The sequence below is a fragment of the Phalacrocorax carbo genome, chromosome 2, assembly GCF_963921805.1.
Source record: "Phalacrocorax carbo chromosome 2, bPhaCar2.1, whole genome shotgun sequence".
Classification (NCBI taxonomy): domain Eukaryota; kingdom Metazoa; phylum Chordata; class Aves; order Suliformes; family Phalacrocoracidae; genus Phalacrocorax; species Phalacrocorax carbo.
The window spans coordinates 152,950,803-153,083,288 of record NC_087514.1 but is presented as its reverse complement, the minus strand read 5'-3'; the positions used below and the strand labels follow the sequence as shown (position 1 = coordinate 153,083,288).

The window sequence follows — 132,486 nt, the reverse complement described above, 5'->3', positions numbered from 1 at the left end:
GTGTATCAGAGAAGTGAGTGAACTGCGAAAGGGATTTAGTCCTTGGTGATATAAAGACTAACCAGCTTCAGGCCCTGACGTGGCTTGCTGAAGTTGGTCAGGTTCTGCGGGGGTATAGTCAGGCTACAGGGCTGGTGGCTGGGAGCGGAGGGCAATGAAGAGGAAGTGTTGCATTCTTGCTGTGGCAGGGTTGGGGCACTGTATTTGTTGGCCGAGGCCAAAAGAACCTTTGCTACCAAAGACCATCACTTTAACTAAAATTATTCTAAAATGGTTGTAATTCAATTGGTATCTATCCCTCATATGAAGCAACTTAATTTCAAATGCTAGGACCAAAAGCAATCCATAAGAAAACCTCACAGGTCAGGATTCTTTACGATTGCCATAATTTACATAAGATGGTATTGAACATAAATGTGAAATCCAGGGACCGTGCTGCCATCAGAATGACTACCTGCATTGTCTTTTAATTTCCAACTGGATGCTGTGTCCTGCAGGTTCAAGGAAGTATCTGTGATTCAGTAGCAGTTACTTTTTCATTGGGTCTTTTTTTGGCGCTGGTACACATAGTCAGAAGTTCTGTAGAGAGAAGTTAAAAGTGTAACTGAAAGAGCGATGAAGAAGCAGCGCCCAGTTGCCTCTGGTGTCTCATTCCCAGCCCCTCAGCTACGTTGATACCACTGATCGGGCAACCCAGAACCCCGTCTGGGGAAGTAATTCGAGTTAGAAACAGTATATCAAGAAAGAAAGTTTCTTTCAACTGGGATCAGTGCTTCGGTCTGGTCCACAGCACCACCACACAGAGAGGAGTACTACCTCAGGTGAGGGGGGCAATATATGAGCAGGGAGTTGGAGCAACTTCAGCGGGCACTGACTGACACCAAAAGAAATGTGATGTTCTTTGCAGAGAATATAAACACTTCAGCAATGCATATTGCATCAATATGAATGCCATCTATGTAATCTTCAGACAGCTGATTTTACATATTGGGTCTTCACAGCTATCTTTTAAATAGATTTTTGAAGGAATAGGGTTAAAAGAACTTGGTGCATTTCAGTTATAATCTTATGAAACACTTAGGTAGTTTTCTTGTAAAACAGTTCATAGATTGTCATGGCATAAGTAAAGACAGAAAAAGGGGTGCGCTACTTAGATTGTAGGCTTCTTTCTAATTAGGGTTCAGACAATGGAAGGTGATATAGATTAGACTGACAGAAAAATAGCCTGACATTCTATTTGAAATAATACTGATATTTAATAATTTTGCTTTGGTTTTGCATTATAGAAATGATCCCAATATTGCCATCTCACCTGATGTTCAAATGTTTGTCCTTTTTTTTCCATCCTAGAGCCATGTGGTATCTTTTCAGCCTATTCCACACCTACACATCCTACAATTTTAGGAATGATGAAATATAAGTTTTAAAGAAAAGCCTTTATTCAAATCATGTCTGAAATGCCCTAGGTGCTATTTATATAAAGACAATTATAATTGGCCAGTAGTTTATAATGCCAGAAATAATTCCCAATGAATGCTTAGCTAAAAGATGTCCAGTAAATGCATTCTTGTGTAACATTTAATGAAGCTCACTGTTAGGCTTTTCTAACAGCACTCTGTTTTTCTTCACTTATGCAATCTGATATTTGATGTCTACATCTTTGTCTCCTTAAAGATTGCATGTTTTTAGGTGTTGTCATAGGTTGTAAATTAATTCCTTATTGAGTGTATGAACCTGGAAGAGACTGAATTAGCACAAAATAATTGCACCACAGATCCCTTTGCGGACCGCTCATTAAATAACCCTACCTCTACTCTTTCATTGCCTGTAAAGGAACAGAAGGACAAGTGCAGAACTTGTAGAGTGGTCACACGGAAGTGCAGTCCACACACAGCCATTGTTTTCACAACTTATTTTGTAAGTGTGATGAAAGTCAGAAGTAACCAATACTCTCATGCTGCAACAGAATCCTGATCTGTCTGAAACAGAACAGATTAGGCAAGAAGTACACTGTAATGAGTATAAAAAATAAAATACTGTCATGAATATAAAATGTAAGACTAATAATTTATTTTACCTATTCTTTTTTGATGAACTGCTAACAATGCAAGAAAAATGCACATTTAAATTGCCTTACAAACAGAAACAGAAATGGCACACCCTTAAAAAGGCAAATATTGACAAATATTGTAAAAGGTAAAAGCTTTGTAAATTGGGTTTTTTTTCCCAAATGTATATAGGTTTTAAAAAATGTTACACATATGTAGGATTATAAGTATATAGTTATGTTTCCTTTCCTAAACTAAGACGGAAGCAAGACTGAGTGACTGTATGAGTAGTATAAGAGTAATGATCCTTTTGTTCCTATTTTTCATTACTGCCCATCACTGGAACCTCTGAAAGTTAATACTGCCTAAATTAGTGCTGTGCTAAGGTACCACCTTGACTTTTATGGGTTGCAGAAGCCAGAAACGCAGGAAGGAATAGCCTTGAGAAGTCCCAGGTACGGCTTAGTGAGAATTCTGGCCTAACAGCTGTGAGGGTTTGCAGTACCTCAGCTAGCTCAACACTGCCTTGTGTCATATAAATAACAGGATTTCTTTATTCGGAAGGCTTGGAGGTTATTATTGTTGAAGGGAGTATCCAGTACTAATCTAGTTCAACTTTTAAAAATACCATTACTTTGGTTTTCTTGGATTTGTAAAGATTTGATTTTGGATAACTTGCAGTAATGCTACGGTATTTTACACCCCAAAGCACAGATGTAGAGGCTGAACTACAACATTTCAGTGTGGTTTGGTGGGTTTTTGTTTGTTTTTCTTTTTTTAGGATTTGTAATCAGAAATATAATTTTATAAATACTAAACAGGAATTATGAGTGATATGCTACTATCTGGTATGTCCTGTAGTTTGAAAGGAGCGGTACTTACTGATGCACCAAAACATGCCGAAGTAAACCAGAGTACAGTAAACTGCAGTCCCATTATTAATCACTGCTTGAACAACACAACTAAAATGATTTCTGAATGTGTACTTGGGTATTTGGTGTGGTGTTTTTAAGAAAAGCTTGATGAGAAGGGAGACTTGACACAATTCAGTGTCTGTTATCTACCATTCCTAGGTGAGGTCTCCAGCACTGTTGCTGCCCACACACTGGAGCCAGAACAGAGGAAAAAATGGGGAAACCCATAGTTGGCAAATTACTCGACATTCTATGGATTGCCGTGTACTCACTTGTCACTTCCTCATGTCATGAGAGAAATGATTATAGTGAAAAAATAATATTCTGACTAGGTAACAGTGTAAGTGGGCTGAAATCTTTAAAGAATTGCCTGGTGAGTTCAATGGTGGTATTTCTGCTCCAGCAGGAAAACAGAATGGCAACCGAGATCTATTACATGACATTTTCTCATTTTTGCTGCTGAATAATGAACTTTCTCTAATAATTTCCTTATAACATGAACATAATATGCACTTCACAATATTCTTAACCATTTACAATTTATTACTGTTTGTAGAGATCTTTGAACTTCTTTGGTGAAAAGTGTAAGGTTTGTGTAAAACATATTAACTGATGTCACTTTCCAAACAACTGCCTGAGTTCTACTTAAAATGTAAATATATAAAACTTTAGTGTTAAAAGTCTTCTGAATAGGCTGTGTTAAAAGAAGTACAAACAAAACAAGAGTTGGACAGTATGAAAAGTTTCCTGCAAGGTTTAAAGAGGCTCAGGTAGCTTAATGCAAATATATTGTACCGCAGGAATGTGCGTACCACAAACTGTTCGCTGTCGTATGATCATGCTTTGCAGGAGGTTTATCCTGTAGAACAAGGTAAGCCAACGCAATAATGTGGCAGGCACTAATACAGACATGGAGAAACTACCTCACAGAAAGGTGAATGACATCAACCATTCAGATAATGCAGTAAAAGACACACACACACACAGATCTCATATTCATTCAAAAATACGCAACAAAAATACAAAAAAATTGCTAAGAAGAATTTGCGTTTAGTTAACAGTCTGGCTATAGACTAGATTTTCTAGCACCTGCATGTTGTTTTCCATGGGGGAGCAGATTTTTTGTGGTTGTTTGTACACGGTTCTGTGTATGCAACTCTGTTACCGCACTTGTGTAACACATAACATCTTTGGGATTTTATGCATATAAGCTAAAGCATGAAAACTACAAACAGGAGCTTATTTACTATAGTAAACATCAGGGGTAGTTTTATATTCAAATTAAAACCCTGAAAACAAAATCCCGCCAATCAGTTCTAACCCAGCCAGGTAATGACCCAGTGGGATTCCTCCATTTTCAGTAAGTCAGAAAGAAAGTCACATAAGAGCTTCATTAGAAGGTCTTTTATTCTTTTTCCAAGTTCGTTTAGATTAGCAGCCTGATGAATATGAACATTGAAACCTCTTAAATGCCAGATTACTTGTTTGCTAGTAAATCATATCCAATTCAAGCTACCCCATAACAAGTAAGTACCTGAGATGTCTGCATTTGATACACCCTCTGGACAGGGAGGATATTCAGTCTTGTAACGGAACAAATGAAAGCTCTAAAAGCTTTTATTATTTTGATACCTCACATATAAAGCTATTTTCTATCTGAAAAGTCCTCTAAGTAAAATAATTTAGATTCAGACTTACTGCATTACAAAAGTTTTACAACTCGCTGATCTTTAAATACAAGTTTTAAATACACAATTGTACTTGTCAATAATGTTGCAGAACGATTTTTTTAGCAAAAATTTTTGAAAAAATACAGGAAAGGAACATTATCTAGGGTTCCTCATCAGGAATATAATTTAACTGTTTAGCTACAATGACATGAAAATAAGTTGGTGTCCCTTTTTAATAATGAAGGAAAAATTATATTTGTTAGGTTTTTTCAAGCAATCTCAGGCCTGGGGAAGGACAGAACGAATCTGGGAGTTGAACTAACTCATCAACGTTGTTTGGGAGCGCTCAACTCCTGTTTATTTCCCTGTTTCAGAGCAAAAAGATGTACATTTCGTTAGTCTTCCTGTAGGTTGTGCAAGTTCGAACGCTTAAACTGCTCTTTATATATTCATCACTGCCATCTAGCGGACGTGATTGCAGTGAGCGTCCTTTTCTTAGCCAGAGTTAAAGGGGTTTGAGCAGATAAAATAACCATACATTTAAAATTCTTCATAAACTTTAAAAAAAGAAAGCTACAGGAATAATACTTTATTTCTGTGGATTTTTATAATCACAAAATGTACGCTTAATTTATACGCACATTTTGTGTGTCACCATATGAAAGACAGCCACAATAAAAGTCTAGATTAAAAATAACTATAATGAAATAAAGGTTCATTCCTGCTTTCATTTATCTTGTTTTTAGGAAAAAATCCCTCTTTTAATATTATCTGCACAAAAAAATGGATACTGAGTAATTAATTTAGTGAAAATTTAATGTAACATGACTATAACGAATAATCCAGCATAAACCTTGCACAAACTAAAGAACATGGTTGCAAGGGAAGGGGAGACAGGTACCTTGCTCAGAATTTAGCAAATATTATGTTTTTCTACATGAAAAAGGCTAAAGGATCTGTTACTGTAAAAATGGGTTTTGAAATCTGAGCAAAAAAGAGCAGATAGCAACATGGAAGGCATCTATCTGCAAATGAAATGGTGGTGGTGAGGAATGTTCTACTGGCAATTCATATTGCAGCCTGTAAAACAGCTTTTAGATAAAGCAGTAGCTCATATAGTGGCATATTTCATTGAGTGTTTGTACTATCATAGGCCTGCGGGATTCCTAATTTTGGACCAGAATAATGCAGTGTTAGATGCAGCATAAACATAAACAAAATAGCTCCTGCCAAAAGAAGTTACTGTATAAGAGAAAACAAGTTAACACAGGCAGGGAAACAGAAGCGTCAGATAAGAGAAAACAAATGCATATAAACAACAAGGGAATTTCAGGAAATACTGTAATACTGGTTAGAATGATGAACAGACTCAATAGCAGACATAATTGTGGAAATGTTAAAGTTGTATATGTGGTGTGGCAAAGTTTTAAGGTGGCATATGCATATAGCAGAAATTAACCTGGGTAGCTCACTACTATAATGAAGAATTGATAAAGAATCCATAGGAGTTTACTGAGAAGAAGTTGGCTTCTCCATAGGACCATCCTATGAAAACTTCCAGAGTTTCCATCTGTGTCACCCATCTGTAACTCCACTAGCTATAGCTGCCAAAAGATAACACTGAGCCCAGGTTAAGCTGGATTTAAAATAGGTCTAGGCATTTGCTCTCATCAAGAAATATGGCAAGACGTGACGAAGGTTGCTGAATGTTCTATTAATTGATTAAGCTTTGTCAAATGGCAACTTTCTAAGCTGGTACTTTTGGGCACTTCTGCCCAGCAGGCCTAATTCGCCTGATCAACATCTGGGTTTCAGCAAGCAGGAGCAGCCCCGCTGTGAAGCTCACACTGAATTAAGTTCACTGATGCATAAATGCACTCATGTAAAACACCAGTGCATACACACGCGTTTTAGTTTTGTTCTGAGTGGAGACATGAAAACTATTTCTTAATGGACTGTAGGAGAACCCCTGCTCTTCTGGATCTGCAGGCAGCCATGTGGGAGTCATGGTATGACGTCAGCAGCCCACACCACAGAGCTCATCTCAGACTCCTTAATACGCTGCTGTGTATTTTCAGGTGGTAATTCTCTGGCCAGCCTTGACAAAGGAACTTGATGAAAAGTGTATTCAGGTTTTACAAAAGTTTTTGGGACTTAGAAATTATTATTTCCTAAATACATTTAAATCCAAGAACAATTTTTAAACACCTTGTGTCAAAGCAATAATGAATGTTCACGTTCTTCCTCCTAATTGTGTTTGGCCAGACGTGGTTCCTCAGCTGCAGCCTTCCAGAAAAGAGGCTGCGGAGAGGTAAGGATTTGGTACCTAACATAAAGTCTGTGGAAACTGTGAATATTCATCATCTCAGAAAACTAGTACATGATTCTCCTATGCTGAACACCCAAAAATATTAGATTTGAAAAAATACCTTTTCTCCTGTGTCTATGTTTCTAGTTTGCAACAGTTAATTCAGGACAATAATTCCTCATATAACAGAAATTTAGAAAATATGTACCATGTAAAGCTTGGGTAGTTTACCGATAAGGATGCTTTTCACTGACTGCTGTCTAACTTGTGATATTATGCTCCTGTACAATCAGTACATTCACACAGCATGATTAAATAGCATAATTTAATTGTGCCAGCATATATCTTAACTTTTAAGAGCTTAGTTTTACAAGCTTGTTGCTAATGCTGCCACGAAAAAAGAGCCTTCAGGCCTACAAAAAAGAGAGAGTGCCACAAGTACAATCTAACACTTGCAGAAAATAACAAGCAACCAAAAGCTGAAAGTTACAACCCCCTTCCCCCCAGCACACAGAAGAGAGTTAAACCAGCAAAATAGGAAAAGAAAGGGTTTTAGGTTGAAAATAGAGAAAGCTGAAATGGTGTTTAACATATCGAAAGTTAATAAAACTAATTAAAAACCAGAGAAAAGTATTAAGGCTTAATGAAAAAGTTGTAAGCACTGGAAGTGAAATGGGCAAAGGCTTGATTTGAAAACCAGAAAAGGAATTATTTTTATATAAGTTTTGAGTAATTTGAACACTGGAGAGCTTTCCAAAATACATGTTTGTTTTCTGGAAAACTATGTCTCTGTAGATACTTTTATTGTATACTCTAAGTGGATCCTTTTTTTTAGCTTTAACAAAACATAAATTTTGATGCTGAAACGTTTCTGGAGAACCTCCTTAACTTGCATAGGTTTTATGTAACACCTTTCACATTAACATGCTTTTAATTTTTCTGTGAAATGCTGTAGAAGCATGTGAATCCTTGGCATTCCATTTGCCCATTCCATTTGGCACTTCTAGAAAACCTGCCCCAATACTTTTTGAATTTGAAATTTAGATTTTCAAAGATGAAACGTAAGATTCTATTCCACTTTGACAGGAACAAATTTGGATCAGCTACGTTTAGCAGCAGGTACTAAAGGGTCCTATAATCTGGCCTGAATTAAGGAATATATTCACAGCAACAATCTGTAGTCATAGTTAAGGTTAATACTATACGTGATTTAAAACAAGACACTTAAGGTGCAGTTCATCTGAACCAGTCTCACTAGGTTTCCTTTACAATGGAGCCTTTGGTACTATTCATCCCATCCTAATGTAGAAAACTAAAATGAGGTAAATGACTTGCCTGTTTCTCTCAATATAAAAAGGGGATCTAAAATTACCAGCTCAGCGCTAGAAATCTACTTTGTAGATGCAGAATTAGCCTATTTTAGAATCTCCTTACTGCATCTTAAAAAAAATAACATCACCATAATATTGCTCACTACTCGAAGGCAAGTGTACTGAAAAACCACCGCAGGGAATGGATGGAAAGGAGATTTCCAGAAAACACTCCAGGTGTTTATCACGTTATAAACATTTTTGTATTTTGTTGCTCTTTGGCTATAATTACACTCACAAATGTGATAAAACACATCTGTAGAAAAAACCTGTTGGTGCTGAGGACTTGACATCCCCACCTCTATGATTTGCAGAGGTTGTACTTCAGAATTCTGATCCTGTGAGCATTAACAGTTGATCAGCTGGAGTATCTGCTGATGTAATTGCCTGATTATTACATAATTTTTGGCAGGTTTTTTTACAGCTGTCCATGTGAAGACCACTTTCAGACTGAGAGCCTAAAGTATTCATATTTCTTAAAATTTTAAGGTCAAATAGATGTCATACTTTTTGAATATACATAGAATTGAGATATTTTGGAGTAGCATAATTATGTAAACCTGATATATAAACCTACATGCAGTTTTACAAAGATACAGAAATATGCACTATGACAACCTCTTATTCGTTGTAGATTACGGAGTTAGCACTCCTATCATACATTTTTAGAACTTGATTTCCGTTTTCTACTAAAGTGCCTCTTTATTCAATACATATTTAAGCTTCATTCTGCAGAACTGAGGAACTGGACTTGACTTTTAATGAAAAAGCAGCCTAAGCAATATTTTTCCACAACCAAGGAAAAAAAGATATTTAAGAATTTGAAGCTGGTGGTTTTATACATGCACATGTAGAAATACCTCTCTGGCTATCATCCAGGCCCGAAGAAGTTTGTTCTGGAAGTTACACAGAGAACTGTAAAAGAATTTCTAGTCATTTTTCAGAACACAAGCTCACTGTACCAGCTGTGTATTTCCAGTGGTGCCATTTGCAGTTGGAAAGGAAAAAAAGAGTACTTGAATAGCATATAGAGGAGAACACAGGTATGAAAACTCTCTTGCATAATAAAGGCAGCTGTGTGGCATTTCCCTGATTAAACAAACAAACATACATGTGGGCTGAAATCAAACACAGATTTCCCTCTGGCAGGAAACATACTCCACATAACAGAAACAAAGAAATTAGAATTATAAATGCATTATATTTTGAGTGATGCAGTAACTATATTAGTAATTACTATACTGAATTTGGTATTTTTTCTGAGTGGCGGTTAATTTTCTTATTGTCCTCCTATCCCTCACATACCTGAACTTCCTAAGAGAAAAGAAGTTGAAATAGCTGAATTTACAGCGAGCTGTTTGTAAGATTTCCTGAGCATGGATACCTTTTACAAAGGGAATAAAAAGCATAGACTTAAAAGTGTTTTGAATGATGTTAACGGTACCCATGCACACAAGGGAAAAATAGTAAGATTATATAATAGCCTAAGGAGGCACTACTTATTTCTTTGCAATCTAGCAATTGTCTATTAAAGCATCTTTTAAGAGCAATCTTTACCTACAGAAGGGTTACAGTTACTAAAAAGGAAAGACTAAGTAGTTCAAAAAAGAATGGATGGGTTCAGGAGCATTAGAGGATGAAAAAACATGTTCCTAGAGGGAAGATGCAAGAAACTGCCACAAGAAAATTCAAGTGTGAGTTTCCATAGCGTTGCATGTTAAACTAACCCACAGTTCATTTGGAGAGGGGGGAGGAGAAACAGGCTTTAGGAATCAGGTATTTTTCTCCTGCTCTTAGGAATTACAAGAGGTGTCCCCCTGCTGAACAGCTTGCAGAGCCGTGGTAAAACGACAGAAAAAGTTACGCTTTTGCACCTAACTTTTTATGGTTTTACATGGTTCTGAGGTACTCCAGAACCATTCTATTAGCCGCATAGCCTTTCTTCCATGAAAATGGGAGACGGCTTTAAAACATACGCCCTTTTTGCCTATGGGACAAGCCTCAGGAAACAGGCCCGCATTTTCCTGAGAAATGGAAGGAACCAGGCTTTAGTCAGTGCGAGAGGTGAGAAGCGAGGGAGCTGCGAGAGCTCCCCAAGCAGCAGGTCGCTGCTCAGTCCTGCCTCCGAGCAAGTCCCAGAGGCACCCACGTAACCGGACACGGGCCACCTCCGGCACAGAAAGCACCTGCGCTCAGAGCACGTGAAGGCTTTCAAGCAGTTTGTCTCCACAGCGGTTTCACTTCGCTATTTCGAGTTAAGAACTTTTTGCTGCTGCTTTCCGCCACGGAGCCCAAGGAACCAGCAGGGCCAGCAGCGGGCGCCTGGCCAAGGCAGCCGGGCGTCCGGGCCCAGGGGGGCACCGCCGCCACACGGGGCGTTTTTCAATGGAGCGGGTGCTGGAAATGGTTCACTCGCGGGCGGGACCCCCTGATAGGGGCCGGCGGCCGCCCGCTCCCCGCGCACCGGGACGCGGCCACCTCCACCTTCTAGGGAAACGGAAAACTCCTCAGCCGAACCCCTGGGGTCCGGCACGCCACCCGCCCGGGGGAAGCGACCCCGCGCAGGGCCCGGCCGCGCCGGCGCCTGCGGAGCCGCGCCAGGGGCCCGGCGGGGGTGGATGGCTAGGACCCGCCGGCCGCGCCTCCATTTCAGGCCGCCCCGGGCGGAGGCCATGGCGCATGCGCGGGGGCCCTGTCACCAATGGAGGAGCAACGCGTGCGCAGGGGCCCGACCGGACATGCGCCGCGCAGCCCCGGACCGCCCCGCTGCGGGGAATTGCGGCCGCCTGCGCTTGCCGTAGAGTGGGCTGTACCAAGTACCTCTCCTCAGGCAGGGGCGTGGGGTCGGAAAGCGACGGTGCGCTGGGGCCCGTCGGCCCCCGCCCATCCTGTCGCCGGCGGGGAGAGCCCAGGGGGCGGTGGCGCGCGGCGGGCAGCGCGGCTGGTGAGGAAGCGGCGCGGCCCCCCCGCCGAGACCCCTCCCGTCCCCTCCCCGGCAGTGGTGGCGCCGGCGGAGGGGCGGGGCGCGAGGGGCGAGCGGCTGGGGTAATGGCAGCGCTGTGAGGACGGAGCGGGGCAGGGACCGCGGCCGCAGGGCGGGAGTGAGCGAGGCCGGCGGGTGGGCGGGCGGGCGTCGCTGACTCGGGCCCCTGGCCGCCAGGTAACGCCCCCGGCCCGGCCCGGCCCGGCCCGGAGCGGGAACGCCGCCGGGCTGGGGGGAGGGAGCCCCGCGCTCTGGAGGGAGGCGGCGGGCACTGGCCCCGGGCGCGCGAGGGGGTGCTGCGGCCATGTCTCCCGCCGCCCCCCGCAGCCGCCCCCGGCGGTGCCTGTGCGGCAGCGCCCTCCCTCGGCAGCGCGGGGGGCCGGCGGCGGGGCGCGGGGTGCCGCCCTGGCCCGACGGGCAGGGTGTGGTGCGGGGCGGGCCGCTCCCCCGCGGTGCCCCCTCAGCCAGTTTCGGTTTTGTGTCGGGGGCGGGGGGAGGCGGGAGCGCGCCTCGTGCCGCGGCCAGTCGGGGGTCGCGGAGGGCCGGGCGCTCCCGCTGCTGCCGGCGGGGCGGGGGCCGGGGGCGGCGGCAGGCCGCACGCTGCTGGCGGCCTTGGCCCTTCGACCGCCGGCGGCTTGTGAGGTTGTTTTCTCGAGATGGTTAAATAGGTTGGAGACTTGGGGGTGTTTTGGTGCCGGCCAACAACCTGCGTTTGTTTGTGTGAACAAATGCGTTCAGTCTGACAGCGGTGCGTTTGAAAGAATGAGGCGGTGGAAGCAATCTCCTTTCATTACCCTCGTGTGTAAATACGTTTCAACTGTATCTGCTTATTTTAGGGCTTGCCAAGCAGGTACGGTTTCCCACCCCCTGAACAGTACAAACCCTAGGGTAGATGATCTGCGCTGCTCTAGTTTTTACCATGGAGGTTACTTGCCCGCGTACAAGATGTTTAATACTCTGAGCTGGTGAGCTCGTGTGCTGCAGAGACTAGGCACAGCAAACCCCCAAAACCCCAGCCTCTGGCAGAAAAAGTTATACTGTGTTTGTTAACATGTCTATAAAACAAGTTTAAATTCATATCGACGTGAAAGCTGTACGAAAATGTTAAGTAAGAGTCAGTTCTTTCTTAAACTGTTTAACCCCAGAATACCTTTACGAGTATATGGATGCACAGTGCTTTGCATGCAGTTTTGGTGATACTAAACACAGTGTTACAGATTCTGTGTTCAGTATCGTGGGGAGGAATTTTTCCTCACCCTCCTCCCTTCTCTCAGTTTTGCCTGTCTGTGGAGGAATGGCTCTTACCTTGGGAGGTACCAAGGGTGTTTCAGAGAGAGCAGCCTGTAACATAACACTTAACTAAGTATAACTTAATTATCACAATAATTTCTTAGGATTCTTAAAATTTTTGTGGACTGTGATTATTTTTGGGGGGATTTAACTGAAAATACTCTTACGTTTTCCAGAAGAACAATAATATTAAAGTTTTTCGAAGACTACTTTTTTCTTTTTTTCCTCCGGGAAGTGAGCTCTACCGTTGTTTACTTCTACTGAGGTTCATGTTTCTTTGAAACATATATCAGTTTGTCTTTTTCAACTTACTTTATTTGTTGGTTATCTATTTGTCTTGTCAGTTCTCACTGATTTTCTGTGTAGTAAGCTGCTACTGACATACATGGATTGAAGATTTTTTTTTTTATTTACAGAAGCAGTAATAGCCATGTTGCAAATATAACAACTTAAAAGCTTCTACTGAACTGAAAGTATTTCTGCACCACTTACTGAGCTTTAGTTCTTAAAAAAGTTTCCTGTTCATAAAACCTAGGGTAATACCACTTCCTCAATATTACTTATTTGCTACTCAATTTTTTTATGAAATCAAAGCAAATGTGGGTTGGGTGATACGTTAATTACCTTTTAGACAGAAGATGTTGTGTTGCAGTTAGAGAAGAGCAACCCTCTGTGGTTCCTGAAGTCACACAGCTTGCTTGGTTAGTCAGGGTGGCATTTTGTATGCATACAGTGTAAAAGCTGCATCTGATCCCCCCAGCCCCCCCAAACTGAGAAGGTATATATCCTGCAGTTTGAGAGGACTGATCTGCCTGAGAAAAATTCAGAGCTAGTATCAGTTAAGGTAGTAAGCTGGTTGCTAAACAGTTTTTTAGCATGACATTTGATTTCTTTCCCTTAGGGAGGTGTGCTTCTTGTGCTAAAAGTCTGTTTGTCAGTAGCTTTCTTTTTTACCCTTCTGACCTTGAAAATTTGGGAAGACACGTTAAGAGTCACTTGTCTATCTATTTGAAATGGAAATAAAAGTATTCTTTCCACTTTTTGTTTTAGTCTTACAATGCCATGCTTCTGAGCAGGAACTACATTTGCTTTGTGCATGGAATGTCACACATCAGGTCCTTTCTAGATTATATGTCTACGACAAAGACAAATAGAAACAAAGAAGAGGCCTTCATAGTTGTGTCTCTCGGGACCTCTTTTTTAAAATTACCTTACTTTTTCCTAGTTTTATTTCCGTAATTTAATGTTTTTATTTCAATCTATCTCTTCCAGTATTTTTGATAAGAGATTTCTAACACAGCTTCTGTACTTTCAAGCTATGTCTTATTTGAAAGAATTCACCATTTGTCCTGCTGCACAGTGCAATAAGCTGCACAAGCTCTGCATAATGCTCTGTGTTTAGATGTGTTTTCTTTTTGTCATCCTGAGTAAAGCTTTTGGATTTTGTGGCTTTTTAAATATAACACCAGAAGTGTTTCGTGAAAGCTTGAGGTGAACATAGGCTACAAACTGACAGTAGTAATTTCAAATACTCTGGTAATATGTTCAGTGTGTTCCTGCCCAAAATTCTCTCAGATATAGGTGAAACAGACTTTGCATAAAAGTGAACAAACAAAAACGTCCAGGGAAGTTGTTTTTTCATATGGCGCTGTTAAATGGGCGGCCTGGTAAGGTGATGAACTTCATGAGGCAAGACATTGGATAAATTGATGTTATGTTATAGGTTATTCATACAATATTAATGTTAAATGTGTGGAACATAACGTGTTCCACAACCTTAAAAATATGGTCTTATGAGCTTGGTTTTGGAGGGTGGGGGAGCAGGGGTGGGTGTTCTCTGTGCTGCTGTATCATGGTGCAACGGTGTACAAAGTTTAAATTGGAAAATTCAAAGGAAATGTATTTTTTTAAAACAATTGTGCAATGTTGTCTGACACGTTTAATTCTTCTACAGATTAACACTAAAGCCCCACAATGTCCTTGAAACCACGAGTAGTTGACTTTGATGAAACATGGAACAAACTTTTAACAACAATTAAAGCTGTTGTTATGTTGGATTATGTTGAGAGAGCAACATGGAATGATCGCTTCTCGTATCCTTTACATGAAAATCTGATTTAATGTGTTTGTATGATGTTTGTATGACAGAGTAGGCCTGTGTTATGTAACAATTCCAGTGGTCTTAATCAGAAGCCCGTTGTAAGGTTATATCTGTTATTAAGCCTGTGGGTCAGTGGATGGGTTGAAAGGGATGGGAAATTCTGCATGTTTGGGAAGTATTCTATGTGAAAATCACCACAGTAATAAAAAGTAAACCAGTCTGAGTTTTGCTCACTGTTAGTAGCTCTAATAGCTTATGCCATAGCTGTTCACAAAGGTACATACATTGAATTGCCCCAATTCTGATAATGAGTTATTCTTGTGTGTATAGCAGGGGAAGAGAATGCACATCTTCAAATTTGGGGTGGTGGGGGTTGGTGAGGTTGTTCTGTTTAAAGATGTCTGCCTCCTCTTTGCACTTCTGAGTGTCCTGATGACTACCACATTAGACATTTCTATAGCAAGGGTTTATAAAAAAGCTGCCTTCCTTTCCCTCCACTGTTACTGTGTCTCTCTTCCTGACAGTTAAGCTATGTTTAAAAAGAATTACTCTTTCTGGCTGTGATCATATGGTCTTGCTGTTCAAGTCACAGCTGTACATATGTTATTGTAGTGAAAAGTTTGCATTTTACATGTAAAATGGACTTGTAAGTTTTTACAAGATTTAAGTTTCAGTGAACTTTTAAAAGAAGAAGCATAACCATTCCAACCAATTACACTGTGTCCTGTAGCTAGGCATTCATTAACCATTACAGTGTGGTGAATAGTTAGAGAATTTCAGGAGGCTTTGCAGCTGTTCTGCAGCAATCTGGCTAAGTTTGGTTTAATTATAGGGGGGAAGAATGATTTAGACTTATTTATCAATTTGTTAACTCTCCTGGGTGAAAAAAGAAGCTCCTGAAAAGATTCTTATACATCAAGTTTTACAACATAAGCTTATTCTGTGTGCAGGAACTAGTCTCAGAAGTCTCTATCTAAATGCGTTACCATTTCTCAGAATTGCTTTCTGATGTGCCTGGGTGTTGAGTGCGTGCACGTGTATAAATACATAAAAGAGAAATTTAGTTGCTTGTGGTCCTTGTGGAGCCTTGTTCTATGGTGCAATAATCTTTAAGGAGCTCTTTCATTTTAAAACTTCATAATTAATTTCTGGGAACATGACTGTCCACCTTGTCTTCGACTCAAGTTCAAATGACTTCAAAATTTACAGACTTTTTGAGTTAATTAGTTGTACTCTTATGTGATGACAAATTATGCTGTAGTCATTCTTTCTGAGCAGCTTTTAAGAACCGCACATTTCAGTCTTCAACAAGGGGTTAACGCCTGCAGCTTAGAACTAAACATTTAAACAAGGGCACTTAAAATAGAATTAAATAATCGAAAATAATAGTTGAGTGAGATGTAGGATTGATCCCTCTTGTCCCACTGTTTCACTTAGAACTTTTTATGTGGAGGCTATGTACACAAGCCTGCTGTTGATCCTCTTTTGAGATTTACTCCAGTTGATTGAACATCAGAAAGGGAACGCTTACAAATAGCAGACTCAGGAAGCAATCTTGGATGAATCGTTTAGCATGTAATTCTTAAGACCTTACTTACTATCATCTCTTGATTATGTTCTTTGGAAAGTGGCACTATTAATGCCTAATTTGGCACAGAGGAGAGCCCCTTTTGGCTTATTCTCTATTGCTGAATGGCCTGAGGAGCTTGTGTCGCTTGCAACTTCTAGCTTAAATGTTTAGTACCTCTGCTGCCTTTAACCAAACTATGTTTCAATGCAAACTGGTCACTGATTATTCAACAACTTGGTGAAACTGGCAGTTCTATACAGCTGGTGAGAAGTCTTTTTCCAGGTTTTAAATAGATAAAGAAAACTAAAGTATTAATGATAGATTTTTAGGAAGATGTGACATTTAACAATACATCTTTGTTAGCTTTTTATTGTTTGTTAAATCCAATTTAATTGGAGTAATATGCTTCTAAACATCTACAGGGAATGTAAAGGAAATGTATTAACTATTTTTTCTTGCTGCTTAAAAAGCACAATAAAAAGGTGGCAAATGAATTGAACTATATCTTAATGGAATTCGTACAGGCTATTTCATTGATTATAGTACCACTTGATCTTTTTAGTCTCTCTGTAGTTGAAACAATGGTGTGGAAACAAAGGATAAGATAGAGCAAAGAATCATGATTTTAGTCTGCAACAGTGTATTCTAAGAAGCATTTGCTTTCTCTTGTGCTGCGTGAGACAGCTTGAGATCAAATGGTGTATGCAGACTAATGGTATTTTAAGGGTGAGAGGCTTGTACTGTGTATATTCCACTTCTAGACTAACTTTGCCTCATTAGTTCTCCAGAACTTGTCTTAAATATAATTATTTGTAACTCTGATAATTTTATTGTTAAACATAGCTTATCTTTAAATGTAGCTTATCTCAAACTTGAAATACTAGAATGACAATGAGCTGGGAACCAGAACTGTGTAAGAGTTAAAATCTTCTGGAAAAGATCACTTGAAAGACCATATGTCACTTTATTTAAACTGTGAGTCATCTTGAGCCACCTTTGACCTTCAGATTTCCTCTCAGGTTCTCTGCAGAAAGAAATGTTTCTGGAGTCGTTTCATTGTCTGGTAAATGAGTGACAGTTATGTCTTTCTATTTTAGATATTATTTACTTAATAATTTGGTTATTATGAATGCTTTGTACACTTTTCAGACTTTGCTTCTAGCTGTTCAGTAGGCTAGGGAGTGTTCTTTAACTTAAGAGGCTGATCAAGCTTGGTTAGAGGGCGGTAGCTCATCTATACTTTGATAACTACCTTTTAGCAGTAGAACTATTTTGAATGGGTGGAACGTCACGATCTTCCTGTTGTCTTGGCTTTTTCACCAACCAGGTAAATAGGATGAACAGTACCCAGGGAGGAAGGTAGCCATACTGCAAACAGAATTATTTTAAAAGTATGCGACACGGCCACCTGCTTTTTTCCATTTTTCTGCATGTTTGTTCTCCCTCCTCTAATCCCCCATTTTACAAGGGTTCTGTGATGAATCAGAAACTTAGAAGCATGTATCTTTAACATATGAACCAACCCAAAGAGCAGGAAGAGTAAATAAAATTCATATGATCATGTTTCTTTCTGACTGCAAGTCCTCAAGTGCTCTGTGAATTTTGATTCTGTAACAGAGGAAGACCAATGATCACAGAAATTTTCCAAAAGTGCTACTTTGGTCTTCTGGAGAAGGTCTATTCAAAACCTTCTGCTAATATATGGTCTTAACTAAATGCTTTTTTAACCCTGAGGACAATATTTGTGAGCTTTTATGGCCTTGGATACAGTATTTTCCTGTGGAGGGTCTTTTTTTTTTTTCTTTTTTTCCCTCAGTTTGGAATTGATTGTTTCCCATAGCTGGGTAATGCCCCTCAAGGCTTTTGCACAAGGCTTTTGATGTTCTTTCTTTTCAACACAGGGTGAAGGCCCCTAAGCAGCAGTTCGGCTTCCTTTGACCTTTCTCACCCTGCAAAACTACATGCTGATCTGGAAGGACAGATGGCTTTCACCATTATAGATAAATTATTGAACAGTAAAGGTTTCTTCCTGATCTTCTAAGGGACAGCAGCACAGAAAAAAAATGTGCTTTACGTTTGTGGAGTAAAATACCAGTGATGATTAATGTTTTATCTCCCCTCAAAGATATTTTTTTTTTGGTTATGAGATTCAGAACATTTTGATCACTACACTTAAATTTGGATTCTGCACTGAAAGATACAGTTAGATGACTAGTACAAGTCAAGCAAGACTGGGAACTCTGTAGCAAAGCTGCTCTGTAATGTGTTTTTGAGACTTATGGTAGCTCTTTTTTGTAAATATTCAGAGAAACCGAATATCCAGCAAGCAGAATTTGGTGTTGACTTTTATCATTTGGTTAATAGAGGAAGACGTGTGAGGTGCCTGTTGAAGCACTTCTGTGATTAAGCTGTTTTTTTAATTTCAGCAGGTATACAAAGTGAGGCTCCTGTGTCAAGGAAGAGTGCTAGATTCAGCTTTCTTCATTTGCAAGAAAATTTGTCTGGCCTCTAGAATAAGGAAAGGCATGCTTGGAAGACGTGTATTTTTATGAAAGAGTACAGATAGTGTTTTCGTTCTTAAACAGGTTTATTACAACTAAGTAAGTTGTTTACAACAGTCGGGTCATCTGGACTCCTAGCTGAGACCTAGGGCACGGAGGCTAGATAAATTCAGAGATATTTGCTGCTTTCATCAGATAAGCTGCCATTATTGTTTTCTTGTGCTGTTGTGGTGAAGACTGCCTGTTTCCTCTAACTTTGAAGTTTTGATGATTTAGATAGTGTAGTTGTGGATGTAAAGAGGAAAGTCATGTCGCCTTTGCTTGTGAGTAGCTTACAAAGATCTGTAACTGTGGAATTTACTTTCTCAGTAAATAGTGAAGAGGCTTGTGATCTGAGTGATATTGAGGACGTGTTCGACTATGGACCATCCTTTGACAAAATTTGTCTGGGGGCATGGAGGGCCAGGGAATTTGTGGAAAACAAAACAAAAAACCAACAAACGAAACAATTGTTCTCTACAATCTGTTTAAAAAACCCCTTTCAGTCTTCACTACTGATTTAAAAGTTTGTTTTGTTATTTTATTGGTCATAACTTCGTACAAAGCAGTGAATATTGCCTGTTTTGTTTGTTGGGGTTTCCATTTAATGCTTCTTGCCATTCTGAGGAGAATTCCTGATAAAGATGATCTGTATGGATAAAATAACTGTACTCGAGATTAGAGTCTGATTAGGCTCTTGGAGATTCCAGGTGCAAAATATAAAGGCTTTTTCCATGTAGTTGTCCTACATCAGTGTCTTCTCTGTTTTGAATAGTACTTCTATATGAAAAATGAAACATGCTTTTGGGAAAAACTGTGCCGTAAAAGCTTGAGGCTGTTCTGTATTCTAAGAGGGTGACTTGTCAACTGTCCTTATGTTTTCCATCTCCTTTTACACAGCCATGTGCTTTTTTTTTAAGGTAGACTATAGCAAAGGTGATCTCTTGTTGTCTTTTGGTTAAAGAGCTTGCCACAAAAAGTCATCTGTACTAAATCATTATTTCTAGCATGGCTGGTTTTATAAAATGCCTAGACTTAGTTGGATAATCATGACATTTTAAAATAATTTTTGCAGAACTAGTTTATTTTCCGCAGTTGTTCATCTGAAGCTTGACTTAATCCTTGCTTGGCTTTTCTGAAAGGAAAGCTCTTAATCATAAATTCTTTTCCTGATAAAGTATCAAGTAGCTTTTTTTAAACTTGAGATAAGCTAGACAAACCAAAGGTGTCACTCTGCAAAGTACTTCAGGGAAAACACCACCTTAAGGGGTTTAACTGTCTGCTGCCCATTTAAGTGAACAAGTATAACTGTTTTGTGTGGCTGTGATCTAAACAGGGTTACTGAAATGGCAATAATGGTGTAAAAACAAAGCAAAGTTTTTGCATCCACACCACCATTGTGATGACGTAATTTCCAGTGTCCCAGAAAACTGTTTTATCTGTGGTGTTGAGGGGAATATGCAAGGGAAATAAATTATTCTGGAGTTGGGGAAGGAAAACTTACAGTTGGCTTCACTTCATGTCTGCTCTGCTCCATAGTTGGCTAGTCGCATTCTTAACCTAATTAGTGCTTCTTTCCATTATCTGAAAAGAATCTCAGTTTCACTTTGGCTGCAGATACAAAGAATGAATTTTGGATGAAATTTCACTTTGAGATAATCATATATTATTCATAGATGGTAAATAAGTGGTAGAAGCCATGTCGGTCTGGGACTACTAGAAGTTCCAGGATCTTGGCTCTAACATTCCCTCCCTTTCCACTACTTAAAATTTATTATTGACACTGAAAACTTAGATTCTTCACAAATCAGGACACTAATTTCAGAAAATTATCTATTTTTATCTATTGTATTCAATTGTAAAAATAGAATCTAAAATGTGTATGAGGAAAAAAGGTTCTTTAATAAGTTTTCACACTGAAAGCAGGTGCAAACCTTGACTCTGAGCCCAGAGACATTTATGCTTTGTGTGTGGCCTATCCTGAACCTCTTGGAGAGAGACTTTATACTGAGACTAAAATTTTTTTGGAAAATCATGTACGCCACTTGCACAAGGTAACCCATACAGTTACTGATGTACATGTAGGTATTGTTTGTCCTTTTTTGACTTTAGGGAGGGGTTGGTTTGTTTTGTATGTATGAAAGTATGCAGATTTTGTGAGATTAAATCACAGATGACAGTTCTAGAGACATATATATGATATATGGAACACATATCATACAACATGATGTAGACTGATGTATAGCTCTCTGTCTATATGCAACATAAATAACTTCCTTTTTTTAAGCCACGAATACGGTTTATATATAAAATTCATTGTTGGGTTAGAAGGTTAGTTCTGTCTTTTCTGTTGAATGCTTATAGTCAAACAAGTTACAGAAATGTCTTCACTTTTCAAATGTGCTATAGTTTGTTAGCCTTCTGTTACAGTGTAAAAGTGCCTACTCTAGTGTCTTGGAAATTGATTGTGTATACTCTACTAATGAAAACTTCTGAAATATGTGGGAAATAAAATAACAAAAATGCTTCGGAGGGGAGGAAGTAATGAAAAATTCTTTATTATGACAAATAACAATACTTGTTTACCTATGCAGCTGTGAATTTACTTCTGTCTCATCAGCTAAGACATAATTTCAACAGAATCATGATTCATAATGTTGAATATATAGGATGGATGAACAGTGTCTCCTTGTATTTCACTAAAAAGAGAAATAGATTTAAATAAGGTGTCTGTATAGGGAATGAAAAATTGCAAGTTCTGTATAGTACTGCTAAATGGCTTAGTGCTATTTTTTGAGGTTAGGCACCTGTGTGTTTGATAAGATAGGCTGGGTATCGTAACCAATAGTTCCACTGGTTGCAGAGAGGATACCTCTGACACATTGGTAGACTAAATCAGTTCACTAAACTGATGGACAGCTCGACTGAAAAAGTTCTTAATTTATTTAGTGAGCTGAATGAGCTCGCTTAGGATAATCAGGCAGGTGCTAGCACAGTAGAAGCTGTGGCAAGTAACGGAAAGCATACATCCATTTTTTTAAATTGGCTATCCACCTTTTATCTTGGAAATAATGTTGGGAAGTCTTCACAAAATTCATACTACAGAGGAAAGCACTCTTGGTTTTGTTTTGTCTGTTAGCTCTTCTGTTAAATTACTGTTGCACAGACTTCTTTGCTGCTTTAGCCAGAGTTTAAAATTACATGCTCTAGAGAGAATTATAGTTGAATTCCTACATCTCATCCTCCTTCTCGGATCATACTAATTTGTTTAAATTGTTAAACTTATTCCTTTGACATATGAATATATTTTGAGAAGTTCAGTACATTGGTAGCTTCTTAGACGATGATTTGCTTAAATTCCAAAAGATTTGGGCCAAATTTTACAGAACTTAAGATGTATTTAAGTTTGCATGTATCTGTGCTTTGTTAAACTTGTTTTATTCTAGGATTCTTGGTAAGTATGAGGGCTTGCCTAACCAGTAAGGCATACTGATTTTAAGTGGTTATAGTTAGGCAACTCCTCCTGTGTTCATCTGGCTGCATGAATTTAAACATTATCTGTGTCTGTGAGGGAAGAGTTATGCAAGTTACCCCACCAGTATGGTATGAGAATATGAACCATGCTTATTCAAAAAAGTGCTTCTGTAAAGACAAATGGAAAATAGTACATTACAGAGGTGTTGTAGCAGGCTTACCAGAAGTTCGTAGCACGAGCATTTAATTTTCTGGTTGTTGCAACAATGTTATTTTTAGACCGGTTAAAGCTTAGGTGTGGTCTTAATGTTGAACCTGTGATTGTTATTCCAAAATTATAATCCTGTTACAACTTTCTAGGTATGTATGCTCTGTTCATACTAATTTTAGCGGTGTGTGTGCATGTCTTCCTTCACAGAGAGTTTTGGAAGCTGAAGAACAAGTACTGGTTATGTATCACAGATACTGGGAAGAGTATAGCAAAGGGGCAGACTATATGGACTGTTTATACAGGTAAGCTTTGCAAATGAGTTGTTAAACTTTTGAAATTATTACAATGATCTGCAGCTTAAGTCTAAGAATGTTTAAAGAGAGCAATAGCTGAATATGTCACAGGTCAGTTTTGAGAGAATATAGTCATGTTAGCAGGACATGAGTAAAAGGAATAATGCTCCAACAGGTTCTTCTGTGCACTGCTCCTAACCACTCGAGTCGTTATCTAAAAAGATTCCTACTATTCTTTCATTACTAATATATTCTGCTGCGGTTGTTTCTGATGTTACAGTGCCAAATATGTTGGTGCTAATCAATCCTACAGGGAAGTAGCTCATAATCCTAGGTGGTGTTCTACAAGGATGGCATTGTACTGAAGTGTCTAGGAGAACCAGCATGGTTTGTTTCAAAGCTTAGCCATGTACCTTGGCAAAAACACAGCTCTCCCTTCTAGAAGAACTTTTCAGACAAGGCTGTGTTCTCTTTGGGTCCTTTCTTTTCAGGTGAATGTTTGAACTGCAGGGGTTGGAAAGGGAGTGAAAATTTCTCCTTGATTCTCTTCTGAGAACTTCAGAAACTAGTAGGCTGTATACAGGCAATAATTTTTACAGGTTCTTTCAGTAATTACAGCCAAGTCAACAAATAAATCCACGACTAACCCCTGTTAATTTTGTACTTCTACTGTTTCCTGAATTGCAAGCGTGTTTCACTGCCACTAGGGATGGCTTAAACATATAAAACTCACCCATTCATGAGCTGCTAGAGTAACAGCTATATTGAGATGGCTTTGGATTTACTAGATTTGGATTTTAATTCCACTCTGACTGTAGGTTGAACATTCTAGTGTCCCTTATGCATGTGATATCCAGCAGGTTATATTATGAGGCACTGTAAATATGGTATGTGTTTGATGGTATGATGTGAGGATTTACAAAGGATTTCAAGACCTTTACTATTACGTTAGGAGACATATGTATGATCTTGTAGTATCTATTAAATTATTGCTGGCAGACTGGTGACAAACATGATGGAGTCCATCCTGGGCTTGCAAACTTTAGTTCCATGATGTGTCACTGACTTAACTGGAGAGTTGATACAGGGGGAAGAAAAAATATCCTATTTAATGTGTATGAATCTCACCAATTCTGCTTTGTGAAACAGTTTCTGAGCACCTGAGTGCTTCTGGTCCTAAACCATCAAATTAAGATGCTGCTCCAGTGGTATGAACCTGATTTTTTTGTTTTATTTTTAAACAAGCTAGGGTATTTTTTTCCAGGCAGTTGTTATGCACACGAACCGACCTGTACATAGATAAAAGCTCAGTAGAGTGCTGTTCATCAGTTCAGAGCCAAGTTCTTAAACTCGCAAGTTATTTCATGCCAGCTCTGCCCATTCTAACTCTCCTTCCTGCTTTGCATATGGTGTTTTGGTCCAGAAAATGTACTTGCTAGGTGTTCTGTTGGAAAGAATTTTACCTCAAAGTTTTATCTTCTTTCTTTGTGTTGAAATTGTGAGTTCTGTCATATATGAAAAGTCTCTAAAGTGTATGACTTTGTGAAAGTATGATTTTTCTCTTCAATAATAAAAAAAATATATTGCAATGGGAACTAAAAGACCCTCACACATGAAGGCAAGAAATAATTCAGTGCTTGATTAGTAGAGTCATAATGACTTTCATGCATTGGAAGCCCTTCATTAAGTGTTATGTCACTTTTTTTTGAGAGAGAGAATGTTTTGGCTGAAAGTACTTCTGAAGACTGTAAGAAGGTACTCTCGTTTTTATAAAGCAGTTGGAGCTCTTTTCTTATGTGCATACCTGCTCTCAAAAAAGTACCATAAATAGTTGACTGCATTGTATCCCAGAAACTTATTTGTGTAATTCTTCCAGCAGTGAAAACTGATTAATCTTTACAGCTAATAATCTTAATGTTAGTTTTAAATAGGCTCGTATCTCTGCATCTTAAACCTTTTACCCTGATAGGTAATACTTGAAATACTACTAAAATGTAAGACTCTTCACTTTTGAGCAAAATTTATAAAATGTGAGACCAATCATGTGACTGGCAATGCAGTCAAATGTTTTCTTTCTTTGGTGTTGGTTTTGGTTTGGTTTGGGTAGTTTTTTTTTCACCCAACCCCCCAGGTGCATTTTGCTAGGAAAACAAATTTGGATTCAGTTTGAAAACTAAAATCCCTGTACATGCTTGACTGAACCAAGATGATAAAACTGGTGGAATAAGGTATGGTTGATGTTAAATCAACTTCTTCAGTTGTTTTTGTTAGTTCTGATGATAAACATAAAAATAATGCTGGACATTGGGGCTTATCAAGGTCTTGGTGCTGGAAGTGTTTTGGTAGGTAATCGTACTTGTAAAAAATCTGTTTTGTGTAGCTTTTTTCAAGTAACTGCAGGGTTTTCTTATCCAGCAAATTGAAATTAATTGAAATTATTTTTACAAACAAACAAACAAAAACAGCTAAAGTTTTAAAATCTGCTCATAATAAAATACTGAAAACTAAACACATGTAGTGCAGCTTCTGCTTTGTGCACCATGGTTCTGCTGCCTTTAGTACTGCTCTTGTGAAGTCACCATTGCATGTTTTCATTGAAACATTAAAAAAAGAAGGTGTGAACAAACCTCTGAAAGGTCATCCATTTCAACCTTATGCTCAGAGCAGGACTAGCTTCAAAGTTAAACCAGGGTGCTTAAGGTTTTGTTGAGTCAAAATCTGAGCTCCTTCAAGGACAGAGATTTTGCAACCTTTAGGCGCAGTCTGATTTAGTGCTTGATTATTCTCACTCTAAAAAATTTTCCTGTATGTCTGGAATTTGTCGTGCTGCAACTTGTGTCCATTGCTTCTTGTCTTTTCTCTGTGCTTCTCTGTGTGTAGAGTTTATCTCCAACTTACGCAGTTCTCATGCTCTGCTCCCTAGCTATTTCAGTGAGCTTTCTCTGTGCTCTTCCATTTGTCCAGATTTGTTATAGTTGGGTACTCAAAACTGGTCATAACGTTTCAGGTCTGTCCTCAAAAGTGCTGAGGGAGCAATCACCTCCCTTGACTTCCCGGTTATACTCTTGCTAATGCAGCCAAAGGAGGTGGTTGGTTCACTGTCGGCTCCGCAAGACAAACTGCTAACTTAGTATCCACCTATGACAAACACTGTTCGTAACTGGTCCCTGGATAGATCTAGCACCGCTGACCATATGAATGCACATGGAAATTATTGAAGACGTTAATACAGTTGCTAATTCCTATTATACAGTAACATACCCATTTATAACTTTGTGATGTGGCTGCATTCACATTCTGTAGCTTGCAAAGCAATTTAATTGTGCAAGTTGAAGAAAATATTGAAAAACAGCCTGAATGCTTCTGAAAAGTAACTGTAATAATTAGTTCTAGCTAATAAGTTATGTTGTTTGGTTTTCTTTTAATTGCCCCCTATACATCAGAAGAGTGAATGATAATTGCCATGTAGGATCTTTACCCATTTCTCTGTCCATGACTGCATGTGGTGACCTGTGATAATCTTTAGCAGGATACCCTCAGAGCAAACTTCTGAAAGCAATTTCCTCAGCACTTGGTCAGGTTTACACAGTTCTAGCAGAACTGTATGCTGTTCTGCTCGACTAGCATGCCATTTTGGGGATCAGTGTAGCAGTCTGACTGTGTGTTTGGAGCGGGGCGGGGGAAGAGTGGTTACTCAAAAGTTTCTTCTTTCTCTTTGGAGAGCTTTCAGAGGAGGAAGAAATCTGAATAGAGGGTGTCTACCCTTTCTGCTTAAATAAAGTATACTTTTAGAAATATATGTAATCACCTGTGTTTTGTGGTGTCATATCATGGAGGGACAAAGACTTAAAGGAGGTAAATTTTTTGGGGGTTATTGTGGAGAACATAAGAAAATAACCAGGAGCTGACTTGAGACAGGTACACTATTAGGTTTATTACATTCAAGCTAAATTTCACAATGTCTGTTTTGTCAACAGTAATATCTGTTCCTTATCCAGGAGTACATAATTCAAACTACTAAAACCAAATAAAACATTGAAAGAAAAAAATACACATCTAATCCTTCTTGCAAGGCATTGCAAAGTCTGTCGCCCCAAGGACACTGTGGGCTATTGAGATGTGGAAGCATTTCTTTGAGAATGTGGTCACTGTGTCTAGAATAGAAATCTGTAGTTATTGTTCTTGGTTGATCTGAAAGTACCAAATACATGAAAGTTACCAGGTAACCTGCCCCAATAATTAGCTACCTTTCTAATTGTTAAATTAGTTTGTGCAATTTCTTTTGCTAAGCTTCTTGTAAAAAAAACTTGTCCTCTTATTTTGCTGAATTACCAAGTCCTCTTTATCTGAAAAACTTGCCCACAAAAATATTCACATACCAGACGTTTTCCTGATATTGCTAATTTAGATGGAACACTGTCATTCAGTATTCCACTATGAATTAGGTATTTGTTTTGAATGAGTCTTGTAACACTCTTCTAAATTTCAAACTTTTTAGCCTCTTTCTGGAGTGGAAGCTTGGTGGGTGTGTTCTGAAGTTTGGGTGCCAAAAGGTATATTGCTTTGCTAGTGCCATGAAGGGAAAAATACTCGGTTTTCTCATCTTGTTTGCCATTTTCTTCATCAGACATTAAGCCATAACCCTGCAAAGGTGCACTCTCAAGTAATTGGCGCTGGGCTGTGTGATCAGGCTGTTAAAATTTTCACCTGAAAGTTTTATCTCAGTAGTAGCAAGAGTCTGTGGATAATTTCTGGTATCATCAATTCATGCCTAATCCTTGTTTCTCCAGTAAGTTACAGATGAACCTTATGGATTGCCTTCTAAAAGTAAGAAATACAGATGAAGTATTTGAAGTAGTCAAGGTGAAAAATGGTTTATGACATCAGTGGAGAAGTTGATTTGAGATTATACTGTTTGCATTTGCATGTCCTTTGCAGTTACTTGCTTGTGGTTGTACTTGGTTCTGGAAGTTGATGGTAAAAGTAGGGGAAGGGGAGAGGAAATGTGAGCAAATTTGGGTTTGGTTCTGAGGCAGACTGTGGTGAAGTTCTTGCCATGAGTGGTTCTGCCTGCCTGCTTCTTGCCACCACTTTTTTTCTTGAATCAGGTAGGTCTTTCCAGGGGTACCTGATCTAGGTTGAACTTGTTTTACTCGTGGCTGCGTTAGTGTTAATGTAGATCAGTTGCCCCATCTGGATTTGCTGGGAGGGCTTGTACTGATAGAAGGGAGAGGGTGTGAATGAGGAGAGCGTAGGGCTGTTCTTTTTAGCAAGCTTAACAGGAAAAAGCAGAACGGCAGCTGCTGCCTTCGTTCATGTGGTGGAGAGAGGAAACATCACCAAGGAGCATGCCTGTGTAAGACCTGTGTTTCAACTATTCTGGATGCCCACATGAGTTTTATATGAAATGGCGGGCCTGTAGCCTTCTACAGACTTGCGTTTAGAGTTTATGATGGTTCTTCATGGTAGCAGAGCAGTTTACAGTATTCTGTAAGACACTGGAGTCTGAAAGTAGGTTAGGCCACTGTATTCCAGTTTGTTGACGCTGCACTATCACATCTTCCTTCTTTGGACTCTGTCCTAAATTCTTTCAAGTTCATAGGTTTCCAAGTGTGTTTCTCCTTTTCTTCTTTCCTTGTCCAAAGTGTTCAGACATGCCTAGTCTGGTGCAGTCCCTCAAGCCTGAATCTCTTAAAGTGCTTCAGTGATCTGTCTCTCTTCAGTGTCTGAAACTGGTCATCTCAAAACTGCTAGTTGGATCAGAGTTAAAAAAAAAATAATTCTCAGTTACCTCATGTAAGCACTAACATAACAAATATAAGCGTAGTTATGGAAGGTAGTAGAAAATTTTTTCAGTTATCTGTGAAAGAGAAGAATGGTTCAGTTTAAAATGTTACTGTGTTTCTTTTAAGGGAATACTGAGAATTGAGGGATGTTTTATCAAGTCTTGCTCAGAAACCATACTAAATGCTAAAATGAAAAAAGGCATTTATAACATTTATTCTTTAACTGTTAAAATAATTTCTGCAAATTCTTGTCTTATCTTTAAAATTTGTAATATAGCTGTTTGCTAGTTACCATGGCCTAAGTAAGGGATCATAACCGACAAAAATTGGCCCTGTAAAAGTTGACACTTTTTTTGATGTTTTACTTTGAGAGAAATGCAAAATAATAAACAGTACAGGTAGAAGAAAATACATTTACTTAAAAATATCTGATACTCAGGAGCATTTTTCTATCATTAAAACTAAATCATTATCATTCTAATACTAGTCAAATGCTCAGAATTTAGCAGTTATTTAGCATGTACATGTATGAGTAATATGGCAATGTATGTTGAAAAGTTGGGTTCTTACCTAAGTATATTGCACACAAAGAAAATGCTGACAGTGATATATCAGGCCACTGTTTGATATCTCAGTTATTAACACTGTACTGTTTTAATATGTTGTAAGATCTTTCAAATTGAAGTAATTGGTATTTTAAGACTTTCTTACAGATAGCAATGGCATTGGTTAGAAGAGGTTATCTTTCATGATGTAGAAGACATTCTATAATTCCAAATTTATTTAAAAAAATACAACTTTGCCCGTTTTGATTAGAATATCTTTATTTCATTAGGTACCTCAACACACAGTTTATTAAGAAGAACAAATTGACTGAAGCTGATCTTCAGTATGGGTATGGAGGGGTGGATATGAATGAACCATTGATGGAAATAGGAGAGGTAGGTATCTCTGGAAGTGGGAGTGGATGTAAACTATATTCAGAAGCACTACTAGTTCAGCTTTGTCCTCCTAAATTTTGACTTTTCTGTGTGTCAGAGTCTGAATAGTTAAATATGGCTGAAGATGCAAGCACTGAACCCTTTGTAAAATGAGACTACAGTTTTGTTGTAGAAAAATATAGTGACCTGGGGGAAAAAATAAGCAAATATGAAAACTATTGGAGAACTTCAGCTTAAAATGTGATAATAAGTACCACTTTGAAAAAAACAACTTTGGTGTTTAAGTGACACTACTATCTAGAAAATATTTTAAAGTAGTAATACTTTTGGTTTTTGAACCCTTGAAATACTACTTTTAGGCTTCTATTTCTTGATGTCACAAAGTGTAACAGCTTTTTTTGAGATTAGTCTTCTGCAGTTTATTTTCTAATGCAAGCTGTTTTGTGCCTCTATCATAGCAACACAGATTTTAGAAAAACTAGGCATTCTGTGCACAAAAGTATCATGTAGGGACAGCTTATCGTTTCAAAAAAAGTAACTTGGGGCAAACAAGGGTGTTAACAGCAATGTAAATTAGAGAGGCTGAGGCTAATTTTTAAATATCTATAAAATAAACTGTTAGTAGCAGGACTATGTTGTGCATTGCTGAAGTGCACAGGGTGGTATCTCAGAAGTATACGTAATTTCTGTCACTTTATGGCTGCTGTTACCATGAAATATATGAAAGTGAAAGACAATTTTACTGTTAAAAAAAACCCAAAACAAAACTTTCAAATTTTTCAAGACAAAGTGTTTCAGTATGCCTTTAAAAAGATTCTGAAAACACCCTTTCAGGGTGAATCGGAACAAAAACACAATGCTGAATACAGTTGAATAGAAACTTTTCATTTGAATTCTTGTCTGTGTATCTGTTTGCTTTGTGTCTGTATGTATACACACTGCTAGCTTAAGAATTCATTTTATTCTGTCATGTGTAGTGGTGTATTGTTTTTTCCTTTCCTCTCTACATTTGCCTTTTTCTCTAAAAGGGAAGCAAATAGTTCTTCTCTTTTGGTTTGGAAAGCTAGAGAAAATTCATTTGGTGGTTGGTTGGTTTTTTGGTGGTTCCCCCCACCCCTTAATGTCTGAACTTGACTTGTCAGCAGTTACTGTTCTAGCTCTTGGATTTCATTGTTTTAAGTAGGAGATCTCTGCTGCCTTTAGTTAAGAGTAAGGAGAGATTGTGATGCAGGAAGAAACATCATCTGTGCTGCTGACCCAGCTACCCAGCTGATGAAGACGGCACTGCCAGTTTGCCAGTTGAAATTGTTAATCCTCTGACAGGTTGTGGGTGGGCTGAAAAAAACACCAGAAACACAATATATTTTAAGTCAAGGCAATTTGGGAAAGGAAATTCTTCTTCTGTGCTGTCTGCAAGGCTTGCTAATCAGTGGCATCTGTAAAGGCTTAACAGAGCTTAGAAGTAGATATTGTTGCACTGTGTCTGTGGTGTCTTCAAAACGGTGTAAATGTCACTCCTTCCTCAGGCTGATATTTACCCGAGTGTGTTCCCATGATTGTCAGAGGTAGTCCTTAGCTCTGTGTAAATGACTGTTAGTTCAGCTGCTTTGGGGGCTGGGAATAGTTCCGGGCTTTTTCCCGGGGCTGGGTGATGCTGTTACATTAATGAATTCTCCCCAGTTCAGTGTGCTACTCCGTTCTGAGGTATCACCTAAGGGTGGTAGGGGCAACTTTTGTCCATAGCTTTCTGCCCTAGGATATGTTTACCGGAGAAGAACAGCAGACCTGATAATTCAGCTTTTTTTGAGAATTCAGTTTTGCTTTTGTTTATGGAATCATTAATGGAGTGGAAGGACAATGAAGCACACTTTGCTTCAAGCTTCCCAGGCAGTTCTTCGTAGGATGGTACATCCCTAGTTTATTATTTGGGCAGCTTATGTGGAGTGTCAAGCTTCTTAAACTCTAGCTGGCAGCCTTTGTTTTTTGACAAAGATGTTCTGGATGATGATGTCTGGAATTCTACTAATGAGTTTCTGATCATCTTAATCCCCGAGACTGCTTCCATTTCTCTTTACCAAATAACGTCTATGTAGTCTGTAGTAGCGGGAGGTAAATTTTGGATCTTGAGGCAGTAAAGTTTATCTCTGTTCATTACTGGTGTAGGTTTATAGCAGTTACTACTTTGCCCTTAGAAAGAATGGAAACTCAAGCCTCCAAGACTCGAGTAGTTTTGCACTGGTTTTGGTGAATTTGTTGCCTGAGAAATAAAATTAGTTCACATTTCTTGACATGCAAGGCATTCACCAAACTTACCAAGTCTTTGTTTTGAAAGCATTTTCTCTCTTGTTATGGTTCCTGTTTAGGATTTTTTTATTCTTTGGATTGCACTAGGGGCTTTGACAAAAGTTCTTATCTCAGTTCATCACTTTAGAGTCAAAGGAATTATCATTTATCCCTTTTGGGTGACTGAGATGATCTGTCCTTTACCTACCAAAGAGCAAACACGCTTATTTTAAATATAGTTCTCTTCAGTCTCAGCATGAAATTACAGAAATAATGCCCAGTATTTAGAATTTGTAGAAGCAGAACTGTACTCCCTTATGTACTAAAGTTTCTGTCTCAGCATCGCTCCCATGTGCTAATGAAACTTTGGGAGCTTTTCAGTAATCTTAAACGAGTACACGCTTGCTGAATTCTTCTGGGGTGTGTAAGAGTAGGTACATACAAGAGACTGGAGGTGCATATGTGATGTGTATGGGCATGGCTTCAAGCAGTTTAGCATACTGATAAGTGTTCCAGACATTCAGTAATTGTTGTACTAGGAAAAATACAGGATGAGATCAGTTGATGAAAATAGTCTGCCAGTGCTTGCAAGAGATGGTGGTTTGGTTTTTTTTGGCCATATGTTATGAATGCGTGGTGAGGGATACTGCTCTTCTGAGCTGAGCTCCTATCACCAGTTTCAGACTCTGTGGAAGCCCTGAGCTAAAAGATGATCTTAGCTAGATGTGCCTTCCTGGGTTTTTCACCTATTGTGGGGCAACAGATTCTGGAAAATGGAAGAAACTGCCATATTCTGTATTGTCAGTCTGGGTGGAGAAGAAAGATCAGTCCCACTCTTCAAGGAGAAAAAAGTCTCTTGAACTAATACATCAAGTTGCTGGATTGACCTGTCTGTAGTTTATTTGACAAGAAAATTCCAACAGGCAACTTGAAGCTGTTTCAGATCGATAGATCATATGTGAGAGGGACCATATTAGAGACTGCATTTCAGAGACCACGTTGCAGAATCGTGAGTTACCTGAGGTCATCCCCTTCACCTCATAGTGACAAAATGTGTCAGTCCTTTTTTTTTTTTTTTTTTTCTTTCCCCAGAGCTAGCTTCTTTGATCCAGCAGAGAATGTTGAGTTCTTGATGTCTTAGGGAAACTGTTTTCCTCTAACTGTTCTACAGTTGCTCTCCACAAGGCAAGAAGTGAAAATCACTTCTAAGACAACTTCGATTTCAAAACACTAGCTGACTTTTGATTTCTAAGCAAACCTTTACCTCTTCTTTGAATCTGGTTATGATGCAGTGGGGTCAGCTTTACCTCCCAGACTTCTGTACCTGTATTACAGCCTGGGTGCTGGATAGCTCTGACAGACAGAGTGAGTTCATTTGTCTGCTCTTTGAAAGGCAGATTTATTTGACAAAGTGGATCAGATTGGATACCTAGTCAATAGCTAGATCCCTACTTTCAGTTAAGACACACCTGATCAATATTTTAATTTTTACAGCTAAGGTCCTGTTAGTTGTGTCAGAGCTTTCTTAGCAGTAATATTCCCTCTGCCCTCACTGATTTTGGGTATTTCATTTTTTCCCAGTGTACTGCTCACTGGTGGGTGTTTTTAGAGGTCTCAGATGTGTATTCCCCCCATATGAGGGATCACATTATGCCCTTTGGGCTTTAAATCTGATTTTGACTGACATTTAAAAACTCATTCAAACAATTGCAGTTGTGTTTTTAAAAATGGTATGTCTTGGGAGCAATTACTTCACCCACAAGAGATGCAAGCTCTGATCTCACAGATTGGCCAAGAGACATCCCCTTTTGTCAGCTGAGGCTTATTTTGCAATCATTTTTAGAAATATCAGTGTCTGCACACATTCAAACACTTCATACAGAAAGGCGTATTACTTACCTATGACTGTGCAGATGTTTTGTGTATATGTATGCCCAAAACTTGCCCTTGTAACCAACTTGCTTAGGGTCCTTATATGCATGTGAGAATCCTTGATGGAGTGAAACCAAGGAATAAATCAGTCCTATTAGATATGTAGGAAGCATGCAGACTGGGAAGCATGCATTCAGACTAGAATGCTTCCTGACTAGAAATTATGTGTCTGACACTGCTAGTGTACAGATATGTGTGATTTTCATCTGAATGCAGTCAGATGTTGTAGAAGAAAAATGATAAAATAATATATTGACAAATGGGGGGGTGGGGGGCAAACAGAAGAATTTTAAAAGGAGAACAAAGGGAATATCTAACAGTTTTAAAAATCTTTGGTTTTGTTTTGGTTTTTTTTTGTATTTTTTTATTGATGTAAATTTGTGTTGTATCCTGACAGCTAGCTCTTGATATGTGGAGAAAATTAATGATTGAGCCACTGCAGGCCATCCTTATTCGGATGCTCCTCCGAGAAATAAAAAAGTGAGTGCTTGATTATTTTTTTGCTTTTACACAATGTGGGGGTATTGTACTTTTTTACTTTGAAAAGTCTGGGGACTTTGACCAATTTCTGTTATGTTTTCTTTTTTTGAAGGTAGCTTCTTGCCTCATGATGATGTTCTGTATCAGCTTTTCTTATTGTAGCTACATATTTGTGGTTTGTATGTGGAGAAAAAGAGAGAAAAGAAAATAGTTAATTCACTGTAATCCGAGGGTAGTGATCTTTTCTGTTTCAGCAACCTTTCTTATCAATGGGATTGAGGAGTAGTTAGGGTAATTTTCCAGGTCTCATAGGACACATTTTGCCTTTTTTTCTCCACCTGATGCTGACTGCTTATGGCTTCTGTTCTGTTGGTAATCATAAGGACCTGGACTTACACAAGGATTTGCTGAAGCCAGAAAAGTTATATTGCTTTGCATGGGACCCAAAACAATTCTTGCTCATCTGCCAGTAACGCTAAGCATCTGGGTTTCTGTTCTTCAGATGACTGACTTCACTTAACATTCTTGGTGCTTTACTTGTATGAAAAGGAAATAGTTTTGGGGATTTTTTTGCACTTTGAGGAAATTTATTTCTGATTATCTTTTTTACTTTTAAACAAAGACCCTGGTAGTTACAGGGCTTGGGGCTTTCTAAGTTTCGATTTAAAACCTTTATACTATTTAATTACTAAAGGATTTTTTTATTTATGAGTAAACAGAAATGTTGAAATATACAACTACACACAAGGTCTGTATAAGTTCCATCAGTTTCTACACTTCCACTACTGTTTAGGGTAGCTCTGGAGTTGCCTAATGACTGGAGGTTTTTTAAGTGATTGTGTGCCTGAATTGGGTGACCAGGCTAGTGTAGTTAAACTGAAAGGGTGAGGTAGTTTGGCTGATTGAGGTTCCTGGGACATGCACTTGGTCAGAAAAAAAGCTGTATTTGTAAGGTGTTAAAAAAAGATTTTAATATTGTAGCTTTATTTTTTCTTCTTGAATTAAATTTTTGACTACTAAGTAACTGATATGATGTCCCCCTCAGATGGTATTTCTGAAGCCAGGAGGTATTTATTTGCTTTCAGTTGTTGAACCATGCTTCCTTTGTAACCAGTGTTAATACTGCTTTATACATATGTTTACTACAACAATTTATTTTTACTAAATGAAGATTCCCTAATTCTTGGTGGAGAAAATTCTTTGTTACATCAAGCACAGTGACACTGAAGACTTGTTTTAGTCAATCTGTATATTTCATTGGTGGGTGGGAGTGGAAATGTGTGTTTAAAACCTTTTTCACCAGACATCTGATGCCTCTTAAAAGTAATGGGATATATTTACCTTGAGGCTGACTACAGACATCACAAGGGTATTTAGAACAAGACTCACTGGTTCTGTGGGGCATTAGATACTGAGACTGTAACGAGTTGATGTTATTTTTTATTAAACTGTTTGGAAAATTTTAAATAAAATTTGAGTCATCGTCTCTAATGGTTGGGTCTGGATTCCGCCGCTCCCCTCCCCCCCCATTGTTAAGGATTCTTCTGTGGGATCTCAAAAAAGATAATCCAACTCTCTCTCAAAATATACATCTAACGATTCATATTAAGTTTGTTCTAGCTGCTTTGTGACCAGCATATCATATAAAACTATAGAAGAGAGAACTTCTTATAGCTGTTCTTCCTGGTATCATGAAATGTAGGGCTTGCTGTGGGTATTCTGAGGATGGCCTTCATGTGTAATTATAGGCTTGTTGCTGTTCTTTACTATGGTTCCAGTGGTCAATACAGTTTGTAAGAGGCAATTTTAAAGACTTTGCAAATGCCTGTTAAATGTCTTCTAGCATTCCATTCAGCAATTCAGAGATTAAACAGTGTCTTTGAAGAACAGGATATCAATATGATACATCTATCAGAGGTGCAAGGATATACATGAGAAGATTATTACCTAAAAATTTTAATACAATTACTAATACATGTATATACTTAAACCTCTCGATTAGATGACCAAAGTGTAGCACTTAAGAGTGTGCATGGTTCAATGTATTAAAATGCTTTACAGAAAACCTTAAATTTCAATAGGTTGGACAGTAGAACTTCTTATAACAAGAAGATTTTGCACCATATACAACAAAAAGCGGAGTTGATAACCAACATTGTAGTCAACTGGTTGCATATAGAAGTATGTTTATTACTGTACTGAAAAAGGTAGGGGGAACAGAGCCACAGATTTTGCTTTTGGGTTTTATTTTATCAACGTATTTAACTAGAATTCTGAAAAGACTTCTGACTAAAATCTTGAGGAGATCTAAAATCTACTTTTCAGAAGCTATAAACTTGTGCAATACACTATACATTAAAATTAACAATAAATTTTTTGGCACATGAAAATAAAGAAATACAAGTAGTGACTTACGGTTCAGCTGAACAAGATGGCTAAACTGACCTAAGAATCTGCTGATGCCAGAAAGGAGCAGGCTGTGCTCTACTACCTTTCTTGTGCTGAATTTGGTGTTCGTCTAGTGCCTTAGTGAACCAACTCAACCACTAATATGACAGAAAACCATGTTGGGTAATACGTCTCCAGACTGGCCTGATTAAGTCAGTTCAGCAAAGAATTGGATGAGTGCCAAAGCAATGCAAGAGAGATACAGAGGCCTGTGCCTGAGAAAAAGGGAGCAGGATTAGCCCCCTTGAACAGCAGAGAATTGTTAAATCGCTTAAGCCTGTCTTGTGTGACTGCACTCCTCTTAATATAGAGTTCTGAATATAACACAATTTCTTCCCCCTCCCTCTAGCCCAAGCACTCCTCCTACAAGGCAAGCTGAATATCAACTTACGCATTTTTGTTTCAACACAACAGGAAGCCGTCAAGATCTCAAATTGTGAGAAAATTCATCTATGAAATTCTTAAACAGAAATAATTTGGAAATTATTCAGGTGCTATCTCAAATGATAGTGTGATTAGTACAGACTAACCAGGAGAGGCTTCTCTACTAAAGATCACTAACACTTTCTAACTAACTGAACCTATTCCTGTGTAAGCTGATACATTATTTATACCATTTGTTTGAAAGGAAAGCTATTGGAAATTGTTAACTTTTTTTTAAAAAGTGTTTGAAACAGGCTCTTCTAGTTCACAGTGAATCCTGTAGTAATTGGTCTCGATAGGCTGTTTGTCTGACACAGCAGAGCACTTCTTTTGAATGATGGAATCTTCTTTTAATGAATACAGTATTTATGGTTGTACCTTAAGCTTTAAATATGTTCTGTGGGGCTGTATGAGTACACTGTCCGATACATGTTAAACTTCTACTGTTAGCTTTAGTCTTAAGATAGGACCAAGCTGGAGCTCAACTTCCTTGAGCTTGTGTTTTGTAGTTTTCTCCCTTTCTTTTGAAAAGAAGGATCTCACCATCATCCGAATTAGTGGAGCTTGTATTTCTAGTGCTTTATCTTTTTGTCCAGATTCCCCACCAAACAGCATCATTCCCTTCTACCCTCCCAGGCTGTCCTATGCCATCCCTGCTTCAAACTGTGTGGCAGCTGCTCTGTAGCTGTATGCATCCGTACTGCTTGCTGACTACTGCCAAGAAGGAAAACATACACTTAATAGACTTCCACCTTAGTGGGGTCACCAATTCCTCTCATTTTAGTTTGGTGGATGTTCTTACTACTACAACTTCTATGAAAATCATCCTTGAAGCTTCTGTCAAATTTTGTTGAAACTAGCCATTTGCGTTACAAATTTTTGGGAGCAGAGAGCCACTGGTGTAAATAAAAACCTGAAGATGCTGCCAAAGTGGAAAGAATGATACTCTTGTGACATATGCTGTTTATCTTGGAAATAGCTTTTCAGATAGGTTCACGATGAAGTTCATAATGCAGTTCTGTCAATAAATTACATGACAGCTTTGCTGTAAATCTATAATACTCACTCACTGAGGAAACCTATGTTAAGCAACTAAAAATTCAGGGGGGAATGGGGAGTGTGGACATCTGTTTAAAAAAAAAAAAAAAAGCTTACATGATCCTGGCACTTGTTCCAAACTTGTCATTCGATTGGCAACTGCATTCTCACTACCTCCATATTTAGAAATGTAATTAATCTCTTTTTCTTTGTTGTGTAATACCAGCGACCCAAAAGGCAGGCAAGGTCTGTTCCCTGTCATGTTCCTTTTATCCATCGCCTTCATGCCCTCTGGCTTCTGCTTCAAAAGCCTGTCTCCTCCCTTGCAGCTCTTCCATGGAGCATCAGCCTCCTGTGCTTTTACAGCTTTTTCCTAATGATACATTGACCTTCCAACCCCCTGGGCCTGACCTTTGCTGCCCCTCTCCTTCAGCACCTGTGTGGGCTAAGGTCTGTGAAGTGGCCTGTGAACCGAATAGAGGGGCGCTGTGTCTTTACCTGTTATTACAGTAATGCTTCATGTGTTTGTGTCACCAGTATCTGTGCAGGTCCAGAACCCCGCATGCTCCCGACTGGACTGTCTCTTGACAAGAGTCCTGCTTTGTAATATGCTTAACTTTTAGTTATGTAGCTTCCTGCGCTCCGTGACATCATGCTATGTTCACAGGCTGCACGCATCCTGCAGCTCACTGTACTCCTGGGCCCCTCCGGGATGGAGCTCCATCCAGGTCCTGGTCTGCTGTTATACCTCTTCCCTTCTGTGACATGCTGCTGCCTCTGCCATCATATAATGAGACCCAACATATGCAAGAATGCAGTGTGTGATTACATGTACCCAAACCCCAATTTATTCTATTGCTTCAGCCACCATTGTCAGAGGACACATTCGTGTTCCCCAGGGGAAAAAAAAAAATGTCAGACCATCACTACTGGAGCAGCTACCCATTAGGTCAGCTCATTTGTAACGGGTGACCAAGCTGCATAAACCGTACAGTGACTGCTTGTAATCTGTTAGAGAGCTAGTTCTTTCCATCCATCATGAGCTTAAGTTTACGGATCTTAGGACACAGTAATACTTAAAAACAGTACACCTAATTCACAGTGTTGTGAACATACCAATATGGTCTGGTGTTTATAATACGATGACAGCTGGTGTAGCTGTCCTGGAAATGTGCTGAGCTCATGGGCGTCCTCTGGAGTTTTTATCAATTCCAAACCAAAGTGAATGAAATTAACAAAATTATTTCTCCCCCATTCCACCCCAGCCTAGATGGGTGTATGGTAATGTTTGGGTTTAAAGTATTTTGTATGACTTCTTTCTTTTTTTTTTTTTTTTTTAAATCACTCATGTAAATGACTTTCCTATACCAACATAAGTTTCTAACAGAGAACTCATTTTGTCCTTTTGGTGCAGTGTGGGTAAAGTAAAAGTTCTTATTCTGTATGCATGTATATATGTGTACATACGTATTTAAAAAAGGAAAACCTTTGGAATTACAACTGCTGATGCTTAAATGTAAATATACTTTTATAAATTGTATTTTAGTCCTGTTAACCTTAGGAGATAAGGAATATTGTTTTACTTCTTTTTAAAGTGTATATGAAAGGTGGTCTTTTTTAGAACAGTTCATGTTTTTAAAAAGTCTCTGCTGCTCCGAGTGTGGGTCTGTTATTTCCAGCCTCCGCAAAGGACTGAACACTCATGTTTTTAGCATGCAAAACTCTTGTTTTAATTACTTTTGTTTTTAGCTGAATGAGTTTAAAGAATATTTTCTTCACTTGAACTGGCTCATCTGAAGCTAAGAACTTAACTGGAAAATGTAAGGTTTTGCTTTTCCAGTGTATGATTAAAAATTGTGATGATGCACCAAGCACGTTATTTGTTCCACTTAACATCTACATGTTGAGTAGTAGATATTCAGAAAATAAAATAGCATGCCTCTTGGTGTGATGTTGGCAAAAGTGATTTTTTCTGGCGCAGCAGAAGCGTGAAGGTAGTCTATTTAATAAAGGCTACAGGTACAAGATGGAACTTATTTAACTTTTAAAGTACTCGCTTAGAGTATGTAATTTGGAATACTTATATCTTTAGCACGCACTGGGAAATTTCCTGACGTACAAATGCTGTTGAATAGTTTATGAATTGTTATCTCAACAATTCAAATGTATAGGAGAGAAAGTAGAGTGCATTTTTAATTTTAAGATTCATCATCTTCAATTTTACTGATTTAAGCAGAGGAATTTACTGGAAAATATTTTCATTCAATTCTATTTCATACAGCTATCAGATCAGTTACACTACATACCTACATTCTCATGAGTGTTTGCTTTGCCTATTTCAGTGATCGCTGTGGAGAAGACCCAAACCAGAAAGTAATCCATGGGGTTATTAACTCCTTTGTTCATGTTGAACAGTATAAGAAAAAATTCCCCCTAAAGGTAGATACATGCTTCTGATTTATGTTTTTAATTTTTAATGTTAATCTAGTATATGTATTATCTGTTCTTTAAAAAAAATTTCTCCTTTTCAGTTTTATCAGGAAATTTTTGAGTGTCCTTTTCTGAATGAAACAGGGGAGTATTATAAACAAGAAGCTTCAAATTTATTGCAAGAGTCAAATTGCTCACAATACATGGAGAAGGTAAGAGATTCATCCAAACACCTGCAATAACTAAATCTAATATTACCAATTTACTGATGAAACATGTTTTCCTGTACAGTTCCAATAGTTATTCTTTGTTGTATGTTTTCCTGCAGTTTAAACTATGTATTTTATGGCATGGTTAAGCTGAATATAAACTACAAACCTTGCCTATGGATGGACTGTCAGCTTCAAAATAATAAATCAATTCCATGAAAAGTTTAAAAAAAGACAAAATCCAAAATGTGTACCAGTTTGATCACTATCGCTTCCTTATTTCCTTATTTTCCTTCTGTTTGTAGTAGCATAAGATGAGAGTTTTAACAATATAATGGTTAGAGAAGACTTATGGTAGATTTGTTACAGAGGATTATTAAAAATTACATACTCTGAGGTGGATTTTCTTTTGTTTTGCTTTGTGGTGTATGAAGTCAGGCTGTGGTTAAATTACTTGTAATTCTCAGACCTTGCTTGAGAAAACAAAGATTAATACAAGACCAGGAGTCAGCCCTCCAGTGCCATGCTGTCCACACTAACAACATAGAAGAGTTGAGGAGAAGGTTGTGAGATTACTTTTAACCATAAGGAGCATAAGCTAATGGTTGCACATTTGAGGTGAAATTCAGGGACAAGGCTTCAATTAAACCAAAAGAAATGCAGATTCATTTTATCTGTCCTTAGCAGTCTGCAGCTGCACTACTCTCCGTAGGCTCCCCTCGTAATCACCAGGTATGAGTGCTTCTATGTCAGTATTTATATGACAGAATCATAGAATGGTTTGGGTTGGAAGGGACCTTTAATGGTAACCTAGTCCAACCACCCTGCAGTGAGCAGGGACGCCTTCAACTGGATCAGGCTGCTCAGAGCCCCGTCCAGCCTGGCCTTGAATGTTTCCAGGGATGGGGCATCTGCCACCTCTCCGGGCAACCTGTGTCAGTGTTTTACCACCCTTGTTGTGAAAAATTTCTTCCTTACATCTAGTCTAAATATTCCCTCTCCTATCACAACAGGCCCTGCTAAAAAGTTTGTCCCCATCTTTCTTGTAAGCCCCCTTTAAGTACTGAAAGGCCTCAAAAAGCTCTCCCCAGAGCCTTCTCTTCTCCGGGCTGGACAACCCTAACTCTCTCAGCCCTTCCTCCTAGGAGAGGTGTTCTGTCCCTCTGATAATTTTTATGGCCTCCCCTGGACCCCCTCCAACAGGTCCATGTCTTTCCTCTGATGAGGACCCCAGAGCTGGACGCAGTGCTCTAGGTGGGGTCTCACCAGAGCAGAGTAGAGGGGCAGAATCACTTCCCTCACCCTGCTGGCCATGCTTCTTTTGGTGCAGCCCAGGATATGGCTGGGTTTTTTGGGTTGTGAGTGCAAGTTACTGGCTCGTGTCCATGACTTATTTTATGATAATGCCTATTTCCTTCATTGGAGTTATAAGGAGAGCTTTTATTAATAGCTCAGATGTATACCTTATGAACAGATGTTTACATACAAGCAGATGGGTTTGGAACAGAAAAGTGATTCTTATAGTCATATAATTAGGTATTGTGGTAAAACTTTCTCAGAATTAATAAGAAGCGTGGTAAGAGAAATTGGGGAAGACTGGTCACAAAGTTGAAGGGAAGAAGAAATTTTGAGAACTACTGGAGTGCTATTAGACATCTAGTAGTGACTAGGCCTGGTCAGTACTCAGAGATAGAAGATTCTGTTAATTCAGTAATAGCCTGATTCAAAAGAGCAAATTTAATTTTTCAGCATCCCAGATAGGTTCTTTTTTAACTTTGTTACTTATTTGTGTCTCTCATTCTACATATATATACTGTTGTACATTCATGGTTCTATGTTGGTTGTTAGTATTTCATCAGCTCTCAGTTTAAAAACTTGTCTGTAGGTTTTAGGTAGATTAAAAGATGAAGAAATGCGGTGTCGGAAATACTTGCATCCCAGCTCATATGGCAAAGTGATTCATGAATGCCAGCAGAGGATGGTAGCTGATCACTTGCAGTTTCTACATGCAGAATGTCACAATATTATCAGACAAGAGAAAAGAAGCGGTAAGTCTCAGTGGTCACAAAAATCATGAAGTGGTCTCTGTTTTATTCATTTAGTATTGCAGTTTACTATGTTTATTCAGTGACCTTCTATGCACTTAAGTATTTTCAACTAATATAGATTACTTATCTAGAAAGCCCAATTAAACCCTGAATGACATTTTTCTTTTACCATGTAATTCATTATCATTTTTCCAAATTTATAGTCAAAAGCTTCTTTTTAGAATAACAACCCTTCTTTTGCCAATACTCTTTCTCTTTCCTTGTCTTAGCTTAAAAACACACTAAAGTCCTGTGTCCTGTAGAATTTATCATATTTTATGCTTGTGTTTTCATTTGTAAACCAATGGCTCTGTCTTTACAGATTTTTTCATCATCATTTAACAGGTCAGGATTATAAAATATATTGGCTTCTTTTCATAGCAACTTTTTATTGTCCTGAATCTTTTGTGACCTCTCTTCCCAAATCCCTTTTTCAGAAGCAGATGCTTTTATAGTTATATTCCCTGCCTGACTAAAAAAATTACACTTCCCGATGACTACATGCCTCTTACCCTTGACAGAATGCTTATTCTTGCATGGAAGATGGTATCTATTACGTGAAACAAATTATTTTCACAGTCAAACTCAAATTGTATCTAATAATAGTGTTCAGTTTCCAGAGAGTTTTGCAAAATTGATCAGAGCTTGGATCCTTTTTCGCAAACAACAAACAACCCAAACCAAAACAAATGATAAAAGTAGCAGTTGCATATTTACAGCTTTTCTAACCTGAGAAAAATTTCAAGCTGCCACTGAAGGAAGACAAAAACTCAAGAAGGTATCTAAACTGATTTTCATCAGCTGCTGCTAAGGGAGATTTAGGGAGGCCATGGATTAAAATAAACAGACACAATACTTTTCCGTACTAGCCCACCTCTCCTCTGGGAGCCTCTCCTAAATAAGCAGTACTGGAAGGGTGAGGTAGTCACAATGGCAGTACTCAGTAAACAATGATATTAGCCCTATTGTTTCTTTTTTTTCTTTTGTCAGTGATCCAGTGTATGTTAAATTTTTTTTTCAGAACAGTTGGTCTTGTTTCAGTCTTTGAAAAGCTCTGTGTGAAATTATGATACTATATTAAGTGTTGATTTTTAGTGTTTCTAAGCATATTCTATAAAAATGTATCTCTGTTACAGACATGGCAAATATGTATACTCTACTTCGTGCTGTGTCAAGTGGTTTACCTCATATGATTCAGGAACTACAAAACCATATCCATGATGAGGGCCTTAGAGCAACCAGCAATCTTTCTCAGGAAAATGTGAGTTTTCTTAGGCAGCTGAAATTATCTATTTGATTAACATTCCTGATGAAATGTTTACCCTTTTCTTTTTGGTCTATTCTGTTTTTTTAATTTTGTCTATATGAAATTGGTTTGGAACATTATGGATAAATTGTAACTTCTGATCGGCACGCTTAGCTGTGCAACACATATCTATCCTGAGAGTTGATTGTTGTGATCTAACCAGAAACAGCTACAGCTAGATATTTCTCATTGTTGTTTGTTCAGTGCTGTCATGGCGAATAGGTCCTTTTGTTCCATGTATGTATTTTTTTTCCTGAATTTCTCTAAGTCAGTGGCATTTGCTGTTCTGGTATGTTAGGAACCAATGATTGCATTTAGTTTAATTATATGTTTTTTGTAAAGACTTGACATCCTGTCCTGATTTCAGTGTGGTATTTTTTACTAATAGCTTTGTAGCCTCATATTTTCATGTAATTTCTGAAAATACCGTAGCATAATTATTTTACTAAAGTGTGTTAAACTTTTTTCAGTCCATATGTATTTAAATTACTCAATTCCATTTTTGTTCCTCTAGCATTGCTATTCAGAAACAAACAAGCTTTCTTTTGGCATTATATTTGTACATGTATACATCTTGCTGTCTAGATCTGTGCTCACTTTAGGATGGTGACTTTAACCATCCAGTGTTTCTATCTATAATAGTACATAGATACGAACTGTTGTAAATTTACTCTTTTATTGACTGCACAGGACTGCTTACTCTTCCCTAATTCCTGTGTGCATACTGAAAATGGGCTGAAGTCTTTAGTAGTATAGTTTACTTTCAAATTGTAAGTTTACTGAGCTTATTTTTTCAAACTCATAGTGTCTATACAGGGGAATGAATGCAGAGCCATGAGGGAGAGAAAAATTTACAGCCTTGTGTAGATAAACTCAAAATGTGAAATACTTACTCCCCTGACCGATTGGTCATCAAAACATTTTTAATTGTGACCTGAGAATGCACTTAGGGAGTCATGTTGTGCAATCAGTGCGTTGCACACTCTTGCATTGCTGCCTGCCAGCCTGTCTGCACAGGAACTCCTCTAATTCATACTAGTAATTTCTGTACAAAATGTTATGCTGAAATGTGGTGGGCTAAACTTGATTGGTAACTCTCCTATGTAGGAAAATTTGAAGGGTTCCTCCAAATAGTCTGTCTCTGAGGTCAGCATGTAGGAGAAGCAGCAGTTTACTTATTTCAGTAGCTTTTTTGCTTGATTGCTGTATTTACATGTTAGCATTAATGATTTTTGAAAGGGCTAATAAAGGATTTTAGGGTCTGATGGACAAGATTAGACGGTATGAGAGTGGCATAGTCTAAAATATAGACTAAAATCTCTTTACAGACAACGGGACTAAATGTAGCCATAGACTTTTTATTTTCAAAACATGCTCAAGAACAGTAGTGTAGGAGTACAACAATGCAGAATCAATCCTCTCAAAGACTTAATCACTATGATTTTAGCTTTTATCAAAAAGAATAATTAGGAAAAATTTTACAACTAATGTAGATATGTGTGTGTATGGATAATGCTACTTTTCTCAATAACTTGCTTTCTGTTTTATCTACCTTTTTTAGATGCCAACTCAGTTTGTGGAGTCAGTTTTGGAAGTACATAGTAAATTTGTTCAACTCATCAACACTGTTTTGAATGGTGATCAACACTTTATGAGTGCCCTTGACAAGGTAACTTTTACTTATGAAGTAAAAAAATCATTGGAAAACAAAATGCTGGACCCTGTTTCAGGCTCACCAAAATTCTTCACAGCATCAATATGTTCAAAGGTAGACTTCTTATGCAGTTTGTCTAGTTTAGAGATGAAATGGAACAAAAGACAATCCAGTGTTAGGGGAAAAGATATGTACAAAGGAGACCACTTTAATATTTAAATGTTTTCTGAAAGTAAGACCTTTCTTCTCATCATAATCCAAAACAGAAGAACAGAGCTGATCTATTTAATGTAAATTTAAGTGCAGGTAATAAATAGACAAATTGTGGGTTTTGGGAAGTTTGGCAACACTTACATGCATTTGAACTTAAATTTGCTTGCTGCCATGCTGGATACCTATTACTTACATCGAAGCTTTGTTTAGATTTTTCAAGTTGACTACAAAGAATATTTGGAAACTTATGTTACTTCAATCACTGTCACAATAGCTAACTTTTTCCAGGAGAGAACTGCATTTGAAATTAAATAAGTTTAGGGACAGAGGCTTGCTGTTCTTTTCTTTGAAATGCATAGCCATTAAGGTATTTAAGAAAACAGTTCTAATTGTTATAAATTTTAATAATTATTATTAATATTATTTTAACTTTATTATTATCGTTATTATTATTAAATTCTGCAAAACATGTCTGGGCTTCTGAGGGATTGAGTGGCTCTCCAAAAAGAAGTATAATTTATCTAATCCATTTGTTAATTTCCCACTCGTTCCAGTACATCATTGTATCTTTCTCCTAGAGAGTGCACTTACTACTTTCCTGTCTATAATTTGCTGTTATAGGATGCATGCATACATGTCATTACTCAGGAATTGCAGTTTGTAGTTAGGGTCATAGACTAAACTTTAATAATTTCCAGCTAACGTTAATCTGAAAGACATAGTGATAAAGATACTAGTGATAATATCAGTAGTAGTTACCCATCTGTATTTGTGATACTGAGAAAATAATTATTTAGTATTTTAAAACAAATGCTTATTTCAGTATCCTAATACATTTCTGTCTTGATTGTAATTAATGTCATGTACCAGAAGGTGGAGTAATATGAGATTGACAGCTTGATTTGCTGGCACATAGGCACTGTACTTTTTCTGTAAACACATCAATTATTCACTTCAGTGATCTTTATTACAATAAATATTTAAAATCTTTTATCTGCTGTCAGTTTTTCATGGTGGATATCAAAACTGCTATTGTTACCTCTAGAATTATTGCAGAAGGGTGCTCTAAGCTTCAGTGTGTTTCATATTTCATGTCAAGTCATGCATTCCTTTGTCACAGGGATTCTAGGGACCTATTATCAAATATTGGAATGTCGAGGCATTGTAAGAAGCAGTTGCTTCTCAGTTCTTCTTTATAATAATAACAAAATATTGTTTTCCTTCCATAGGAGGAACTGTAATTCCTAGAAACTATGATCATGCAATATTTTTGGTACCATATTAGTTTAAAATGTTAATTTAAATGTGATATGGAGTTCAGAAACTAACCTTGATGATTCTGATGTCTTTGTTTACAATTTCCAATTCTAAACTGTCATTATCGCCTGCCCTTTCTTTTTCCTCATATTCAGGTTTTTTTCAGCTGCCATATTTTTCATACTGTGCTGCTTCAAATTTCCACTGTCAACAATATATTTTTCTTCTCCTCTTTAGTCTATCAAAAAAATCCAACAGCCAAAAGATGTTTCCTTTCTTACTGTTGTGAGCACCCCATCTATGTTTTTCAGCTCAAGATACATGCTGTTGATGTAAGCTGCTGTTGATGTGCTGCGGCCCAAATCCACTTTATCTGCAGTTATTCCTCAGATTCTTTCCATCCATACTTTTGGACCACACATATTGCTGTATACCAAAATCTTCATACGATTACATTTAAGTTTCTAATCAGAACTTAATTTGTTCTCCTGCTTTCTGCAATTAACTTCTGTTCCTCTACTCTTTCCACTTTTACTTAAATCTCAGTGTAAAAATGTTCAACACAAAAATTCTCACAGAGCAGCAGTTCAAACCCGTTTATTCATTGTTTCCTTTTTGGTCCCCTTTTGTGTAGTTCAGTTTTATAGGGTCTCGGATGGCCTTAGCCCTGAACATTTTTTTTTTTGATTTCTTCAAATTCCATAAACGTTTAAAGTAATTTACATTTTTTTTCTTTGCCCTATATTCCTACGTAGGCTTTGACATCAGTAGTTAACTATAGGGAGCCCAAGTCGATCTGCAAAGCACCTGAGTTGGTAAGTGATATAAATTATTGTAGAAAGTAATAATGCTTTTTTATAACTGTGAAATAAATTGGCATAGGGCCCATCTCATGGATATCCTTTTCTCACATTAAGTCAGCTCAGGTGTGTATTTTAGGAGTAATAATAAATAACTTAACCTGCACACAGATTTTGTGGTGTGCAAAATTGGTGCAGGTGTAATTTTTTATATAGAATTTGTATTTTCTGTGGATGTTTTGTGTGTTGGTTGCCTATGAAGACAATCTTTGTAGTAGAGCATGAAACTATAGACTGTGACTTGTTTCATGCTTTAACTTTTGTGTAGAAGTTGGGAATGCCTTGGCACTCATTTGTTCTCAAGCTTGACAAGTAGGTTTGGGTTTGTTTTTTCTTTTTCTAACTTGAGCTGGCCAAGTACTGTGACAACTTGTTGAAGAAATCAGCAAAAGGAATGACAGAGAATGAAGTAGAAGACAAACTTACGAGTTTCATTACTGTTTTCAAATACATTGATGACAAAGATGTATTCCAAAAGGTAACTTTTGATAATAAATGTTAAAACATTGCATTTGAAGTATACTTGAAGAATGTGGTTATGCTTTTAAAAATCCTCACATCTAATTTTTTTATGCAGTTCTATGCCAGAATGTTGGCAAAAAGATTAATTCATGGTCTGTCTATGTCTATGGATTCTGAAGAAGCCATGATTAATAAACTAAAGGTAATGTAATACTCTTCTAATGCAGAATAAGCATAGGAGTATGTAATGTTGAGAGGAAGCAGCAGAGGGTGCCAGAGATAACTTAGTGATCAGTAGAAAGTGTTTTCAATAGTGAAAGGAAAAACTAATTTCTTGGTACTCTATGAAAGATGTATGGCCCAGTATCACTTAGGTATTTGAGATTTTTACAGGGTTTTGGGTAGTTTTATTAAGTGTGTTCGAATAATTAATCTTTACATTATAAAAGTACCAAGGACTTTCATAAACTAGCTTTATCTTTTGATTCTATACATTAACGTTTTAAATCAATGTATAGAAAGTAAAACTAAGATAACTGATAATTTTCTTTTATAATGTTATTTCCTATTGTGACTAGTGTTTTCTGTAAATATCGTAACAACAATTCTGCTGACTAGATTTTGATATTTTAATAGTGAATGTGCATAGTTTATATATTTAAGTACTGTTTTCACTGTGAAACCTGTTACAATATTTCTTCACAGCAAGCCTGTGGTTATGAATTTACCAGCAAGCTCCATCGAATGTATACAGACATGAGTGTTAGTGCTGATCTCAACAATAAATTCAACAACTTTATCAAAAACCAGGATACAATTATAGATTTGGGAATTAGTTTTCAGATATACGTTCTACAGGTACTAATGTATGTTTATTACTATTGTGTTACTTGTACTTAATTTTAATGTTTTGATAGCAAGTGAACAATTTTTCTAACTGTGAATACTTGTCATATGGAAACTGACACCTTGTGATCATTGTGGAAAAAATTATTTTCCTAGTTTATCTTTTTAAAATTAACGCGCTAATGCACTAAACAGTGGTGATGTAAAATGCCTTGTGTTCTTGTCTTCAGTTAATACCTCAGTGGGGCATGCAAAAATGAGTAGTAAAAAATGAGCAGTAAAACTCTTGGTCTAAATTGAATGTCTTATGCTATATATTTTATATATAATATATGCTATAGATATGTTTGATAGTGTTATTTCTCTTAATGTATATACTGTATTAAAATGTTAATGCTTTTATTTTTCCTGATACCTTTAGGCTGGTGCATGGCCTCTAACTCAGGCTCCTTCTTCTACGTTTGCAATTCCTCAGGAACTGGAAAAAAGTGTACAGATGGTAGGTTAGTAGGAGGCTTCTTGTAAATGTGAAAAATGTAAAATAACTCCAAATAAAAGATGATCACTCTAACAGGGAAAAACCTGAGCTGCTGTATTTTGTTTGTAAATCATGGCTATGCATTTTCCAGTTCATGTGAAATTTGGAAAGGTCAACCAAATGACATACTGAATTTATGTATGTATTTGCATAGCTTTTCTTTATTTTCCACATCTCTCTTTACACTATGTGATCAGTGAGGGAGGTATTAATAAATACATTCAGATGAAAAAGGTTGATTCTTAGCTTTAAAATCAGTTCCTAATATTTAGATAAAAGAAGATTTTGTTTCTGATAATAAATCTGAACAGATTTAGTAGCAGATCAAAATGCAGATACAGGTTTCTTGTCCCGTGTTTCATAGGAGCCTATCAAAGTCCAGCTTCATGCAGACTTCTTTAAAGCTTATTTTGCAAATTCTCAAAGCAGTAAAGGTTTTACTTTGGCCAAATATTCTCTTTTTATGTGGTTATTTCTGCTTTGTAGACGTGGAATATTTTATTACTTTTGATTATATTACTGTGTTCTGAATGTTATCTGTACAATGTTTGTGTTAAAATACAGAATATGTGTCTTGATCTTTGATAAAGTGTATTTAATGGTGACGTACATTTTAGGCCATAAATATGCCTAAATAGATTTTTGCTAAGGTGTGTTTAGTGGTGAAGTACATTGTAGGCAACAAAAATTTCATATTATTGGACATAACAGATTTTTGAAGCAGTTTTTATACCTTACATTGCTATCTGATCTAAATTATAATGGCAAATGTCTTTTTCTGTGGGGAAGGAGCTTTCTCATGTATTACTACTAAGTATTAGAACTGTTTATTCTGCGTTTATTTCTGCTCTATTAAGTGGCACTTGGTTTTAGCAATGTAACAGTTTCCAGCCCATACTATAAGATCCACAGAAGGTGACTGATGACATTTTGCTCTTCTTGTGGGTTTAAAATAGGAGTAATGTCAGTTGTGCCTTAGTTGGAAAATTGTTACGGGCTTGCGTATCAGAAGCAGCTCGGAGCCTGGGTTGCTTGCCTAACTTCACTCTTTTGCCAGTTCAAAGGACCAAACTTACTCATGTGTCACCTAGCTATAATTAATGCTCTAAATTATGCTCATAATCCCATGAGGAGACAGAACATGACCTTGGGGAGCCTTTGAAAAATTGCCAATGTGTGTCTTTACTGTCAAATTTGATCATTTGACCCATGAAGAGAGAGTTCTCTCAAGATTCTGGCCAAGATTTAGAAATAAAAACCATTTTGCAGTTGCACTTCGAAGTACGGGAGTACCTCTGTAACTGGGCAAACTGTTTAGTGGCCTTTTCAGGCTCCAAGGCTGCTGGAGCTTCCTAGAAATAGATATGAATGGTATACAAATACTGGGTTTCATACTATGCAAGCTTGACTTCTTAAAGAGGTCAAAAGTCCCCCTTTTTGTATTTTCCTTCGATGTTAACCAGAGTCGCCAGACCAAATCAGCGTAAGCCAAATTGATACTACATGGGGCGTAGGGAGTTTTGATCCAATTTAAGGAAAGATTATTTGAATTTGCTTAAGTTTTTCTTAAACCTTAAATTAGGATTAGTCTGCAAGCCACACTTTATTGTTTTTTTCAGATAGAAAGTATGAGAGCAAAATTTCAGAATTTTATTTTTTTAACAACAAAAGCTTAAGTACTAAAACTAAGGCTTAGCAGGCACTTGCCAATATATGCAGTCTGATTTGTTCCTTTTGGCTGTAGGGTTAATATGTAGGATTAAGATAAAATTTATATTTTAATTTTTCTGTTGGATTTTCAGACAAATTTCAGTTAGTTTCAGAGGATATCCACGAGAATGCTGTAGCTACTAAAATGCTACTAAAAATCCCCAGTTTTATATTTCTCCTTACAAGCAAAATGATCAGACTCTTATATTACATATGTTAAAATAAAATCTGATTTTTATAAGCCTTGCCATAAACTTCCACTTCAGTCTTTGGAGAAATTCTTCTTTGTCAGAGTAACGTTTCTGCATCAGTTTAGCCCATAGAATAAATAAGCTGAAAGCCATGTCCTCAAAAGGTTTTTTCTTTAAACATTCTGCAATATCTTTATTTGTTCTTCAAAATCCAGTCCTTCCTTTCATTTTCTAGGGCTTTTTCTTATTCTCTCTCCACTGCTTGCTACTTTTCTGGCATGGCAGGATTGATGGGTTACATATAATATGAGAATAAGATGGTTTTGTTGCTTCTCTGTAAATTTGATTTTTCTTATCACAGTCCACAGGTCATTTATGCTTTTCCTTCTCTTCTTCTCTGTTGGTGAAAATGGCATTTAAATGTACATAAAACATAGCTTTAAAAGAATCTTCTAGGAATTGCATTCCTAGAGTCTTTCTGGAAAGTGGTCTCATTTACAGTAGCCAGATTTGTGCCCTTCAGTGCCAGATCTCAAGCTGACATGCATAGCTGATTTTCACTTGCACAAAACCAGAAACTTTGTTTCTGAGAGGAATTTGAAAGTCGTTTTTAAGGCCCTTTCTTCTTTAGAGGTAATTTTTTTTCTTATTCCTGTCCTGATATATATTTGTGTGTGTATGATTTAAATATCAGGAAAAAGTGCTTTCCAGAGTGACTGATGTAACACTTTTCATAATGACAAGGAATTCATGTAAATATCAAAAAAGGAAGGAAGGAAGAAATTAGCATTTACTACTAATGCTACTTTTGCATATAAGATTTTTAAAATACTGACTTTGAGGGGATGCTTCAATTTGGGGGTATCAGCACAACTTTGAAATGTTGATTCCTAAATCATAAGTGTGTGCTCTTTGAGGAAATAGGTTTTGGAAGGTGTCGGCCAGAAATCTAAGGATCTGTAGTCACTTCTTGATTCTGAAATGTTTGCAAACTGTGTGGTTGTGTCTAGCCTGAAACCCACATTGGAAGATGGCAAAAACTGTCCCTACTTTCAAGCTTGCTCTTTTGGAATTCCCCCTAAACATATGTTCAGGAATGTAAGATGAGATTTGTCATGAAAGTCAATGTGTAGCTGAGCGTGGCAAATACCTGTTAACTAAAAGTTTCTGTTTTTTGAAGGATGATGTTAAAAAAAGATCAGTAAAATGGATTTTCTGAATTGATTTTAAATAGGATATCAAAGCCATGGAATTTTGTATTATTTCACCAATATGAAAAAATAAAAATACACTCGCTTTAATATGGAATCGGAAGGAACAGAATAATATAACAAAGTTGATTGCTAAAACCTAGAAATTCTTTTAAATCGAATAGAGGTGATACTTCTTTGGAATGCTGTTTAACTATAGTATTTTATGCTGAGAGTGTGACTGTGTCAACAGTCTTTTTGATTTAGTCATCAAGTGATATGTTCATATTAATATGTTCAAGTAGTTCAGTAAATGACTGATGTTCAGTCCATCACCCATCTTCTAAAGGAAAATGCTGTCATGAATTGATCTTCAATGTTTGCATCCAATACGGTGAACATAAAACCAGTATTTCTTCGCTGGGGTGGTAGTGTGATAATGAGCTATTGTAAGTAGTTATATGTGTGACTAATTGAAGTTCATTTTGTTTTGCAGTTTGAATTATTTTACAGTCAGCATTTTAGTGGAAGGAAGCTTACTTGGTTACATTATCTTTGTACAGGTAAAAATAAGTGCTTTGCTAAAGTTATGCTCTATACAACTGACAATTATTTGTTAAAAGTCCTGTTAAAAGTTGCCATCTGAAAAGATGGCAACAGGCTTGGGAGTTGGAACATTATGTTGCATATAAAGTCAACAGATTTATTTTGCATTATAAATTAATATTTGCTGCTTAATATTTCCAAAATTTATATTCTGTAAATTTGCAGAAATTTGTAAATTTCTATAAATGTGTTATCTGTGATTTATTAAATCCAAGTAAAACTAGAGTTGTACATTCCTAATTACAAAACAGCACTGTGGAACTGTTGAGTTAATAACAATTGTCCTGCAATTATTTCTGTAGTAACATATGTCCCTTAGCTGAATATTAAATAATTTTAAGAAGGCATATTATACTATTTTACTCAGATATGTAAGTATCTAAGTAAATACATATATATATTTACTTATGTTTATATTTACTATATAGAAATACATGTTAAAAAACATCTTAGAAGAGATGCATAAAATTGTAGCTTAGTTTAGTACGTATCAGTCAATCAATTTTATTTCCAGTGCTTTCAGTATCAGGCTTTAATGACTGAGCACCATAACACGTTACGTGGAGGTGAAAACCAGACAAGCATACAATATAATGTAATGAAAAATCTGTTCTGATAATAGTAGGTTGCTGTTAACTCATGCTGACCTTCACACAGAAAATCTGGATCTGCTTTCAGGCAGATTTCTTCAGTGCTTTTTCTCTTTTTTCTCTTTTTTTTTTTTTTTTTAATTTCAGGGTGATTTAAAGAATATAAGAATATTATGCAGAATTTTACTGAATGAGTCTTTTATTTTGTTTTTAAATCTTTCATTGGAACAACTTGCTCGTAATCACTAATCTGTGATTCTGTGTAAGCTATTCCTAACTGAAGTTTATGCACTGCAATGTGTTAAGGCTATTTGGAATTTCCTTTTTTATTACTATAAATTATATTGCATTATTCAAATTCAACACTATGCATTTCCTTTTTTCTTGAAAACACTACTGTTCTAGTCTCCATAGCTAATCGGAATTACTTTTGTTGCAGACCACATTTTGTATGTGTAAATTCACAACATCATTTTTCATCTTCCAATTCCAAGTGTTAAATGCACACTTGTGTGCACTGAATGTCTGGAAATGTATACAGAGCTCTAGTAGTTAGGCTTCAGCTGACTTTTCAGCACATTCTATCAGTTTATAAAATATTACTCGTATCATTACAGGTGAAGTAAAAATGAATTATTTGTGCAAACCTTATGTAGCCATGGTCACAACATACCAAATGGCAGTGTTGCTTGCCTTCAACAACAGTGAAACTGTCAGTTACAAGGAGCTTCAGGATAGTACGCAAATGAATGAGAAGGAACTGACAAAGACCATCAAATCCTTACTTGATGTCAAAATGATCAACCATGACTCAGACAAGGTATGCAGTAATGATGTTAAGTTTCATGTTTTCAGTCTTGTGATTCTACTATTTGTTGAGGGTGTTTTTTTAATATAAAAGAACCCACTGTTTGCTTGTTTGTCTAAAGTGTATTATTGACCCTTGTGAGCAATTATAAATCTGTATTTATAAGGAAAGAGTCAGGAGGAAGGAGGCTGTCTTTGTTTGCTCTATATGCCTGTAACAGCATGGTATGCTGAAAAGGTAATAATGCTAGGACTCTATTGTTTCTGCTGCATTTCACCCATATGGCTTTAGACTCACTGCTGTTGGAGGGGAATACACCTCCTCAAATACACCACTTTCAAAGTTGTACTAAATCATGAGAAGGAGCCCAAGTAATAAACCAGAGAGTCTTACAGAGATCCTGAAAAGAAAAAATTTGTGGGATTAAGAGACTGAAAGTAACAGCAACCATCTTCTTCCTTGCTGACACGTTACAGGAGCGGGGGGGAGGAGGAAAGAGAGCAAGGGGGATTGTGTGAGAGGATTTTTGCTGCAATTTGCCAAGCTCTATAATGCCATGAGTTTCATCGAATTGAAGTAATAGCTGAGCTTTGTTTGTGGTTACGGCAATGGTTGATACAGTTTCTGTTTCTGACTCTGCTTCATACTTCTGTACGACCCACATGAAATGAGTTACCCTTTTTCCCGTACAGTGAAAGGCACAGATATCTGTTAAGAAACACAACAGAAGTGCCTGTGCATACCATACAAACTTCAGCATGTGCTTTCAGCTGGTCCAGAATGCCCAACTTATTCAGACAGTATCAGACAGAAGAAGTTAAGATAGGCTGTTTGTTTTGCTTATTGAGAAGAAATCCAAAGCTGCTCTGATAGCTGCTTTTTGTTTTTTAACCAGGAAAATATTAAAAAATGGAAAGTGAGATCAGAAGGAAGATCTGATGCTTGGCTGAAGCATAGGACATGCTTCCAATATCTAGAAATGAGCTAAGGTTGGAACAGTGGCTGGGAAGATGTCTGTTAAACCATGGGTGAAATATAGCACTGGGAGCTATTACAGAAAACAGTGAGATTTTTCATGATCATAGAAAGTTGCCCATTATTTAAAGGATTTACATTTGCTTATATCTGTTGTATAAGGTTTGGCCAGTTTCTTTAAGCATATGTCCTTGAAGAGTGAACAGTACAGCTTTCCAACCCTTTTACCTTTTGATGTTTACCACTGCGTTTTCTGGTTCTTTAACTTGCAGGCTATTGTGTTCAGGCACCTCTGCTAGTTCTGTTTTCCCTAGGCTCCATTCAGTAACATGAAATGTGATCTGCAGACTTGCTTATTGAATAAACCAGTGAACTTTAGTGGCTTAAGCAGTGATATTAAATGCACTAGCTTCTCTTTACCTGTATCTGCACACAGAAAAGTACAGTGTATTAAATGCTCTAGTTTGCTTTTCTTTGTTTGAGGTTTTTTTTTGGGGGGGGGGAGAGAGAGAAACTTTTTGCAAAATCTTTGTTGCTCCATTACAATCATGCTTTTCGAGTTCATGCACAGCACACAATTTATTTTGGTTTATACTCAACCATGTAAGAGCAGTAGTGCTAAAATTTAATGTTAGATCTCTTAAAGCTGTTGATCTTTGCTCTTTCATGTTAAATTTTCTATACTATACCTGGGTATTGGAAAATATTATAATAAAGAATATTTGTTGCAGAATATAAAATTAGAATTAATATTGTTTTGAGTGTATATTTAGATAAATATTGACTGCTTACTAAAATATTTGTGCCTGAGGCAGCCATGGTTTGGCAAGATTCCAAAGTCTAAGAAGCCCAGTAACTTTATTCTGCTGGAAATCAGTAATTTGTACAGACTCTTGCCTGGAAACTGCAAAGATCGTTCAGGTCATCCTCTTGTTAGAACGTAAAGGTGTTTGGACTGCAGGGAGTAGTTAGCATTTATTGAAAGAAATGCTCTTCTACATGTGTGGAAAATAATTGCAATTCTGACAGGAAAATACCAGAAGCATACAGATAGATGTGGAACTGTAGAAGTTGCAGTTTGTTAACTGTTTCTGCTATAACATAACAAAATGCTTAGATGTCTTTCCTGAAGTTCTGGAAGGCAGCATTAGTAATAGTTGTGAAAGCAGCAGCCCTCTCTCTCTCGAGGTTCTGCCATAAATGAATGCAAATCCTCCTTTCTTTGAAGGGAGAAAATGAGTTTAAATGGAGAGTGTTTGCAACGAAGATAGTCATAATGAAGTATTAAAACAGAAATTGCTTTAATCATATTGACTTGTTAACAATATTCATGTGTGTCAGAGTTCTTTATAGTGTTTTCCAAAATAGGCTTGATTTCTAGGTTAGTTAAACTGTAGCTTAAAATAATTGACCTGGTTCAAGTGTCATTTTAGAATTTCCAACTACAAATCTGCTAAGATTGTATGTGTGCAAGGCCCTAACTGTGACTTTTTTCCAAAGTAAATTGTTATAATTTTCTCGTTAAATTTTTGATTTTTTAAAAAGATTCTTTATTGCAGGAAGATATAGAGACAGAGTCTACATTTTCATTAAATATGAACTTCAGCAGTAAACGAACAAAATTTAAAATTACAACATCAATGCAGAAAGACACACCACAGGCAAGTATTCTTTGGTATTTGTAGCTGGAACAGCTTAGGAAGCTTATTTTTCTAAAACTGAATTTGTTGTATTAGTTTGGTGTAAGCAGATGCAAGGCCCCTGTGTAAGATTTACCTCACCGTAAAGAAATTGTCTAAGTTTAAAACTGAAGCACTGCAAATTTTTTTGTACTTAGAAGATAGGCTGGAGAAGATGGCATAGAGAATAAGAAAGAGGAAGAAAAAGATAAACAAGAGCTATTCCTCTTGTACCAAATGGGATTGACATTTAGCTTATCTTACCTAATGAGGCTTTTTTGTGGGTGGTGTTCATAAAAGCAACTTATTCCAGGAACAGCAGAACCAATCTGTTTTCCTATGGTTTTGTGTCCTTCATCAATTAAAATTAACTCCAGTGCTGATAATCCATGTTCCCCCTGTATCTCCGAAGACATAGGATTTTGTACAAGAGATGTGTGTGCATCCAAACTCAATACCTATAGTAAATTCTGCCTGCCTTTCTCCCTAGCAAAATGCTGGTTTGGATGTCTCTCTCCTACCTTCTTGCTGACTTTAATGAAACCTGGTATTCCTGATTTATGGAAGTACTTTGCCTGGAATTGAACTTCACCTAGATTTTTGTATTAATTGACCACTTTCAATGAAGTAAAAAGTGTAGATTCAAGATACCTTTATGAAGTGTTTATTGATCTTACTATATTTTAAGCATTACTGTTCTTCCTATATCACAGGAGATGGAGCAGACCAGAAGTGCTGTAGATGAAGACAGAAAAATGTATCTTCAAGCTGCTATAGTCCGTATCATGAAAGCACGTAAAGTGTTGCGACACAATGCTCTTATTCAAGAGGTAAGGTGAAATCTTCTTCTTAAACATGATTTGATGAAAATCTTCAGGATAGTTGAGTAAAACATCTGACCACAAAACTCCCCCATGTCAAAACTAATACTTCAGTGAAATTAGTGAGAATTTCATTCGAGTCTGCTTTGAGCTACAGTACTGGAGCACTAGCTGTGATCCCTCAATCTTGTGTGTCTTAGCACTAAAGCATTAAGTGCCTATGTGCTTGCTCTTTCCTGTTGGCTGTTTCTATGCCGACAGATGCCATATCCTATAGGAATCATTGCCAGAGCTATAGGCTCAACTGAAAACCTGAGTATGGATATTCTAGGTATCGAATTTCCACAGAAGCACCTAGCCAGTTTTGATTGGCTCTAATTGTGATTTTATTCTAATTCGTGGGTTAGATTTTAAGTTGTCTGAGTATGTAGACATGCACTTCTTAATCCCCCTTTTCCTTTAAGCGGTACAGTTGTCTAGATGTTTTACATTTTAGAGTAATGATCTGTGAGCTACCACAGACTGACTGGGAAGGAAGTGCTATTTATTTTGTTTTTCTCCCACTTTCCCATCTGTGCTAGTTGCCTGCCTCATTGTATTTCTTATTCCAGTCTAACCTTTGCTCCTACCAACCAGTTCCCAGTCTTGGTTTTCTCAGCCTTCCAAGGTGTTCGTTCTTCAGTGTAATTCATTTTTGTGTTTCCTGAGCCTTGCTGGATAGCCTCAGAGCAGACTGGAGGGAGAGAGAATAAAGATTCCTGCTTTACTGGACTGTTCTGAGCATGGAGGTGAAGAGGCATTCGGTCATTTTGAAATCTGTATGCGTTCTGTCTGTGGTGATGGAAGAAACCGTTTACCACACCCACCACTTAGTTTTTATTTCCTAAAAAAAAAAGTGGCTCCAGAGAGCTTGTAAGCCCAGAACTTGCTATGTGAGGCATCTTAAAGGTTTTGGATATTGAAATAGTGCTTGTACACAAATACTCTGAAAGCAAGTTTAATTCAAGAAATCTCATTTTGAATACCTAAAGGATGAGGCAGCATAGGTTCTGATTACTTCTCAAAATCTTTGGTTATTTGGTTTCCCATTACTTAAATCATCCATGCAACTATGATTAAATCCTGTAAGAATTTACAGTTAAAACTAGAAGATGGTAGGCAAGCCCTGTTTCATCTTGAAAGATACTTTTTCCTCCCTATTCTCAAATTCTCAGGAAAAGTTTTCAAAGTGCACTTTGCTTGAGACCAGGTTACAAGGTTGGAATAGATTACAAATGTTTGTATTTTGGAAACAAAAAATCCTCTCTGGTTGCTTCTTCCATTGTTTAACTCAGGAGGCACTATCTGACATGCCTCTCCTGCGTTTTGCTCTCGCAGTACTCTTGGAGAATAGTATGGTCTGTTAACATCAGGAGCTTTTTCATGCTTTGCAACAAAGGTGGATATTTTGATTGTTACTCAGTTAAAAACTAAGAGAGTAAAGTTGGTGCTCCATTTATTGATCACCAGTCACACCCACCTGTATTGTTTTTTTTTACTTTAGTTTTAAACTAAATTTATGACACTTTTGAAAATCATATCCTTTATTATTTAGTCTTCAATTTTCAATTTTGAATACTCCTTTATATAATACTAATTTATATCCTAGGCGTATTAGAGCATCTGAACTGAAGGCTAGGCTTCTAAATAATTATCTCTGCTGCAGTATAGTGTGGGGACCTGATGCGGCCTTAAATGAGCAATTGTGAAACCTCAAGCGATAAGGTGAAGGAGTAAAAAAAAAAAAAAAATCCACCAGGGTTATTTTTTCCTTCTTTTTTACACTTTGAATTAATTTGTGGAGTCTCCATGCCAGCTCAGATAAACTGAGACCTGAGCTTGATTCTTTAAAATGTTAGGTGTCTTCTCTACAGTCTGTGATATAGATATACTTTCAGGTACTTCAGAAATGATTGCCAGGTTTTAGGGCAAATTGTGGGGAGACATGTTTTTGTATAGTTAACATGAGATTTTAATCTTTGTGTTTAAGTGGAAATTTTACCTAGTTATGTCTGCATTGAGCTCAGTAACTTGTTTTACTTCATGTTGTATGAATAAGGCCAAACTGCCAGGTGGTTCTGAGTTGAACATGCTCAGCTTTCTCACTAGACCAATCTTTATTAAAAAATGAATAACCATCACTTCTATGAAACTTTTAGAGTACGCATAACTAATGTATTGGCTGCCCAACTTCCTTCCCCGCCCCCCCCCCCCCCCCCCCCCCCCCCCCCGTTAACCTTGTAGGAAGACTTGATTTACTGTCAGGAGCGTTTTTACTTCTTAAAACATTAATTTGTGATGTTACTAATTATGGTGACATTGTTACTTTCATCATAATATTTATGTACTTATATAATGTATTAACTTAAAATTTCTAGTCTTGACTTCTTGAGGAGTAATACTGATCTTTTGAAAGGAAGTCTGTTTACTATGAATAGTTAATATTTTCTTGCCTCGTTAATATTTTTTTTCTGAGATAAAAGGGCAGCATTATACTGTTGTTAGAGATGTGATTGAGACTCCCAGCCTTAATGTAGTTAGCACTGATACAGACTGCAGCACAACACATTTCATTTAGGGTGAGGTGTCCAAGAAAATATTCAAGGCCTTTGGTAGACCTGTATATGTCAGCATGTTTTATTTGCTGAACAACAATTTGCTGAATTGTTAATTGTGTTAGATATGCCCTGACGGTTTTACTTTTAGCTCCATGCTGCAGTCACTTGCAGGATGAGGTAGCTTTTCCCTTAAAATGAATAGGGTCAATAAGAATAGTGGAGGGGAAAGGTCAATGCAGTCATTCCCAGAAAATTTTTTATTCTGACCATCAGGTATTTCTATCCACCCTTCTCATTTGTATTATCTTTGATAAAACAAAACCCTTACCAAGACAAAAGTCTGTCTTTTATTCTCTCTGTCCTAAGTAAATACATGAAGTATGATGGTGACAATTAGTTTGAGTGTAGGGCTGAAGTTAGCTGAAATCTGAGCAGATCTATTAGCTTGTTTAGTAGAAAGTTTCTTCTCATTTGTATTGCTGTGGAACGTACCAGACCCTTGGCTGCCAGCCCAGCAAAACTCACTCTTTTGAGCTATTTGTTTGCTTTGCTGGGTGAGTTCTACCTGGTGAGTTCTGTTGGCTCACAAAGGGCTCCAGCAACCTCTAGAGCTGGGAGAAAGCCAGCCATGAAAAGTTGTAAAGAAAACAGTGAATCCAGCTGAAATAAAAATCACTTTCTTTACAGAACAAATTACAAAGTACAGGCAGAATATACTGTGACACTTGAGTAGTAAGATCTTTTGTTTGAAAAATTTTCCAAGTTAATAGATACTATGCATATTCTGTTACTACATACTATTTCTTCCTTTTCCCTACAAGAAAATGGGCAAAACTGAGAACTATTAAGAGGCATCTAAAGTTTTCCCTGGAGTGGCAGTTTCTTCCACAATGCATATATAGATTTGTTTTTACAATAAATAATCTTTTGCAGTATATATTACAAATTTCCAGCATAGCCAGATGGAACTTGCCAACTTGTATGACTTCAGTGACTGAAGAAACAGAGGTTCATCCTGGTTGTCTCAAATTGTATAGGAAAGGAGGTCAGTGGTAGGGGGACTCCATTTACACCTTCCAGGCAGCTGAGCAGTTTAGGTGCCTTCTGGGGCCAGGTACACGGCAATACATGGGATGGAACTTAGACAAAACACAACAAATCCAGCTCATATCTCATATTCTGACAGATGCAACAGCAATGAAATAGTGTAACTTTATAAAACAATTACTATTTGTGCTGTGTCTTTTCTGATTAAGAGTGTCATCTAGGGCTTTTCAGCAAATTTTCTGAAAAAGTGTTATTTTTTTCTTGCAAAATTGGTGGTCCAGTACAGTAGAATCTCTGAGGATAGGTTGCATTTTTATTGTATTTAAACTGTGCTATTCAAGAATTAATGAGGTCTTATCATAACGTTATCATCACATTTTGTTGGTTATTTGCTATGTACCTGTTTACATGTCTTCTAAACCTGTCTTTTTAATGCTATATAGAAAACAAAGGATTCACAAACCTTTACTAAATTAAAATGTCTTCTCTATATTTTTATGATAGCAAAAATGGTGATGGATAAGAAAATTGCGTTCTACGTTAGAGGTAGTTTTGAAAAATACAATCAAGTGAAATGTAACCATTCAGAATTGTATAGACTGTTATGAAAACTAAGATTAATACATTCTTCAGGCATTCGATTTCCTAGTAAGACTGACATAACTCAAACAAAATTTGGGGGTCCATATGTTAAATATTCCAGAACAACAAAAGTACGTAAACAGAAGTAAAAGGGACCTAGTCTAGGAAGAGAAGTCAGTTAGCAGAGCCAGCATGGAAAGGCACATATGGTTTTACAAAACTTTCGCTTTGCTGAAACTGTGATAATAATTAAGTGGAAAAAAAAGTGTTAATACTAGATTAATTTTTAACCTGAATATTTATATGAATTTGTACTGAGACAAATTAAGCAAGCAAGAGGACTGAAAAGATCTGGTTAACATGCAGGCAAACTAACCAATAAGCTGAGCAGTCAGTTTAAGTGTCCTGACACTCATGTATAGAGATGCTTTGTTGATCGTTATAAATGAACCATTCCAAGTTTATTTAATCCTGTCTTTAAGAGAATAATATACTGAATTTGCCTTAAAGCCCTTAGTGAATATTTTATAGCATTTATAATTGTTGTAAATAAAAATAACATAAAAACCATGTCTGTATTTTGCAGGTAATTAGCCAATCAAGAGCTAGGTTTAACCCAAGTATCAGCATGATTAAGAAGTGTATTGAAGTTCTGATAGACAAACAGTACATAGAGCGAAGCCAGGCCTCTGCAGACGAATACAGTTACGTAGCGTGATGTTGCTGTCCTGCAGGTATGATTGTAAGGAGATCATTGCTGTCACTGTTTGGTGTGTTCCTGTGGGAAGAGGCAGGCCTGTGCCTCCATAATTGGTCACTTGGCAGCCCCTGTTTTTCTGCTGTTTACAACATCACCAGTGCCATGTCATGAGCGTCAATGAAAATGCCTATAGATATTTCAAGCTCATGTCATTATGACATTTCTTAAAACTTTACTAAAAGAATGAGTGAAGTATTGCTGAAATGTGGAAAATTGGTTGGGTACCATGCTTTTTTTTTTTTCCCCTCCCCTTTCACGTTTGCAGTTGATGTTTTTTAATGTATCTTAAGACAAAGTAAAAAAAAAAAAAACAACACAAAAACCTAAATATTGTAATATGACAGATAACCTAATAATTGTATCTACATTAAAATGTAAAAAAAATTACGAACATGATACTGCTGCTTGTCAAATAAAAAAATAAAGTTATATAATGTGTCTCGAATGATTGTAGAAATGGATATATAGCACTAATGCCTGTAAATATTATTCAGACCTGGAAGAATAAAAATAATGTTACACGTTTGGGTTTTGGATACCCTCCGAAGTAGATCTGACCTAAGAAGTAATTTATATAAAACTGAATACCAGGTATGTTATGTTTGATGTGATTATAAAAATATATTTATGGTTAAGTGCACATCTTGTTTTCTTGAGATTAGGCTAACTTACATTCTTAGTGCCTGAAGGCCTACTCTGTGTCTGTTAATCTCACACTGTAGGAATATTTTACAAGAGAAAATAAACAGACATTTGAGGGGATTTAAGTAGTGTAGTTGACAAAAGAGTTAGGAAGGGTTATCACGAACATCAAAGATACAGTTCACTGGCTTGTGAAACTGCCCTATTAACGGGAAAGAACATAGCAGAGTGGTAATTGAAAAAATGTTTCACTAACGCGTTGGGTAGAAACACTACATGGGTAGGTACCTGTGTTTGTTTCCACATAAGCCCGTGCCGTTTTTTTCTTGTTTTCCCTCCTAACTCATATGGTTGTATTTACCATATTTTCTTTTCCTCTGCCCTGATTAGATTTCTAGCTATTTGGGCAGGACAGGAAATCCATGGGCTATTTCATGTCCTGCGCTGTTCATCAGGGATGGCACGGTGACTGTTCACTCTCACTCACGCAAAGTATAATTTTCAAAGGTACTAACTCTACCACTAGAAGTAATTGGAGTTTAATAGCATTAAGTGTGTGAACACACTGAATGCCTGCTGCGGATTAGAGCTTCCTCATGGCTACACCTGCAATTATCATTGACAGGATAAACATTAAGTTAACTTTAAGCATTCTATTTTGCCAAATTTTATTTGTGTGCAAATAAAAAAATTTATATAGATATGTGTTATTCGCAATATTTTTTTTTAGATTGTATGATATTTCATCACCTACTAAAAGTCCCCAGAACAAGAATTAATTTTAAAGGAAAAAACCTTTTGGAGGAAGCTTTTTCCTTGTTTTTTCTTTTTCTAGTTCTTCACTGTACGAAAGGGTTCTAGGATTCTCTTATTTCTTAAGTTGCATCCCATTCATATGTCATCTGGAGGGTTATAATAGTTTCTATAGTTAACTAGGAAATGCATCAAGAAATGGTAATATGTTTTCCTTATGTGGATTTTGCTGAGGGTAAATAAAGGGCAATAAGCAATGAAGGGCACTAAACACTTCTTCCATATTTAAGGTGTTTTATCCCACTGCACTAAGATCTAGATTTTTAAAATAGATTTATGTCTGAAAGAAGGGGGGTTTTAGCTGATTGTAATATGGTGCAGTAGGTCATCGTCTAAAGTGCTGGTTCAGAGTTGTGTGTGTGTTGGGAGACAGCAAAGGTGCTTGTAGTGTGCTAAACAGGAGGTACATTCGCACAGATTTTGACTGGCGTGACTTAATATATTTCAGTGTGAAATGTTCCTGTGCTTTATAAAAGTAATTCATTACTTCTTATGACAAAAAGTAGAATAGAGGGAATGTTCTATGACACAATAGAAAAAATATCACCTGGACATTGAATCCACAGATCCTTTCTCCAGAAAACAAACTAACAGCGACACCAAAGCTTCTGGAAACAAATGTGTTTTATCTTGTAACTTGTGTATGAATCAACAGATTCTTAAGCTTGCTTCTTCATAAAAGGGTTAATAAAAGCTTTATTTAAATATAGATTGCAGTAACAAAAGTTTAAGACTGAGTTTGAAAAAGCCTTAACAAATTTATTTTCAGAATCACTTCATAGACAATACGAAAACTTTACTGCTGTAGCCCAAACATGTATGGTTTTAGCATTACCTTATCTCTGAATTTTTGCATACCTAAAACATCAAAAGTAATATTTTGTTTTTAGATAAGCGTGCTGCTGAGTTGAGACTTGTTTAGTGAGTTAAAAACATCAATAGACTTCAGCACAGTTGGCATCCCCAGACAATGCATTTCATAATTATACACAAACTCAGTTTTCAGTGCCTCTTAGGAAACATGGCTATAGCTATAGCTGGGAAACATCTTGAATTCTACTTCATAACTCACACCTTCCCCCTAAGGAAAAAAGTAGTGCAAAGATTCAGCCCTCTCTAGCTGGGTTAGGTCACTGAAGTCATTGCTGGCACACAGCGATGCAGCTTATACTGTAATGCTACAACCTGGCAACTCAATGCATCTGGCAAGTGCCATTTCAAAATACCAAGTGCTATTGGGTAGTAACAGGAGGGGCAAATTAATTAAAAATGCATGGCATTTTTTAATGTCTTGTCGTTTTATAGTCTCTAGAAAAAACTGGTATAATGGTACAGATTATTTTTAAACGTCTTTTTTTTTTTTTTTTTTTTTTTTTTTTTTGTTATAAGCCTGTTAACCTGTCTGACCTGCTAGTTTATTGGGAGCCATACAGCTGAGTCTGGAAACATAATGATTTCCTACATCTCATAGATTTCTAATATCAAAATGCATTTTACCTCTAGTATCGGGTGTTCTGGATAATTCTTATGCTGACTAAAAATGTATTTCTATGATGTTTTGGTTTGTCTTCAGGTTATATGTGTGCCTGTATTACAGTGCTCTCATACATACAGGGCTACTGGAGTTACGAAAGGTACTTACACCACCATAAAATGAGAAGAAACAGTTTTCGAAGCGGAGAGTATCATTACTTTTTAAGAAACCTTTCAATGAATGCACCACTTTTCCAGATAAGGAGCAGAGTACAGAATAAAATGTACCATTTTATTTCTGGTATCTTTCAGCCATGTTTAGAAAGCCATTTCTTACCCTTTAAAAAGTTAATTTAAAAAGCAAGTCTAACAACATAGTATTGATTCTTGAGCAGAATAAATTCTTTGTACCTTACAGCAAATATGTTAGGACTGTCCATGCTTTACAAATATGGTAAGTACCTAGAGTTAGTTAATCTAAGGTATGACAATCCATGAAAACATTTTCTCCAGAAGCAATCATTCTTGCACTAGTATTTCTTCTTACTGCAAATCTGAAGTTATCTGTACTTGCTCAGGTGAGTTGTGCTGCATTTCCCAGCTGATAACAAAACAGAGCAAGTTGTCAGGCAAAAGAAGAGGGAGGATCAAAACATTGTTTAGGTGTAATAATTTTAAAACAATGCAAGACTTTGCTAAACACAAGTAGGTGTCTGTGTGGTTTTAAAGAGGGAGGGTGAACAAATGTGATAGTAAAAGTAACCAGACACGTGTAGCTTGGATGTGCATTTCTTATTGTCTCCATTCTGTGCAATTCACAATTGCATCAATAAGGGAAGAAAAGAACAGCCAGCAAAAGGAAAGAGGTAGGTGAGGAGGCTGGCCTGTTGGCCTCCCTTTTAGAAGTACTGGAGTTGTATTTTTGTGTGCTTTATCTTTGAATAGTTTGAACGTGGATATATTAATTAACAAGATTACTATTTAGTTTGGTCCTGATGATCACTTGTCAGTCACTTGAGGAAGAAGCGTGCTAGAGTATTCAGAGAAGCTGCTCCCATCAACTGTCGAAGGATCATGCAGCACAAGACTTGAAAGCTCCCTTTGTCTCCCCAGTAAGTCCAGTCTTGTGTCTGTATCTGAGAAGTGAACTCTTCCAAGCCTGAGAAGTGGTATGAAGCAAGTCAAAAGGTATTGTTAGTCACTTCTAAAACAGTTCTAATTTAGGGAATTACTTCCACCATTCATTTCTACACCCTCTTTGTGACCTTTGTGACTGAAAGCTATCAATGATGATTTAAGCAAAACTGAAATGCTCGCTTGTTTGGTTGCTTCGTCTGGTGTAATGAACAACTTGCCTTAATAGTGACCTAAGTTCCTCCTGCTCAGCTGGGGAAGGTGGTGGGTGTGTGCATTAAGAGCCTATCACAATATCAAGTAAAAACTTTACACTTGAACCACTGGTACACCTGCCGTGTATGAACCCTTCCTAGAGCTTCTGGACTAGCCAGAAATCTGGTATTTTATATTGAGGAGGGCTATACTAATGTTGTGTGTGTTACCTTCCGCTCTTCCACTGAGATAAATAAGATCGTACACTGCTGTTTCTGTAAATATTGCTCTCCTCATCTTCTCTGATGTAGTGTTATATGCCAGTAACAGAAAATCATGGTTTGGGGGACTACAGAAAGTAAAGTAGAGTAGATGAAACAATTCCCAGGGTCTGTACAGCCAAGGCATCAGTGCTTTCAGTCTGACTCTTGTCCAACCGAACGTTTGATCTGTTAGTGTTTACAGGAGCAGTGGATATGTAAGGATATCCATGTTGGGCATGTTTTCCTCCGAAAGGCCTTGTTCCTAGCATAATCACTGAATGGTAGACACTGTCACCTTTTGGTGGAAGCTGGTGCTTCTGATGTGTGTCAAACTATCTTCTATCTTCTTCAGCAGCTGTGAACAGTAACAGTGGAGTTGCCAGCAGTTGTTAAAGACGAGTGGTTTGAGGACAGTTTTGAAACTTGACAGATCGCTGTTGCGTGTCTCAGCATTCATTAAATCATCTATAACTTAGCAGGTGTATAGGACAAAAAGTGTAACGCTTCTCGGGTAGTTTTTCATATTGTGTTGAACAGTTTCAGTTCAGTTTCATAAGATGTACTTGAGCTGTTTTCTTAAAAACCCTATGCATGGGTCCATTTCCCTTCTTTCCAGCCACTGGCTTAATGGAATTCACGGTTGTCAAAATTGGAGTTTGAGAAAATAAAAAAATATATCTGAACCTCATGATATTATGTTGTCACCTGTGTATCTGAAGCCAGTTTCAGAATGTTTTATGGGATCTGTTCTAAGCAGTGCCAGGCATTTGGCTCCTTTAGAGTGGTGAGATACATGGAGTGAGGTGCTGCCTAGAGCTAATCAAGAGGAAGCTGTCAGTGGAAGGGTGTGAACGGTCTACTGACTCCTTTTCTTCAGAAGTTAATCTAGTGTGTCCGTGTGCACAGGATCTAGCACACCACACGTTCTCTTCAGGTTTTGTTCTGCTTTTAAAGAGAGAGTATAAGCACTGAAGCCAGTGGGCATTCAAGAAACGGGAGACCTGGCCTTTTTGAGTCTGACTTCATTTTTTCCCTGACCGGGAGAGTGCCCCAGTCTTAGATCAATAAGGCGAGCAAGGCCTGTTACCTCTCTTGGATGTCTACAAACTTAAATTGGCTTGAAGGTAAATCAGTCAAAAGGGATGAACTGTTACCTGCTTCCCAAGGCTTTTTGTGTATATCCCATTGCAATACTCAAGGGCCTAAAAAACAATAATTGGGACAAGATATCTGTAACTTAGTCATGACGGTATTCCTGTGGGAGCTGGGGCTGTGGGTGTGGGTTCCACTCAGTGGGTTGGTACGCTGAAGATGAGCCATCTGCTTCTCAGTGCAGAAGGAAAGCAGCAGTGGCCAGAACTGTGTATGCAAACATCATCTTCTCTGTTAATGTCCCTCATAGACTTAAATGATAGCGAGTAATCTGCTTATGAGTAATGAATGAGTCTTCAGGTACGTGAACATTTAAGTTTAGGGGCCAGCTCACCATCTGGGGACTCAGAAGGGCTTGGAAATTAGGCTTTCAGAACTACTTTTTTGGATTTGCACATATGTTCTGCCTGACTGCCCTCTAAAGCCGTGAAAATGAGTCATGTGAATCTCACCAGTAGCCTCATCTCAGCGATTCCAGGTGAAATTTTTCCCCTTCCCCCAAGCGGGTGTCTGCTGCCACATGTTTTACTGTACCGGTAATGATGTATCTAAGCCTTACTGTAGCCACAAATTGAAGGGAACAGATGTACACCCACAAAGCATGCACTGCTTAAAATCTGAGTCATGGCTGTGAATCAGAGATGTGCCCGTTGCAGCTGGTGAAAGAGATTTGAGAAGACGTAACATTCCTGTTGAGGACAGCAATAGTCTCATTTTGGGCTAAGGAAACCTTCCACCTGCATGCAAGTAGACTCTAGGCTTAAAAAACCTCAATTCATTGAGAAGACCTCACAAATTAATACCTGTCATCCATTTCTGGGTACAGTAATCGAGAAACGACACCACCTGCTCCTCAGCCCTCTCTTCTCAAGGCAGTAGCCTTGCCTGTTTTGGATGCCCTCCCTTTTTCAGAGCACTGGGTAGTTAATTTTTAAAAATGTGTATTTTAAAATGCATGTATGTAGTTTGACAGATAGGATGGAAGGGAAATGCAGCTTGTGTCACAGAGTGAGGCTGGGATTTATTTAGTGGGAAGGGGCAAGTGGGGACGTGTATTCTGGTCCTGAAGGACAGCCTGGCAGTTGGGGCAAAAGAGTGTGGGGTTTTGCATGTGGACTGACAGACCCTCTTTATCCTTTCCCACACCCAGGCACAACCTTTGAAATGCAGACTTGACAGGCAGAGCTGGAATATCTGCTCCTTCCCTTCCTGGTGCAGCTCCTGCGAGCGTAAGGGCTGCGTGCCTGGACAAGCCTTGCTTTGCCAACCCGTTCGTAGGGAAGGGTAGCGCCGTCGCCCTGCTCGCAGGGGTGGAAGTGCGGGGAGCGAGGCGAGCGGGAGGTGGCTGCTGGAGGCGGCGTGCCGCCGCGGCGGGGGTTTACAGGTGGCAAAGGAGGGTGCGATCTGCGTGGACTTAATTCTAATGCGGGGACAAAGATCATCAACTGCATGTAGGAAAAATGCCAAGAGCATGGGATAAAGTTCTTAATAGTGTATTATCTGAAGTGGCTCGGGAAACTAGGTTATATGGGTCATATGCAATGACAAAAGTGAATATATGGCAGGTAAAATTGCTGCTTTATGCACAGATTTGCTTTTGTCTTTTTTGGTTGGTTTATAAGGCCTTTTGTAAAATAAATTACAGGCTTTGGAAGAGTATATTTTCAAGAAGTTTATTTTGGAAGTCTTTTTTGTGGGATGTTTAATTCACACATCCTGCTGATACAGACTCTAGGCTTTGCTTCTTTCAGAATTTCTTCCATGATGTCTAAAATGGCCATCATGCTTTTCCACATCTGTAACAGTGCTTGGTTGGCTGAGCTCCAGACCTGGTAAAGCGGCTTCTCTTTTCAGGGGCTGTTTTTGCCCTTCTCGCTGCATAGAGCTCTTTTTTTCTTGCCATACCCTTTTAGGCTTTGCGCCTAGCTGTATGTTTCGTATGTGGCAATTACACATAATGCCTTAAACCGTTTTCTGTTGGTTTTTTTTTTTTAAATCTCTGCTTATGAAGGTACATCACAAGTTTCTACTCCTCTGTTTGTTTCCGTAACAAGCAGTTTGGCCTTGCCTTCCTTAGAATGTGTTCTTATTGTTGTCATACTCGAGAGATCTCTGGGATTCTTAAATGAGGTCTTCTTCAGGCATTTGTCATTGGTCATTTCTGGTGAATGTTTTTTTTTGAACATTAATTGTAAAACTAAAAAAAAATCACATTAAATCCTGCCCATGCAGACTAGAGTTTTGGTACCGCTCCTGTAGAGTAGTGCAAACCATCAATTAGTGCTTCATATGCTAAAGAGCAATATTTGGAAACTTTTTATTGTCCTTAGAAATCCTTTGGGGGTTATTTTCTTCATTTTTGTATCTGTAAAATGCGGCCCATTAAAGCGCTTGTGAAAACTGTCACATAGCTACATGCTAGCTAGAGTATGGACAACATAAATGCAAACTTCCTCTTCAAACCATCATCTGTAGTGAGGGAGGAAGCTACTGTGACAGGACCTCTTCCTATGTATCTTCTGCTGATGCTACGAAGAATTACAGTATTTATGTTTGATGATAACTGCTCTAAAATTACTATTTGTAGGAGAAGTTGCAGCATGGAAGGGAGAGATCGTTCCACTGTCCTGGTTTCACACAATGGGATTTTTAATTTCTTCACTCAACAGAATTGTTAGCTGACTGGGAAAATCTGGGGAAGGTGGCAGAAAGCTATCAAAACTGCTTGGGGAAGTTACTGTCAGCAGCCTGTTCTAATCTTTTCTGGAGCCACTAGTATAATATGATTCCTCTGTTATCTCTGCAGCAGCATTACGCTCTTGATTTAATTGCAGCTATGCAGAAACATGGGTGCTTTCCTTAAAATGGATTGTTATAGCAGGATCTGCTTTTATTAGAGACTTTCCAGCCCTAGTGGCTATGAGGAGAGCAGTGTGACAATACATTGTGCTGAAAAGGTCAAATATTGGGAAGACAAATATGAAGGAATTAAAATGTATTGCTTCTCCTTTGTTAGTATGAAGGTATTTTGGGTGCACGAGCCCATTCTTACAGCAGAGGCCCCACTGCAGCCTTCTGCCAGCAGCAGAACTGGGTGGAGGGAACCTTACTCAGCACTGGCTCTCTCCGGCTGGCCCTCACCAGGTTACTTGCTCCTGGCTGCTAGGATTCAGCTGGTCCCAAAGCCAGTTCCCCCAGCAGCAGCCACCTCTTCTTCTTAACAATATGTTATAGGAGAGGAAATACTTTTCACTGTGGAATCAGCATTTAGGAGATGCTTTCACAAGGTGAGCTATCTGTGGGGTCCAGCAAGGAGAACAGAAGAGCTTAGAGGGTACAGGACACAAAAAACCAGAATGAAACTTGTGTGCACGCACTTGGGAGCTGGGAAGAGAGGGTCCCGCTGGTGCATTGGTCTTATGATTTTGGGGGTGGGATTGAAAGTCAGGACCTTGCAGTCTTTAGTTAGACCGCTGCAGCTTTTGAAAGGTACTGATCATTCTCTTGCCCAAGACAAAGAGGGAGAGGGAAAGGCCAGGAAACAAGATGGGTGTGAAGCTATTCACAGCCAAATCACTATTACAGTAGAAGGGCTCTAAAGAGGTGGGGAAAGATACAGCCTGGGGATTTAAGGGTGTATGAAATAGAGGAATCGACAGACATGGAGCTGGCAGTACAGAAATACTTGCTCTGTTTTGGTGTGTGGTGCATCAGTTTTGCCTAGGATGGGAGAAAACCTTAACCTACAATTCTTCCGTTGGACAGTTTGTAAGTACAAGTACAGGTAACAAATAAGAAACTTCATGTTCGATTCCCCATAACTTACTAGTCCTAATATCCTCCTCTCCTTGAGTTCCCATCATTAGGATGCTTGTGCTGCACTGCTTTGTGCCTCCTTATTGTTTTGAGGTTCCTGTCTGGAATGTTTGCCTTTTCTTTAGTGTCTATGGATTTGGGGGTGTTTTTTCCCCTTATTTTTATGGCAGAAGCAAATCCTTAATAGGAAGGATTTTTAGTTGTTTGTATCTAGTAATCTGGTTGGAATAACAGGACACCTTGAGGTGAGAAAATGTAAATATTTTAACCATTTATGTTACAGAATATGTTTTCATAGATTCATCTGCATTTTCAGCACACTAGCTGAAATAGGTCTCACCATTTCGAGTGTCAGTATGGTAAAGCACATTTACCAGTATCTACATAAAATCATCTTAGCTACAAGGTTCCAGCTTGTATGAAGGAGAGGTTGAATTGAGCGTGGCAATGCGCCTCTTTGGAGGCATTGCGAGCCTTTCGTGTGTAACGTTGAGGCCTAGTCATTCCACTTTCCGGTAGAACATCAGCTATGTATTTTGCAAGCTTTGTTTGTTTTTGCTAAGGAGAAGACATAGTTCTTTAATGCTGTCTGATAATATCTGAGTTCATAGAACATTAATCCTTCAGATCTGAAGTAGGAAATAAGAGTTACAACTCTTGAAATTAATTAAATATAAAATCCATTTAGTCAAGATACCTGTTTTTCAAACTTAATAAAAACCCTTATCTCTGTTTCTTCAAAATACGAAAGAGCGTAGTCCAACTAAAGTTCAGATATTGGTGAGAAGTTCTGGAGTTGCCTGTGGCCAGTTAATTTTCCAGGTTTTTTTAGGTAACAGTGATTATTGTGTCGGAACAACTATTAATTACAGTTTTTGACTGTGGATTGCCCTTTTCTTTTAAGCTTCACTTATTTGTACTTGGATTTTGTACTTTTTCACCATTATTGTGCATGAATGAGAAGCAAAATCTGGAGTCCATATTCTGACTAGGTCAAAACCACACATGTTCATTTGCTTTCCCTGAAAAGTAGTTTTTCAGAAAGATACTATATATAGATGCTAAGTACTTTCCAGTACAATGCCCTCAGCATGATCCAGTAAACTTAGTAGGAAATACTTCATACCCATGCTGTGGAAGCTAGAGTACTGTGCTGATGGGAACTTAAGGTACATGAGTGCAGAAAGAGAACCAAGAAGGGACCCTGGTTTGGTGGGCTGGCCGTTTGCGCAGAGTTGCAGAGGCCCGGATGCATGCTTTGCCTCCCCGGTGATGTCTTTTGCTCCACTTAAAACAACCCTTGAAGAAATCCCTGAACATGTTGTGGAGCAAAACAGTTCTGGGTACGCGCTGTGGTGGGCAGTGCTGTGGACCTGGAGAAATGTGGAGACAGATCTGGGAGGAGAAGGCAATACTTGCCCCAGGTAGCAAGAGATGGGAGTGTGCTTTCTGTCTGGCCTGATGGAGTTCTGAATTCCTCTGTGCTTTGCAGCATGGCTTCAGTAACAGGAGAGGAGAGGGCTTGCTCCCAGATTAACCTTTAGCTAGGTGATGAAAGTGTGCCCCTAAGAGGCTGGTTTGAATTACCTCAGGCTCAGTATAGGGAACTGAGCCTTGGTCTTCTCCTTCCTGGGTGTACGTTCTAACCACTAGGCTATTAAGTAAAAGGGGTAGGTGAGGAGGTTGCTGGCTTCCTTTGGCTCTGTTTTAGAAGGAAGTATCTGTCATCAGTGCACTTCATAGGGTGCCTAGTCTTGTGTGCTCTGAAAACACCTTTCAGATTGAGACCCTTAGGGGACTTGAGCAAGTTCTGGAGCCTGCTCGGGCTGCAGTGCGGAGCTGCTCAGCCCTGCTGTGACTGAGGCAGTTCTGGGCACGCACAGAGGTGAGACACCGCCTATCTGGAACATCTGAAAAATCAAAAAAAAGTGAGGTGCCTCTGTATGAATTTTCAAGACCACAATTTTTGTCACTATTGGATTTAGCTTGATAGTAAGGCACAATACTTTGATTTTGAACAAACCTTGGCCTAATAAAGTCAATCCCTATTTCTGTGAGAAGCGGAGATTTATTCCCCCCTTCCCCCCCCCTTGAAAACATCCAGCAAAAGTCTTGAAACTTTCATGGGCAACCCCACGGTTGGATTAGTGCCCTCATTCAGAGCGTGCAAAATACAAACCCTAAGCAGAGCTAAACTACAAAGCGAAGGTTTTGACAGTGTTAAATAGAGTGAAAGCACCGGGGGAAAAATATCTGAAATCCTCTTATATGATTATTAAAACAAAAACACACACACACATGAGATCGGCAAAGTCTTAGACTGGGGCGGCACAGGGAACTGGCAAAAGAACAGCCTGTCCAAGCTGGATGCTTTGTTTGGTATTAGCTGGAAGCTGTAACAAAGCAAATATTTCAGGAGTCCTTGTAGGTCTCTGTGTGAGCTGATCGTGAGTGCTCTGGCCACTCTCAACTTCCCACAGCACCACTGACTGCAGCTACCTGGCAGCTCCTTGCGCTACCCCTCTCTAGTCACACATTCTCTTTTTCCTCCCTTAAGTTTCTTAAGAAACTTCATGTTCGTCTCTTCTTCCCAACCCTCTTCCACTGTACTTCTCGGCCTTTCCACCCAAATACACTTTTTCATCTACAGTTGCACCCACGTCTGTGCTACAGGTTTCCTTGAATTAACATACCCTCTCATGCATCTTGTTTGCTTGCACTGGTCTTCTGTGCATGCGTGCATTTAGCACTACTGAGAGGCAAAGGTACGTGCATTGTCACTAGTGTCTAGTCTGTGCTAGCATTAATGCAAACTTACAGATTAAAAAAAAAAAAATTAAGGAGTGCAACCTTACCTACTAAAGAAAGAAGCAGAAGTTATTCAATGGTACCTGCATCCCTTTTCAGCAAAAATGATAACTTTAATAAGAGTAGGTCCCCCAGTAGGGGACTAGGTTGCTGAAGATATATGAAGCTGTCTGAGAATATGTGGTGGGACAGCATAGTTCACATTTCAGTCTGATCCAATTAATGTTAATCTCCTTTCCACTGCTGTGTATGGAACCTCACAGGTAAGGAATTACTTTAATTATGGGTAAATTACATCTAGTTCATGGGGCTGAGGCCAGTGATTATACTCAGAAGACATAATGAAATATACATGCTTAAATTTCATGAGAAAATGAAAACCTGTTTGAGAGGAACTAAAGGGAAAATAGAATGAAGCTGAATGGCAGAACAAATACTATGAGTTTTGCCAGGCCAGGTTCATATGTGTTGTCTTTCCCAAAATGAAACACATAAGTAGATGAGAGAATTTGGCCTACAGGCTTTAATCCAAAAACGTATTAGGCAAATCACAAAGATTTGATAAGGAAAATCTACTAGATACTGCAATATGAATGACCTTGCTCTGCCAGGTACCTGCTGGTGGCATGGAGCATGGTGTCAACTCCTCAGTGACTTTACTTTTCAGGATGTTTCTGTTTGCTGAAAGAAGCCATGGTGGCTGCCCTGGCAGCTGGAGAAGGTGACAATGAGTCAGACTTGGCCTCTAATATTGGCTGCCAGCATGGAAAAAAAGCCCAGCAAACAAGTATGTTCATTCTTGCTGCCAATGAAGACACCACAGCAGTACCTGAACCCATCCTGTTTCTGGAATTACTGGTAACATAACAGGAATGTGAGCCAAAGCTCTCTCCCTGGCTTAGCTGTTGGTGGGATTTCCTCCCTGTGGTGCAGCATTGCCTGGGAAGGGCTCCTCCCTTGATCACAGCATGGCTCTGCTGCAATGACTTTCAGCTGTGATAACGTAAGAGGATGGCACCTGGGCCCAAAGCAGCTTGACAGAAGAGCTGTAGGACTGCAGATCATCTCTTTGAGGGTGTGCTGGTTTCAAGGGATAGGTTTTTATTTAAAAATATTTGAAGGATGAATATAAGTAAGCGGGGAGACAATCTAGGGGCATTAAAAAAAGGCTACAATAAGGGATGGCTGGGTGAACCTAAAGGAATTTCAAGTAAAATATGAGGAGAACCTCCCTTACCATCATTTCTAACAAACTATGCAGCAGCATCCCAGCATTATGGGATACTTAAAACTAGAATGTAACAAACCATAAGAAACACAACTCAGAGGCACTTGGCAAGTGCAGAGTTTGGTGAACTAGAAGACCTCTACCATTCCTAAATTATTTTGATTGAGATGCTGGGGGATGACATCCATAAAGCTCTGAGAAGCTTTGTTCTTTGTCCTTTACAGAAACTAAAAACAAGATCAAAAAGAAATTAGCTTATTTGTTTAAAATAAAATTACTCTTGTTTGTGTCTCTCTAAATGAGCTGCAGAACAGTTGCAGTTGTTTTGTAGCGCTCAGTTCTTTTCTAAATCTCTACTGAAAGCAAAGACCTGGTTTAATGCTTTATGTTTTGTTTTATTTAGTAGGCAGTTTATAATCATAAGCAGTTTTGCATTTAATAACAAAATTTGAAACTTGCTGTGAATGAATTTTTAAAATGAGTATTTGATGAATTAATATATCCTTTCATCTGGATAAAATTTCTATTCTTTTAACAGCATATATAATCTTTTTTGATGTTAATTCTAACTTTAGAAGTCTACAGTGTAAGTGTTTGTACCTGAGCTACTCATCTTCTGTTCTCATATAGTCAATAGCAAAAAGTAGGTATTTTGTGTTTTCTGAGGTGTTCTGGCTCCCTTCAGAGAAGAAATGCTCTAGAGATACTATTGACTCCATTGACTGAATCTCTACCAACTATGAGAGGAATTTTGAGTGATTTGGCTCTATGTAGATACCTACATTTATGTAGATGAATCCTGTGCTAGGAGCTTGGCCATGAGGAGTGCTATAAGGGGGAACCAAGGCTGAGCCCAAAACTTGTCAGGAAAAAACCTTGCAACTTCTCTGTCCTGAATTCAAAGAAACATGGAACGGTTTGGGTTGGAAGAGACCTTAAAAGAACCTCTAGTTCCAACCCCCTGCCATGGGCAGGGACACCTTCCACTCTATCAGGCTGCTCAAAGCTCTGTCCAGCCTGGCCCTTAGGTACTTCCAGGGAGCGGATATTCATGGCTTCTCTGGGCAAGCTACTCCAGTGCCGCACCACCCCCACAGTAAAGAACTTCCTCCTAATAGCTAATCTAATTCTACCCCCCTTCAGCTTAGAAACATTACCCCTTGTCCTGTCACTACACTTCCTGACAGAGTCCCTCCCCATCTTTTCTGTAGGCCCCCTTTAAGTACTGGAAGGCTGCAATAAAGTCTCCCCAGAGCCTCCTCTTCTCCAGGCTGAACAATCACAGCTGTCTCAGCCTGTCCTCATAGAGGAGGTGCTCCAGCCCCCAACCATCTTTAGGAATGTTTGAAAAAGAACCAGGAGCAGCTCTGGGAAATCAATTACCCAGGATGCTGTAAGAAGAGGTGGATTATTGCGATTGACTTTGGTCATGGAGGCTGGATGTCTAGGAAGAGGATGTAGAGCTGACAGACAGCCTGTTCTTCGTAGGGCTAAAGTCAGTAATCCTTCACACAGCTCAGGCTGCTGGTGCCTCAATTACTGCAAGATAAAGCTCTGTTCTTTGAGCTAATGGAACAATGCAATTAGGATGAGGCAGTACTGATAAACTCTTATCCTTTAAAGGGCCAGTTGTTAAATAAAAAGTGACACCCACCGTGCCAGATGTGTTGTAGCCGCACTTTGACAACCTGCCTGACCAAGCTTTGCTGTGGCAAGGGGCACCACATCGTACCTGCCTGTGGCTCAGGAGTGGGAAGGAGTTTTGCAGACAAATTATGGAAGAGGTGGGAGCTGAGGAGAATGTGATAAAGGTCATAGCTGTGCGTGGTGTGGAAATGACAAGTAAGGATTATGCTCACTGCCTCTTTTCATACAGAAACTACGGGACATCAAATGAAGCTAGCAGGAGCCAGGCTAAAAACAATAAATAATAAAATTAAGTGGATTTTCATAGAATGGGTAATGGAATGGTTAGGCTCCTTGCCTAAAGGGTGTTGTGACTGCTAAAAGTGTGTGTGGCTCAGGAGGAGACTGGACAAGTTCATGGAAATGGGCTACTAATACCAGAGAGGCCACATCCAGCCCAAGAAGTCCCTGAAAATGGCTGGAGACAGGGAGAATATTGGCAGAAGTACAACATGTTCTTGCACTGTTCTTACACTCTGATTTGAGCTAATGCTTAAGAAGACAAGACGCGGGGTTAGAGGCACCTTAGTGCTGACTTTTGCAAACACTTTTAAGTGTTCTTTCACCTCCAGAAAACTATTTAATCTTAAGTCAGCAGCTTTTTTTCCAGAACAACCTTGCACGTTCATCATAGCATAGAACCATGTTTCCTTTTCCTGTCACGTTATAATAGTGTATTTGTTTTGTTGGCTTGATTGATATTTATTTTTAAAATGAGATATTCATCTCGGGAACAAGACTCATGAAAAACACCTTATTCATGCCAAAGCACTTCTGGGAGATCTGTTTTTGTACTTCAGAAGATGCAAAAGTAAATTTAACTTGCTGAGGTCAGACTTTTATCCTGCTTTCCAGAATAAGCTACAAAGAGCTGTTTCTTTTTAAATTATTAAAAATTATCTCAGAAGGCTTTTGGTATTTAATAATTCTGAATTTGTACTAAAAGCTGATGAGCAGCAACCCCAAGAGGGCACTGGCTTTGCTTATCATGCCTTGAATTAATGGCACAAAACACATAAGACCTTCACGTGGAAAGTGCAAAGAATAACAATGGGTATAATAAATTCAAGGAATATTTTATTTTTAGTTGTTACTTTAAAACAATAGAAAAATACTTGAAAGTGTACTTTTAATGTTCTTCAATTTTCTGAGAGTTTGTTTTTTTTTAAACCCTCGGGTGATATGAGAGATACCATTAATCATGACGAAATGCAGTTAGCTGAATAACTGAAAGTAAAACAAAGGTTCTTTGCTTTTATGATCAGCTGCTCTAGATACAGGGGCTGATGCAAATCCACCGTGGGTATAGGATCTAATTAGGAAAGTTGTTACCTGGAGGCACGTCTTACTTTTCTATTCCCCATCCAAAGGGAAGTTCACTTGTACAGTGCATTTTACTTTTATCTACTCTGATGACAGGAACTGTGCTCGTCTATCCCTTTCATGTCAGCCTGGGGAATGATCATGAGGCAGGTGAGAGCGAATCTGATGCCCAGTTGACCAGCTGTGTATCTGCCAAAAGCAAAGTGAGCATCCGCAGCCTTCAGCTTTCTGTCCTGCCTCTGGGACTCTTGCTGCTGTCTCCCATGGGGAAAACAGGATGGTGGAGCATAAAGGTGACTGTAGGCTCATGGAAAGTGAGGGCTGATAGCATGGCTGGAGCACATTGTCCAGGCTGAAGGAAGACTCAGTAATATTGATCTGCTTTCACTATGGGAAGAGCTGACTGAAAGATCTGGTTTTAATATTTCTGAATATACTGTGTAATTGTTATTATACAACTACAATTGTATAATCCCAGGAAGCTGTCTAAAAAATAACCTGGTTCTGAACATCTAGGTTTAAACCCGCCTTACAGAGATGTTGGGTACTCACAGAAAACACTGCAGTCCCTGGGATGTATGTTTTGGACATGCAAATGCTCTACAAAGCGCACAATTCACTGACAAGTGAGATGCTCAAAATATCTGGTCAGGAATCTAAAAATTAGTGTACTCTCAGCAGTTTTGGCCTTCACCTTCCTCTGCTTCACGTTTGCTGTGAAGTGGGATAATGGTATCATCTCAACTCAGGGTTATTGAGAAGAAAAGCACTCAGATGCTGCAGTAAAATTTTCATTTAAGTTTTCATAAATGGCTAATATTGCACCTGGTGCAAACGCTGGGCAGTGCACTGTAAATAAGGTTTGGGACTATGCAGTGGATATCTATTTAGTCAATAGGCATTCAATACAGCAGGGATTCTGTGGCAAGAGAACCATGTGGTTGTGCAGCCTCAGCTCTACCTACTTTTTTTTTTTTGTGGTGGTGCAGCTGCATTTTCTTTGCTCTGTCACCCTTACAGAATTACGATTGTATGGGCATTTGAAAACGGCACCTTGAAAAAGGCACCGTCTTTCCCATGGACATGTATACACAGAGGGCTTTGCTCAGTGAAGCCTGTAGGGATTTTAAATACCTCCTTCATGTGAATGATGGTGCTCATACTGTTGTAGTGGTAATGCATTACTTGTAGCAGCAAGGGGAGCTGTATAAATGCTGAGGCAGCATAACTACGATCCAAATCGTAAAGAAATAAACCACAAAAAGCCAATCCAACCATATACTTGTTATGAGTTAAAAGTTATCCTCGAAGAGTGCAATGAGCCTGTGTCCTTGGTGGCAGCAGGTAATAACATATCAGTGATAACTGATACCTTGACAAATTACCCCCTATGGAAGGAAGGGTTCAGAAGAGTGTGTGTGCTAAACTGTTATGTTATTACCTGCTAGCACTTCTCTACACTTACTCCCACAGGTAATGTTATATTACTCAGTCTGGAAGCCAGGGAAGGAGAAGCAAAGAGATCTGCAAAACCGAACTGCTGTCCTGGAAAGCAAATGTTTATTTCTCCCTTTCCTGTTGGAGAAAAATTTCTGCCTGGCCAGAAGTAGATGCCAAAATTAGCATGTGTATGGTGGGCTGATTAATCTTCAGAATCAAATGCCTTCAGTGGGACTGCAGAAAGCCAAGGTGAAAATGGAGGCCAGCCCCTGCTATGTTGTGCTGGCATATGTTGCAGGAATACCTGCCTGCGCTGACAGGACCCTGCTGTTGAGAACAAGAACCGCTTCCACTGCTGCTGCTTCTCCAGTGTCCTCCCAGCAGGAATATAAAGTCCCCAGTTGATGAAGGGTGAGAAGTTTATGCAGGTTGTAGTTCCAAATCTGTGTGTGTAAAGCTCCCATTTGTGTTATTGGTTCTTGCACAGTACTCTGTAAGTACTGAGCCAATTACCTATAGATACCTGAAATCAGCTTTTGATAAGATCTGATTTGTCTTTTTCTATCAAAAATAGACAAAAGGCATAGTTTTTTAAGTCAGCTGTGTATATTTCTGTAAGGATTGGTCTTGAATTAATCCAAATTTTTGAAGAAGGAGAAAGTTACCCTTTTATCCAGGCTGATGCTCCAGCAGCAGCAGTTTGAATCAATGTTCTAGAATGTTTCTATTCATCTTCATAATTTTTGGACTGCTATTTTTTCCTGATATTGAAGCAGCGGTCAGTAAGACCTGTTCATTATGCCAGTTATGCTATAGACCTCGCATCATACGCTCTTTCCCTCTTTGAGATACATGGAGAGGAGCGTAGACCTGATACCGAGATTTAACAGATGCTGTGATTACCTTGTGAGACCTGCCTGCATCCTGCAGAGCTCTTACTTTTTCACAGACTTTGTTATTCTTCATACAATTATATCAGACAAGTTGACGTAACAAAAACAGATTTAAGTGCAAGAAATGAGATTGCTTGGTTCACTGAACCATCACTTTAATTCCTCCTCACCACCCACCCACCCACTACTTCTCTGCCTCATTTTCTCATTTTGCTGCACAGGCCAACAGGCTGAGGTTCAAGCTCAAATAAAAACTACAAAAAAAAGAAAAAAAGAAAAGGAAAAAAAGCGCTAGGCATTCTTAAAAAAACTCAAAAACCTGCTTCAGCAGGCCCCTAAGATCTCAGCAGGATTATCACTGAGATAGCAGGTATTTCTCTAGGCTGAAGTAATGCAGTCTGGTCCAGGGACATTGGGCTTTTCTGATCCATATCTTGCAGTTTAGTGCCTTTCTATCTGAAGCACATCCTGCTCACTGACTGGTGAAGCACACATTCCTCACCAACACCAGTTTGGCACTGGGAAGCAATCGGCACCAACCCTTCAGAGCCAGTTCTGTTGAAGAGTGTGATATTTCATTCTTTGGGAAAGGTGGTGAGTGTTGTCTGACCTCATACGAGGGAAAATGAGCTGAATTCAAAGGCAAACCAAGATGTTCTGTGTTTAAAAAACAAAACAACACAAAACCAGCCCCTGAAAGCACAACAGTAAACAAACTAGAAAAACTTACAGGAGATAAGGTATAGTAGGGCAACCCTCATGTGGGAGATCAGACCTCTTTGATATAGTCAGACAAACAAACAAACCATAAAAACTGTCTGCAGGTAGGGAGTACAAGTTTAGTGATTACTCAAAAATATTTAGTACTTGAATCCTCTCTGCTAATGTCATTCTGCTTATGCATCATTGTGAAGCCTCAGAAGTCCTAAAATGGTCTTATAGGAAATACAAATGGAAAGCAGAGGGTGCTATAATTCACCCGCTCCTGCTGCAGTCATGCTGAGTGAGGTAATCTGGAATTCCTCAGCAGAGACCCTGAAGCTTGCAGTTCAACTGATCTGATGACTGTGATGCCCTGCAAAGGATTATTTAAAATATTCAGATTTAAAGATTTGTGATTAACTTGAAGGCAAGCACAGTCGTCAGCTGGATCATTTATTTGCACATAATTTGTATCACATTGTCTCTAGATTGTCTTTTTTTTCTAAGTCTGCTGCACTGCTGTATGTAGGTAACCGAAAGCTGTGGTGTACCAGTTCTGTACTGCAGGGTATAGCTTAAGGGAAACTGTTGCATTTGGAACCTGGACGGCTGCGGGGGACGGTCGGCAGCTTGAAGCTACGCTTGGTAGCTGGCTGTTTAAATCCAAGGGCTATGCAGATACTCAATGTTATCTGGCATAACAGACAAAATGCCAGAGAGGTGACGTTGCAGACTGTGGCTAGTTTATGGGCTTCAGGATCTTCCTAACCTGCTCTGAATGATCAACTGTGAAACAGTTAATTTTGATATACACTAGTGTTTTCAGGTTTCAAGATAAGCAGTAAACAATTATGGAGGTGCATGCCTCTTTTTCTCCAGATTATCTATGGATGTAGGAATATCTTTGATGGATATATACAAGGTTCATATTAAAAAAAAAATTCCACGGCTGTGTTTTTACGCTGCAACCTAAGGGCATATTATTGGAATCTTGCCTGTTGTGGTGGTTTCATGATCCAGTTTCCAACTGAGGTGCTGAAGTAACAGTCAATGTAAAAGGAGTCAGAAGGGCCAGCTCCTGACTGCTTCATGATCACCTTGCTTTTCCCTGTATTAATAATGGCTTTCACTAATCATCTTTTCATCAGTTACCCCAAGTTCTCCCTCTCGCTTCTTTTCTTAATGCCTTACTGCTACTGAAATTTGAGAGTCAAAACTGAGCACATGTTGGTATTACTGTTGTCAGCTTTGTTATGGGAATCTAAAAGCTAAGAATGATCTTTAATCCTCCTGTCCCTCTAGAAGGTGTACATCAATCATGCAGTGTTTAATTTGATGAATATTTGTGTTTCCTCCTCTTCTTTGTGCCCAAACTACCAAAATCCTTATCTGAGCATCCTGTCTTAATTCCTGTAAAATTCCTCCCCTCAAGATGGAGTTATGTATGACTGACTGCTAAGCTAGTCTTACATCTGTTCAGCACCAAAAAGGGAAAGGTTTTCTCCTGCCTGCTCCCACCCTATTTCCTTCTCCTCCCTTGCCCTGTTCTGTCACCTGCCAGACCCTGGGTTCAGCCTGGCAGAAAGCTCTCCACTTCTTGTTGCTGGATTAGTTTTCTGCCTCTTTAGTGAGCTGGGCATTCTGAAGGTGGGGTCCAACATGCACCAGCGTCAATGCAAAGCAAGAAGTGGCAGCAAGGAATAGGGATGTGGGAAACTGGATGAATATTTTCAACGCTGAGGGTTATGAGCCTGGCTAGAACTCTGCCCTTCGAGCCTCCATCTACTTAATGGAGCCCTTGCACACTCCTTATAGTGCATAGTTTCTACAGCATGTTTCCTTGCCTGTCACTTTGGGCACATTCCTTCCTGACGTGTGTGTCTCATTTCAGCATATGAAGATTAAGCTTCTTGTCTCCACCATGAACAGCCTTCAGAGTTCTGCTTCTCTCTGTTATCTTCTTCTGTCTTATACAATAACCTTCATTTTATCACTGTTAGTTTCATTTTCCACCCACTTTTTTTTTATTCAGGTAGATGGGTGTGTATATATTTCACATTTGCCTCTATATGCAAAGATCTCTCCCCCAGTTCATCAGCAAGGTGAAAACCCTCTCCACAAAATATGTCATTGTATGGAAACAATGAGTAACAACAACGTAGGACAAATGAAAGAAGCTAATACTTATGAGTTATATGAGGAAAGAGTAATGTTTATTTGGTTTAAATACTCTCCTCAAATCTCTTTTATCTTAAAGAGTCAGCTTTGTGCAACAGGGACTAAGTGTCACATGTATTTGCAGAGCCCATTGCACAGTAGGGATCTAATTCTGATGATCATACTCTAACAGAAGTATTTCATAACAAGAAATGTTAAGTGAAGCAAGTCAAATAAAATAACATCTGTCTTCAGTGCTTGGAAGCAGAAAATAATCAGAAGAAGTTGTTTTTTGAAGTTCCATCTTTCTGAAATATTAGTTTGCATTTTCTTGGCTTTTGTGTCTAACCTGGGCAGCAGCAGCCTGCGCTGGCAGCAGCGGAGGCCTTCCATTCGGACACATTTTCAAAATAGAACTGCTACAGGAATTCCAGCTGTCACCCTGCTCACAGTGTGGCCTTTGCTGGCAGTGCTCTGGAGAGTATCTTTAGCTTCCCATTTCAAGAGAGGTGGTGGTTGTCAAAGAAACCCCTAACCAATGTCTTTTTCCATTGCTTGTTTTATAAAATACTTTTTTTCAGTGTGTATCACAGGCTGAAGCCACAGGCGGCTGTCAGGAAGCTTAAGATGACCACAAAGAGTTTGAAAAGGAACACTACAGGTACAGAAGAGAAGATGGGCAGTATTCAGATAAATTCAGATTTGGTCTGGCCTTCATGACATGGCACAGCAGCAGAAATATGGCAGAGGACGAAGTATGAAGGCTTCCATTAGCAGAGCTCATTCCAAGGCTGTCGGTACTTCTGGGAAGGGACTATGTAATCTTAATAGGTTGGCTAAGTTTCATGGCTATCTTTTGTGTATCTAAGTGTGATATAGATACACACAAGCCTACAGGGCTGGTTGAGGTCCACCCAAGGGTACCAAGGGACCTGGTAGAAGTGCTCACCTAGCCACTTTCCATCATTAATCAGCAGTCCTGGCTAACCAGGGAGGTCCCAGTTGGCTGGTAGTTAGCAAATGTGATGCCCATCTACGTGAGCCAGAAGAGGATCCAGGGAACTACAGGCCTCTCAGTCTGACCTCAGTGCTGGGGAATGTTATGGAGCAGATCATCCTGAGTGCCATCATGTGGCACATACACGACAACCAGGTGATCAGGCCCAGTCAGCTCGGGTTTATGGAAGGCAGATCCTGCTTACCTAATGATCTCTTTCTGTGATCAGTTGACCTGCTCAGCAGATGAAGGAAAGGCTGTGGATGTTGTCTACCTAGACTTTAACATAAAGCCTTTGACACTGTTTCCCATAGTATTCTCCTGGAGAAACTGTCTGCTTGTGGTTTAGATAGGCGTACTCTTTGCTAAGTAAAAAAACTGGCTGGATGGCCAGACCCAAACAGTCATTGTGACTGGAGTTAAACCCAATTGGTAGCTGGTCACAAGTTGTGTTCCCCAGGACTCAGTGTTAGGGCCAGTTCTCTTTAATATCTTTACCCATGATGTGGATGAGGGTAAGCCCTCAGTAACTCTGCAAATGACACCAAGATGGGCAGTAGTGTTGATCTCCTCAAGGGTAGGAAGGCTCTGCAGAGGGACCTGAACAGGCTGGATTGATGGGCTGAGGCCAACTGTATGAGGTTCAACAAGGCCAAGTGTCAGGTCCTTCACATGGGTCAAGACAACCCCATGCAACACTACAGGCTTGGGGAGGAGCGGCTGGAAAGCTGCCCAGTGGAAAAGGATCTGAGGGTATTGGTTGACAGCCGGCTGAACATGAGCCAGCAGTGTGCTCAGGTGGCCAAGAAGGCCAACAGCATCCTGGCTTGTATCAGGAATAGTGTGGCCAGCAGGAGCAGGGCAATGATTGTGCCCCTGTACTCGGCACTGGTGAGGCCACACCTCAAATCCTGTGTGCAGTTTTGGGCCCCTCACTGCAAGAAGGACATTGAGGTGCTGGAGCGTGTCCAAGGAAGGGCAATGAAGCTGGTGAAGGGTCTGGAGAACAGGTCTTATGAGGAGTGACTGAGGGAGCTGGCGTTTTTTAGTCTGGAGAAGAGGAGGCTGAGGGAAGACCTTATCGCTGTCTACAACTACCTGAAAGGAGGTTGTAGTGAGGTGGATGTTGGTCTCCTCTCCCAAGTAACAAGCAATAGGACAAGAGGAAATGGCCTCAATTTGCACCAAGGGAGGTTGAGATTGGATATTAGGAAAAATTTCTTAACTGAAAAGATTGTCAAGCATTGGACCAGGCTGCCCAGGGAGGTGGTTGTGTCTCATCCCTGGAGGTATTTAAATGACATTTGGATGTGGTGCTTAGGCACATGGTTTAGTGGTGGACTTGATGATCATAAAGGTCTTTTCCAACCTAAACATTTCTATGATTCTATAGCATACGCTATCTAGCCGTTGGGGTCTTTTGTATGACTTTCACCAGGTGTGCTGGTTTTGGCTGGGGTAGAGTTAATTTTCTCCTTAGTAGCTCATATGGGGCTATGTTTTGAATTTGTGCTGGAAAGAGTGTTGATAATATAGAGATGTTTTCATTACTGCTGAGCAGGGCTTACACAGAGTCAAGGCCTTTTCTGCTTCTCACCCACCCCACCAGTGGGGAGGCTGGGGGTGCACAAGAAGCTGGGAGGGGACACAGCAGGGACAGCTGACCCCAAATGACCAAAGGGATATCCCACACCATATGACATCATGCTCAGCGTATAACGCTGGGGAAGAAGAAGGAAGGGGGGGGACATTTGGAGTGATGGCGTTTGTCTTCCCAAGTAATTGTTACACATGATGGAGCCCTGCTTTCCTGGAGATGGCTGCACACCTGCCTGCCCATGGGAAGCAGTGAATGAATTCCTTGTTTTGCTTTGCTTGTGTGTGCAGCTTTTGCTCTACCCGTTAAACTGTCTTTATCTCAACTCACGAGTTTTCTCACTTTTACCCTTCTGATTCTCTCCCCCATCCCACCTTGGGGTAAGTGAGTGAGCGGCTGTGTGGGGTTTAGTTGCTGTCTGGGGATGAACCATGACACCAGGTCATACATACCAGGAGTGTGTGGAGTCAAATATTTCAAAACATTGGCTTGTTTCCCTGAACAAGGTAGGAGTAGAGTATCAGCAGGCAGCTGCTCAGCTGGGGGTCCTGTTCCCTTCTCCCTGACACCCTCCCCTGATGGTGCCTGCTATTTATTTTCTGGTGCCTGTGCAATGTACTTCTTTGCTCTTTCACTTTTTATAGCAATTGAGTTGTAGTTCTAATAGTTAAACTTGTAAAAGAAGGAAGGTTTGTAAGGGCAGGTAATATATGTTATTAGACCAACTGATGTAAACTGTGGTCAGGCTTTCCAGTATGCAAGCCTTTCAGCAAGTCTGATGCAGATATCACTGGAAACCATTACTTCTAGTCTGCTAATATGTCTTTCTTTCCCTGCAGCAAAATAGAACTAGGACTGTTTCACCCTTCCAGAGCTGCTCGTTCCTCACCCCATCCCTGAATTCACTATTCCCTCAGAATGAGACTGTACTGTAAAAGAATTGAAGTTCTGAAGGTCATTTCAAAGTAACCAAATAAAAGAAAAAGTAATCTGTAATTATATTAATGAATTAGCCCATTTGTGGGAGAAGCAATGTTAGCAGAGAGAATTCAGTAGGAGCAGAGGTGACGGACTGAGATAGAGAAAGCGTTTCCAGAACAGGGTCAAGTCAGCAGGAGATGAGATGTTGAGACGATTGTGATGAGCATAAAACCAATGTCTGTATTTATTCTGTACTATTTAATACCAAATAGTATAAAAATAATAATTAATCCTAAATTTTAAATCTCCTTAAGGATTGGGATTGAGATGGGGGAGACAATTATTGTTTTGCAATGTCAAATGATAGCTGTGCTTTTTAAATTTTATTTATAATTCTTGTGAGTTCATTCTAGAATGTATGGGTTGGCAGGTTTCACCCACATATACTCTACAAGCACCTCTGGTAGACTGGGTGACATGCACCACATGCTGGATGTCTAGGGTAGACTTTGATGGTTGAAGAATTAAGAACATTTCTTGTAGTTCTCCTGGCAAGATCTGGCTGTGCTCCACTCTTCCCACCTTGGCAAGCTTGAAAAACTGAGAAGCTGCGAGATTGACTTCTGGAGAAAGATTTGTCGTGGATGACTTTCTTCCCTAACAGACTGTAATTCTTTTCCATGCGGATGCCAGTTTGAGGCAATATGTGACAAACAGAAGTTTCTTGTTAATGGGAGTTTTCTTATTGTATGTGATGTTTTCTAGAGAATGAACCTAATTATTTCTTACATTTCTAATGCTCTGACATGAAGGTAGCATTTATGCTGATAAGCTTTAGTGATATTTAAGCCAAAGTGCTAGCGTAAGAATACATTAAAAGTAGAAACTGAGGTTTATCATAATTTGTTTTCTTCAAGATTCATTGCTTCCTCCATTTCTACCCACTCAGTCAGTAGGTATCTAAAAATGTGTCTAAAACTGGGACCTTCACAGCTGTGCAAACTGTGCAGCAACCAACCATTTAAGGTGACCAGAAAGGAAAGCTACTTCAAGAATGGAGGCTCTTTTCAGATTTAAAAAAACTCATATTTAAAATTCTTCTGACCCTGCATCATAGCATGAGCAGCTGTCACCACATCTGACTAGGAGCCTGAAGGATTAGAAGGAAAAAAAACTTTGTTCGCTGCTGAAAGCAAAGTTGTTATAGTAGTTTTAAGCTATTGTGTCTAATGGAGGGAGCTCTGTCTTAATTCCTCCTTATCCTCCCTTGAGCTTTATGCCATCGCCAGCTCTTGCTCCATCTACAAAATCTTCTGCTTTATGGTTTTCTCACTTTTATGGAGATACTTTTGTTTTTCTAAAATGCTGTCTCCCAGAACTTACAAAGCTCTAATTCTGTCGACATTCTGAGCTCCGTTAAAAATTACAGCACGTCCCTGGCTGACCTCTGCTACCCTGCGCTGCCGCAGCTCTGCACCATGAGTGCCTCGGGGCAAGGACCCCTTCCACAGAGCAGGACCCACTCATCTCAACCTGAGTGAGATCAGGACAAAGAGAAACACTTTACAATAATAATCACAGTATACAGAAAGTCAGTGTATTAAATATGTGACATGTGTATTCTTTCAAAGGAGTTTTAAAATGTTATTAAGTAAAATGCATTAATACAGGATGCATATTGCTAGTAAAAGTATGTCTGGCATCAAAAAAGAAAGCCCAAGCAGCTTGAGTAAATGGTTAAACCATTGTAAAGCAGTAAGTAATATGTGTATTGTTATGAAAAGCACATTAAAGCAATCTATGCTTTTCAAGTCAAGGATTCAATCCTTATGCCTTTTTAAGGCATGTAGCAAAGGTAGCAATGAAACTCTATCATCTTCAACTTCCAAAAGAGTAAGTTAGAAGAAGGAAATATTAAATACGTCCAAGATAAGGAATAACCAGTTTGAGAGGGAGAAAGTTTGATCCTGCATTATTGGATGTGATGTTGTTTTCTTGATTTGGTTCTAGTAAGTTGTCCATGATAATCTGTATTTCTTTCCATGTATTTAGCTAATAACGCTAATGGGTGTGTAGTGGGGATGAATTTCACTGACTGCACAGGAAGAATGTTTCCTTGACATTTTCTTGTGAAGCTTTAGCAAAAATGTTTTGGTTTAAGTTTGAACTTGCAGCTTAGACACTACTGCTATTTCTGCTGCTCAATCAGGTAGTGAAACTGGCTTTGTAAGAGTGGACCATATTCAAAAGTGAATCCATTTTAACTGTTAAGCAAAATAAAATGCTTGAGACACACTATCTTAAGATTTAGAATTGTCTTTTAGTGCTATAGTAACAAGACATTAACATTAATAACATTGACAGTTAATAGTTTCATTAATAGTAGCACAAGATGTTAATGCTTACAAGTATTTATGGATTAAGTTTTCCAATATTTGACTAATGATTTGGGCACTGCATTTTTTTTAAATCCTGTATTTAATAGTATACATATCTCTATATATAAAATCAGTACTTTCATATTGTATCGCATTATTGGCATTGTCATTCCTCTGAGTTGTTGATTACTAAAGATGCGGACACATAGTGCTCACCTAGTCAAATCTTACGGACATTTGAGATGGACTCCCTGCCAATGCAAAGGGGTATTTTAGGTGAAGCGAAGGATTCCAGGGCAGAAACATTAAGTAATTGATCTGCTCATCTGCCTCGGTGAACTGCCGTGCTCTGCTTCACCTGTCTATGGCTGACTCAGTTAACTGTAAAAGGATGGCTGGAGGCAGTGAGCAGAGACCGGGGAGTCTGGAGGAAGCAGGGGCAGCACCTGGCTCAGAATGGATGCACAGTGTAACTGCCCTCGCTTCACCGGGCCTTTTGACGCCGCTTAAGGGATCACAGTGCTGAAGACAGGAAAGCTCTTTTGATAGATCAGCAGATGTCAATTTTTTTGTTTGTTTTAATGGTAAGCCAGCACAACTGTCATTAACAATCAAGGAGTATCTTGTAACAAACCAATCAGCAGGTTTGCTTTAGCATCTCACCTCACTCTACAATGGCATTTAAAAGTGTTTGGTTTTGGTTTTTTTTTAACTTTGAGGGAGGTCTTGTGCTGCTCTCGAAGCAGCAGCCAGCCTGTCAAAGCAGCAGGCAGCAGTCGAACTCGGGCTGGCAAAGCCTTGCCAGCAATTTTCCTGCTGTTTGTGTGTTCACCAGCACTGCTCCATGGGGTCTGTTTCTGGAATTCAAGAAGACGATGGTGCTTATTCACTGCTGGAGAGTATAACACGGATGAAGGGAGCAGCTGGTGCTTGCCTAGGTCCCTTTAAAATTTATTGGCGATGAAGTGGCAGTGAAAAGTGAGACTCATGCAGAAGATTTGTTTCACAGAGTCCATATGTGTCTGCAACACTTCCTTTAGGAAAAAATTGTATCCACCCGCACTCACAGAAAATTGTCTTAATGTCAAATTGCTATAGGTTTTGCATGTTTATTTTAACCAAAATAGTGTGTTGTTCTCCAGAATTAATAAAAAAGATTATGCTGAGATACGAAGGGATCACTACCGAGTATTCTTGCATGTAATGGTGCCATGGGGCTGGCTTATCAGCAGCACTGAACATCAGAGCTACCTCCACCCTCCCGTCAGCTGTGTCTTTCAGAGCTGGTCCGTCTTTACAGTGAGATATCTATCTCAGGGTAGAACCTAACAGAGATACTTAGTGTAGCTGGGCTCCCCTGGAACTGGTCACTGGAACTGGTCACCCTGGAGCTGCATTAGTACTTCATAAAACGAACAATATCTTGATAGGAAAGCACAAGTTCTTTGCAGGGAAGACAAAGCATGTGCTGCTCATGCAGCTCTATAATTAATTGGCATTTAATTATTTCATTTCAGTAAAATGTGCTCTCTGGACATATCTACTCAGACTTTTCTGTAAACCCTAGTAAGTGCCTCTCAGCTGCCAACTGCCTTTGAAGGTCTTGTCTTTCAGACTGAATCTTTCAGAGCAAGCATCTCCTAAGAGCTGAGCCGTTCATTACAAACCTGTGGGGTTACACAGATATGAAAAAAAACCCCAACTAACCCAAACAAAACTAAAACTAAAACCTGACTGGCCAAGCTTTATGCTTATTGTATCTATGATTGCTTTGATTCCAGTAACCCTATCCCGGGAGCAGACTCCGTGATTTTTACCAGTGGGTAACCAATCCATACCTCCGCAGTGCAGCATTTTCAACCTACTCTGCAAGTGTTGGTGAAATAACTTTGAGGGGGAAAAAAAATAAGTCAGTGCACATAAAAGATATAATTTCTAATTACATAGTTTAGTGTCTTTTGGGAATTTTCAAGCAGATTCATTCACAAATAGAAAGACAAAATACATTTCCTACTTGTGAAGTTATTGGACTTAATCTTTACAAATTCATCAATAAATAGCTACCAGTTATATCTAAGGTAGTATATACACTGTACAAAGACAATGATTCTTCATGATAAAAAAAAATCAGAAAAAAGATATATTAGAGGGGGAAATGTAGGCACCTCAGATTGGAGTTGAAATGAGTTCAAGTTAATGGAAAGAAATAAAAGCTTAAGCTATAAGACTACAAATTATTGCTCAAGTGAGCTAAGTGAAAGGATCAAATCTTAGAATGTTTGTTTGCATCACTATTTTTTACATGAGAAATGTAAATATGTCATCTGCAGGTGATGTGTAAGTGGCTCGGGTGCGTGGGGAAGGGGATTTCACCAGCAAAGAGGGACAGGAGGCAGGGTCAGGCGGCTGCAGTAGCTGGGCATGGAAGAAGAATAGCACAGCACTTTGAGAATAAGGCAAGTGGTTTGAAGTGTGGCTTTTATCCAAGGGCTGCTCATCTGGAAGAAGGGCCTATGGGGTTAATTTATCTGTGCTGATGCTTCATAGGGAAAAAAAAAAACCAGCCAATAACCATTAACAGAATCACAGAATCACAGAATGGCAGGGGTTGGAAGGGACCTCTGGAGATCTTCTTGCCCAACCCCCCTGCTTGAGCAGGCACACCCAGAGCAGGGGGCACAGGAACGCGTCCAGGCGGGGTGTGAATGTCTCCAGGGAAGGGACCCCACAGCTTCCCTGGGCAGCCTGTGCCACTGCTCTGGCACCCGCACAGGAAAGAAGTGTTTTCTCATGTTTAGGTGGAACTTTCTGTGTTCCAGCTTGTGCCCATTCCCCCTTGTCCTGTCATTGGGCACTATTGAAAGGAGTCTAGTCCCATCATCCTGACACCCTCCCTTTAGATACTTGTAGGTATTTATGACCACTAAGTTATATATGTGAAACTATGAGAAATCTGTCAGCCCTTGTGGTGTTCTCCAGATTTACACTAACATCGCAGTGCTCGCAGGCTGGCTGCATACCCGTCTAAGCTTACATGAATTAATCAAGAATTTTGTTCCAAACTGTATTTATTGGTGATGGGTGTTTTTGGTCACTGATCCTCAAATAACATGTGTTTAGTAGAAAAGATATAGCTGAGAATGCACCCAGCCCCAACCCGTCGCTCACTGAGTCCCTTAGGATAAGCATTTTTGGCAAAGCCCCCGTCAGTGGCTGGGTGCTCAGTCCCAGCCTCAGTACCCAGGCTGATGCAGCATCCACAGAAGCTATTTTTGTTGGTTTTAAACAAGTAGTGCTGGGGCTCGTTAGTCCACTCCACATTCTCTCCATTGTCAGCTGTAGCTACTGGTCATAAGTATGCAGGAATAGCATAAAGACAAAATCCTGCCCAATTCAACGGAGTCTTCCACTAGAAAAACAGCAGAAGATTGTCTCTCTTTGACCCTAAGGACTCTGCCATTCATTTGATCGTGTACCAGCAGAAGCTCTCTGTCGTGTGGCTGTGAAATGGATGCACGATGTCTTGGTCCATTTTGGAAGTGAGCAGTTGCATAGCAAAAGCAAGAGGCAAATCATGCAACTTTACAGGAAAATAAGAAAAGTAATAATAAAAAGAAGAAACAGAAAACGTAGGGATGAAGGAATATTTTTTCTTGCACTGTTCATTTAGAAGTTTGTCAGAGTATGATTTTCAGCAAATCATGCAGCAAGGCTGACAAAAAATATTGACAGAGGAGAAATTAAGTCTTACTCTATAAGAAAGAGGGGGAAAAATAATCTTTTAGAAGGACTCAAGGTGAGATGGTTTATTAAAAATATGATGGAAGTCTTTTCCTGATATTAAAAACTTTTGAAGGAGAAATGCTTTTTAAGAAGCCCGTTTGCTGTCATGGAAAAGAAGCAGTAGAAAAGCCAATGATATATGAGAAACTGTAAGAAAGAAAAGCCAGCTGGCTAAAGTAACCACCCGGCCAGCTGTAACAAGAAAGGTGTACACACAGCATGGTCCTTCAGAAACAAATCCCCACAGAGGTAGAATCTGCTATTAGATTCAGACAACGTTTAGTTTCAGTCTGGTTTTAAAACTTCCATATACAACGTCATTTATGTTCACCGCGGGTCTATCAGAGGCTTTATAATATGTGTGCAATGTTATAAAAACTTAGGCAGCTCAGCAGACACGAGCTGCTTCATTTCATGTTTTTGTTTCTCTAGTTCTATTGAGATAATTTCAGTATCTTCTTTAATGGAATAGGAATGCCGTTTCTCGCAAGCATATCCAATCTCAACAAAATTCATATTTTATGTTCCAAAACAGCCAAATGATGTTGAAAAAGTAAATCTTTCAGTAAGTTTGAAGTAAATCTCTAAGTTTTAAAGATCTCATTGGTGTCAGACTTTTTCACAGAGTAATAGGAAGAAATAACGTAATAGAAATATGAAAAAAAAGTTACAAGAAAAACAAATTTGACAAGGAAACTTAGTGGAAGGTAGGGTCCTTGAAATTTATTTATGTTAGGTTCACTAGAGTTTAAGCCCTTCAGCTTTTTTCTGAAACGGCTCAGGAAAGCAGACAGGCAGCGGCTGGGATCAGCTCCAGTAAGGCTCCAGCCCCTCCACATGGAGCCAAAGACGTCCCCAAACCCCACCCTGCTGACGGGACCCTGTAGGAGGGGAGCATCGTGGGGTCCGGGGGCAACCTCTCCAGGGGAGGTGGTGCGAAGGGTAAGGGTGGGAAGGGTAAGGGTGGCTCCAGGCGGGCAGGTAACAGCATGCAGCTGCATCGTCTGCCACAAAGGCTTTTGGAGGGGAGGGGAGGCAAAGGCAGCAGCTAGAGCAGCTAGAGCCAGAGAGACTTGGGCTCCACAGAGAGATAACTGCTGCAGGGAGGAAGAGGAGTTGAGCAGCCAGGTGCCAGCTGGAGCCGCGGGGGTGAAGGAGGGGACACCGGGTGTCCCCTTTGCCCTGCTCTGAGGCAGCTGTTGTGGTAACGCCGAGCGTTTGTCACAGCGCCTGGTGGCAGCGAGGCCTGCCACCGCTTCGCGTGCTCGCGCCTTGCTGCTGGGTGTGAGCTGGCGGCGTTGATCCTGCAAAGAGAACCAAGGGGCTTGGAAAGTTTGAATTGCAATCCCACTTTACTGTAGCTCTTTTAATTGCTGTGATCTGCAGTAAGCCACTGCACTCCTAGAAATACGCCATCACAAACAAACACATCGTTATAAACTGGCCCAATTCCTGCATCTGTTTTCCTCAATCAGATTGAGAGTATTTTCTTGAATGAGAGACAGTTTTATCTCCACAGGCTAAACTTTATTGCTCTGAGACATAAACACAAACCTTCTCAAAGGATTGAATAAAAAAACAGCCAAGGATTTCAGTTCCTGGTCCCTGGAACAGAAGGTCACTGGGCTGATACTTGGTACGAGATGTCTATGTCCAGTGTTCGCTGTGAGGTTTGTATGTATAAATAATACAGTAACTGTGACTATGCCCCAAGGATCCTTTTCCTACAGTATTCCCAGTGTTTTATGAACACTGATCCAGACTCTTAATCAGGTCGCTTTGATGGACGAAAGAAAATGAGTCCAACAATGCAGAGTTTCGTGATGAGAATAACAGCGGATGGGCTAATTCAGAACAGCCTGAAAGTTTCACTTTGCACTTGAAGGTCCCTTTTATCCTCTAGCACTGGGAGATCTGGAAACATGGAAATATGAATATCACATCAGTCAGATAAATATTTAATGTGATGCTGGAAGCTGGGAAGAAATACCATGTGGAGAGCCACACTAAAAATACTCTCTCTTCTGTAGTCTTTCCCCAAAACATCTGCTCCTAGTTCTGGAGTTACAATAGTGAGCTAAATGGATATTGGTTCTTGACACAGTATAGCTGGTTTTATGTTCTTATACATATGTATTGGCTTAGTCTTGCTTGCTACAGCAGTATATTTCCAAATTGCTTATGAGGAAAAAGAAAGAGCAAAATATGTGGATTGGTGGACAACCAGGATCCAGCAAAAAAGTACTTTTTAAATCTTAACAGAACAGGAGTGTGCAACAACATAATGAATAAAACTGGGTAGTCAAATGTGCTTTTTGACCATGAAATATTATTTTATTCTTTATTGCATTTGAACCTAGTTGCTGATCTGTGTTGTTATCTTGTAGCTTGGGCCACTCTCTGCTTGCAGGTTCCTAGTATTAACCTGATAAACAAGTATTCTGATTGCAATACAGATTTTGAGATGATGCTGCTGGGAACAGAATTGCACCCTGAGATAGCTTTGAATTAGCCAGTTTAGAACTAAAAACATGTGGAGGTTTTTGGTGAAGAAAACATACTAGGTTACAGCCATTGATGAAATTCAGCTGATGAGAAAGATGCTCAGTTGAGATATGAATTTTAGATACAGCAACAAGAATAACTGTCAGCATGTACATTTATCTGTGCCATTTACTTATGATAGTTCCATACTTTTTTCTTACTTCACTAAAGTAAAAAATGCAAACGTATGTATGGCTTGGTAATTACCATGATGACCACTTTCTCAGAATTTCCTGTGTACTGTTTATTTCCCCAGGCAAAAGAAGGATAAAGAGGGCAGAATTTATCTGCAGTGACATCACTCAACACATACATTAAACCATTTCCTCTAATACTATATAGCTGATTTATTTTTCCACAAAGCTGATTCATAGGGTTCTGGAAGCTCATCTCTGGGAAGGATGTCCTGTAGGCATTTGGCTCTTGGGTACTCTTGATCCTTTGCTACCTGCTGCTCCTGACGCAGTGGGGGAGAGGGAGGGGAGCTGCTCAGAGCCGCTCAGGGGAGATGCCCTCCCAGGATGCTGCTTCCGAGCACCTTTTGGGTTTATGGCACTGTGAGACACTCCCAGAGAACAAAGGGAAAAGAGAATTCAGAAAATAACCTCAAGATTAGAGTGATATAAAAGTGATACTCACACCACCTTTCCAATCTCTGACTTATGCTCTCCGCTTTTGCTACGCCCAGCAAACTGGCCCACTGTTATGCTTTGGAAAAAGTTGTTACAAGTTGAGGCAGGTTAGTTTAGGCAACATTTGCTTTAAGAAGTCATTGCCTTTAGACGCCCATGCACACACCTACTCCTTTGTCCATAGATTATTCTGAATCCTAATTATGACATAAATCTGATAAATTTGAATGAAATTCTGTGCGGATATTATATTTGGAAATGGGATTTTTTTTTAAAGTTTAAAACAGACCTGAGAGAGGCGGATTTCACTGATAGCTTATTCCTACAGTTCTCTTTTTCACCCACCTGTTGTGTCGCCTTGTAACACTTACTTATGAGATAGGAGCTGTTTCCTTGGAGTTTGGAAGGCTCCCAGTGCAGTGGGGCTGCTAACCTTGATCAAAGCCCATAGGCACTAATGTCTGCAGAGCAGGAGGCAGCCAAGGTAAGGACTGGGAAGGCAGAAGGAAAGCAGGGCACTTTACGAACCCTCCCTGTCTCATGTTTCCGCCATGCCCATGAGACCCAGTGCCTCCCTATCACCTCTCCTCATTTCTTCTACCTCAATAGTTCCCCTAAATGAGAGATATTCCATGTACTGCAAATTAGTCACAATACTTTGATGGTTGATATCACACTGTGGAGAAGGTTATCCTGTTCTTACTGATAATGGAAGAATATTCTCTATCTTCCCTTTAATTCACACTGAGAATGAGGCATTTTTCAATCTAATAACTTAAATGAAAAGGCAGTGATCTTGGATCCTGCAGCACTTAAAATACAGCTCTAGTTCTGCCAGTGACTCACTCTGTGGCCCTAAATACCCCCCCCAGACTCCAGCTTCCTCCTCTGTCAAAAGGGGGGATGAATACTTACTTGTATTTAACTGCAGTGATGATGCAAGACTTAATTAGCTATGTTTGTTGAGAGTTCTGAAAATGTGGAAATGTCACTGCTCTTGATCATCTTGAATAGCTGATAGCTTGGCTTGTCAATGTATTACTGTTGGGGCCCCTCTTCAGAATTGAATGGAACATGTTCCTCTGGGTTTGTTTTCCTGCCTTGGCACACAGCTGAAGCTTGGTTGAGGCTTTAGATGTCTAAGTAGGTGGACAGAAACTTGGTGGTTTCAGAAGGGAGGGTCACATCCCACCCGCTCCCAGGCACGCTGGTTCCAGGTTTCCTCTGAGGCCACGTTAGAGAGGGTGCTATGCAGTGGCTGCCTCCTTAGCCTCAGGTTACATCTGCCTGCTCTACAACTATGTTTTCCCATCTTCTGTTTTGTTAACATGACAGCTGATTGGTGGAAGCTGTTAAGAAATTATGGCTCCTCTGGCAGGACGCTGGCAGCAGCTGTACCAGCAGAGAGCTGCCTAAACTTACAAAACCAAATCAGAGAGGAACGTCAACAGAGGAGAATATCTTCCATGCCACTGACCAGGATCTTTTGAAGTATGAGTTTTTCAAACCTTTGTTTTTGAAATGAGGCTGCTCACCCAATAGCTGTGAGTGTGGTTTATTCTGAGCTCCGTCTTCCTTGGACATGAGCAACCCCTGGGGAAAATCCTTGCTCAGGGCCAGAGAGTTAGGCAGGCTGTGGAAGGAGCAGGACTCACTTCCCTGAGCTTGTCCTACCATGCTTCAGTCATTATGTACACCCAGGCTGTAAATGGTCTTGCTGATCTATTAGGCCCAAACATGGTCAGTTCTTCCTATAGATTTACAGGAAGAAGTAGCGAGAAATGTGAGTTTTGGATGCAGCTGTAGGCCTTGGCATTTCTTCATACCGCCATTGTACAACAGCTTATATACCATTTTTATTAGCTCCTATTTCACATAGCCTATGCTTTTCACACGTGTCCTATGCGGTACATATATGCAGTTCGTACATTGCTGGCAACTTTGGTGTTCTTCATCACTACAAGGTTAAAGTCAGGCTCATTTGTAGAACAGGTGGCGTAAGTCTGTGCCAGTTATGGAGGCTTTCACTAACTTTACAGTTGTGGTCCATGGACCTCTGAGATGCTACCACTAAGAAGTAGCAACTAAAAAATCCGCTTATTGTCAATAGGCTTCGAATTTTTATGAAAGGTTCAAAAGACCCATTGATAATTTTTTAGGGATCTGCAAACTGAAAAGGATTGAAACCACTAAACATAAGTTATCCTTAAGAAAGGTAAATGAACTGTGATCATCACACTATCAAGCACAGCTGGTCCAAAAAGAGAAATGCCCAAGCAATATGAAACAGTTTGTGCTGGTTTTGGCTGGGATAGAGTTAATTTTCTCCTTAGTATCTTATATGGAGCTATGTTTTGGATTTGTGCTGAAAACACTGTTGGTAACACAGGGGTGTTTTAGTTACTGCTGAGCAGGGCTTACACAGAGTCAAGGCCTTTTCTGCTTCTCACCCCACCCCACCAGCGAGGAGGCTGGGGGGGGCACAAGAAGGTAGGAGGGGACATGGTCAGGACAGCTGACCCCAACTGACCAAAGGGATATTCCATACCACTCCAGATGGGGCTCAAACCCACAATCCCTGGTTTAGGATTAATCCCAAATTTAAAATTATTCTTTCTGTAGTTAAGTTCATGTAATTTTGTGGCCATTGAATTTCAGAATAGAAAGAAACGAGGAAAATGCCTGGGGGCAAAGTACAATTTTGGTGATAAGTGATTTGGGAACTAATAGTAAAAAAAATGGTTAGCGTGCCCACCTAAATATAAGTTGAGAAAATTAAATTTATTGCCTATTACATACATTTTGACAAAGTTAAAAGCACATACACATAATTAACTGTCTCAGAGGTTTTATTTAAGTGACAATAATGAGACCTGCTATTTTGTAGCTTTCCTTTTATGTTGTATCAGCACGCCTGTACTTGAAAAACGTTAAAAGTTTAGTTGAAAAATCTTGCTATGATTGGGCAACTTTTTATAAGCTGCAACCTGATACCCAATATGAACACCTAGATAAATATTAACCACACTCAAGCAGTAAATCAATATTGCTTTTGGCTTTTTTTTTTTCCACTCTGTGACTAGCCTGCCACAGGTCACTCGACCCTTCTTACCCATCTCTAAGATATATCTTCTTTCAACAGTTCACAAAACACAGACTTTATATGGTGACCTGGCAATTCTTCCAAGGCACAGTGCTACGTGGCACACAGGAACATCCATCTCCCAGCCGCTGTGAAAGAGCAGAGCGGTTTTTGTTTCACAGAACAAATCATCATTACTCAATTTTATTTTTACAAGACTGCAATACCGTTGCTACTACCTCTCTTCCCTCCTTCCCAGCAGGCCACCATTTATCTCTGCTTTGCTGAAAATGAACTTTCCATTTCCACCTTCCCTGTATTGCCTCCATACTCTCTGCCTGCCCCCGTCCCCCTCTCTGAGCTCACTCACAGGCAGCAGTTGTGGTGGGCGGTCACATATTTTCAAGCTCCTCAAGCTGGAAAACTTTGCCAGAGTGAATCACTTTGCTTTCTTATTACTGCAGTTAGATGCAAGCCGAAACTTGCCATTCGCAAGGCAACTTTCATTTTGTTCCCCACATTGTTTCTTTGCCCTTGGCTTCTAGAGCTGAGTTTTTATTTCTCTTCTGCCCGCTCCACTTGGATACAAAAATGGGCTGAGTGAAGTAGTTACTCATCTTTCAAACTAACCTGAAAGCCACCTGAATTCAGGATACTAGGATATTTATTATTTGCACAGGTATCTATATTTGAAACTTGCTGGGCTCTTCTGGTTGACATGAACAGTCAAGTTCAGTGCTGTGGGTTATTCCATGGTCTGATGAGAAACTGGTGATGAAATCAGGTGTGTCTGTGGTACAGTGCTGTTTATTTATAATCAAAGCCTTGTTTTCCATTAGTATAGGGTAGATCTTAAGCAGCAGCAGTTTCTCAGATCTAAATCCTATTTCAGGCTCACTCAAGCTTACTTATGAGGCTTTTTCTCAGGGTCATACATTTTTATGTTCTCTACTGCTTGTTCTCTCAGCTTCCTGACCTTCCTGTCCCTCTGTTAGACACATCAGACATTGCAAAATAATACTAAGGAAACTAATCCTTTTATACAGGTCTCTGTTTTGGGTGGTGACATACGTAATGGAAGCTGCTGGTCACAAAGTGGTGTTGCAGCTCCTCTTCCTATTCAGCCCACTTGATTACAGATGTTAATGCAGTCAGATGGGAAATCACTGCAGTGCCAGGGAGAGGTGGGAGCAGGCAGGTAGGAGAGAAAAGAGGAGACCAAAATCTGTGTTCACGTTACTTTTGGCAGATGAATTTTGGCCAGAGAGACAGATGTCAGAGGAAGGAGAAAACTGGTCCTATCAGCCTCAGGGAACATTGTTCTCTGAATTACAGGAGAAAAAGTAGATACTTGAGATAATAGATTGGGATTTTGGGCAGGAAGGTGTTCTGCAGTATTTTCTCAAGGAGAACTGTGCTTTATGGGGTCTCTTTCATCATCAGGTGAGAATAAAACAGAGAAAAGCTTCTATAAAATGACTGTTGGGAAAGTCTGTGCTGATGGAAGTTGGAAGCATGGAGGAGATTAGGCAGCTCTGGGAACAAAGCACTGGACTCCAGAGAACGTCTGCCCCAGGGAGGGCAGGGCTGCCTGGATCAGTTAGTTACTCCTTGGTGGGCAGTGTGATCCTCAGAGTAGATATTCAAATATGTATATGAACCTGAGCCTCCTGACTTGGTGATGGTGAGCCAAATTTCTTTCAGTGTGAAGGCAGATGAGGCTCACAATGGATCCATTCCGTTCCACTGTAGATGCTAAAGCTCAGCTGGAAATGTTGTATTGCTCTTCAAGCTCTCTTATAAATCAAGAGTGTTGGACTGAAGGCTTTGTCCTGGGCATATCTTTACAGAAAATGACCACCAATTTTGTCTGCTAGGACAGATGAAATGCTTATATTAGCTCTGAAATGTCTTATATTTCACATAAGAAAAGCTTTGACTGACAATCCCAAATAGAGCCAACAGCCGGGCAGTGTTGTTTGACCAGTGGAAGCTACAGAGCACAATAACAATATGCCCTCCTTCTGCCCTTAAATAAAGCCCATAGAGTTCAACAAAATAAAAATATACTGCATTTCATGTATTTGTTTTAGGAGTTCCCTACAGTTGTTAAAATCTTGTAGGACATGCCAAGAAATAAATAGGATTTTAAATGACTGCCATGTCTCTGGTTAGTAAGGTAACACAATATGCATTTTTTTCCTTAGCATTTCAGAGTCCATAAATATTTAAAAAATGTGTATTTGTCTCTGAGGAAGTATAGCACAGGACTGTTCAGGGCTGAGTGTGTTTGTGCAGTGCTCTTCAATAACAAATTAATGGCTTCCCTGGTTTGATGCATAAGAAAGCTTGTTAATTTGCTTAGCTACAGTGCCAAAGATATATATTGAACACTTTTGCATACATGGAAGTGCTGACTTCACTGCAGAATAGGCAGACACCAGCAAAATGACGCTGTTAATCCTTCTGCCTATATAGTACCTGTTCTGTGAAGAGAAAACTTTGCCTAGTCATTAGTGCTGCAAAACAAGCACGCTAACAATTATTAAATCAGAACTCCCCAGTCAAAACAGCAACGTTGTTTTACACTGAGATAGCATAGGTATAAAGCACTACATAAGCGAAATCTAGAGCAACATCTTCCATGTCTGATAAGTCTGGCACCTTTCACCATCACTAAAATTACCTCCAGCCTCCCACGCACTAAGACGGTACTTTACAATTAGTTCCATCAGTGCCAGTGAGAAAAAGTCTCCTGATGATGTTGACGATTGCAGCAGAGTTTATCCTTCGGTATTTACGGAGACAAGGTTCAAATCCTGCCTGTTCCCACCTGTGCAGCCTCAGTGAAAGCCCTCACTCAGCCCATGCATTTGGATATTCGGTTTTGTATCCCTTTTGCAGGCATCATGATTAAAGGGGAGCTTTACCTTTTCTTTAGTGGGACAAGAAATCTGAGATGAAGCGGGACTGTGGCTTGCTGCAGGGGTGGTTATTTCTCAGCTCTGGTGACTAGCTGCAAGAAACATTTTGAGAGAAGAAAACTGCCAGAGGAGAAAAAGGCCATGTTAGAGAAGATGAACAGAAAGAGAAATCGTGGTAGGGATGGGAAGACAGAGAGGCAACATTAGTGAAAAGAAGCCCCTTCAAGAGCTTTATGCACACAGCTCTCACATCCCTCATTTGGGCATGTGTTTGCACTAGGAATGAAAAGATTTTGTTAGTAAGCAGCTGTGAATTATTGAAGATATCATGGATTAGTATATGCAAAGAGGAAATGCAAAAATAGAAGAAGAAAGGAATATCAATATTACAAAAGGATTTTAGACAATCTGAAAAAAAAAGTCAAGGGGAATAGATTAAATTAAGATCTAATGAAACACAGAAATGTGCAACTAGAAAAGTTAGAAAAAGTCATCATATCCTAAAAGCTTGAGACACTAAAGAAGGCAAGGTAGTATATTCATTGTATAAGAATTAAGAATGCAAGAAGGTGCTATGAATACAAAGCTGTCCTGTAAAGGTAAGCAGAATATAAAAAACATTTTTATGATGAACTGCAGGAATCCAGAGTCGCAGACACCACAAGAGAAGAACAAGTTCAGATAATTGTTCTGTGCAAAGCAGAGTGCCTGGAAGTACAGAAGGGCAAGATCTACACGTGGTGGCTTTCTTGTCTGAAAAAACCCTTAACTAGATGCATCAGTAGAAAAGTCTGAACTAAGATGGAGAGGATGAGATCAACTGAAATCTCTCAGAAAAAATGACTGCTTGCACACAGCTTTCGGGCTAAGCAGTGAGCCTTGTGGCAAGCATATAATTCAAAACAAATACTAGGAGGTTAAGAACTGACATAAATCACATAGAATCATAGAATCATTTAGGTTGGAAGAGACCTGTAAGATCATCTAGTCCAACCATAAACCTAACACTGCCAAATCCGACTAAGCCATGTCCCTAAGCACCACATCTACATGTCTTTTAAATACTTCCAGGGATGGTGACTCAACTACCTCCCTGGGCAGCCTGTTCCAATGCTTGACAACCCTTTTGGTGAAGAAATTTTTCCTAATATCCGATCTAAACCTCCCCTGGTGCAACTTGAGGCTCAAACATAACACAGCTCATATATAATGTATAGGCAGCCACATTGGCTATCTTACCCTTATGATTTTGCCCATGCTCATATACAGGCATTCAAATTAACCAGTTTGCTGTAAATTTTAAAACTTATGTGACTGAGCTAAGTGTATTCAGTTAAACTTTTTTTGTTGTTTAAAAAAATATCAAATTATGCGGTCAATCTCTATCATAAACATCTTGCCAATTTTTTGATACCCCCTAAGTGCCACAGGTAGGGATATCAGTGTGTGAAAACATGCAGAGATAGTCCCTTCCTTGAATGAGTACACTGTAAAAACATTTAAGCCCATTGCAGAACATTGCTAATAGTAAAAAAAAGAAATGAAACTGTCCAAACTCTTTGCTTACAGTTACTCACTCAGCAAAAAATAGAGCAAACCTCAGACAAGAGACAAAGGCAGAGGTCAAGAATACACTAACAAAATATGCTAAAAGTTCTTACTGTATCTAAAGCAGGCTGAGATCTACAGATGGTAGATGTTGAGAGTTTAGTGTTTCAGAAAATTTGGATAGATAGATTTGGATAGATGACTCTCAAGCATTTTTAACATTTTCTCTTTTGCCTGAACCATGCAGTTGAAAGCTGGTGGAGAGCTTCAGCCCGAACAGTCTGTGTAATGGCTCCCCGTACCGATGAAATGAGCAGGGCTGAATATCAAAGCTATTAATCTCAGAAGACAAAACCAGACAGCCCTCACAGATAGGAGGGTGACTCACGAAACAGGCAGCCCAAAGCTGTAACTGGCGACCGCTGTGTGTCCTGCCATGGACAAGGACAGCTCAGCCACACACAAAGCAGCTCTTGAACTGCTATGGTTTATTGGCCAGTATTTTGAAGTATGTTGACCATTTCAGGTTGCCGTCAGACACCGTGATCTAAACTGCAATGATTCAGAGTGTGTCATATGGCCATTTGCAACATGAGGTCAGCAACCTCCAGGAGCGAGGTGGAGAAAACCCCCTGAGCAGGGTAAACTGTTTCTCTCCAGCTTTAATGTACTGGTGTCCATCGCAGCTGCACTTGTCAACAGTAAGAACTGGAAAACATGGATTCCATCCACATCCCTGCTCATTAGTTTTAGACTTTAAAATCTATTTCAGGTGGGAAAAGTGTAGAGAAAGCAGCATTCAGTGCACCCTCATTTCAAGCTGTGAACTGGAGTAGGTATTGGATTCTGCAAGAAAAAAAATCAGGAAACTTCAGCAGTGTATTGATAAACCTTGCAAGGAAGAAAATGCATTTGCAAAACCATGTGCCAAATGAATCACCTCTATCTACCACGTTATCAGTTTAACAGGTTAGCAAGAAATTGTTTTCCCTTATAGAAAATAGTTGCTTGACCCTGGTAGATTTTAATTATTGAACTCTTGCAACAGCCTAACTGTAATTAAAGTCTTTCTCAGCTTCCTTGGATTTCAGGTGAGGTACATTTGTAATTTCTGTGGTGTCGGAAAGACAGCCAGTTTTTAATTCCTTGAAAGTGGTTATAGTTTCTTCAGTTATAACGCACATGCATACCAATATTCCATGTTTTATTTCCACTGTCTTTGTGTATTAAACAATATCCTGTACTAGTGATTCACTGCACTTAAACTCATCAACTTGCGATATAAGTTCTGAATAACTTAGTAAGAAGTGGGGTTTTTTTGTTTTGGGTTTGTTTTTTTTTTCTGAAGGAAAAACTGCAGAAAATATTACTGAGGTATATATCATGCACATTTATGTTCATATGAGGGAACAGCTATTAAACGTGGGATAAACTGAAATCCTAAACAGATGTCATGATAGGTGTAACTGCAGTGTCGGCTGGCTTATTGTGGAGCCGCAGTGTGAACTTCTGGCAAATTAGAAGGCTCCTGATTTGGTAATTCCCTGGCAGCAGGAAGATCAGTAGAGCTAACCTTGTCTGCCTGATCTATCTGTTTTGGTTTGGGTATGTGAGTTAATCTGCCCTAAATTCTGCTCTCAAATCTAAACACACCACCCCTGCAGAAGGCAGCAGGACCTGTGCTCAGTATGGTCCTGAAGACGACCATTCTGTAACTTTAATGTGTAAGAAATCCTGCTTTTAAAATACGCTGCTAAGCATTTCCTTGAGTACTGGAATGTCAGTTGCTGAAGGGCCTGTGTAGAGGATGTCTTTTTACTCCGTGAAACAAGATGAGACCTGAGTGAAGACTTTTTTTGGCATTGAGCAGTGGCTCTCAAGCTGCTCTGCTGCTGCTCTCCACAGAGACGCTCCTGCATTGTGCTGTAGTCTGTGCATTAGCATAGTCAGCAACAGATTAAAAAACAAAAGGTGATCTTATCAAGGGATTTTGTTGCCACTGATTTCAGCTCTTCTTGCCTGTTGCTCCTCGATGGACTAGATGACCTACTTGTGCCAAGGCTTTGTATTGGAGAAGACAACTTGGTTTTGATTACAGATTTTAAATCTTTGCAGACCACTTAAGCTGTTTGACTTCCTCTGTGAAGAATTAAAACATCCTTATGCTGTAAAACACTGCACTGAATTTTGGAAAACTTACTCATTTACTGTCATCATCTTTTCAGTCTTGAATAAAATAGATTACTGGCAGTATGTGACAATCTGTCATGTATCTCAGCTCATGGGGATTTTCCTATTTCATTTGAGTCTTCTTTTTACTGATTTCAGCAGCTGCAAATACTTCTAAGGAAGACGAGAGGAAGGGAAGGCAATAAAAGGATGGAAAAGAGAATAAAGGAGAGAAAGAGGAGGGGAAGAAAGATTTTGAGGTTCATAAAGGAACATGGGAGAAAGCAAAGAGTGAAACACATTATATGTCACCTCTCTCTAATTCTTTTTTCTTATTTAATCTTCTCTAAGTAAGCCAAGAATGATCTTAAAAGCAGTGTCTGACTTTCAGCTGGCTGCTTTTGCCCCTTTCCTCTTTAAAGGGAGATACAGATGCTCAGAAGTACTCAAGTCTGGTCACAGCATGTATCTGGAATTTTTTGGAAGTTGTCAGAGTAGTTTTGCAGCAGCAGTGAAGGTGACCGTGTGTATCCTGGTCACACTCCCTACAAGGAATCACGTAATTCATTCCCTGCCAGTCCTGCACACTTTGACACTTGTCTACTGGCCTGTGCATTAGAAAAGGCATTCTGCAGGTGCTGTGGGACTTTGCTTGGGAGCAAATATTTATACGGAAGTGATAGATAGCGTGAGCTTTCAGCATGAGTAGCAGGAGTGCATTTAACTTCATGTGTAGCGGGGATGAATGTGTTCCAAGTGTATGTCTGTATTTATATCCTTCTAAATTCCTGTGCAAATTGGAAAGTCTCTGGTGCAATATCCTTACCCCATGCAGTCTTCCCTGCTATCACCAACACAGGGAGAAGCTGAGGAAAGGATCTATTTGCCCTCATGCTTTATCAATATTTTCCTCCTGCAATCATCAAGTTACTTGTTATCGAAAGCTGTGATCTTGTGCCGATTTCCTCAGAAGCACTGATTTAAGCGCTTCTTGCATGGTGCTTGTTGCACCTCGATGGACTTGATGTCCTACCTGTGCCAAGGCTAGTTAGTTGGCTTTGTATTGGAGAAGACAACTTGTTTTCGATTACAGATTTAAAATCTTTGCAGACAGGCTGAGAAATTAAAGGGGGATCCCTAAAGAGGAACATCAGCTGAGAAATATATTCTTAATATGTTTATAAACCACATGAATGATTTGTATGGTGGAATATATGTACCACCATGTTTTGATAGGCTTTTTGACTAACATACCCTGTGGGTGTTCCTCTTCATGTCACAGGAAGGTATTTTTTCAGGAATGTTCATCAATAGATAAAACCTGATTGTGGCAAATAATTTGGCATAGCAAATGGGTTCCTCTAACAGTATTTGAATTTGTTCCAGTGCTTGACAAACAGAGCCCAGTACTGTAGCTCTGTGTAGATGTTGTTTATTCGTTATTTGAGCAGGGTAGATAAGGCCCTAGGGCCTGATCCAAAGCCCACAGAAGTCAGTGAAAAGACTCCACAAGCCTTTTTAATCACTGCAGTCCTGTATTCTGTGTTCCAGAGTTTGGAAATCTGTGCCAGTAACTTCATCAATAATTGGAAGGCTGGAAGAAAAGCAAAGGGCAAACTTCTGGACAAGCAGAAAGAATGAAAGGAGAACTAAAGCATCCAGTAAATTCTCAGCAGGGACAAAATGTCTCCAAGTAGCTTTTGTAGATGAAGTTTGAAAAGATAAGTAATCTCTGATATTTTTAGGAAAGCACCAAGTTTCTAAAAGCCTTAAGACAAAATTGAGATGAACATTGTAGGGTCTCAAAATAATGTATTCTACAAGTACCCTGTATTTCAGTCTTCTGTAAATTAATCAGAATCGCCTTGATTTTTTTGTGGTGGTCATAAATCCCTCAAGTTCTACTATTTTTAATAGCTTTATTTTTACAGTATTTAATGATAACTGCTGGTAATTGAAAAGTTGCTAAAAATTTGATTTTACTAATGATTTGTTTGTATGTTTGTGTTCAATATTACAGGGATAGGCAGCAATGACCCCTCTACTTAGATTATCTAGTATTTTCCATGCCAAAAAATAGTCATTATTTTTTAATTTGATAGTAGTTGTTGGGAAGCTTTGATGACTGAATGTCTGCAGCTGCCCTTTGAAATTGGTCAGGGATAAAATTCCAAATCTGTAAAAGTGCTTTTCTTTGTCCTGTGAAATTCTGTTGGGATTTTCTTGTCTCAGCTGCTGACATTCACTATTCCCCTTCTTTTTCCTCTCGTCTGGAAAGCTTGCTCAAACTATAACTGATGGAGGACTTTGGGGATAACTGGGCTCACATCCCCAAAGCAAACACATTGGTCACACTAGCATGGCTGGCATCTGCAGAACAGCTTCAGTGGAAGGGCCTGAGAGAAGGTGGCAGGTCATTCTCCTTCCAGCACAATCCCTGTGGTGGCTCTCGGTCACTTCGAGAGGTCACTGAGCTGCAGAGTCTCCATGGCCCTCAGGGCAAATAAAGAATGGCCAGCTCCAACATCTGACTTAGATAGAGGTTTGCAGTATGGGAACATTCAGAACTTTACCTGTATTATGATGTAAATATAACTCTATTCAGCCCATAGCATAAATACAGTATGTGGTACAAGAGCTGGGGCTGGGGAAAGCTAGCCGCGTGAATGTTTTCCTTACAAGAATTTGTGGCTCTGGGTATAGGTCCGTAGCACCCTTAGCATACACAAAGACCGTTTGGGTATCTCCCAGCAATGCCCCCTTCTGTGCTTTGGACACCCCCAGTATCTTCACTCCTTCCATATAGGTCATGTTTTTCACTTTTTAGACCTCTAACGATCCTGCTTCCTTTCCTGGGGATTATCTCCAAGTACCCACACCAAAAAGTGACCCGCTATTCTAGCTCAGGCCTTCCCAGCTGTCAGCACATTACTTGATATATCTTAGAGAAAGCACTTCCATTTAACAGTCTGATGATGGCTGAAAACAACCAGAGAATTATTAAGAAAACTATTACAAACCCTTGAACATATCTCTTTTTAAAAGTAGCATAAGACCAGTATAGATACAGACAAAAAAGTAGTAAATTTGCCTACACTCATTCTTTTACCCTAATCACCTTTTCACTACCTGAAGTTGCTTGAGGCACAGGTTGGAGCCCCTGGAAAGTTCAACAGTCTTGTGGCTTTTCCTCAAAATTGTGGATTCTTCTTTGCTACAATTTCTTCCTTCTATTATACCACAAAGAAAGTTCTTGTCTTCCCAAACTTTGTGTGTCTGTGTCTCCTAAGTCTGACATTAACACCTGCATGGTTCTATAATTACTTTTTAATGATTTGAGGACTTTCCATTCCCCAAATCCCAGCCTCTTTTGTGAAGTCATAGAAAATAACTTTTTACCCAGCCTCATTTTTTTTTCCAGGCCAGAGCTAGCCACAATTACTTAATAAGCTGTAATGATTGCCTCATTCATAAAACAAGATGTTACGGACCGTTGCGTTGCTCCTTTGTGGAAGTAACATAAGTATGTAGGAAATCACCACAAAAATATGATGACAGAAGTCAACCCACTCCTGTAGTTAAAACGTTATCCACAGAAAGATCTCAAATAGTCACAGGCATGTTTGATTTGGTAAGATTAGAGACTGAGAGTAAAATGTAAATGGTTTAGAACCTTAAAATTCAGATTTTTTTTTAAGGTATGAAAAACAAGTTAAGGCTTTACCAAATAACTGAATAAAAGGTGAGTTGCAGCAGGTTGGTATCTTAAATCATCAAGACCTAGTAGTGTTTGGTAAATTCCTTAAGTAATTTTTGCAAATGGCACTTTGAACTCATATCAGGTGCAAAAATTTATTTTTCTTTGTCTGCTTCATATAACTGAGCTACCTCAATTTTTTTTTTAACTTTGACTTCTATATGATTTTGATAACATTTTCTAACTACTTCTTTGAGGAAGAAGCACTACTTCTTTGCTCTTCTGTTTGACACTGGTCTTTCCACAGTTCTTAATTAACTTTACTTGATTTAAGGAAACAACTATATTTAAAATTGCATGAACTTCAAACATATCCTACATTGAATCAGTGTCTTCTTGTCAGACCAGGGAATATCTGTAGGCCATGAACAGACTACCAAACCTGAACACATACAGAATTATTCCAGAACAATTCTTCCATCTGGAGTATAAAGGCAGGATAAACTGTGGGATAGTTCTGGAAATCAGCAGAACTCCACTCCCTGAATAGTTCTAACATTCAGATAAAACCAACTTTCAGTAATCTGCATTAGGTTGTAAGATTTTCACTCCGTGCATGTTTGCAGTGTCTACGCAGAAGATTTCAACCTGGTGGCCATATTGAACAGAACTTGAATATTAATAATGAGTAATCGCAAGTTCTGATTGTCTCCATCCCATGCTCCATCTCCTACTTCTTCATGCCAGACATTGCCTTTTTATGGAAATCTTCCAACAATGTACCAGTTAATAAATAAATTGTCAGGTTCTACAGTATATTAGCCCAGAAAAGCTCAACATCCAGAACTATATGTATGCCACCCGTATTGCAACATGGTGTCCTCTCATTAAGTACATAGAAAGTAGTTGTAATTTTTGTAAACTAGCAGCTCTTGCCAATTTTTCTCCTGATTAGTATAATCCTTTTCTCATAATCTCTTATAATTCATTTATCTTACATAATTAGATCTTGGACAGTCTCACAGGCTTGTTACTTTTGTTTGTTAAAGCTCATTCTTCATTCTAAGACATCAACAAACACTATACTTGGCAAATTGTATCCAAAATGTTTTCAGGATGATGTATGTATAACTTGTGTGTGCGTATCTAGGAGTAAAGAAATTAAAATATAATCTCAGAGGTCCTCATACTTGTTAGTACTATCACTGCTCACGCATGAGTCTAAGTTTTGGCCTTAAATCAGATCCCAGGATAAACTGGTTTTCCTTGTACTTCCCTACTGAAGTTTCCTGTTTTACACATTTAATAGAAAAACTGTCAATATTTCTTTCTAAACTTTTTTTTTTTAAATTTCCCCCCCCCCCCCAGGAGACTGTTAGAACAGCTGGGAAAACTGCCAAGACAGTAAAAGCAGGAATTAAATCATGGAAAAACATGAAAAACCTGTAGCAGTGTCTGAGCAGTGAAATTACTGTCAACCAGCAACTGTATCTAATAATAAGTTTTATAGCAGTGTGGTAAAGTTCCTGATATGCAACATTGTGTTTCAGCAGATAAATGCAAATGACAACTGAAGTATAATGCTGAACATTACAAAGGCTATGCCACTGTAAAATAGCTTGTTAAAGATAGTCTTGGAAGACCATTGAGTTCACATTTTTACAGCTGTTTCTGCAAGTTTCTCAGGTGATGTCTATTAAACCAAGGATTTAAAACTCCTCCATCCTCTCAGTATGTTCCCAGCAGCTCTTATGATCACCTAGAAAGTACAGAAACTGAAGGTTAATAGAAATTTTCAACATTTTCCAACAATAAACTTGATGAGCTACAGCCATAAAGACATGGAGTGTGCTCAGTTGTCTTGGTTGTGAGCTGTAAACTGATTACTCCATTTTTATTTCTACCTTTTCTGAGCTCCTGCATCCTGTCTTTTTATTCCGCACAAGTGAACACAAGGGATATGAGGAAACAGCGTAACATGGCCAGTGTGCTTGCTTCCAGCTTTAAGACAGGGGTACTGTATCTCATCTAGAACTCAGATCTTCTTCTGTATTATTAGTTCAGGTAACTCAGGTGAGTAATGGTGATAAAATTAACATCTAAGCTTAGAATTATCTGTGGGTTAATGGGTAGACTTTTTCATCTTTGATCTTGTGAATGTCCCAAAGCTTTCCAAAACTGCAATTAGTGTAAAAAATTCCATGGATTTCAGTGAATTGGACCAGATGCTCATGTGCCCAAACTAGTAAAATCTGAGTCCTCTGTTTCCTTCACTGGAAGCTGCTAACTAGAACGCAAAGGATTAGGGATGCCATTCTCACCTTACCCTTGACTTAACTGGGCAATAATTTCACCTTTGATGTTTCAAGAATATAATTAATTCTGCTCCTTAACTGTGTACATGCTAAACCGCAGATAGCTTTGCCATCTGCACCAGGTCTGAAGTTGTTGAAGTTACAAATACTATCGCTATGGGAACAAGAGTGGACTACCAGCTGCGAGAGCTGCCGGCCAGGGAGCACCAGAGGAGGCTGATGAGGTGCCCTGCGAGCAGCAGAAGGTTGTAGGAGAAGAAATATGTTATCAGGCCACGCTGAATGTCCAGTGAACTGTGCAACTCCATTGCCTCAGTGAAATCCATGAAAAAATGCCAGTGCCACTTGTAAACCCCTTTGACTTCTCATGGCTTTGAGCAGGAGGTTGCTCAGCGATTGCACTGGTGCCGGCGTTACTGATGATGCACCGCTTTTTGCTCTGCGTGGGTTCTGTTGGGCTAACAGAAGCCTGGAGGGCCATGAAGACAGCCTGACTTCGTCTGGATACGCCGCTACACCCACCAACCCCCGCCCCAAACACCAGGAGGAAACTTCTGTCTCCAACCTCGCACATTCCCTTCGGCTCAGTGTCTTACTTTCCCCGTCCTCACGCGTTCGCGGAAGAGCGGCCGGCAGCGCCCCGAGAAGCAGCAGCAAGCGGTGCCCGCCGGTCCCAGGGCGCACCAACCGCGGGGCCGCGGCCGAGGGCCCTGCGAGGCTCCTTCTGCCGGTTCGGCCCGCCTGCGCGGCCCGGGACACCGGCAGGGCACAGCTGGGGCGGAGGCGGCCGCACCCGCCAGGGCTCGGTCCGGGCAGCCCCCGGCCCCGCTCCGACCAAGCGCCGGGCAGGTCGTGGGGCCGCCGGGCCCGCTCCCCGCCCCGGGCCCGGCGGGGTCCCCCTCCGGCCCGCCCCGTCCGCGCTGCCCGGCGCCCCGCGGAGCCGGCCGGCTGCCCCCGCCCCGCTGCACCGCCCCGCGCCTCCGGAGCGGGGAGGCAGCGCCGCCGCCCCGCCCGCCCGCCCGCCGCCGAGCGCCGGGGCAGGCGCCGAGCAGGTGGCCGCAGGCAGCGGGCAGCGCTGAGGCATGTGAGCGGCCCCCGGCCCTCGCCGCTCGGCCGCGCTCCCCCGCGCAGGCAGCACCGGCCCCCGGCCCTCCCCTCGCCGCGCCGGCCGCGGAGGCAGGGCGCCCGCAGCGGCAGCCCGGCGGCGGAGAGGGCTGAGCGCCGCGCCCCGCCGGGGGGCGGCCGTGGCGGAGGGCGGAGAGGAGGAGGAGGAGGAGGAGGAGGGGGAAGGCTGCGTGGGGCCGGAGGGACGCGGGAGCCCCCCCGGCCGCGCAGGATGAAAGTCACGGTGTGCTTCGGGAGGACGCGGGTGGTCGTGCCCTGCGGGGATGGGAACATGAAAGTTTTCAGCCTGATCCAGCAAGCGGTGACCCGGTACAAGAAGGCGATCGCCAAGGTGAGGGGCGCGGGGAGCGGCGCCCGCGATCAATATGGCGCTTCCCGGAGCGGGGAGGGAAGCGAGGCGAGGGGGAAAAGTCCGGGCTGCCCCGCCGGGGCGGCGGGAGCTGGGCCGGGGCCGGCCGGTGGCGGCGGTGGAGCCCAACGGGGAGCGTGTGCGCGGCGCCGCCGCTGAGGGGAGCCGGGGGAGGGCGGCGGGGCGAGGCGGCGGTTGGGGGGGCGGCCCCTCCGCGGCTCCCCGCGGCCGCGGGCGCCTGGCGGGCCTCGGCCCTTTGTTCGTCCATGCCTGGCGGCGGGGTGGCGGCCCCCGGGGGGGTCGGGGAGGGGGGCGCCCGAGCCCGGCCGGGAGAAGGGGTCGCGGGGGCCGGCGGTACCGGCTTTGCCCCGGGGCGGGCGGCGGGGCCGAGGCGCCGTGGGGCGGGCGGGGAGCCGCCGCGCAGGGCTGGAACTCCAGCCTCAGGCTTCCCGGCCCTCCAGGCCCGGCGGGGAGGGTGGTGGGAGGGGAGCCCGCTGGAGGGGCGTCCGCCGGCGCCCCGCGGGCCGCCCCCTCTTCCCTCCCCCTGCGCCGGACCGGTGGCCTGGGGGCGTCCCGCAGCGCCGCGGCCGCCCCCGCAGCCTCCGCGCCGGCCCCGGGGGGCTGCGGGGGAGGCTCCGGCTCTGCGAGAGCCTCCGTGCCTCGGGGCGCGGGATCGCCGGCCCGGCCGCGGTGGGGCTCATCCCGGGCGCTGCCAGTGCTTCCTCGGCCCCATGTTGAAATCCCTGGCTGTGGGTGTGCGGGCAGCTGCACGCTGGGCTTTCCCTCCGCAGGCGACTTCTTGGGCTTTGTGTTTTTGCTTCACTTCTTCTTGTTGTTTTTGGTCTTTTTTTTTTTTTTCGTTTTCGTACTTTCTTCTTGTTGCTGCGAACTTCTTTTTAATCAGCTGGTTTGTTGGGACAACCTGACTGTCGTTGGCTGAGAACTTGAGTAGTGCCCTTCTCCTCTCTACCTGATCTATCTAGGCAGTTGAGTGTGCCTCTTTCCCTTGGTCTTTCTGACACGCTTTGCACTTCTGAACCTGGGAGTTTTGTTTTGGGAAACGCTGACTCCCAGGCTCTCTGAAACCTGCAGCGGAAGGAATTGTGCAAACAGGATATTGATGGGTTTTAAGTGATTCCCAATAAAACTTGTAAGATCCATTTTCTCAGAGTTACAGTTGCTCGGAGGAGAAAAGCAACTGAGGTTCCCATCGCCTCCCCATCTGGTTCCTGAAGAACATGGTTTTGGAGAGAACAAATGCATTCCCTCTGTATTTTTATTATTCTTCTTGTAACACAGTTGTGATTCTGGCTGGAAAAAGAGTAAAACAATTCATGGCCATGGCTGCATACCAGCCATTACTTATATACGGCAGTTAACGCACATGGCGATCTACCTGCATATAGGGGACGGTGGCTGAAAGTACCTTGCTGGTTAAGGTGAACCAGTGGATGATAAACTGTGTCCTGTGGGGGAGCACTGAATGCCTCGTTGGGCCATTCGGATGAGAAGTGTTTGCAGAATTTGTTAATCGGTGTTACAACATTAATAAAACTAATAATTTTGATACGTTGTGTTCCAAAACTGGGGCCCATGTAACTCATCAGGCACTGGACCGTGTGCTGGTTTCCAACTGTTAAATTGCATTAAAGGATGGTAATTACATTCTGCAGTATAATGTTAAACCTGGAAGCGATTGCAGTAGTGAGCCCAGGAGAAACACCCGGAAAAGGTTACGTGATTGCAAATGGTGCGGGTTTGCTCAGGAAAGAAGTGGCCCACCTCTGGAAACATGAAAAAATCAAAACGTAACTCTTCTTCAAATATGCTGACATGTTTACTAAAAAGTCAGTTTTCAGAGGTGCCGTCGGACTTTGACTGGCCCCTAGCCCCCAGAGCTCCTGATCCTGGGTTTAAAATGACACGATGGTTTTATTTGTTAGTATTTATATGGTGGTTATGCTATATGCCACTGGTATGGACTTGAGGTAGCTGTAATTACTGAGTTTGTTTCTATTATATGGAAATAATGTGGTTGAAAACACAGTACAGAGTCTGTGGCCTTTCTCTGAGTGTTTTATACAGTGACTATCAAACCTTACTTTTAACTTAAATCCGCTGAAGATTTTCTATGGCAATGTTTAGGTAGTAGGAGGTGGATCCTCAGTGACTTGTAAATAAACGTACAGTGCTGTTTGCTGTGCTCGCCATAGAGTAACATAGTAATTTTACGGTTTCAATGGTGGAATTTCATAGATTACTGTCTTTTTATAGAAGTTAGGTAGTTTCCTTCTATGCTAGTGTAGCAGATGAGCAAATCTTTACTTCAGAAGGGGGGGGGGGGGGGGGGGGGGGGCAAATAATTCCTAAACTGAGAGGATGAAAGTATGTGTGCACATATGAATGTAAGATCTGGCAGTTGGTATCAAGCTAAAACTGAAACCTGCGTCACCACCACTGTGCTGTTATAGAAGAAAAACGTATCTGGTGGAAGATTATTCAAAATATTTGAATTGAATTTATGGTTTTCATACTTACAGGAAAACCAGCATTTCTCATCCTGCAAAAATGTGTGTCTGTTGTATGCAGCAGCTCCTTCAGGAGAACTACTTGAAGCAGAGGACTGAGTTGTCAGCCCTTCTCAGATTACCTCGTGCTTTGTCATGGTTTCCAGGTTGTAACTAGCAATAAGTAATCTGCATGGCGAGCACTTCTGACGGACCTGTGCAATTGTGGTGAGGACGCCTGGCATCATGCTTGCAGAGTGCCAGGAGCAAGTAACTTCAAAATTTGACCTCAGCTGGAATTTTTCTGACTTGGTATTATTTAGGTTGAATAGACATGGTGAGATTAAAAAAAAAAAAAGTATGGAAAATAATCCAGATAATAGTAAGGTCTCCTCTCTGTAAAATTTTAAGACTTTAAAAGCACATGGATAACACACCTAGTTATGGCAGTTATTTCTGGATGTGGTCGTCTTTGATTAGGATTTGTAAATCTCAAAAAAATCATTATGGATTAACACTGCTTTCATCAATATGAAATCTTTAAGTGTGGAATAAGTTATTAATATGACATGCTGTGCTTGAAGGTTGGTCTGTGTAGTGTGCACAGGAAATCTTTCTGTTCCTTTGCTTTTGTTCCAGAAGAAGCTTTGGGTCCAAAATGGGTCCATTTTTCTGCAAGTTGTGTTTGTGGTGAGCGAACAAGTGAATGATAAGAGATGTCTGAAAAGTCCACCTGGGCCAGGGCAACTAGAGTCAGCAAGAATTGATCCTGCTTATTGAAGCCTTGCTTGCATGGTGGCAGGCTAATGATGCTCTGTTTATGTGGCTGGACTGGCGTAGCCTCTGGCACGATTTCTGAGCAAACGTTAAACAGGTACAGTTTGGGCAGGGGGCGACTGGCCTGAGAAATGGTAGTGTATTTCCAAACGCTTCTGGTCAGGGGCTCTGCAGGTTTTGTGTTGATGTAGTTCTGCTAATGCCTTCCTAGCAATTAATGTAATGATTAAAGAAAAATGTTTAATGTTAATAGCAAGAGATGGTGGGCTGCCTGAAAAGGGAGCAGACACAAAGGCAGTTGAGGTGAGACATGTTTATCAAATAATTGGCTGTTGACCTAGTGCTAAAATGAGAAAAACTTTCATAAAATGAGGTATCAAGTAACCTTTTATCAATGAGAATTGACTGTGCATCACATACCTTTGGTTTGATCTGGTTGTAGCCAGAGACTTCTGACTTTTTTGGTGACTTTTGGCTGTCATCATAACCTTTGTGTGCTTCAGGGTTTTTGAGGTATCATAAGCATTTTGCCTTTTATCTTCTTTTTCTTGCAAATGTAAATTAGCATGCATAGGTAATAGGTAGGTATACTATTTTTTTTAATTTTTAGCATTACTATGTTGTCTTTGAGTGATGTAAACAAGAATATGAAATAAGAAATCATACATTTACAGTTGTTGTTCAGTCCCTCTAGGGATCATTCAGTCTCTGTGATCGTTCAGTCTGATGTCCTGCGTATCATGAGCTTGTAGTGTTATTCCTAGACCCTGTATATAACCCTGATTTTCTAGTTAAGTAAATTAACAGTTTTCCTGCTGAATCAAAAAGATTTTAGGAGGACTCTTTTGAGAGTCCTTCCCCTCACGGAATCCTGTGGGAGGTCAAGGGTTTGGGGGTTTCTGATGTTGTGTGGAACAATGCTTGTATTGTTAATTTAAAAGCTGCAGTATGTTAATATTTGTGAAAAGAATTTGTAATCTGCTCTTCGATAGTGTTTGAAGGCAGTTGCTGATAATAGACGAGAACTCGGGAAAGTTGGCTGGGTAAACAAAAGTAACAGGTGTCAAACGACCATATTCTTGCTTAATTTGTACATAGGAAGCTTAGGCCACCCAGAGCTTAAAGCTCAACCTCTTTGGTAGGTCTGACATTTATCAGCAGGGAGGTGTGAGAGGGGAAGGTTGTAGTCTCAGTGAATGTGAAGCATTTTTTTTCATTTTTGATTTTTCTCCCCAGTGCCAGCTAACTGGGACTTCTCAGATTATTTGCTTAAAAGTCAGCTCCCAAAGAGCAGGCTGTCTTCCAGATACACAGCGGCAACTTTGATGCTTTTTATGTTCTGCAGAGCAAACAGTTTCGCAGTTGCTTGTTAGTGTGTCACTGGGGCATCATTTGTAGGTCCTAATACACAGGGGTGGGTTGTTACGAAAATCTGCTGATTTTACTTGGATTTGGTATTAGTCTCAGCACATTCCCTGCTGGAGCCTGGCTGCTGGGTTTCGGGCACAGGCTTACCTGGTTCCTCCACAGTGCCCATGCAGAGACCCCTTTAGAATTGTAATGAAAACACCCATGGGCAATAGTGGCTAATTTAGCACAAAAAAATATTTTAAGTTTTTTTTTTTTAGAATTAGATTTCGTTTTGATATCTGTGTAAATCTTGAGCCTGCCTTCAGTAGAAAAAAGTCTTGTAGGCTGTTTTCAGAATGTGCATGAACCTTCTCCACCCCAAAAAGGAACCATAAACCCAAAAAATCCCTTTCACCCCTGCTGCTCAGTGGACTGTTTACTTCTAGCTGATACCACCAGGATGAAGTCTCTGGGCTTTGCATTTAGTATTGGTTAGGTAGTGTCTCAGTAATTTACCTGAGGTGAACCAGGAGAGCCCAAGTTCCCTGGGGCTGCTGGTACTTTTCTCAAGCCATCTCTTGACCTCTTTGCTGATGTTGAGCTCCCAGCAGTGGCAGTGAAACCCAGCTGACTGGCAATGTCACTCTGTGGCAGCTTGGTGAAAGCTATGAACAGCAGTAGAGAGCTGCTAATTTAAGGAAGTACTGAAATGGGTCACAGTTGCTTCGTGTTTAGAAAGCTGTTTTGTCATCCTACAGGTTTGGGAGTTGATGGTGGAAACGCAACTTCATTCCCTCCACTCTTTACTGAAAACTTCCTTGTAACCACTTCTCGCCAACTCTCCCTGTGTTTTCAGCCGAATGAGTGTTTCCTGTTGTTGTCCTCATCTGTGAGTACAGGTTGCTCTCAGGCATCACATGAGAAGTTGCAGGGTGAAGGTAGGGAATGAACCTTTGGATCGAGTGTGGCAGTGGCTGTGGAGGTCCCTTGCAAGGGAACTTTGCTGTTCAGTAGTACTGTGCCCAAGGTTCCCTGTGGCCTGGGAGGCGGGGAGCTGTACGACCTGTGCTGTACCCTGGGCAGGGCTTTGCTGCAGCCCCTCTCTGCCAGGTCTTGCCTGTGTTCAGCCGTCTGTGCTAAGCGGGAGGAGGCTTGTCTTCGGGAGGCCCAAGAACCACGCCAAGGCTGTGCTCCTGTTGTTCAAGCACGCAGGGTAAATGCTTTGGGGATTTTTCAAAGCTAATAAAGAGGAAGACTGAATTCTGTAGTGCTGATGAAGAGGGACCTAAAAAGTGGACAGCGTGCAAGCCGTTTAACTTTGAAGGAGTTTCCAGTAAAGGGTATGTGTGGTACTACCGTGGTGGGCTGCTGTGAGCAGTACCTATCTTTAGCTGGATGGCATACACCTCTGCTTTCAGTTTGGCATTATGTGGTTTCTCAGTATTTCAGCGTCACTTAATGGTGATCAAAGTGTGTGTTTGTGGAAGGTTGGCTTGAGCAAATGCAGTGTTTGGCTGCTGTGAGGAATTCCTGTAGCTCTGAGGGGATGACTGCAGAGGAGCCTGTGAAAGTGCTCAGTGCATCAGGAGAACAGGTCCTGGAGGCAATTTGGGGTTTAGGGAGTTGCCAGCCTTTCTTCTCCTGGGTGATAGCCTTCCACCAGTGGAAAACCATCTGATTCTCATAGCTTTTTACACTTTAACTTTGGTTATAATGGTTGCAGATGTTTTAGTTCTGTTATAAAAACACCACTGGAAGTAACACTTTCTCGGTTGTACCAGACTATGACATCCTATGGTCGTGGCACATTTAATCTGGTAAAATAAGATGGAGTAAATGGGGGAGAAATGCTGGTGATGTTAGTTATACTGATTACAGTTCATGTAGCTTTAAAACAATTTCCTGGTTCTTCAAAGGAAAACAAACCTTTTCATCCAAATATAAATGGAATGGATAAAACATGCAACAATGCTGAACCAATGCTTGTGTATATTGAAAATAAAGTGGAATTCTTCTAACATCAGTCCAGAGTGTAGCACAGATGTTCTCACTCAGAAATGTTTTGTGAGCAGTAAGAAAATAAAGTGGAACAAGAAGTACTAAAAAATTCTGCAAGATACTTTAGGGCACCTGTGCTTTCTCCCCTTCCCCCTCCTTTTTTTTTTAATATAGCTTATATATTTTCCTTGTTTCTTTGAGGTCATTTTACTGTGATGCTCAGCAAGTCTCATACTGCAAGGTAGATAAAAAACCACCAAAAACCCAAACTGCCTTTGAGCTAAATTACATAATCCGGTGGTGCTCTTTAAGAAAATGAGAAAGAAAAAAAGAATACAGCAGCACAGACGTACATAATACTTGTCAAAATTACTATATTACTAGTGAAAGGGAGATGAGTCAAATTCTAAATTGGGGAAGAAAAAATTTAAATTAACAGTGAAAACTATGGCCTCTTTGTTTTTGAGATAATCACATAAAATTTACTTGTTAGAATACTTTAGGAAAAAATCTGACATTGCTACTGGTAGCCTTAGTTATTTTCTCAAATTAGTTCCAGATATTTGCTAAATCAGAAATAATAACTATTGTGTTGGAGTATTGCTGTTCATTTTTAATCAGGTAGTAGGTGTATTACAGTAACTCATTTCCTGCTTCAGTTTCTTATTGTAAAGGAATACACATTGATAACCTATTTAGTTCCAAACAAAAGCAGAAATGTATCCCCACTGAAAACTCTTGGATTAGATCCCACATACTACGTCTCAGGGCTGGGGCTTCCAGTGGGGGGGAAGAGTAATAATGGCAAAGCGTGTTTCTGTGTGAGGGGGTGTGACTCTTTTTGCCCAGGAGCAGAGGTGAGCATCCCATGGAGCTGGGCCCTGGGTCGCTGCTGTGTTCCTGCTGGGCACCATCTGCTGCTGCTGGAGCAGTTGGCTCTTGTTGCCTCCTGGATCGTTGTGTCTCCAGGTTGCCAGGAGTTTTTGGTAACAGAGACAGGGCTGGCAGAAGGAAATGACTGTGGGGAGAAGGGTGGTCTTCTGTAGGGCAGGAGAAAAGGAAGGAATGTCCTTGGACGCTGGCAAAAGTAAATGCTTTTGGGGTAACAATAAATGGATCTAACTCCTGGTGCCTTTCTTACATGTGAGAGGGAAACAGGAGTTTGCATGGAAGTAAAGCAGTAATGGAATAAATGAAGTACTGACAAATAGAAAGAGCTGAAGATGGGAAGAAACTGGTTAACTTGGTGCCCTGGAGGTAAGTGGCCAATTTAGGAAGAGGGTGAACTGACCTCACTGTCACAACAGATGTCACCCAAAAGGCTTTCTTTTTAAAAAGAAACCTGTGGAATTTATTATAGGAAGCTTCCCTTTTTGGGCAATAAGCTTAGTGAAAGTGGCGCATCTCTGATTTGGTAGAGAAAAATAGACACTATTTTGGAAAAGCGATGTCACATTTTTGGCCATACTTTCCACATTCTCTCACGCTCAGCCTGCTGCTGATGCAGCAAGATTTTGAATCCTTTGCAGGAGGAGGGAGCTGGTACATCGTTAGTAGTTTTCTTTTTAAGTGGCTATGTTTATAGGGTTTTTGTTCCGGGTACGCATGTCTTTACAGACTCAGAATGGCCATGTTTCTGGTGTTCGTGTTGTTTTGCTAATAGGAGGAGAAAAAAGTTACGTGGGTATAAAATGTTTTAAACGAAGATAGGACTTTTGGGAGTGCCTGTATGTTTGCGTGTGCACCCACTTAGGTGTTTTCATTTGTTTGAAGCAATGTAGCCACACTTAATAAATGAAAAAGTAGTTTTGCCTTACCCCATCTTTTTTGCATGTGCTTTCAAAGTTGTTGAGTTACTCTATCTTCCCCCTAGGCAAAGGCCACATAATGTTTTTTTCCTTCTCTATTAAATGTCAGAAGCAATATCCTACTTGTGAGAAACTTGCAGAGATACACCTCTTTGTGTGTATAATGAGAAGAACGACTTTGTTCCAAGTTCTCAGACTCCTTCTGAAGGGGAAGGAGCAGAATTTAATGAAATATGGAAAAATTACTTCTAGGGATGCTGGAGTGGCTCTGAGACCAAGTAGCCTGGAAGTTTTGTTGCTATAACAACTTAAATGACAGTTTAAAAAAAAATATGGAAGCTTCAGAACCTTTAACTTCTTTAGTAAACCGCTAAGTGGAATAACAAGGCTTGATTTAATTTGGTCTCTCCAAGAACCTGTTGTACCAAACGTTATTTGCATTTTTTAAAGTGTGCATTTGTTTGTGCTGTCAGTTTTTTCCCCTTTGCCTTCCTGTGTAGACTGCTTGCCTGCAGCTGCGAGTGCTGGGAAAGCAGCCAGCTACCCAAGTACCTGAAGAAGGAGAATTTAGGCAGCCAAGCTGTGGTGGCTGGGCTCTGCTGGCCAGGAGTTCCTGGTGAATGAGCCTCTGGCCTTGGTGCCACATGCAGCCTGTGAAGATGAGCGAGAGAATTTTGTCCCCCCTTGAATTTGTCTCCATCTTTTAGCTGTACCAGGCTGCTGGAAGACTGCTGGCCCGAAGTGTTAGTCTTTGCTGAAAGTTAAAAAATATCGTGCAGTTGGAGAGTAGTCATCTCCATCATCTCACTTGTTCTGCTACGCGTTTCTGCCTTTATTAAAGAGAGATGAGCACTGGGTAAGAAGAGTAATGCTGCTGCTTTCTCAGGGAGACGAGAGGAGCCTGGCCCGGCCGTGGACATGGCTGTCCCGGCTGAGCGCCTGTGAGGCGTGTGCGAGGGGGCTCGGTGCTCAGGCGGCAGCTCGGGTTTGGATCAAGGTGAGGGTGTGTCAGAGTTAATTGTTTATTGCTGACAAAGGTGCTGCTTCTGTTGCTGCAGTGTAGGACCGAGATGGCTGGGGACAGGGAAGAGGAAAAGCCTCAGCACAAGTCTCCTCTGCTGTCCTCACTCAGAGTCCTGACTTCTGGGCACAGTGCAAGTTCAGAGCATCATCTCCAAATCCTATATTGAACATTTTTTTTCTGGCATTAAAAATTATAATTTGGGAAGATAGGTTTGATGTTTTCTGCCCTCAGTGAGTTTCCTTAGCAGCAGCTTTTACTGCTTTTTCTAGTTTTTCTTCAAATGAGAAATAGCACAGCTAAATGTGGTCTGTAATAATTCTGGAGAATTTGAAGACTGAACTAAGAAATTGCAAGAAAAAGTGGACTGGGTGAAATAAGAGCTTTTAAATTTGGAATTGCCTGTTAGTGTAGGCTCTGTGTTATAAAACAGCCAGTGAACATGGTTTTAAATGTCTATATCTGTGTGTATGCAAAATGTTTGGATGTTTAAGTGCTGCCGTTTGTTTAAAATGAAAACCGATATTTTCTAGACTTAACTTACCTGGTCTAAAAAGAAAATGTTATGCTCTGTATGTAAAACAGTGTATTTAACTTGTGGTTTTATTAGGCAATGGAGTAGTCTCACCCTGTTGCCCGGCAATCATTCAAGAACATAATGCTTTGGTAAACTAAAACCAGATGTTAATATGCGTGAAATGTTATTGTAATCAGTGTCTTATAAATCTTGCCTTTATTAGTCTAGTTGTTTGAAGTAAATTCCTGATGACCCTTTTGTTGCTTTGGCATTGCCACAAAATAGCTATTGTTAGCTTGAAGCCCCCCGCTAAATCAAAAGCCACAGATAACGAGTATCCACTCTCATATCTTCTGGGGTTTATAAAATATTTAGCTGAAAAGGCTCCTGTTCGTCACCCTGTCTCTGTGGAGGTAAAAAGTTTCCTTTGCTGGTGGAATTCTCTAGCTGGGGAATGGGAGCTAGCTTGTATGAAAAGCTAATTTGTGCCTAGTTATATATTCTTTTGATATTTGAATATGAAGTAATTAGCTTGGATGTACTGCTGTTTACCTTTTAGGATTTGGAGAAGTCTAAACAAGCTGCTGAAGGGAAACTGTATCATAAATCTACTTCTGAAATATTTTTTGAGGCTGGTATATTTCAGACTGAGACTAAATGTGCTCTTTGTGGTATTATTTTTCTGGTGGCCTGTGACTGGTGGGAGAATTGCTGAGCTAAGTGATTGAGGAAAGGTTTGGGTACTGGTCTGTTGTCTTCCTGTGGGCTCTATGGGGTGATCAGATAGACACATGTGGGAATCCCCTTTCTAAAAATGCTCTCAAGGTGGCTGTGTAATGGCTTGCGCATGGATGCTACTCTTCTAACTTAAATGCTGAGCTACTTTTTTTTTTTTTTTTTTAACGTAGCCATCTACTGTACTTGAGCCCAATTTTTAGGAAGTGGTCTATTTTGTTCTAAATTACTTCCATTTCATAATTTGGTGGTTGCTTAGTCTCATACCGGAACAAAATGAAAAAGGGGATTTTTTTTCTTTGTTTTATGTGAAAGTTATTAAACTATTGTGCATCAGTAAATCATAATAGCTAATTTTGTAAAATGTATATCCTATTTCATGGGTGGTCTGTGTTTCCCTTTATTAGACCGTGTACTATGTCTCTGATTAGACAGTGTGTAAAGACAGCTCTAACTCTAGCTGCCTTCAAGTTGCTTCTGATTCAGTGTGCCAGTGTTTTGTTGCCTTCTGAAAGACTTTGTTTCCAAAGGTTGGTGGATGCCAAAGCCATTGTGAATAGAGATCCATTTTAAGACCTAATGAGTACCCATTTTTTCTTGATCAGTTTTGGAGATTAAAGTTGTGTGTGATACTGAAATAAAAATAGTTTGGTTTTTCTGTAATTGTTTTAAAGATTATGTTTTTCATCCAGAGTTTTCTTGTTGCTTTTTCAAAAAAGTCTGTTGTTCCTTTCTGAACAGAAGTGCAGAGTGTAATAACTCACTTTGTGTTTTGTGTTATTCTGGAGTATAAGCTACAGGCTGAGATAGGGAGCAGACATCCGGAATCAGTTTGTAATAAACAGCCCTTTGCAGCCTGCCTTTCACTTGGTGTGCTACTCAGAAAGCTGGCCTTTGGTGAAGACCACATGGCTTCTGATTTGTAAACTTGTACCTAGACGCAATAAATAGGACGGTTTGTGCTTTGCAGTTGCAAATGGTGCCTCTCTCAGCATCAACAGCAAATGGAATCAGCCTGGTGCTGCTTACCTGCCTGCTTTGCAGCACATGGGGAGCTGTAAAATCAAAAACGGAGCTCAAAGATGCTGAGATTTATCTGTTTTAACTTTGTAGCTCCCCTTTCCCTCCCTCTGAATAAGTAGGCCTACAAATCCAACATTATAGGTAAAAGCAAAGCTGTGGAGTCCTCACCCCCACCTCTTGCATCTTTATGTATAGCTTGTTCAGCAGACCAGATTGTCACACCTGCTATGAGCCTCCTTCAGAGAGCAGATTGCAGCCATGCAATTGAGTGCTCCTAACATCTGTTGGTGATAACCCAGCAGCAGGACAAGGCTTTTAGCTTCGATCCGTCTGCTGTTTTGGGAATGTTGTTAAATGGAGAAAGGAGAAACAAAGTATCAGAGTAATTTTGAAATAAATGTCAAGTAAACATGCAGAAGGAAGAAGTGGAACTAACAAAATTTACTGCTTCTGTTTGGGTTTTTTTTAAGCATGGATTTTAATGCATATTATGCTTGATGTAGGAGAACTCCACTAATTAAAACTAGAGTTGTTTTTTTATTACTTCTTAGGGTACTTTAATGGTGATGATACTATTTAGCAAGTGCTTCATGTCACTTTCCAAGTAATTTTTATAGCTGTGTACTGGCATAAGATCTGTCTGTTTGGAAGCCTTTGAAAACCAGCTCATAAAATCCACTTGAAATTCAAATTTAAAAGCATGGAGACTTTTCCTCTTTGTGTTTTTACTTATGGTGTTGCCCTCGTCGTTGCTGTGGACTTGAATTTCCAGAGGTGTACTCAGGCTTGCTGCTGCTGAGCTGTGCTTGTGCCATAGAGGCACCTGCTCTGTTACTGCAAGGGGAGCGGAGGCTCTGCTTTGCAGTGTGGTTGGGCTGCCATGGTGTGTTCCTCTCTAATAGATTAATGGCTTTTATAGATTGTTTTCATTGCGGGATGAACTACTTCAAATTGCCTTTATTTTTAAGATGGAGGTAAGATTATGCATACAGGTTGTACAAGTTGTTAGTAAAGACCAAATGTTTTGTGCCCCTACACAGTTAAAAGGTTCACTAACTCAACGCTAGTTCAAAAATCGGAGTGTCATCAGAGAAGTTTAATGTGACCTCAATAATTAATAAGAGGTCCTTTTTTTTGTGACAAGTATTCCTGACTCCTTTTTAACAAATTTCCAAGTGCACAGGAACCTGAGGTATAGAAAGAGGTATATGTGGAAATGAGTAGGGGAAACTATAAATGCTGTGGTTAGGATTTAAGAAAACAGTTGCAGTGTCTTTCGGTTCCTTTCAGAAGTGTTGGCTGAATCCTGTATCTTCACAGGAAATATTTAGTTAGTTTTGCTTCAGTGATGCTGTAATTTGAGAAATGTATCTGTTAATGCCCTGCTTTTTCAGGTGTGAAATAGGGGCTCAGAGTAGGAACAAGCTCCTTTTAATCACTGCTCTCCCAACGCAGCCCTGCATTAGCTGGGAAGCCCCGCAGGTTTATTCCAAATATGGATGATGGAGAGTGGGAGAGCTCACCTGGGAGCAGTGCTATGTATTCCTGTGGCTCCTTCTCTGAGGACCTCGTTAACTGTGTTTCACAACAGCATGATGTTAATTGCGGCGAGCGGGTACTTGCATAAAGTCCTTCTGAGGTTTTTCTCTGCATCTGTGTGTTACCTTAGGAAAGAGAAAAAGTACTTTGCTGTACCAGACATCTGTGCCACAGCAAAGCTGTGATGCATCCATCAGTTTTAACAGCATGCAAGACCCAAACTAGGAGTAAGGAGATGGCTCTCCAGTGCTTTCTCCTCTTTATTTGGTAATTTCCCTCTGTGCTTCACCACCTTCTCCCTTCAAAAACCAAATCTGCAAACAAACCTCATAGTGTGAGTTTAGCAAGTACGTAATTACCCCCATGGAGTGCGTCGAGAAGGGAGGCACAGGAGCCTGCTGGCTGGTCCAGGACCACACAAGCAGTTCAACACCGAGCTGGAAATAAAGTGCTGACCTGCTGACTCCTTAACTGCAAGACTATCTTTCCTCTCTAGTAAGGATGTGGTAAAATATCACTGTATTTATTCCTTCTGCTCTCCTGTAGCTCAGCCTCTGTATGAAAGGACACGGTACACTTCGCCAAGCTGAAAGGGGAGTATTTTGTGTTAATTGGCCATTGAAAAGAAAGTATCTTCCTCTGGAAAGTGTGGACTCGGTCATGTTAAGAAACAGAAATTATTAAGCAGTTTATGTAATTTATTCAATTTACTCATAACTGTGGTTGAAACTTTCATATAGTAATCTGTACCTCATAGTAAGGATGTTGATTCAATATTGCTTACCTGTTTAAATGTTTATAACAGAATGAAAGCAAAGGAAATGCTTATGTTTGACTTAAGTATAGCTAAGTGATTTATTAATAGTATTTTTTTTTCCTTTTTAAGCGAAGTGATACACTGAAGCCAGAAAGAGACCTGTCAGTGATGTATTTGGCTTAAATATGAAACATTTAGAGAGAGGAGAATATTGATCCGTGCTAGTGGAATTTAAATCTGTTTGGTGGATTTCCCCCCGCCCCCTTAAAGTGCTGTAGTTTTCTTCCGATACAGAAGTGTTGTAAGAAAGATGGTCCTGGGCAAAAAAATCTGAGATAGTAAGTACTCTGATAGTGTTCAGCTGATGCTGGTAAGGAAGTGTTGTCTGCATGCTTACACATTCATTTTAGATTGATGGGGTTAATTGCCTTGGTCTCAACTTTGCTTGTAGACTACTGTGCTACTGGCGCTGATTTAAAAGGAACTCAATCTACCAAAACTTTTTAATCCCTTCTGCATGCAGTGCTGAAGAAAGCATGTTTTCCCCTTGCAGATATAAGCTTTCGTGATTATAGTGTCATATTCAGGATATCTATATTAGGGATAAGGAAACATGCAGAGTTACAGAAGGGCTGGAGAGCGCGAACAGGGGAGTGCTTGCTATAGTACATATTAAATAATAATAATACTAACCCCTGAGTGTTGGGATATTACAAATTATAATTCCAACCCTAACCAGCTTTTTAAATTACTGGTTTGACTCTAGTAAGCAGTGATTTATTCTTTTGTGTTTAAAAAAAATGCTACAAAACTGCAGTTTATTATTACCGCTTTTGTTGAAGGCTTCAGGTTCTGTTAACAGCTGTCATAGTCATCTCCAGCATTTTGCAAAAATGCAGCTGGTGGGCTATGCAAATGAAAGCATTTACTAAATTTTAGATGACATTATAACCATTGTTCATCTTTTGCCTCTAGACTCTATTTTCAAGTGACTCTGTATGCCTTTGACAAACATGCTGTTATTAGGCACGAGGACAATGTGAAGTAATTTCTTGAAACTGGATAGCTTGAGAGATTTCAATGAAACCTAGCAAAAAATACCTCTAAAGATTTGTATGCATTATTTTGTGTCTCTTCCTTGTTGTGGCATATCCCTCTTACTCTAGACATCTCTCTTCATTAGAAAGCCCCTGAGAAAATAAAATCTGCTTGTATTTAGATTTAATCACACTGAAGTGAACACTGATGAGACTTTGCTTCCTTTGCTGCCTCTGAAACAGCTATTTCTGAGCTGTTCATTGGCATTGGTGTTCCTGGCTTTTTCATTAAAATTAATTCTGTTCTACTAGTTCCTAGCCTCTACCATTTTTTTTCTGGTGTGGGTTCTGATTCTTGCAATTGATTTTTTGTGACAATGTCCCCATCCCTTTTACACACTATATGCGTGTTGGAAGCTCTGGTTTAGAAGGTTTCGTGGTTCTCATGCATTTGAGTTACATAATGGTGCTATGGGAAGAAATCATGGAGAAAGTAGTACCTCAGTTGTGGTCACTGCCTCACTTACTGTGTCTTGCAGGAGAAGAAAGGAGGAGATGGTTTGCAAGTACTCAAAAATGGTGTATATGCTTCTCTTCCTTTACTCGGTCACATACGTGTATAAGGTGGTGTTTTTTTTGTCTTTTTTTTTTTTTAAGCTGTCTTTGGGCTTCTTTTTTGCTGAATTGAAACCGGCCTATTCACTATACCAGAACAGTAATCAAGGAATTCTCTACTGTCCTGTTAATCTTGAATCCTGATTACATGAGCTGTTCCTTAAGGCATGCAGTAACATAACAAAAGGGGTGGCTGGTGTGCAGAAATGATTACAGCAGCGTGCTTTCTGTCCGGACTCTGTCATGCTCTTATGTGCCGCACTGTTCTCATACGCCTGAACTCGCCGTGTGAGGAGGATGCAGATGGACAGATTTTTCAGCTACCAGCAGTAATGTCATGGGAATCCTGCAAATGCTACTGACTCAGGAGTTTTAACAAAAAGTTGACTTTTATTGAAAGCAGTTGAACTGCAATGCATGGTGAAGAATGAATATGTGGTGGTAGGACTCTGCCGGTTCAGATGCTGCTGCTTTTCTGTTTGCCTTGTAGTTTGTAAATGGGATATGTTTCCAAATTCAGACTGTTCTGATAATGATTTAAAAGGAATATATTTATATTGAATTTGTACACCATTAAATAACCTTAAACTCTTGTGTATTTTTTAACAGCTAGTGAACCTTTCTTTCATGTAAACATGTTTACTAATAGGAAGAGGATATATAGTCACCATTTCAGCAACAACAGACAGAAAATGCATTAGATGAGCTTATTGCCAAGCAAGCTGGATGCAGAAATCAATATTAGGAAAAAAAAACCCAAACCCAAATGATCAATGTGAAGTAGGGGAAATAATTTAGTTAAAAATGTAAGTAGGTAGTTGTCTATATGACTATATACTTTTCACTGAAGTACAAAGCCTATAATATCAAGTGTGTTCACTAATCTACAGGTTGCTCAAACATGACTGTGATCTGAGTCAACCGAACCTCTTTCATAAGAGAGAGTGGCATATCCTGAGGGTCAGAAACACTGAAGGGACCCTCCTTTCTTGAATCCTGTGTTTCCAGGTGGAACGGGAAATGTTCTCATTTTGCTCTCTCTTCCTTCCCTCAGTGCCTGACCCCCTCCTTGCAACCTAAACCGATCATAGCTGTAGAGCTAACAAGGGTACACTGTCTGCTTTCACAAACCAAGCACACGTCTGTACAATTGTGCTATTTGCTTGCTGCTTTATCAGTCCAGGGCAAACTGTTCAATCTATTTTTTTACAGCACCTTTTTATTACACTTGTACAGAGCATGGGCTTTGTTGTTAACATTCAGCTGGACTGTGTACAAAAAATTAAATAGGAGTCATCCAGCTCTTTTGGCCATTGAAATACCTTATCTGATTTCTGTTTTAAAAAGCCAATTTGTATTTCTTCCCTATATCTTATCTGTAAAGAATAAAAACTTTGCAAACATCCTACCGTTCATGCCGTATGAATGAATTGAGAAAATTGTCTGCTACATGCCTGGAATTTGATGTTTACATATCGAATCTAAAAAGTAGAGC

The 132,486-nt window shown here is 39.9% G+C and overlaps 2 protein-coding genes across 24 annotated transcripts in view; both read left to right on the top strand.

Moving 5' to 3' along the window:
• The first annotated feature begins 11,106 nt into the window (after positions 1-11,106).
• CUL2 (cullin 2) lies at positions 11,107-64,161 on the top strand. 10 transcript variants are annotated; one of them, XM_064444954.1, is made up of 23 exons: positions 11,341-11,355; positions 13,000-13,119; positions 14,538-14,676; positions 20,746-20,875; positions 22,687-22,781; positions 29,394-29,499; positions 34,112-34,194; positions 36,992-37,078; positions 40,446-40,542; positions 40,635-40,745; positions 42,628-42,790; positions 43,966-44,090; positions 45,697-45,804; positions 48,015-48,074; positions 48,469-48,597; positions 48,697-48,783; positions 49,287-49,439; positions 49,849-49,926; positions 53,553-53,619; positions 54,870-55,072; positions 57,595-57,696; positions 58,428-58,544; positions 63,348-64,161. In XM_064444954.1, exons 3-23 carry the CDS (start codon positions 14,558-14,560, stop codon positions 63,477-63,479), a joined length of 2,352 nt encoding a protein of 783 aa, XP_064301024.1. In that variant the 5' UTR covers positions 11,341-11,355; positions 13,000-13,119; positions 14,538-14,557; the 3' UTR covers positions 63,480-64,161. The 10 variants fall into 10 exon arrangements, with proteins under 10 accessions (XP_064301028.1, XP_064301027.1, XP_064301024.1 ...); XM_064444953.1 differs by lacking the exon at positions 11,341-11,355 and adding an exon at positions 11,401-11,470; XM_064444959.1 differs by lacking the exon at positions 11,341-11,355 and adding an exon at positions 11,403-11,470 and having other exon boundaries at positions 20,746-20,848.
• A 50,684-nt stretch (positions 64,162-114,845) lies between these two features.
• The window catches only part of PARD3 (par-3 family cell polarity regulator), a 464,314-nt gene continuing 446,673 nt past the window's right edge, over positions 114,846-132,486 (top strand). For 11 of the 14 annotated variants that reach the window (XM_064444952.1, XM_064444946.1, XM_064444945.1 and 8 more), the window contains exon 1: positions 114,847-115,289. In XM_064444952.1, coding sequence (XP_064301022.1) covers positions 115,170-115,289 — 120 coding nt within the window. In that variant the 5' untranslated portion in view covers positions 114,847-115,169. Of the gene's footprint in view, positions 115,290-132,486 lie in introns of all 14 variants that reach the window. The other 3 variants (XM_064444947.1, XM_064444949.1, XM_064444944.1) reach the window with 1 other exon arrangement.

Coding starts and splice junctions, on each gene's coding strand:
- CUL2 (XM_064444958.1), top strand. CDS start 14,558: ATGTCCTTGAAACCACGAGTAGTTGACTTTGATGAAACATGGAACAAA. Junction 29,500..34,111: donor CATTGATGGAAATAGGAGAG/GTAGGTATCTCT, acceptor GTATCCTGACAG/CTAGCTCTTGATATGTGGAG. Junction 48,598..48,696: donor ACAAAGATGTATTCCAAAAG/GTAACTTTTGAT, acceptor TTTTTTATGCAG/TTCTATGCCAGAATGTTGGC.